This window comes from Chaetodon auriga, chromosome 1, assembly GCF_051107435.1.
Source record: "Chaetodon auriga isolate fChaAug3 chromosome 1, fChaAug3.hap1, whole genome shotgun sequence".
NCBI lineage: Eukaryota > Metazoa > Chordata > Actinopteri > Chaetodontiformes > Chaetodontidae > Chaetodon > Chaetodon auriga.
In genome coordinates this window covers 25,714,396-25,833,005 of record NC_135074.1, presented here as the reverse complement: position 1 = coordinate 25,833,005, position 118,610 = coordinate 25,714,396, and the positions used below count along the sequence as shown (strand labels likewise).

At 43.0% G+C, this 118,610-nt stretch overlaps 7 protein-coding genes across 9 annotated transcripts in view; 3 read left to right on the top strand and 4 right to left on the bottom strand.

Moving 5' to 3' along the window:
• The first annotated feature begins 11,507 nt into the window (after window positions 1-11,507).
• fbn1 (fibrillin 1) lies at window positions 11,508-69,726 on the top strand. The gene is made up of 66 exons (XM_076731934.1): window positions 11,508-11,825; window positions 12,035-12,322; window positions 14,115-14,197; window positions 15,791-15,889; window positions 16,801-16,896; window positions 17,682-17,777; window positions 24,224-24,421; window positions 25,381-25,506; window positions 26,838-26,963; window positions 28,101-28,253; window positions 28,366-28,623; window positions 29,404-29,556; window positions 29,638-29,757; window positions 29,843-29,968; window positions 30,859-30,981; window positions 31,994-32,116; window positions 32,856-33,008; window positions 33,549-33,602; window positions 33,734-33,859; window positions 33,971-34,096; window positions 34,197-34,316; window positions 34,826-34,963; window positions 35,065-35,115; window positions 35,203-35,328; window positions 35,459-35,686; window positions 35,777-35,902; window positions 37,105-37,233; window positions 38,377-38,502; window positions 39,987-40,112; window positions 40,201-40,323; window positions 40,988-41,113; window positions 41,707-41,832; window positions 45,791-45,913; window positions 46,632-46,754; window positions 46,850-46,975; window positions 48,633-48,755; window positions 49,025-49,147; window positions 49,264-49,431; window positions 50,928-50,996; window positions 51,089-51,214; window positions 52,252-52,374; window positions 52,466-52,624; window positions 52,709-52,780; window positions 52,871-52,996; window positions 53,139-53,261; window positions 54,350-54,475; window positions 54,581-54,697; window positions 54,792-54,917; window positions 55,012-55,131; window positions 55,876-56,001; window positions 58,991-59,143; window positions 59,262-59,321; window positions 59,410-59,529; window positions 59,640-59,759; window positions 59,837-59,959; window positions 60,504-60,635; window positions 61,229-61,354; window positions 62,279-62,485; window positions 63,525-63,650; window positions 63,885-64,007; window positions 64,607-64,723; window positions 66,074-66,202; window positions 66,301-66,420; window positions 67,092-67,323; window positions 67,401-67,584; window positions 68,082-69,726. The coding sequence occupies exons 2-66, from the start codon at window positions 12,120-12,122 to the stop codon at window positions 68,463-68,465; spliced, it is 8,742 nt and encodes a 2,913-aa protein (XP_076588049.1). The 5' UTR covers window positions 11,508-11,825; window positions 12,035-12,119; the 3' UTR covers window positions 68,466-69,726.
• A 222-nt stretch (window positions 69,727-69,948) lies between these two features.
• On the bottom strand, window positions 69,949-72,844 carry dut (deoxyuridine triphosphatase). 3 transcript variants are annotated; one of them, XM_076731965.1, is made up of 7 exons: window positions 72,192-72,844; window positions 71,503-71,659; window positions 71,145-71,236; window positions 70,964-71,008; window positions 70,772-70,846; window positions 70,362-70,432; window positions 69,949-70,103 (listed from the first exon to the last, which is right to left on the bottom strand). In XM_076731965.1, the coding sequence occupies exons 1-7, from the start codon at window positions 72,193-72,195 to the stop codon at window positions 70,047-70,049; spliced, it is 501 nt and encodes a 166-aa protein (XP_076588080.1). In that variant the 5' UTR covers window positions 72,196-72,844; the 3' UTR covers window positions 69,949-70,046. The 3 variants fall into 3 exon arrangements, with proteins under 3 accessions (XP_076588080.1, XP_076588061.1, XP_076588071.1); XM_076731946.1 differs by having other exon boundaries at window positions 72,384-72,578; XM_076731956.1 differs by lacking the exon at window positions 72,192-72,844 and having other exon boundaries at window positions 71,503-72,183.
• Window positions 72,845-73,660: 816 nt separating this feature from the next.
• Window positions 73,661-85,581, bottom strand: slc12a1 (solute carrier family 12 member 1). Its single transcript, XM_076731921.1, has 26 exons — window positions 85,237-85,581; window positions 83,830-83,979; window positions 83,377-83,452; window positions 82,490-82,585; window positions 82,012-82,151; window positions 81,801-81,911; window positions 81,587-81,698; window positions 81,357-81,481; window positions 80,967-81,051; window positions 80,678-80,835; window positions 80,485-80,592; window positions 80,256-80,379; window positions 79,984-80,085; window positions 79,508-79,663; window positions 79,324-79,423; window positions 79,102-79,213; window positions 78,614-78,754; window positions 77,862-77,968; window positions 77,656-77,738; window positions 77,058-77,183; window positions 76,233-76,361; window positions 75,764-75,875; window positions 75,480-75,566; window positions 75,197-75,329; window positions 74,991-75,058; window positions 73,661-74,895 (listed from the first exon to the last, which is right to left on the bottom strand). The coding sequence occupies exons 1-26, from the start codon at window positions 85,492-85,494 to the stop codon at window positions 74,760-74,762; spliced, it is 3,135 nt and encodes a 1,044-aa protein (XP_076588036.1). The 5' UTR covers window positions 85,495-85,581; the 3' UTR covers window positions 73,661-74,759.
• A 4,578-nt stretch (window positions 85,582-90,159) lies between these two features.
• ctxn2 (cortexin 2) lies at window positions 90,160-93,136 on the bottom strand. The gene is made up of 2 exons (XM_076738282.1): window positions 93,007-93,136; window positions 90,160-92,045 (listed from the first exon to the last, which is right to left on the bottom strand). Exon 2 carries the CDS (start codon window positions 91,974-91,976, stop codon window positions 91,731-91,733), a length of 246 nt encoding a protein of 81 aa, XP_076594397.1. The 5' UTR covers window positions 91,977-92,045; window positions 93,007-93,136; the 3' UTR covers window positions 90,160-91,730.
• Window positions 93,137-97,292: 4,156 nt separating this feature from the next.
• On the top strand, window positions 97,293-106,837 carry myef2 (myelin expression factor 2). Its single transcript, XM_076731908.1, has 17 exons — window positions 97,293-97,471; window positions 98,321-98,523; window positions 99,280-99,332; window positions 100,314-100,321; window positions 100,496-100,589; window positions 101,347-101,538; window positions 101,629-101,782; window positions 101,878-101,927; window positions 102,019-102,079; window positions 103,760-103,861; window positions 104,342-104,386; window positions 104,478-104,570; window positions 104,688-104,783; window positions 104,996-105,055; window positions 105,655-105,839; window positions 106,236-106,287; window positions 106,441-106,837. Exons 1-17 carry the CDS (start codon window positions 97,362-97,364, stop codon window positions 106,602-106,604), a joined length of 1,722 nt encoding a protein of 573 aa, XP_076588023.1. The 5' UTR covers window positions 97,293-97,361; the 3' UTR covers window positions 106,605-106,837.
• A 187-nt stretch (window positions 106,838-107,024) lies between these two features.
• slc24a5 (solute carrier family 24 member 5) lies at window positions 107,025-112,942 on the bottom strand. The gene is made up of 9 exons (XM_076731882.1): window positions 112,681-112,942; window positions 112,147-112,326; window positions 111,478-111,561; window positions 111,104-111,207; window positions 110,874-110,974; window positions 109,822-110,105; window positions 109,494-109,700; window positions 108,181-108,282; window positions 107,025-107,999 (listed from the first exon to the last, which is right to left on the bottom strand). The coding sequence occupies exons 1-9, from the start codon at window positions 112,835-112,837 to the stop codon at window positions 107,677-107,679; spliced, it is 1,542 nt and encodes a 513-aa protein (XP_076587997.1). The 5' UTR covers window positions 112,838-112,942; the 3' UTR covers window positions 107,025-107,676.
• A 4,219-nt stretch (window positions 112,943-117,161) lies between these two features.
• The window catches only part of rnf128a (ring finger protein 128a), a 2,851-nt gene continuing 1,402 nt past the window's right edge, over window positions 117,162-118,610 (top strand). Inside the window, exons 1-2 of the mRNA XM_076731895.1 lie at window positions 117,162-117,343; window positions 117,523-118,610. The exon at window positions 117,523-118,610 is cut by the window's right edge and continues 1,402 nt beyond it. Coding sequence (XP_076588010.1) covers window positions 117,535-118,610 — 1,076 coding nt within the window. The 5' untranslated portion in view covers window positions 117,162-117,343; window positions 117,523-117,534. The remainder of the gene's footprint in view (window positions 117,344-117,522) is intronic.

Sequence of the window (118,610 nt, the reverse complement as noted above, 5' to 3'; positions counted from 1 at the left end):
TTCAGCCGAGCGCACTTATTTCTCTGCTTTTATTGCGTCCCTCAGGATTTTCTCTGAGTCACACGGACCTCGCCCAAAACAACTCCCCAAGAACAGCGATGGCCTAGTTTGTGATGCCATTCTCTCAGACTTGTGAGGCCTGCTGACGGTCACATGTTGTCAAACCTGTGAGGTCACCGTTTGACCTCTGACCCCTCATTAACGTCAAGGCAGCAGCTGGCAGCCAGTGTGCTTTTACTGTATAAGCAGTTCTGGGAGGAACATGAGCCGAGTCAGGATTCCCCTTGAAAAGTAATCAAGTTGCTTGTTGCACGACTTTCACAAGGCAGTCGGTCAATGACAAAATGGGTTATTAACATGCTGCTTTAATCCTCAGTACACGGTGTGTTCAGTGCCGAAGGAACGTTTTATTTACTTGCATTGAAAAATACATATATATATTTATATGAATAACCATTTTTGTGCATAAGATATAGCAACTGCAGCAAGATAAAAGAATGTTTTTTGTGCTATTTGTTGATTTTCAAGTTGAAAATCAATAAATAGCACAAAAAACAAGTGAAAAGGGAGCAAAAAAAAATATAATGAAAAGAAAAATGCAGTAATTAAAATGAATAAATCATAAACACAGAATAGAGTCCAGCACTATTCCTCACAGCAGATTAGATATTCTCATTGGAGCTTCATATTTCCAATAACTCCCTTCAGCGTCGCCATTTTGAATGAATTCCAAAACAATGTCCTGGAAAAATGCTTAATGTACACAGTTTAGGATTTAGAGATGCTGGAGAAGAGGTAATCTGAGAGTGCTGAAGCATTCATTGCCCCAAATTGGTGATAAATAAGACAACGCTGATGAGCCAACCATATATTTATGTACTTCATGTTCGAAAACCATCTTTTTTTCTTAATTTCTTAAAGGGAGCAGAGTATAAAAGCAGCGCCAAACCCTCTGAGGACAATAATTCAATTTGTAAGCGTGGCAGAAGAGCCCCAAGACTGAATAATTGCTTGTGTTTTCTTGATCTTCTGTTATAGTAGATTGAATAACAAATCAAGCAATTTGAACAAGTGAACTTGAGCCTGGGGGAAATTGTGACACACATTTTTAAATTACAGACCAAAACATTCATTGATTTACTGAAAAAATAATTTATGGATAGTGAAAACAATCGATAGTTGCAGCCGCACTTAACCTTTGTAATCATATAAACCAAAGACTGAACTCACTGAATATTTTCCAGTGACTTCTTCTAAATGGCCACAGCTCATTTTATGATAATTTAATTAAAAATCATCGCTGATAAAGTCATCAGCTCCAGCGATAAATTCAGGACATTATTACTCATGAGTTCTTCCACTTTCACCATAAAACACTGAGAGCTTTTAAGCTTTCAGGGCAAGCATCCTTTGCTCAGCAGGTTGATTATTAGAGGCTCTGCAGTAGTATCTTCATCTCTGCAACCACATGCTGCGCGTGTGTGTGTGTGCATGTGTTCGTGCATGTGTGTCTTCCTTGAACCCAGCCAATGACATGACACGACTCTGACACAGGAAATGATAAACATTCAGTATAATCTTCAGGTTCTGTGGCTTTGGTGCAGATCCAGAACATTAAAAAGCCTGAACTCTTTGAATTCCTTTATAGAATAAACTTGAGTGCTCATGAGCCTGAGGGCATTAACATTAAACACACACACACACACACACACTTGTGCATATGACAAAGCATTCCCAGACCCCGAAGTGCCTTAATGGAACAATTAAAGTCATAAAAAGCGCCCAGAGTACGAGAGCATGAAATTGTTCCTCGTTTCAATGTTATCAGAGTCACACAGAGTTCAAATCTGGGAGGAAACAAAACAAGACTTGGCCACTGACTGGGCCGTATTGCAGCAGTTACAGGCATGCCAAAATCCACACGTATGTTCCTCCAGAGACAGCGCAGCAGAGGAGGAGACATGAGTCATGTGAGGTTCGCAAACAAATGCGCACAAACAGAGAGACGGCCTGCTTTGTGCGCCTGGTTCTGTTTCCTGTATCCGCAAGTCAGGGACCAGCGAGGGCATGCCGTGGAGCGGAGCGAGCCAGAAGTCTCTGTTAAATGAGTATACAGTAAGTTGCTGTTGGCCGGAGTCGGCGCAGAATAGATGAGTGTGTGTGCGTAACCCTCACAGTGATCGCCTCGCTCCTCAGCAGTGCTCTACTTGAGCTTTTACCTCCCTCCACTCTCAGGCCTCAGCCCTCTACCCCGGCTTAGCATGACGGCTTTCTGAAGCTCTGATGGGTGTGTGGACTGTTGGCTCCGTGAGCAGAAACACACACAATCACATGCGCAACACACTGCCCTGAAGCACAGCATGCCCTGGAGTTTCTTTACCTCGTCCAAATCTTCATCTTTCCACTCTCTCTTTATCATTGCCCCTTTGGAAACTAGGTCAGGTTCAGTTCATGCCATTAACTTCTGCTCCCAGTGTATGACTTTCTGTGTGTGTGTGCATGTTCACGTTCAGTTTGCAGCCATGCTTATCTGCCATTTGGCTTAAGAACTTCCTTGAAAATGTTTGTTTTCATGCCCCGTGCCGGTGGATTGGAATCGAGTCTGCATTTGTGTGTGTGTGTGTGTGTGAGAGACACTGTGATGATGAGGGGGTGGGGGATTCCAGGATTCTTGCACGAGGCAGCAGACAGATGTGGGAGACTTGAATCAAAACTTTTCTGTTGGCCAACTTCAAAACGCGACTTTTCCTCCAGTGTTGGTCTCTCTTCGCTCTCCATTCCTCTGCTGTTTCCTCATGCTTTGGCCAGCAGCTCACACTTCTCCCTTGGATTTCAAGCAGAGGCTGGGATCAAAACTTGGATTCTCGCAAACACCAGGAGGGATGATTCAGTGAATCTCTGTCATGCTGGACTTTCTGCTCGTGGCCTCGGAAAATTCATCACCTTTTAAGCATCTCGAAAAAAAAAAAAAAACCCTTAATATTGCTTTTTCCCCTTGATGCTTGGTGACTTTTCCTAATTTTATGAGAATTGCTTAGAAGCATGACTAAACTTTCAGAAGCTACAGACGCTGACACACGACTTCTCCAGCTGTGAAACATGCTTAAATGCGTTTCATTTTTATATCCTCATGGTCTGTGATAGCGATTGCGCAGCACAGCCTCTCCAAAATCCCAAAGAAGTGCGTTGGGATTTCTGTTATTGGAGTTTTATTGTTCATAAGAGGGAGTTTTGACCCCAAACATGACACTATGCAGGATAATATAATGTGTATTTCTTTGCCTGCGTATGACTTTTCGGCATATAAACCGGATATATTTGGTCATGCATAGCCCATATAACATTTTATATTTGATTTAATAGCATTACTTTATGATCATTTCCATATTTTGTCACTTTCATCGAACGTGTGAACTCAGTTTGCAGCAAAGGGAAAACTTAAAAACTTAAGTGCTCATTGGGTTTTAATTGGATCAGAAGAAAAAAAAGTATTTGAAGGAAAAATTGGTTGATTTTCAAACTATTATTGTTAATAGCCATGCAGCTGTTAAGACGATGTTGGTCATTTGCGTCTGATTGCTACTGATGCTTTGACCAAACACCTGCAAAAGTAATGACATTCCTATCAGCTGTGCTTTGTGTTTAGGGCTAATTAGCAAATGTTAGCATGATAACGTGCCAAACTATTGTGGTGAACATCAGCATGTTAGCATTGTCTTGTATGAGCCTTTAGCTCAAAGCAATGCTGTATCTAAGTGCAGCCTCGCAGAGCTGCTAGCATGGCTGTCGACTCTTAGCCTTGTTTTTACACATACAGTAGTGGGTTTACAGGACCCCAAACAATGAGCAAGCGAAGCCTGAGTCAACAAAACTCAAGGGTTAAGCTCTGTGCCCTCTTTTTTATCAACTCCATCTTTTCACCTACTGTATCTTTGCTGACAACCCCTCTCATTGTCCTCACCTCTTCCGTATGTATATCTCAACTGATACCCTAGCCTAAAAGAATCACATCAATACTGGAGTAGTGTGTGTATAAATGTATTTCTCTATGCGTCTAATCACGTGGAGTGTGTTTATGGCTCTCTACATCTGTGCTGAGTGTCTCTTACAGATGGTGGCAGTGAACCCCGGGTGGGAAAACTCAACAGGGAATGTTTTCCATCCCTAAGATGGTCAGATTTGTGTGGGGGGACACCGACTCTGAGTAAATCACATGTGGAGGGGAGATAAGTGGGCGGCTAGACCAGCCTGGATGGATGGCTTAAGACAGAAATACTGTCCACGGTGCCCCAGAGGGGACAAACCCTGAATTAATCTGTGTGTGCTCAGATGCAGAGTGTGGACAAAATAACATGAACACCTTACATTGTGTTACAATTCAATATCAGAAACTACAGTCCCGAAAATTAGGCTGCCATGAAGTTGAATCAGCGTCAGTGTGTGTGATAGATGAGAGGATTGATACCGCTCTCTGTCTGTCTGTCCATCGAATATGAAGTTAGCCAAGAGATGGTTAGCTTAGCTTAGTGTTAAGACTTGGGAACAGCTAGCCTGGTCATTTCAAAAGGCTCAAAACCTCCACAGTAATGTTTATACCTGTGCTGCATTGGTATCCGTGGCAGGATTTCCTGTGTGCCGACAAGCTAATTCTATCTTAAAGCTAACTAATTAGCATGTATAGCTAATAGCTAACTTGTTTAATTCATAGTGTCACTGTGTGGTTGCCTGGCAATCAGAGGCAACTCCAGGAAGTCACTGCTCCCGGTCTTGAAAAAGTCAAGCAAATAAGCTCAATAAAACACACAAATCTGCTAATTTTTGATGTTTAGAAGTGGTGGAAGATGGATTTTGTTAGCTTCAGACAGAGCCAGCTAGTTGTTTCCCCCTGTTCCCAGTCTTTAAACTAAGCTAGGCTAAAGTAAGAGAGGCTAAGCTAAGATAACCAGCTGTATCTTTTGATCTGTTCTCAGAAAGGACGTGAATTCCCAAATTGTCAACCTATTCCTCTGAAGTCCCTTCTGTTTGTGCATTGGGTGCATGTGTGTATGAAACTCTCCACACACCTAAACTCCATGTGCGTACACTCCTGGGTGTTTATGCCAGCAGATTCAAGAGTGTTTATTGCTCCCACTAATACAAGTTAATAGGAATGACATTGAGGATCTATGACGCTGAGGGCTCTCTCACTACTTTTCTCCATCCATGGGGGGTGTCCTGATGCAATGTCCTGTTTTCTCAATCAGCAGTGACGCCAGAGGCCGAGGGGTATAACCGAAAAACATCCAGGGTGAGTACACCAGCTATTAAACTCTGCTCCCAGGGCACTCAGAGATGACTCATGGTGTCAACCCTGCGTTCTTCCTCGTAGCTGTTGCTCAAAAGAGGCATCTTCGCCATGAAAGGGACCAATTACAACTTTTTATGACCCGAAAAATCCTCGTCTGTTCTTCTGGGGAAACAATTTTTTAAGGGAAATGAGTTCATGCAGCGCCTAGATACACACGAGGAAAATGATCCATTTGGAGGCGAAAAGGGATTCCTCCGAGTTATTTTGTGGTTATGTTTGATTTCGTGCTGCAGCGGTGCTCTGTATATATGCAGTGTGTGTCAGAGGAGGGGGCCATATGTGCTAATACACGGCCAAGCCCAAACAGTTGATAGAAATCTGTCATTACATTATCCTCATGACAAAAAAAGCAACCAAACCCCAGAATCACAAGTTAGAGAGAGTGTATGCGTGCGTGTGTGCATGAGTGTATGTGTGTGTGAGAGAGAGAGAGAGATGGGGAGACTCATTTCTGCTGCAGCTCATTTTCTTGAAATATTTCACATGAATATTGGCAGCAGTTGTGCTGCAGAAGACAAAAGGAAATGAACCGTGGCTGCCGGAGCCAAAGACAACACACAGTGTGAGAAAGTCTCGCTACAGTTACTGCTCGCAGCACAGTGAGAGACAATCTCAATCTAAGCTATTAAAAACTGCCTTGGGATATATGAAACACATAGGCAAGAGAGCGAGCTGGTGAAAGAACAGCCTATTTGTGATGGAGCTGGAGAAAAATGAGCTTCTGTCATGGTGAACATTAAAGCGAGAGAGAAGTAAATTATAGAACACGAGTTGTGTTATTACTAAATCACAATAACTTGGGCTATTTTGTTTGGTACTGAAATACTCCACAGAAACAATCAGACTACACTGTAAAAAATGTTTATCTATCCTCTGTTTCATGTCTTGCTATTTCAGGATTTTTAGTTCAGCCATTTCAGGCCAGAGGAGTAAACATTCCCTAAAATGAAACCCACGCTCAGTTACGAACAGTAAGGAGATTAACTGAGGAAAGGATGGGGTGAGACGCAGAGGTGGGTTGGAGGAAGGAGGAGGGTGGGGGTGGGGTAAATGTCTTACAGTAAATGACATCTCTCCTCTGTGTGGAGGAAGAGCAGAGGGTAACCCTGCACTGCTGGGCATCAGCGTCTCCCACACTACGTCCCGTTGATGAGAACCATGACTGGAAGCTTTTGCGAGAAACAGTCCTGCATCTGACATCACTGCTTTCACTGGAACAACGTGGTGTGTGCGTGTGTTTTGCGTTTGAGTGCACACGTATCCGTATGCTTGTCTTTAATGGCGGCATCTCTGCACCGTTATCCAAAATGTCTGTTGCATTGCTCATTATTACTAATGCATTAAAGACAGCTGCGCCAGTTTTAGCAATCTTCTGCAACTCTGTAGTCAAATGTGACAAAATCTCTCATGTGACCTAATCTCAGTTTTGGCAAAAAAATTTAAAGCACAAAGTTTTATAAAGTTTGACATTTTGGAATTTATGAGATTATCATGTTTGTGGGGTGGATGGGTTGTGCTGCAGCTGTCATATTAATGTAATAGAATAAAGAGAAGTATATTTCCCCTGTGAAATGTAATGTATAAGACTGGCCAAGGAATTTGACTCTGGTTTAAACATTGCACTCAGTGTACTTGCATAGGAAAAAAGACATGCGGAAGACTGAACAGTAAGTTAAATAGTGCAAAAATGTAAAATAATAAACTATATATACAATGAAATTTACAGTGTGTGTTGGCTGTGACAGTGACTGTTATGAGTAGAGCAGCATAAAGTATAAATGCCTCATAACTTCACACACTTATTTGTTTTCTTGCCAAGACTTTGATGTGAATATTGATCCCTTCTTCTGTCTCTTCTCTAGATATGAAGTTATAGCCGGCAGACGGTTAGCTTAGCTCAAAGACTTGAAACAGGGGAAAATAGCTAACCTGGATCAGTTCAAAGGTGAAATCCATCTCATCCTTATCTGATAACTTATAACTAACGTTCTCCTGCCTGTAGCTTCGTATTTATAATTATTGCTTTAATGAAATGCACTTATGAGGTAATGCTCTGTTGATACACCATGCAATAAAAACATCTTTTATACATTAAAATATTGCCATGGATTCAACTTTATTGCAATTTTCCTGACTGTATTTTGTCTTTGGCTGCTGGCTGTAGCTTCATATTTACTGTATCAGCATGAGAGTGGTATTTTTTCATCTAACTCACAGCAAGAAAGTGAATAAATACAGTATTTGGGTGAATGTATTCACTTAGTGGCTGAAAGTGGGAAAGGCTGCAATAGTTGATGCCCTGTGTCAAGAATTTCTTGGTGTCAAAGTCGGTGAGATGTCTCTGCCTCCCGCCAACACACCCCAAACCACTTTGCACTCAGCTATTCACCCTCATCTCACCTCCTCACACCCAGGTCACTTATGTTTCAGAGGCTGATCTCAGCTCAGCTCAGCTCAGCTCAGAGAGAGACAGAGTGGAGGATCCAGGGAGAGGCTGTCTTACTGTCAAAACAGTCCGCTCCAATCAGCAGTGGCCACTTCTGCCCTCTGCCTCTCCCCCAGACTCTCTCATTCCTCCACTAAAAACCTTTAATCCCTTCCTCTGGACCTTTGTCTCTTCCGCCAGCATCCCTCACTACTCGTACCCACCATTTACAGTAATTGATGTGCTTATCTTGCAACGAGCCCAATAGTAAGATAAGGTTCAGTTCTCATTTACTTTCTTGTATCACCAAACACACTTACCAGCACTGCCATTATTATATTACTTCCATTATTGTGGAGCCCAGAGATATGAGTCAAAGAGTCACAAATAATATGTCAGTGACAAGATAATGATAATGTAAGAGAGCAAAAAAAAGAGGGAATGGAGTCGCAGAGAGGAGAAATAATAAGTAAAGAAGGGAAGGTGATCTGAGGGTAGCTGTGATTATGAATTACTTCAAACCACGTTAATGTGAGTTAATAAAAAAGTGCTTGTCCAACAGCTCTGTGAATGAGCTCTGTTTTGCCTTGATAAGAGGTTCCAGAGGACATGATGGAAGACACTGTCGTAAAGCTGAAAGTAAATCCCGATGGCCAGCTGCTTTGTATAATAATGGAAGGTCAAGCCAATTGCCTGTGACAGAGCGATACATTAAATCCACAGCAGAGCTTTGACATGAATCTTGAATGAATCTTGTTTGACAGACTGTGGACATATGTATAGTTTCTGTTTGAGCTTCTTGGTAACATGAATTTATGAATAACTCAGACTTTCACCGTACTTGAGTATTTTACCTTTCTGTCACTTCTTCTCTGCTACAATTCAGAGGCAAATATTTTACTTTTTGCTTCACTACACTTAATTAATAACTCTAGATATTAGTTCTACATTAAAATAAAAAAGACTTCCCTACGAGAAAGTTCACAAGCTACCTAGCAGTACATAAAGTAATTCACATTAGCTCTTTAACCAGCCGCAACATTAAATGAAGTACACATTAGTGCATCAGTAACTATAATCCAATTGTATAATATTCATTATTCAGAAGTGGGCAATTCTGCACAATGAGCACTTTTAGTTTTGGTACTTTTAGTATATTTTGATGCTAATCATTTGTATTCTTACGGAAGTAAAAGATCTGAATACTTTCACTGCTAGATGATTGGTTATATCTGTATTTTGCTACATGGACCTTAATTAGTAAAGTAGTGTGTCATCAGCATAGAAAAATCCAGAGTATTTAGATTCAGAGAGGAAGTCATTAACATGCAAAAAGAAAGCACCAATTCAGATGAAAATGTACGTTGTTTGTTTCCTCCATCATGCAGCAACAGCAGAGAAATGAGTTTGGATATGATGGAGCGATGACAACCAGAGCTGCAGAGTAAGAGCCAGCAAAAAAAAAGTCTGGACCACGATGTGGAGGTATGAAAGCAATCCCTTCAAAGCCTAATACAGTATGAAAGCATCAGCATTTCAGATTACATAGAAAAGGTCACGGGCGGGCAAGAAAGGGAGTTTACAAAGGGAGTCAAATAGAGAAACTTATGAAACTGAAGATGGGGCGGCCTCCAATATTTTGGTGGAGTGGTTGGGGGCTTACAGGGTGTGTTTTGGGAGGCTGTCTAAGAGAGAAGTGCAGTAGCCAAAACAGGACATAACCATAGAAAAAATAAAGAAGCAAGGACACGGATTTGAACAAGTGGAATTGAACAGAGATAATTGAGAGCAAACCTGCAGGATTGCACGGTGATTGCACTCTGGGTGCTGCCTGACACTTGGTTGTCTTGAGGCAGACAAAGACTCTTGGCTGTTCAGGAGTAAACGTGGTCTTGTCAGCAGTGATGGAGAGGCCTTGCAGAGGGCAGGACTTTCCAGGGGGAAAAAAAAGCAGCGCAATATTGTTGAGACTAAGTTTGAGGCGGTGGGCAGACATCCAACTGGAGATGTCAGTAAGGCTAGTGGAGATGCGTGCCTCAACCTGAGTGTCAGGGGACGGAAAAGAGAAGTTGTGGAAGTTTGGTTAATGATATATATACACCATCCTGTACACCAGATGAAATACTACATAAGGCGAGACGCCTGTTGGAGCAGCTTAGGCAGGTCACCACTATTTGCTTTACAGAAGAGGTGAAATAATGGGCTGAGGGCTGCACGAGGCACAGAGGTGTGGGTCAGAAGAAACACAAAGTTTAGTCTTTTGTCTCAACTTTGCAAAATTCTGCGCTGAGGACGTTTCATGGCACCATTATCTTGATCAGCACATGATCTTATGAATAAGTGCAGGTTGAGGCCGTGTTCGGACACGTGGCTAATCACGAATAGGAAAAAAACTGATAGTGGAGCCCAGTGTAGTGGAATATACACAGTGTCTCCAGGTTGTAGAGTGATAGCATACTTGAGAGAGGAGCCAGGCTGACTCTTTATTTGCTGGGCGTGGCTGCAGGCATGAATCAGTGTGTGTGAAAACTATCACTGCACTGGACAAAATTCCCTAAAACATGCAGTATGCACAGTGTAAATATTTGTGGGGCTTAATTCAATTCTAAATGAGGAGGAATTAAACTGTTTTCATATTTCATTCGTTGGAGCAAAAGTGGGATTTTGTCATCCGAAATGTGTCTATTAGAGGTCACGAACGTCTGACAACTGGGACTCATAAAAAGCTTAATGAAAATCAGATATCATCACTCTCACTTTTTGATCAAGGTTCACTGCTTTAAACTGCATTTTGGTACCACTTTCAGCAGGAAGGCACCATTTTAAAAGCTGTACGGGCTGTAATGGTTTATAGATCGACACGTTTTTAATTCTCAGATTACAAATAATCCCTTTGGCAGTTGTTTATTTTCTTCTAGCAGGATGTGAGATGCTTGCTTTGTCTTTTTAGCTTTTTAGGCCATTAGGAAGAACTACCCTCTGGAAAAGGACACCAGGGAATCTGGATGTAAATCAATTTATTTAGAACTTGTTAATGTTTTGCAGCTGCAGATTTAATGGGTCACTTGGAAAAAAAAATACTTTATTAATGTCTTGTTAACATTTATCCCTGCAGGCTTGATGGGTTATTAGAAAATGAGAAACCCATGAGCATTTATTGACTGGCTACCAATATTTATACCAGAAGCAGAATCACTTTTATTGCCAAGTAGCTTTTCACATAAGAGGAAGTTGCCTTGGTGTTTTGGTGCATAACAATAAACATATTAGGAGAGAAATTAGGATGAAAAAGTAAGTACTGCATGTCTTGTTTTCATCCTTATGAAATGCAAAGAACCAGCCAGAGATCAGTTAATCTTATTAATGGCTTAAATTCGATAGAAAAAGAATTAGTTAGCTAATTAATAATAACATTAATGAAGTCATTAGCTACAATTTATTAAGCATTTTCTGTACAAAGGAAGTGATGCATACCACGTTTTACAGCAAAGATTGAGCAGGTTTATTATTATTATTATTATTATTATTATTATTATATTTCAGATTGTTTATGATCAAACTTTGACATAGATCTACATGCATGTAAGAAGCTCTGTATTTTGTAAAACCTCTCTGTGTTGGCTATAATATCGTCAGCTAAAAGTCCAGGCTGAAGGTCCAGAGCTTAACTTGTGCATTTTTGAACTCCAGCTTTTGTATCGCGAGAGCAGGGGAAGAAAGGAAAAAACAGTTTTGGGGAAAGTTGAGCAGAGCAGGGATGAGGAAAGAGCTGTGCAGTGAGGGAGAGTCACAGTGAGTTTTGCCATTCTCATCCTCTGGAATGCATCAGCTCCTCTAACTTATCTGTGCAAAGTCAACACGCGACTGGATGCGCACGAGCTGACTCCAAAAGTTACGATGCGCATCTATTTATAGCAGCTCAGCGAAAAGTTTGAGTGACTTTTCTGCGTCTCCGCAGTTTGCTTCTAAACGTTTATTCAGCAATACCTGCAAGGAAAAGTGAAGTGTAGTCCTCTGTCGGGTCTGAGGCGAATCTCCTGCTCGGGAGACAAGGTAAAGTAACGACTCACTCGTGCGCACTTTTGCACATTTTTACACTGCAAGCTTTTTTGCGACTCTGAGCTGAATGATTTTCTAACTTAAAAACAACAGAAGTCATATCACCAGCAACTTCCCAGAGCGCTGCAGAGTTGTTTTCCTTTTGCATCTCGTGCACTCTCCTCTGCGTCTTTTCCAAATGTTTTATTATTATTGTTTTGCAGCTTTGACTCCAGACTGCAGAGGCCGACGGGGGCTGGGAAATTAGTTCAGGAAACTTTTATTCTAGCGAGCACTGGACTTGTACACATGAGAGTGGATATGCCGGACAGTCAGTGTCGGGGACGGCTGCTGCAGTTGGCCGTGGCTCTGGTGGCCTTGCTGTCCCTCTGCGCCGAGCTTGGAGACGCTGCAGAGGTGGTGGAAGCCGGGGACAGCGAGCTGATGAGCAAGACGACCGACTCCAGAGCCAGCAGGGCCAAGAGGAGGGGAGGGACGGACGTCCTCAGAGGGTAATGTGACCATGATAATCCTCATTAGGCCACAATTTCTTGAAAGTTTTCCCCTTCCAGTTTATTGCAACTTTAAAGGAGCATCTTTCTGTGTATGTGTGTGTGTGTGTGTGTGTGTGTGTGTGTGTGTGTGTTTCATTTTTTGGCTCTTAGCAGGTGTCTGTTCCTCTCACGTGTGTGTGTGTTTTTTTTTCTTTTTTCATTTTTTAATAAGGCTGAATGAGACCCATGAGTGACATTGTCTGTGTTGGGAAGTTTGGAGCAAAGTTTAGTAATTAAATACTGGCAAGAATATCACATTCCTGCTGACTGCAATAATAAATTACATCCAAACAAAGGAGGCCATTGGTCGTGTGTGGCTGTGGCAGAGAGAGAGAGAGAGAGAGAGAGAGAGAGAGAGAGAGAGAGAGAGAGAGAGAGAGAGACTCTAACAGCCTAATCCTCTTTCTGGCCAAAAACACCACACCCCAGTTGTGGATAAATCACATCTGCAGCTGTACACAGTGGGTCACTGCTGGAGAGGTTGTGTGTGTGTGTGTGTGTGTGAATTAGAGAAAGAGAGGAGAGAGAGAGAGAAAAGCAAGACAGACATAGGGAAAGCAAGACAGACAAGAGAAGAAGGAGCGTCTGTGTCCAGTGATGACAGCAAACAGCTGATGAAGGTCACACAGTAGACAGCTCAATGAGCATTCTCCACAGGCATTTTTATTTGACATGCTTTAAGTTAATTTATCAGAACATCTGGGTTCAGAGGCAGGAAGTGCACACAGGCTGCACACTGTGTCACACTGACTTATATGAGAATGTTTCAGAGATCCGACAGGCTTCATTATGCACCTCGTGGATCAGTTTTAAGTTACGCTGTGCAGTGCCCACGCTGACCCTCGGGGTCAATGCATGCCCAGTTGGTGACTACAGATTCACATGCAGTATGTAGGCCTGCGTCAGACCTGCAGGTGGCAGGATGGCGCAGGCGTTCGCTTCCATGTGAGGTGGAATATTTTTTACAGGTGCATCAGATTTCTTAAAACACCTTGTGCAGCATAATATTTTCCTCACCAGCAGAATTTGGTGCTGGAAAGTGCCAAATGCTGCATGCCAGGCCGCACCCGACAGCAGCAAGATCACTACAAGCAGCGCAGGTCATAGCGTAGTCCAGTAGTCCGAGACCCCACAGTGGGTGACGAGATGACTTTAAGATAATTGAAGGGGTAACAAATGACAAACTGTAATTTGGCTTTAAATTTACCAAACAGTTTGACCCATTCAGGACTTAAAAAAGAAAGAAAAATCACTGTATGATTAATCTGCTCACTGCTCATTACACCCATGATGAGAGGCCATAAGGTGGCTTTGTTTCACAGAATGAGGGTCTAAAGCAAAAATCCTCTGGCATGACAAATGTGTATTGTACTTCTTGTTATATGATGGACATTTTATGCTTTCTGGGGACTGTAAAATAATATTTTTTGTGTTTGGGGAGAGTCAATGTCAGTGTCATGGAAAATGTCACTGGAGATGGAGGCAACATGTGTCCTTGAGTAGTGTGATGGAGGTGCTCTGCAGAGGAGGCCAAAAAACAGGAGATTTGTTCCTGCATTGTAAGAACACTGTGGATCAGTAAGCAATGAGCTTCCATCAGTAGAGAGCAATTGAGGCTCTAAGGACGGAAGATGTTGTATGTTGTCCAGACTGTGAAGCACAAAGATAAAGCTGTTAACACACTTGACTTAAGAGGCATCTGAACTGTGTGAAATGGATTAGTGACCTTCTATTGCTGCATCTTCCACAGACCAAATGTGTGTGGCTCAAGAAACAACGCCTACTGCTGCCCAGGCTGGAAGACTCTGACTGGAGGAAACCAGTGCATTGTTCGTGAGTATCACCTCCATTATTACACCACTGCTGTACGTTCAGGTCAGGCAGAACTTCGAGCTCCTCATGACCATCACCAGCAGTGCTTCGCACAGTCCAGCACCCTGCTGTTTTTATTGGAGCCTTGCAGCCACAGTGTATTTCACACCACATGGGATGCAAAGGGAGTGCATGTTACTATATGTTACGTGAAATTTTAGACTTTGTTGGAAAAAAATCCAACAGGAATGTTACTCCTGCAAACCAGACTTAAATATTCAGCACATAAGAAACTAATTCATTCTCTTTCATTTTAATTAATAGAATAAAATGCATGATTATTCTTAGTATGTGACTTTATTTATTGCACTTGTTGAGCGAGTCTGTTGTATAAAACCTGCAGGTCACACACCAGACAGGGACTGCAGTTTTCAGGTGGTGAATGAACGTTAATATCATTGACATCCAGCACTTTCAGAAGTTTTCTTGCATTCAGATGTTTTGGAGCTTGAACAGGTGAAAAATCAGGCAACAGTTACGGTCCACTTGCTCAAAGCTCCAATTTCAGTAACTAGAAGATTGCTGTAATATCAATAACTCAGTATATATGCAAGAAATTTCCTCATGCACCTGCCTTTTCTATACAGGTGTGCAAAAAATATATTGTTTCCTGATATTTGTCCTTTTTCCAAATAAATGCGATTCATTTATGAGACTTTACACAGGCACAAACCAAACTATTGCCATTTAATTGGCATAAAACTGTTTGATTGCCCAAGTAATTTTACATTAGCAGTGGTTTAGTGTGGCTAGTGGTGATGATGGGCTGGCAACATGACCCAAAACAGGTGGTCATTCATTTTGGTCAATTTACTTTGGTATTCTGGCAGTGGTTTCTTTTTCTGGTTTCTTTTTCTGGTTTCTTTTTCTGGTTTTCTTCTCTTTCTTTGCATTTCCTCCCCACCTCTCTCCCCTCTCACCCCCCCTCGGTAGACAGGAAGGTCTGAGAGGCTGCAGAGTTGTGTGATTGCAGTCTGGCTGGTCGGCTGGCCGGATGCCTGTCGCGGCTCTAATGACATTGTTTAGCAGTGGGGTTCAGAGAGTAGGGGTCAGTGGCTGGACTCTACCTGATGGGAGCAGGGGGCAGGGGACCATGCCAACAACAGTCTGTGGGAAAGAGAGCAACTGAGCGAAAACAGCCAGCACCAACTGGAAACACACACTGTTGCACATTTATGGCAACAAAATTCAAAGAAGAAAATAGCTCAAAGCCGTTGCCAAGTGGGCTTCTATAACTTAACCATGATGAAAGTTAAAAGGACAATTTGACCGTATTTGGACTGCGGTCTGTTTGAGTTTTGAAATATTATAGATGAGAGTTCAGTATGAGGTTTAGATCATGGCACAAGTTGCACCAAATGAAATTCTAACCTGAAATTCAAAACCTGGAGCGGACGGGCTGACAAGCAACAGATACATGACAGGAAATCTCTCTCACGCACTATCAGGACAAATCCCAGCGCCATAAAGTGAGCGCTGGACTGTTATTTTATCTTGCACCTGACGGAGGACGTTTTTATGTTGTTTGACCGAGTGTCATGTTCCTCTTTGCAGCGATCTGCCGGAGTTCATGTGGAGATGGTTTCTGCTCCAGGCCCAACATGTGCACCTGCCCCAACGGCCAGATCGCCCCATCCTGTGGATCCAAATCAGGTTGTTAAACGACACCTCTCCTGAACTCCTTTGAAGCTTGCTATCATCAGCTAGATGGGTTTTATTATGTAGCGTAGATAGATATAGATGGGAGAGGTTGGTAACTAATACTTGGCCAATATATAAATATATTCATATTATGATTTATGTAAATAGGAGTGTATGTCGAAACTAAGTGTTTTTGGGAAAGCATGGCCTGGACCACACCCCTGCCTTTGCATTTTTAATAAAGGAGCTGTAATCTTAAGAAAAACATTTCACCATGCCGTGACAACAACGACAAGCAGTGACAGATGACAGATGACAGAAAGTATGCAGTCTTGTAATATATTTTCCTTTGTAGGATACAAATTAAAGAGCTTGTAATTGGGTCAGATTTTTTGAGTGCAGACCACGCTGTGCAGTTTGCATCTTTTTTCCCAAGTTTTCTTCTCCTCATCATGAGTAATGAGCACTAACTAGCATGGTACAAAAATATGAGATACTGAGCCAAAGAACCTCCTGAAAACATCCATTGAAACTGCCCCAAGCAATTGATACAGTATATGTATGTTGCAATCACATTCTTGCAAATAGCGGTCAATCTCATGGGTTGTTGTTGTGTGTGTGTGTGTGTGTGTGTGTGTGTGTGTGTGTGTGTGTGTGTGTGTGTGTGAACTGGGTGTGTGTGTGTTTTGGAAGATGTCCACAATCAACATCTCTTCCATGTTGTTCTCTCGCAGCTCGCAGTGCTTCAACCCAATGCGCTCATCTGTTTGCGCACCATAAATTTCTAGAAAATTATATCTCAATATGACTTTTAAGAAACTTCACAGTGCAGAAATGTTGTAAATCTAATCTGCAGTGTATGTTTGTGTGCTCTGAGTTTAACCTCAACGTGTCTGTGTGTGTTTGCAATGTTCTGCCCACAGTCCAGAACTGTAATATCCGGTGTATGAACGGGGGATCGTGTGCTGAGGACCACTGCCTGTGTCAGAAAGGCTACGTGGGAAACCACTGTGGTCAACGTAATTATCGTCCTGAAAAACCACAGATTTCAACACATCAGCATATTTTAATGTCATTTTAGGTTTATTGAAGGCAAAGACATGTTATATAATGTCTGTTTCCAAACATTTTTCCTTTAAAGCTTGTGTAAGGGCCATATAGCAAATGTTAGCATACTGACATGTGAACCTAAGAGTTTGAGCATGGTAAACATTAGCGGTCAGCATGTTAACATTATCACTGAGTGCATATTGCCACACTAGCATTAGCAGTTAGCTTAAAACCCTTCTGTGCCCAAGTACAACCTCACAGAGCTGTAGATAGTAAGTCTTGCAGTTTTCATCATCCTTGCTGTTGGTAATAATAACTCTGTCCTCATCAAGTTACCTTCTGAGACGTGATCATGGCTAAAAGGAAGTGTGATAGAGCAAGAAATGTGAGCAGTCAGTTGGTCAAATGCCCAAAACTCCCATACTAGTCAAACTTACTTGCAAGAGTAAACAAAGGTGAACTGGAAATGTATCAATCAAACTCTTCAAACATCAATCACAGTAATAGACCAACTTCCTGGTTCGTTTCTTGTCCCATTGACTTCTTTTTAGCGATCCCATGATGTTCCCACATCTCTGCAATCGATTTAGTGACTGCAATGTTATCATAACCAATACAAACGATGGTTGAAGCTGCAAACACAAGACCCAGGTCGTGTAAACCAGAGATATCCTTTGAACTGTTTGTAACTCGCCGTCGTGTCCTCACATACATGTGGTGTCACTGTTTGTTTCTTCTCTCTTTTATATTCCAGCGGTTTGTGAAAACGGCTGTCTCAACGGAGGACGGTGTGTGGCTCCCAACAGATGTGTGTGCACCTACGGCTTCACCGGGGCTCAGTGTGAGAGAGGTAATGAGCGTCACACTGCGGTACTCTCACCCGTCTTACGCCACGCTGTCTCTGTCACTACTCACTACTGCTGAAGTAGTTCTCAAAGCCACATGTGCTGCTTTTGTGAAAACGTGACTCGGCGCTGAATGGCGGTTGTTTTCTGTGACTGAGGACGATTCCTGCTTCGTCATGCCAGCGGCTTCAGGAATGTGGTTTGTTGTGGAACATTTGCATGTCAAGCTGGAGCTCAGAAATGACCGTTATTTTCCACATCTGTTCTCAAACGATGCTCTGGGGAATGTAATGTCTCTCTAAATGTGCGCTGTTTGTTAACCGAAGACCTCCCAACCTCCTGTGGTTGCTCTCTGGCACATGTGGCTCCAAAATATACAAGCACATGCAAACCCGAGGGTGGCCTGTGCTGTGTTTGTGAGGGAAACATGCACATATACAGGCGTGTGTGTATGTTTTGGGTATGTGCTGTGGCAGGGATGACCTGTAGAGGTCAAAGTGGTGACCTTGTAAAGCTAATATTTGGATTGGCAGCAGAGCTTCTAATTAGTAATGTCCCTTTTTAACGAGGCCATGCTTCAGAGGCCTATCAGTCCAGTCTGGCTGTGGATTCATCCTTTGGTTTACTTGTTTTCTTCAACCCTGCAGCTAATAAGACCCTATCTGGTTGCCTGGTGGGCGAGTGCCAGGCCTTATCTGCTGAAGCACACTTCTACATGTTGTAACTTTGCTTTCCATCCTTTCCCGTGGAAGCTCGGCCAAAGTCGTTTGTGAGACTGTTGAGGAATTCAAATTAAGCCCACGGTATCTTCAAGATGTTCATACTTTTCTGAGAACAGAAAGGATCCCAGAAACTCTGCTGTTGTTTCTTGTGCAATGGACTCTGAAGAACAAATGATGTACGGGCAAAGGATTTCACCACATCTGGTTTTAAAACTTTGGTTTGCCATGTAAGGTGACAAGCATGCAAACTTACCACTCACTTTCAGTTGCATTTTGAATGTTTCTTGTCTGGTATAATGAAACAGACTTTTTGTTGTGTGTGTGTGTGTGTCTGTCCGGGAACAGCTGCTTGGAGACCAGCTTCCATCCTTAGTCATTCATCTTAACACACTATATTGTGCTGAATTTGTGTCATTATGAAGTCACCATTTTCTTGAATTCCAAGATTTAGATGAGCCCTTAACTGGTCTTATTATATTTTCATAGTGCTGATTATACAATGCATAGTATCATATATGTAGTGCTTAGTTGATTGACAGAGAATCAGTCAATAACAGCTCTGATGACTGACTAGTCATTTCTGTCATTTATAGAGCAAAAATGCCAAATATTCTCTGGTTCCAGCTTCTCCAAGATGAGGGTGTGCTGTTTCTTCTGTTTTCTATCATTGCTAATTGAATGTCTGTGTTTTGGACTGTTTGTTGAACAAAACAAGAACAAGTAACTTGTGATGGGCGTTATTCACAATTTTGTCACGTTTTATTGACTAAATATTACTTCAAGATCTTATTGACTTATTCACCAAAGAGTTATCAACAGATTGATCAATAAGGAAAATAATCAGTATTTGAAGCCCTGTAAATGTATCAGTTGTTTGGTCCTCCGTGTTGCATTTGCTTACACTAAGAGAGGTAGAGAAAGTAGGCCAATGGATACAGTGGCGTTTCGGGTTAAGTTACTTTCACTGGAATTTCCTTGGCTTGGATCCATCACCTCCCAAGGGAAAGCCATTGTGCTCTCGCGCAAACACAAGCACATGCAGAAAGTACATGTGTACTCACAAACATGCACACATGCACAACACCGCACTGTTTTTTAAAGCAATTTACAGAACCGTTCCCCATTACGGCTTGATCTTATCACATTAGCAAGAACACAGGATTTTCCACAAACACGTGATCTGACCAGAGGAGAAGTAGCTGCACTCAGGATGTGGAAAGAGTATGAACACATCACTACTACAGAGCTGTGTGACTTTGAGCTGTATGCTGCCAAAGTGACTGGTGATCTGCTGACCAGTGGTCCCACCACCAGGCACAGCTGACCGCAGGGAAAATGCAGCCTGGTACATCAACGTGCTCTTTGTTGGTTACAAATGTGATTTAGGTTGGAATGTGGGATTGGTGAGATCCAGCCGCTCTGCAGCTGATCGCTCGAAGGGCTCTGTGCTCCTGCTGTAGAGTCGTTTAGCTTCGGAGCAATAAAGTCGAGCTTTCGGTGTGACGCCATTGAGTTCACTTGGGATGGTGGTGAAAGACTGGCTTGAGACGTGGCAACACGTGAGTTACACAGTCAATAAGTCAGCAGCCAGAGCACAACAGGGAAGTCGGTCAGTCAGCTGAGGGGCTCACTTGTCTCTTCATGCCTCACTGACTTTCCCCTATCAGGCTCTGTTCTAGCCCAGTGCAAACCTCAGTAGATAGATAATCAACTGTGTGTGTGTGTGTGTGTGTGTGTGTGTGTGTGTGTGTGTCTGTGTGTCTGTGTGTCTGTGTGTGTGTTTGAGTGCGTGCTCAACTTGTTAGTCCTTGGAGGATGGAGAAATCTGCTGACGGGCCAATAGGGAAGGCCCCACCCAGATATAAGACCCCATAATACATGCATGGAAACACGCACAAACAGATGCATGTGCACAGCTTACACATATGTTAAGGCCTGTAAGGATGCTGTGAGCACCATCTGCAAGGGGCAGATTGAGGAAGGGTGGATGTGGAAAAGGTGGACAGATTTCTGTGTGTACAAACATTTTGGAGTTAATCCAGGAAACTCTTTTGACCCACTTCCTGGCGGGCTTCCCTCCTGTTCACACCGAGGCCGTTGTTGTGCATAAACTCACAGGTCATTGAGGAAGCTGACATTTCCATTGTGTTCCAAAAGTAACTGAACTTCTGCGCAGGCATGAAATCGCTGGCAAATGAGGGTCAAACCAAACTATCCGCTCCCATATTAAGATGCATATTTTCTGAAGCAGCTACAATAATATGCTAACGTGTTTCCAAAAGTAGAGCAGTAAGAGCGAAAACAAGAGCTAGATTTTTTTTTTGTAAGTTTTGGTCTGTTTTGAGATCATCTCTGGCTAGACTGCGGATGAGGGGTTGGGACCTTGGCCGAGATTCTGTGTGTGCGTTTGAGCGCGTTTGTGTGTGAACACGTGCGATTGCTCCCAGATGTACAGGACATGGGTGGATCCCCCAGCTGTATACAGTTCACAGAGAGACAGTAAGATGACAGATGAAATGACACCACTTTCACCCTACAGCTGTCTGCCTCTCCCTGTTTACCTCAGCTGACTGTTTAAGTGCTACACTTGTATTTGCTTTACTCCATGCGCAGATCTGTGTGTTTTAGTGCTTGCAGTCTTCCACTAACAGCTGTAATAAGCAGGTATTATGTCAGGTGGATTATGTGTAGCAGCCAACAGTAATAACACATAAACCTGAACCTGATGAAAGGAGTAACTTGAGTTCTGCTGTATTCAGCTTATATGGGCGCCATGTAAAAACTTCTCAAACCCCCTTCTTTTCCTCTATACAGGGTATTCCTTTGTTTGTATAGTTAAGGTACATACTGTATGCTTTAAGTAGATACAGAAGACACCTGGCAACTGGCTGGGATGTTGTCTCAAAGCTGAAGATTGCTGTGGTGGAAAAATTATTCAGATCCCTTACTTCAAAGTTCAAGTAAAACTATGTTAAAATCTTCTTTTACCAGTAGTCCTGCAATCAAAAAATGAAAGTAAAAGTACAGATGACAAAATGTTTTACTCAAGTATCATAAGGGAAGTTTTGATGAATTACATTTGGGGAAATGCAATCATTAGCTTTCTTGGAGTTAGATATGAAGAATGACAGAACTCTCTTATCTGTTAAATACGAAGCTGCAGCCAAAAGATGATTAACATTAACTTAGTTTAGCATATAGACTGGAAACAGCTTGTCTGCGCCATTAAAGTTCACTAAGTAGAATATTGCACAGGTTGTGGTTTTACCAGGTGCAGGACAATTTAGGGCAGATTGACCTTTAGACAGAGCTAGGCTAGCTGTTTCTAGTCTTTATGCTACTGTATGCTAACTTGACCAGCTCATGGAGGTAGCTTCATATAGCTACTGGACCAAGAAGATGTTAAACATTAGCTTAGTCTAGCATGCTTAGAAAAACTGAAGTGTACAAAATTTTGTGGTTTTACATGGTGCTATATGCAGGACTATTTAGGACAGACTGAACTTTAGGCAGAGCTAGGCTAACTTATCCAGTCATTATGCTACCGTATGCTAACTTGACCAGCTCCTGGTGGTAACTTATTACTGTACAGACACGAGTAAGAAGCCATATAAATGTATTTCCCAAACAATCCCTTAGTCTGCAGAGAGGGACAGATATTTTGTCTGATGGGATAAATTAGGGTTTTAGTAACAGAGAGAAGGTTGATCTTTGTGTGATGACCGTTCAGTCTATGCAAAGTGCAGTAAGATCAGACGGTGACAACTTTCAGCTGAAGAGCGAAAGTTACCCAGAAATGAGGATAATTCTGATTCCATAAATGTGTACTTCACACCAAAAGACCTTAGATATCCTATCCCTTCTGTCCCTGGTAGGAACAGCTTATGTTGATGGTTTATGAATCATTCTGACATTGAGTGATTGCATGATGGGAGAGATTGAAGATCTATTCGATATTGCATGCACTCTTCCAAATTAACCAAAAGCATTTACAGCTAAAATACAGTTATTAAATGCAGTAAAATATCTGATTTATCAGCCATATATGTCTGGTGTCAAAACTTACCAAGATAATTAAATCAGTAAATTAAGTCAGTTAATTTATTGATTCATTTTTTCTGATCATCATGGCTAATGTTTGTTTATGAACTTGTAGTGGATTAAGAAGTACAAGAGTTCCCTCTGAAATGTTATCTGTAGAAGTTGCTGAAATGCAAATACTCAAATACAAGTACGTGAAAACTGTACTTCAGTAAAAGTACTCAGTTACTTCGCCGCTCTGGGTGGAAGGAGGAGTAGACTGAGAATCAAAAGCATTCGGTCTCCAGTAGAGCCTGAGCAGGAGGGAGTGAGAAAGGGAGAGATGACCCAGTTCTGTTTCACACAGCGCTGGTGCCAGAGGCAGAGAGACCGTGGAGGCTGTGGTGCACGTGACGGGCCTGGGCTGGGCCCCGGTCCACACGGGAAACGCACAATGTCTCGTTTGTTTTAAACGACTGCGCTGTTGGAACCGGTCTCCCTCTTTCCTCTCGCTGTCTGTTGTCTGCCGTGAAATGTGGAAATGATTTTTGCCGTTGGATCTCGGCCAGATTCTTTTGGGAGGGATGAGTTTTCTCCTCTCCCTTTCTCTCTGTCCCTATCTCTGTTTCACCATCTTCTTCCAGGCCTTCACCTGATAAGATTTTGTGATTTTTGTTAATTCTGTGGGGAGTTTGCAGCTAAGGAGTGGCCTTTGGAGAGAGGATGAAGTGAGGGGATAGATGCATGCAAGCAGTGGGATCAAGGGAATAAGGTTTAAACCAGTTTGAAGGGGAGGAGAGATGAAGAATCTCGACAGAGGGACTTTCTTCACACTCTTGAGCTCAAATTTATCATAAGCTATTTAATTTTAATTCTAGGCTGCTGTAGTTAGTGGGGAAATCACCTACTGTGCTCCATAGACACGCCCTGTCAGTCAGCCTCTGCCGGCCTGAGGGATGATGACCTATTCCCCAGATTGTGTATCGCTAGAAAAATAATAAAAAGCAGCACACTACATGTTAAATGTGCCATTGTGCCTTATAAACACCGTATAGGTAGCGAGAGAACTGATAATCATCTAATATATGCACCAGACTGCTTTTTCATTGTCTGGGTGTCCTTGCTTATTCTAGCTTCCACAGCCGCCCACACAACTTTAAAAGGTTTTCCAGACCCCTTTTCTATCTCTGCTTTTCTCTAACACACACACAGTCACACACACACACACACACACACACACACACACACACACACACACACACCAATGCACCTGAGAGCCAGACCGATTAAAATGCCAGGAACAGACAATGCATTCTTTATGGAGTGTGTTACTGTCCGCTCCGCAGCACTTTCATCACATATATTGTGAGTGAGTTGTAGATGTCATGCAAAACTACGTTCAGTTTTAGTGTTTCTGTTTGTGTGTGCCAGACAGATATTCGCTCGCAGAATCAAGTCGGGTTCGAGGTTTTTCAGCGTTTAGCTTTAGCTTCCTTTGTCACCGTTTTGATTGAAATATCTCACAAATGAGCTGTTTTGCGTTTTTTAAATCTAACATGCGTCAGCCAATAGCAGTTTCTTCAAATTTCTCTTTCTGTTTACGTGTTTGACTGGCTACCAAACCGAGCTGTTTTGCATTGTGTTTGTACTGAGAATAAAGAGACAAAGTGAAGTTTCCACAGTGGTGAACTCTTGCTTTGCCTCTGCAGACTACCGCACTGGGCCGTGCTTTGCCTCGGTGAATAACCAGATGTGTCAAGGCCAGCTCACAGGCATTGTGTGCACAAAGACTTTGTGCTGCGCCACAGTGGGACGGGCGTGGGGTCACCCCTGTGAGATGTGCCCGGCCCAGCCTCACCCTTGCCGAAGAGGGTTCATACCAAACCATCGCACTGGGGCGTGCCAAGGTAAAGTCTGTTCCTCAGCGCCTCTGTCTCTTTTTCTGTTTTTGTCTCGGCTTTTTCTCTGTCACTCTCCATGTCCTTTCCTTCTTTGAGTAAAGTGCTGCTTCTGTCCTCTCTGCCCATTTTAACTCCTTCTCCCTCCTCGTGGGCCTTCACCCCTCTCCCTCTGTCATCCCCTCATCTCTACCCATCATCCCCTCTCCAGGGGATTAGTTCTAATTGGGTTAAATTGGGGTGGGTGGCAGTGCCTCCCACATGTGTATGGAATGCCCGCAGACACCCGCTGTGGCGGGACTGTCAGAGTCAGTAACACGGGTCAGTGGCGGTGCCACGTGGGAGAGCTCATTTCTGGTAAGACGGCCCTCTGCCTGCCTGCCCCAGACCCAACAACATCAGAACCTCTGCAGGGGAGGCGGACCTGAGCCAGGACCCAGAGGAACATGGAGTACTCTGGGACTGCATCAGGTCACAGCCTCCTGGAGGTTTTCAGCCGGAGACCTACATCTTAATCGTGTCAAATCCATGAAATAAATTAATATAATCACCGATGTACCTCACAAAGTCACAGTTTTTATGTATAACGTTCTTTTGAATGCAGACTTGTCCTCTCTGTGTTTCCCCTCCTCTGTCTATCTCTTCCTTGGTCGACTTGGCTTCGATTTCTGTTCCTCCTGCAGGAGACATTCCTCTCTCTCTTTCTCTTTTCCCTTGTCACTCTGTTGATCGCAGGAAAACTCGGAGCCAGACTGTAAAAACAGACCCAATTTCAATCCATGCAGATTCAGACATGGCCAGATTTGTGTGTAAATGTTTGTGTGTGTGTGTATATGTGTGTGTGCTGCCCTCTTGCCCCCATTTCTGTGTCATTTCTCTTGTTTTGCACATGAAGGGAGTTTGTGCTCGTGTGTGTATTCATATGTGTTTGTTAGGGTGTGTATTTATTGTATGCTGTGTATGTACAGATGTGGATGAGTGCCAGGCCATCCCTGGCATCTGTCAGGGAGGAAACTGCATCAACACAGTGGGATCCTTTGAATGTAAATGCCCCGCTGGGCACAAGTTCAACGAGGTCTCACAGAAATGTGAAGGTAAGAATCAAGCTAGCAGCCATCACATTAAAACAGTGAAATGTCTGACTTTTACCGTGAACGTGAATGACAGAGTAGGCTAAAAAGATTATTTCCAAAGTTCCTAATTAACAATGTGAAAGTAGAGCTAAAAGCCACATCCGTCGAGTTGTGGTTAGCTTCACCTCAGTCGCGGTATTCTGATTATTACTTTGTGGGGAAAGACCACACATAAGCCACTTCCCTTGAAATATGTTTAATTAAACCGAAGCAGCACTGCTTTTTCTCAGTAATCCTTTTTAACACTTAATTGTTGGCTTGACATAAATGCTGATTTCATTAGTTTTCAAGTTAAAGTGATACTATGTAAAGAGGAAATAACATTTTTCCTCTTCCAGATGAAAAGCTAATTTCATGAACAATAAATGCACCATAGCCTAATTCGGTACAGTCAGGGGCCTTTGCTGTTACAACCTTACTTGGTCTGGTATGACCATTAGCTAACATTAGCTAATGCTAGCTAACATTTGATGTAAATACTGCTGTATAATACACATGACTGAGTCACTTTGCTGACTTGCTTTATTTGTGATAATCAATTGATGATAATCAAGAGACAGACAGTGAAGTTTATGTCCCCATGTAGTATTGAAAGGACATTTTTCTCTCAGCTGGGGTTCCTAATTATCAACTTCTGACTGGCTTACAGAACTGTTAGATCACAGTCTTTTCTTACTTTATAATTGTGGCCTCTGAGACTCTTGCAATATTTTTTAATGTTTCTGGCTGACAAATCTTAAATAAAATCCTTCTCTCTGCATCACTTCTGCACAAATAAAGACCTACAGTTAGGCTGTGAAAAATATTGGCTCATTAAGACATGAATGTGACAATTTCCAGACCAAGTTTAACTCTGGTGAAACGGACTGAGCAGGGGTTTTTGTGGCACTCGTTTGCAGAGTAAAATATGTGCTATTTAATGCCCAGAAATAATTGCCGGAAAACTTCTGGACTGTGTAAAAGACGTTTCAAACGGGTGGCAGTTACAGTGTATTTCTTTGTGCATGATGATATGCACTCGGTGGTTAACGGTGCTAACAGAGGAGCAGCTACAGGCCCCTGGATTTAACATTGTGTGACAATGCCTTATTTCCATTGTCTCTGCCAACATGTGCTCGAGGCGCTCTTAAAGACGTTCATTTTTAGTTCGTTTTCAGTTTAATCATTTTCATCAGCAGTTATGATTACTATGCAGTTTTTAGGAACACAGAAACAGGAAGAAATCTAAGATGTTTTGAGAAGTACTGGATAGTTTTTTTTTCCTCCTCTCCTCTCCTCTCTCTCCTCTGTAGATCTGGACGAGTGTTCAAACATACCAGGTCTCTGTGGTGTAGGTGAATGCTCTAACACTGTTGGCAGCTACTTCTGCAAGTGTCCCCAGGGATATTACACCTCTGTGGATGGATCCAGGTGCATAGGTGAGTCCTCTGCCATTATGGCTGTCATACCTCTCCAAAAAGTCAATGGACTGCATTGTGTTTGCTCTGGTTCATTGTCACCAGGACAGATAGAATATGAGACAAAGCAGCTGAGCAGAAAAGGTGCTGCCTCATTCTCTTTTCCTTTTTCCACCCCATTTTGGTTCTTCTCCCTTTATGCCTGGCACTGACAGCAGAAAGAACTGAAATCTGTCCAATGTTCCAGCTGGTAGAATTTAGGTCAGTAGTCACTTGCTTGTTTCTAGTTCCACAACAATAAAACTGAGGAGGGGATGAGCGAAGTGAAGTGAACTCCTCTCGTGCTCAGGTGACTTGACATCATGGCTGGAAGAAGTGAAGGGCGTGTGCGTCTGTCTGTCAGTCTGCGTGTGCGTGTGTGGCATTGAACAGTCCACATCCTGGGAGGATGATAACAGTGTGTGTATGTAATATTTCTGTTGACCACACACACACACACACACAGAATCACCAGAAAAGCCAAAACAGGCCTGAATAGTCCATTACATGTACAAGCACATACTCACACGTGCATGCATGCGCACATGTATTCAAACACAAGCATATGCAATCGCACGCTCACATTACCCCCCCAGGAGAGGATGTTTGTGAGGAAAGAATGTCTGAGTCTTTTGCTCCAGAAAAGGATTGTGCCAAACGTTTTAGTCAGTTTCCCATGCAGCAACACTCAGTATTAACATGTACTCCAGCCCCTTAAGGACTCGATTGTTTTTTCTCCCACCAACTCTATGTCTGCCTGACATCTTGTTGAGTTTAACCAAGCAATCAATAGTGTAGCCTGTCAGTTTCTCCATGTGAATATGCTGGATGGACTGGGTGTGAAACAAGACATGATATATTTATGTTAATGGGGAACCTGAGAGTTAGTCATGCTGGTGCACAGTGCCAGAAACTGCAGGATGTAGGACTGGTTCAAATAAATAGGAAGTGATGACTATTGGAAGTGGCTTCCATCATCCAAATGATGGAAAATTTGAAGCAACGACGACTAGTTTTTGATTGTACTCCTGCCAATTTGCTCAACATGCAGACAGCACATGCCATATTCCATACAGTACGGCTAGTTTAACAGACGTCATGCTGTGTCGTTTCCCACAGATGCTCGTGGTGGGTACTGCTATGCTAGCCTGCTGAACGGGCGCTGTGCCAACCAAAACTCGCAGCTGTTGACCAAAATGCAGTGCTGCTGTGATAGTGGGCGCTGCTGGTCTGATGGGTCTACTCCTGAAATGTGCCCCATTCGTGGAACAGGTGGGGTCACTCACCATCACATGGCTTTAAACTTCTTGTCTTCATGTTCATGTGTCTCCTTGTCTCAGTGCAGAGTCAACCTCCTGTTGTTTTTCACATGTGCTCATTTTAGAAGAGTACCAGAAACTGTGCATCCAGATACCTGATGGGAACGGTGGAGGACTGGTACCTGGTCGTGTCCCAGGGAGCCCCGACCTACCTGGCATTTATCCAGCTTTTCCCGGTCAGACTCCGGGCCGTGGACCTGGAGTGATTCCTGGTCAAGTTCCCATTCACGTTCCTGTCCATATACCGGGTCAGGTTCCAGGTGGCCCTATTCCAGGCCCCGGAGTAATTCCAGGACAACCACCTATACAGCCTCCTCCACCAGGTATGCTCTTGCTTTCTGCTTGTGTTTGGTTCAAGTTCACACTCATAAAAGGACATGTCCTCAGTGTTGACGTGAGCCGTTATAGTTAATAACTCATAGTTTCTGCTCTGACTCAGTGGATGTGCAGTGCCCGACCTCCCACTTGGTCTTGTGTTGCTATGTTCAAAATCCTGGTTTTGAGCAATCACAATCCACACCCTCCAGCGACCGAACTACATGTTAATGATGGAAAACTTTGACTAAGACTTGAATTGTGCGCTGACGCAGGGCTGCTTGTTTAGATTGAGTTTTGCCGCAAAGATATCCAAAATATATGTGCAGAAAACATCCTATCTGAAAAAATAAAAACATTCTTGCATGTTTGCAGCCCAGACCATGTCAAGAGTTTAATTAGCCATGTGCAAAATCTTCCGCAATAACATTTCCTCCGGAACTATTTTTCAAGCGAACTTGGCAGAGTTTAGGCTCCTCTCAAGAAAATTCAAACAACTCAGAGCATTTTTTGCCTTAATGAATAATACTGCATCCTGCCAGACCTTATTACAGTGCAAATGTGGTGCGTACACTGTCTGGCAATTCAAGACGGCATGCTTATGAAATGCTTTTTTTTTAGGAGGCAGCTGAGATGTTACATTTCCTTTACTGCTTTGTTTGATCATACTGTATGTACATTTTCTGTTAACCAAATAGCTATGAATTAAGATGTCAAGAAACCCAAAAACAGCAGCAACAATTGGACCCATGGATGATGCAGAATATTTGTGCAAATGTTTCTGTCAGGTCCCTTTATTATCCAAACCCAGAATATCACCAACATGTGCCAGGCCTACCGCAACCTCTGCCTGAACGGCAGGTGTATCCCCATGCCGGGTATTGGGTATCGCTGTGAGTGCAACATGGGCTTCAAGTTGGATGGAAGAGGAGAGTGCATAGGTAAGCCTCTGGTTTCTTAAGCACTAAACTGGAGGTACATGAAGATGAAGAAAGTTTACGAGCTTTGTGTTTGTTCTTCAGATGATGATGAATGTGAGAGAAACCCGTGTGCGCATGGAGAATGTGTGAACACCCCTGGGTCGTACATCTGTCAGTGTCCTGCTGGATTCCAGACTACTGCAACCAGGACAGAGTGCCGAGGTGATGCACACACACGCACACATGTGTACATACGCACTTAAAGGGAATGTATGTGTTTACTGTGTAATGTGCTTGTCTCTGCCAGACCTGGATGAGTGTGTGGCCAACGGTCGCATCTGCAACAACGGCCGCTGTGTGAACACCGAGGGCAGCTTCCACTGTGTCTGCAACGCTGGATTTGAGATTTCAGCAGATGGCAAAAACTGTCAAGGTCTGTGAAGTTCTGACATCTGCATTAATGGAGTAGGGACATGTTTAAAGGGTACTTTTCTGTAACAACCTCAGTATGTGTAATGTTATTGTTTAATGGACCATGGATCTGTTGGAGGTGGTGATTTAATACCAAGCATGTGCCGTAATAGACGGAACTTTAAATGATCTTCCCGGTGGTTTTGTGTGTTTCAGCCCATTAACTACAAAATATGTTCATTTCATATTACTACCAACCTTTTCCAAAGACTCCATCATATTAATATGTACTTCATACCTTGCAGGCATCTATTTGTTTCCATTCGTTTTAGTCTGTAAAACTTGCAAACTTGCTTTAGATAGGTAGTCTATCTGTTGCTTTTAAGGGGGCAGTATATTCCATCAAACTGCTGTCAAGCAGTTGAATAGCTTTGGAAACCCCCCACCCATCATCAGTCCTTAGGACTGGGTGGGGTGTGGCCTTTCGGAGCAACTATAAATGCTAGTTCTGATGGAGCATAGCCTGGCCCTTATATTTTCTGTTGTCAAACTCAGTGACTGAAGTTTTAGGCATGGATTGTATTGAAATGTCTGCCTGTTGTTCTATTCAAGGATGCTCCAAGATCCAAAATGAAAGAGTTGGCTGCTCAAAAGCATAAGTTTTAGTCCAGAATTTCTTGATTCCTATGTTTGCTCAGTGTTTGTCTTGTGGACTTGGTTTTCTGACAGTGTGTGTAGCTCGCCAGTGTAATGAGCTGTCTGCAGACTATCAATTCTCCAATGTGTGAGTGTCCTTGAATGTACCAGGGAGGGTTTAGAAACTAGTTTTTGCTTGCTATTACACTAACCGCTGTATCTTTACTCCTAAATGCACTGCTGTCTGTCTATCAATTTATTTCTGTTCGCCCACAGACCAGGACGAGTGTCTGATCAGGAACATGTGCCTCAACGGACTGTGTATCAATGAAGATGGCAGCTTCAAATGCATCTGTAAACCCGGATTCCTGCTGGACACCAGTGGACGCATGTGTGTAGGTGTGTTTGTCAGAAAGCCCACAGATTACTAAGATCGCACCTTTTCATCACGACAGTTTTTGAGTCAATTGTTCTTTTGAACTGTATTTTCGGCAAGGTTGGAAGATGGCTACCTCTCTGTCATGTTAGTAGTTCTATTATGTGAGTCTTAGTGCGCAAGCCAAAAATCCCCCTAAAAGCCTTGGAAAAATCCCTCAGCATCCTGGCAGGCCAGCTGGACATGTGGATATTTGGGGCCCGCCTGTTTTGAGATTCTAGCAGACAGCCTTCCCCAAACTTGTTCAGTGCAAAGAGAAAAGAGATTTGGCCGTCTCCTGAAATTGGAAAAACATGCCACGATAGGCACCGGTTTGATTAGGAGACACAAACTTGAGTCACACCATTTTGCTGCATGTGACTCTATGAGACGCCGCATGAAACTTAGACACAACATCAAACAGGATTTAAATGAATGTAATGTTTCAAACATAAACCATCGAATAAAGAACAGTCTGTCCAGTGTTTAACCTGCAGCCATCTTGCTCCGCATGACTTCGGATACAGACATTTGATCTCAGAGACACTGACCTGGTTAAGTCATAGCAGAATAAATAAATAGGAGAGCAGGGCGTGGGTGAAGAGTGCTGATATATGCAGTCATTAATGGAATGTGTAGTCTAAAGGGGCCCCGGGGCCTCATCATCTCTCTGTCTGTCCCCCAACGCGCCCAGACAGAAAACACGCACACACATAAACACACGCTTAAGCCTGGATGCCATATCATTGTTTACGCTCATTATGATAATTATTGTAATACGCTGACGGGATCAAGTGGAAGGAAAAGAATGTTTTCTTAGTTGAGATCGTTAGACTGAAGAACAGCATAGGACAGCACTTCTGGAGTCATTGTTTTTTAATGAATCAAGCACCTGAGGACTTTAATAACCACGCTGGTTTATTTGAATGGATTCGAACCATTAACTGTGTGGAGCTGAAGTGCATGAAGAAATGATGTTGCTGTGTCTGCTTCTAGACATTGATGAGTGTGAGACTCCAGGCATGTGCATGAACGGCCACTGCGTCAACACGGAGGGATCCTTCCGCTGTGAGTGCATGGCTGGGATGGCCGTGGGCCTGGATGGACGGGTCTGCGTTGGTGAGTAAATGTCTCGTTTCCAGGAACGGTTCATGTGTTCATGTTGGATGACGGTCATCTGGTGCAGGTAGCTGGATAGCCGTGTGTTTTTTTAACCGGCGGTGACTGTACAAAACTTTTGTGGAAATGTTAGTCCCACTTTTCCAAGCAACTGAAAGCTCAGAGTGAGCATACTTTAAAGGATTAATCTCACAACTGTCTACACAGTTTAAGCAGAATAACCACAACGAAAATATTTTCCAGTTCAGTGATAGAATAAGCAAAACTGAATTTGACGAAGCGGAGAATAATCACATCGTAATAAACTTCACCACCGGCTTATCCTGTTAACCTGTTGCAACCACATGTTCAGTGCTATTAGTGAGCATGCATTGATCAGTGCTGATAAATGTTCTGCCTCCGTCCCCCTGGACTGACACTGGAGAGCAGATCTGTTTTTGCCTTTATTTTCTCCATTCCTGCGTTCCCCCAAATGACATTTCTTTGTGTATTGTGTGGGAAGTGTCGAAAGGCTGTTGTTCGTTTCTGGGTGAGTTTTTGTCAGGATGATATCAGCGCAGCAGACTGCCGCAAATCCCTGGATATTATGGAGAGAGAACGACCGTTTGTTTTGCTGGTGTTGTTGTTTATTGGAGCTGCGGACTCTCGCCTCCCTCTCCCTCTCTTTCGCTCAGTCTGTTTGCAGGTCTCTCATCTCTGTTTCTCACACACTCTGTCTGCCTTGTTTTGTCTGAGACAGACACACACATGCGCAGTTCGTGTTATGGTGGCTACAAGCGAGGGCAATGTGTTAGGCCTTTATTTGGAGCTGTGACCAAGTCGGAGTGCTGCTGTGCCAGCACAGAGTACGCCTATGGAGAGCCCTGCCAACCCTGCCCACCACAAAGCTCTGGTACGGATATTCAAATCACTCCACCCTTTACACATATGGAGCAACCTCCTGCTGCCTGACACACACACTCACACACACACACACACACACACACACACACAGACACACAGACACACAGCTCGTGTTTACGTCAAAACACACCTGTCAGGATGACCAGATCAAATGACATAACAGCTTGGATTTCATGACAGAATAACAGTGAATAAGTCACGGCTAAGTTGTTTGACAGAGATGCCAACAGTTAGACGCTGACAGCCTCCACGCACACACACGTGCACAAACACACACGCCCTAAAGTCACTTCTCATTAGTCCTGCCAATTAAAGTTTCTATATCAAAAGATGCCAGAGCTGCACCACATTAAGGACACAGTTTTATATACATCAGGGCTAAATGACAAAGCTGGGAAGTGGATAATGACATGGTTTTAAATGTTTTCCTTTGAGATATCTTGGATTTTGGCAAATGTGATATTTCCAAAACACTGTTATTTCTTCTTTTTTGTCAACCAAACGGTGCTGTTTGTGTGTTTTCCTGCAGCTGAGTTCCTGGCTCTGTGCCCCAATGGTGTTGGCATAACCGGCGATGGAAGAGGTAACGAACGCGAGCTCCTCGTGTGTTTCATTGATATTAAAACCAGTCACAGCCGTGTGAATTAAATTGGGTTATTACTCAGCGTTTTGTTCCTGCTGTGACGTTCAACAGGTTGTTCTTTGCCTTCTCAGATATTAACGAGTGTGCCCTGGACCCTGACATTTGCCAGAATGGGGTGTGTGAGAATATGTTGAGGACGTATAAATGCACCTGCAATGAAGGCTTTGAGGTCGACCTGACGGGCCAAAACTGTGTTGGTAGGTTAACGGCTCTGTAACGTCCTCTTAGAAAATGAAAGTGTTCAGCCTTCATATCAAAAGCCAGTGTGAGGAAAGCTGTCATATCTCTCTGTCTGTGTCCTTCTGCAGATATCGATGAGTGTCTGCTAAACCGGCAGCTGTGTGAAAACGGTCTGTGCAGGAACACACCAGGCAGTTTCACCTGTCAGTGCCCCAAAGGATACCTCTTTAATCCTGAGACAGACGTCTGCGAGGGTCAGAGTCTCTTTCATTCTGCCGCACAGTACAATGCCACGCCATTGCTCCATGTCTGCTAGATCAGATTGATAAGAGAAGTTGTTTTTCTCTCCCACAGATGTGGATGAGTGTAAGTCAAGCCCCTGTGTTAATGGAGATTGTAGGAACAGCCAAGGGTCCTTTGTGTGTTTGTGTTCAGTGGGCAGTTCGCTTGACAGTACTGGGCTGGAGTGCATAGGTAAGTGAACATGGTGTGATATGGTTACCGAAACAGTACTTTAACTGGCAAAAATGTTCATAATTCGATAAAAAAGACATCAACCTCAACCTCTTCAAATCTATCCGTATTTAATTGTATCAAGTATTAAAAGTAGGTAATATGGTTTAAAAATTAGAAGCACCTTTGTTCCACTCTTTATTAACACAAAAAAGCTGTCTGGCCTCAGGTTTAACATTGCAGCAGCTCGGTGATCAGCTACATTAAACAATGTTAGAAGAATTGGGTCAAACGCTGCACCAGCACTGCATCAAAAATTGGACCATTTAAATGAAATGAACGCTTGCTTTGAAATGAAGAATGATGTTTTCCTGTCTAGAGCAAGTTGACTGCTAGAAAGCCGATCGAAATCTTTCCTCTTTTATGGAGATTTGATGTGAGATTTACCAGGCTTACCAGCCCGTGTTTCCCTGCATGTTATTTGATTCCACGTAACTGAATATCTAGTAACTATAAGGTTCGTAAAACAGAGACTACTAAGAGCACCTGCTGGCTGAAGATAGTCAATAATCGCTGTGAAGTCAACATCAACGGGGCTACGCTGAAGTCCCACTGCTGCGCCACACTGGGAGAAGCCTGGAACAGCCCTTGTGCCAAATGTGAAAAAGGTGAGAGGGTCAATGTGCTCCATTTTGCACATTTTACTGAATTCTAATTTTACCATGTAACTGCATTGACTGACATCGCCTCGTGCGTCCTCCTTTTCCAGATCCAATCTGCAGTAAAGGCTTCGCTAGAGTCAGAGGAAATGTCTGTGAAGGTAAGGTCATGCCCAGAAATTCAGACCAGCATCTAATTTGATTAGTGTGAACCTGTTGTTGATGTTGTTTTCTCTGCCGACTGTCAGATGTGGATGAGTGTCAAGTGTTTCCCGGAGTGTGTATCAATGGCAAGTGCATCAACACCCCGGGCTCCTTTTTCTGCCAGTGCCCTCCAGGAATGACTGTTGATGTCAGTGGCAGGACATGCATTGGTGGGTCCCGTACATGTGTAGTGGTATTGATGTCATCTTCATGTCCAAATGTCATGTGTGCTGGTGTTTCTCTCTTCTTATACCACTTCACATTCGTGTATCTAATCCGTGTAAACTTTGTGACTTCCAGACCTGCGCACAGAGCAGTGTTACCTCACCCATGAGGACGAGCGCTGTGGGGCTCCTATCTCAGGGAAGCACCGCGTGGATGCCTGCTGCTGCTCAGTGGGTGTCGCCTGGGGACCTGAATGTGACGAATGTCCAGAGAAGGGCACTCCGGAGTATGCCCAGCTCTGTCCTCGTGGCCCAGGCTTCTCGCATAGGGGTGACTTCATCAACGGCAGACCCTTCCTCAAAGGTACCGAGCCATCCACAAACTGCATGCGCTGCCCGGGTTGTTCCATCAATGGACTCTCACCTGTCTTTATCCCTCTGCTCTGCACCGTAGATATAAATGAATGCAGGATGATAAACTCACTGTGCTCCAATGGAAGGTGTAGAAACACCATCGGCAGCTTCCGTTGTCGCTGTGATAACGGCTACGCTCTGGACTCTGATGAGAGGAACTGCACTGGTGAGTAGTGTTGAATACTACTATACTATATACTAAATTAAGCAACAATAATTGTATAATTACTTAATCTTTAAGTCATTTATCAATCAAAAATGTGAAGCGTCTGCTGGTTCCATCTTCTCAAATGTGCTTTTCGCCGGTTTATGTCATTATAAATTTCATATCTTTGGGTTTTGGGGTAGTTTCGTGGCATTAAATAATTGATTTACTGAAAAACAACTGACAGATTAACTGATAATGAAAAGAAAGATTCAACCTTAGTGGTGAGTACTGCACACAACAATTCATTAACTGTACAATGGTTACCTAAGACTGATGTTGAATTTGAGCTCTTCATGAATCAGCTGGTCGCATATTTGCAGTTCTGTGAGAGCTGACATGTACGTAGCTGCTATTTCAGGCTGGAATGTTTGCTCAACATCAGCTATGACAGTATCTCCATTTTATCTTTACAAGTCTCACCATTCTTCATCAGTCCCCCTCTCTGAGCCCCTCTGCCAACACTAATTACAGTAAAGTGGTGTAAAGCCACTGCCGACATTCAGCTCATTCAGTCTAATGGGAGCCTGGCTGCTTTGGACTTGTTGGAACTGGTCCCTGTAGTCTGGTTAGCTACATTACTGCTCCGCTGAAATGTGCACACATCATTTTAGGTTCAAATGCCAGTGCAATAGCTTTATTCTAAAATAATTTATAGGCTCTTAGTTAGTAAATGATATCTGGGACCTTTTAACCCCATATGAGTGAGATCCCAGAGTCTTTGCGTGAAGTGTTCCAAAATGGGGATTAAATTCAAAAGGGATCAGGCCTTTAGCTTTAGACTTTGGAAGAATCCACTTGAGGAGCTCAGGCTGCCTAAATTATCTCTGAATTCACCTCTTAATCTCGTTTTATAGTTCTCTTTCATGTAGTAACCTTTTCTTAGGCATTATGCTCTGTTTACTGTACATCTATAGTGCATACCTGAGCTTCACTGCTTTTGCTACTGATCTTATCCGTTTTTAACGTCTGTGTTAAATCACTTTGTTACTGAATTGAAAGTCTCTGCAAAAGCAAATGTTTTTATCACGTTCTTTAAAATATCTCTCTATGTTTATAGTAAACACAGAGAACTCTGTACATGGCTTCCTCTGCATGCATGAATGTTAATGCAGTTTTAAATGGAGGTTCTCGCTGAGTTTTCTTACTTTCCTTTCCTGTAGACATCGACGAGTGCCGCATCTCCCCCGACCTGTGTGGACAGGGCAGGTGTATCAACACAGCAGGAGATTTTGAATGCGAGTGCTTCGAAGGTTACGAGAGCGGCTTCATGATGATGAAAAACTGCATGGGTGAGTGACGAACCCTCACACACCAGCACTTGCTAATACGTAGCAGTGGCCTCTCCAGCTTGAGATGATTTGGCACAGTCACATGCAGAGACAGCACTCTTTCATATGAAATCATTCAGCCTCTGAGGACATGAGAAAGTTGATCTCCTCCACAACTCTCGCGCACAGAGAGCGGAGAGCTTTGCCAACCTGTAACGGTCTCCAAGTGAAAGGAAGGCCTGCCACACAACCCCAGTCCCAATCACAACCCAGCCATCTCCTCCAGGCTCCCTCTTGGGCCGTAAGCTCTGGATGAGGTGCTTCGCCTAACATGCCAGACCTGGAACTCACTGTTTAGACGGCTGATGTAATCTGAAATTTCCAGGCCGTGTGCATTTCCATATATGTGTGTATGTGCGTGTGAGAGAGAGGAGGAGAATTAAACCGACTTTATTTAAACCCCCGTGGGGTGTTGAAAAGGTCTAGTCTCTGCAGCCCAAGTGTCGTCACAGTCGCTTCGCAAAACTGCTCCATAAGGTCTTAAAGATAATTGTTCTTTATTACACACTTGACCTGCATGTGAGGGACACCCAATCAGCTGCCCAGCAAAATGATTTTTATATGCAGCTACAAGTCCCAGTGTTCTGCCGTCTGTGAAAATACTTAATGCTCTATTTCTGTTCTGGTCTGCCTTTTGACGCCGTTTGATTAAATTCTTGGAAGAAATCGTACACACAAAATGGAGAGTCTCAATACTTTCGTTGGCCGATAGCCAGCCGCCATTAGACCAAAATTGGCGAGACAAAATTTACTTGCACGCCGTGGCAAAAAATTCAGCTTGGACTGGAAGTAATGTGGGCAGAGTTGCAATCATAAGCTGATGGCACTGACTGGGCTAGCAGGCGAACGAAAACAAATAACAAGTAAAAACACTTTTTAAAAAAGTTTTTCATCATCAATCTTGGTTTTTAACATCACTATGAAGCTGCTGTTTGTGCTATTTCACCATGCAGCTATATATTATGAAAACATAAGCAACGAGCACTTCCTGAACGTCAGTCTCTCTTAAATTGGAGTCTCACTTTTTTGCTGAACCCTAATATTAAATATCACTACTTGTATCTGTGTGTGTGTTGTACATGTGTGTTTTTCTTCCCCTGTCAGACATCGATGAGTGTGAGAGGAACCCTCTGCTGTGCCGTGGAGGTGAGTGCGTGAACACGGAGGGCAGCTTCCAGTGCGTTTGCCCCGAAGGACACGAGATCGCACCGGATGGGTCGGCCTGTCTCGGTGAGTGATGAGTCGGGCAGAGTCCCTGAACTTTCTCCTCCTTCCTGCTTTTCTCCCATCTTTGAGAAATCTGTGTGGCAGAATGCAGTTTCCAGTAGGAAAAGAGATAAGTGAGCAGAGATGCAGTTTGAAGGACAAGGGAGATTTGGATCATCCGCCTGCATCTGCCTCTGTTTCTGCCTCTGTGTGTGGGTTCACTGGGGCTCTGTGGGAGAGTTTGAGTCCGGTCTGTGTGCAGTATGTGCAGGATATGTAGCATTCTTTAGGGGTCATGTGTTCATGTGTTTATTTCTCATTTATAAGTGACAAAGATTCAGCCATCTTGTTTTTCTACCCTCTCTGTAAAATGCCCTCCTGCAGGCTCTGTGCTGAAACATGTTGGCTGAATAACTGTCAGACTCTTCCAGAAAGTCACTTAGCGCTGTGTGTAATTATTTTTTCACATTTTGCTTACTTGAGCACGTAGTTGACTGGAGAAGTGGCAGAGTAGTAACTTTCCCTGTGCTTTCCATAGTTTCACAACTCATGTTTAGTTTATGGCAGTGAGCTGACCATGCATTATTCACTGGGTGTCATTCTGATGACCTAATGCAGCCTGTGAAGGTTTTAGTCCATGATCTAATGCTCAATCACTGCCCTTAAAGCTCATTTGTTTTCTTTTTTACCACCCAAAGTTATAAAAACAATTGAAACTGCCCACCTCGTCCCTTCTGAGACAATGGTCTTAATTATCTCGGGTGAAGCAACGGACTGAAGTGCTAAAATGATAATATACTTTATTTATATAGCTGATTTCATACAGATGGGTGTAATACAGTGTGTTTAGTGATATCAGATTCCTTGTTTGAAATGTCATATTTATCACCCTGAGGCCCTGAATCTATCATGATACTTCTCAGTTTTTAATCGAACACTGATTAGTGGTCTCTACTGTAATCCAGTGGTTTCGGGCAGTTGCTCTGTTAAAAAGTTTATGCACACATGTACACTTGAGAGCTCTGAGCTCTAATCATGTCATTTTTTAGCTAATTTTAAGACAAAATTGCCAAAAATGACTTTGTCAAATATGAATATTCGCTGTGTTTTTTTTGTCCTCCACAGTATTAAACTGCTGCTGCTGGTCAGAAAAAAGAAGGAATCTGAAAATGCCGCTTTGGCTTTTGCAACATTGTGATGGCCAATTTTTACATTTTGGTCATTTTATGGACCAAACAATTAATCACTTCATCAAGAAAATAACAAACAGATTAATCGATAATGAAAATAATTGTTGGTACCAGCCCATGGCACTTTGAAGGGTAGGTGATTGACCTTTAGAAGAAGGCGTCTTTACTCCATCCTGACTTGATTTCATGTCCCAGGATTTAAACTTACAACCGTCATGCAAACCTGCTGCCGGTGCCTTCAGCTTCAAACATCTGGGTTATTGTTGTTTTTTTTTTAGTTGTGTGTAAGAATTTGACGATTGCTCTGTCCTTTCCCAGATATCAATGAATGTGAACTGAGTGACAGGCTGTGCAGGAACGGCCAGTGTGTCAACATGATCGGCCGCTACCAGTGTTCCTGTGACACGGGGTACAAATCTACTGAGAACAGACTGGACTGTGTTGGTGCGTATTGAACATATTACCACTTCCTTTCAAAGATCTGAAGGTTGAACGCCAGCAGTATGTGACAGTGTGTTTTTCTGCCCGTCAGACATCGACGAGTGCACCATTGAGAATGGGGGCTGTGAGACTTTCTGCACCAATTCAGAGGGCAGCTATGAGTGCAGCTGCCACAGCGGATACGCCCTGATGCCTGATCTGAGAAGCTGCACCGGTAAGCAGCTTTGCATCTTGACTATCTGTCTCTCATTCTGCCGTAATTAATCTAGACAGTTCATCAATTAAGTAAAAGAAAAATTATAATCCTCAAATGTACCTCTGCTGCACCTTTCAATGATTTACCGATCAGAACAGGTTCTATAGATTGTAGAAATGGTACCACCGAAGCAATTCAAAGGTTGCATTTAGAGAGACCTCGTTTAAGGGCAGTGGAAAATCAACAAACCTGGTTTATATGTTCAAAGAAAGCATTTATCTGTAGAGAAGAGTGTTAAGACTGAATGTTATGACTGTTCCTCATTTATTAGCTTCAAAATGTGACAAATGTTTACTGGCATTTTATCCTTGGAGTATTATTTTTTATGTTCGTTTAATTGCTAGAAACAGATATGCAGGCAGGGATCAAAGTGATACAAGCATAACTTCAGTGTCCTTTGAGCCAAAGTAGAGCTGAAATTACCTTACCAGTGCTCATCATCTCTGCCCTGAATTGACCTTTGTGATTTATGAGCAAAGAAGTAAATGTAACACCAGAATCTTTTGTGTTATCTTGTGTTTGTTGTGTATTGGAAAAAGAAAGACGTCCCCGACAGCATTCCATAATCTAATCTTGATGTGTCTGGATTGTTTGATCTGCCTTTTCTGCCTTCAATCCTCAGACATTGATGAGTGTGAGGAGAGCCCAGACATCTGCGATGGCGGCCAATGCACCAACACCCCAGGGACATACCAGTGTCTCTGCTTTGACGGTTTCATGTCATCTGAAGATATGAAGACCTGCCTCGGTAATGGATGCACATTATATATGCCCAAAACACTGCAGCTACACCCTCTGCAGCTCTGTGCTTATTAGATCCAGTTCTCAGAGATTTACTGAAACAGGGTAATGATCAACATAAAGGTTATCCAAGATATGAGTCATGAGAATAAGACTTAATGACTCAGATCTATGATTCTGTGTGTGAGGGAACAGAGAGCAATGTTGTTGTTGTTCATATAAAAGACAGTGAATATTGTGTTAGTTGGGCTGAGCGAGGAGGAATGCGTGACATTTAGACGTCTGGTTCCACTGAGTGAGAAAACAAAAACCTGACATCGGTGATGTAAGGACTTCTAAATGGGTCTGCACAAACACATACTCCATTATTGCTCTATTTATTAAAAGTGAACACATTTTAAAGCCTTAATATAGTTCATGATGTAATTCCTCTGTGACTCACTTGCATATATCACAGCTTATCAAAACCTGTTTGGCAGGCCGAATCAACAGCAGCTAATTCAGTTTTATTCATTGTCATAAACTTTTCCTTTATGGTAGTGGTGTTTAGCAAATAAACATTCTTGCTCTCTCACTGTTTTTTCCCTCCACCCTGTCTAGATGTGGATGAGTGTGAGCTGAACCCAAACATCTGTCTGAGTGGGAACTGCGAGAACACAAAGGGATCTTTCATCTGTCACTGTGAACTGGGATACTCTGTACGCAAGGGAACCACAGGCTGCACAGGTGAGCGAAACAAACGCACACATGAGCAGTTCTGACCCACAACAAAATGTCCTGTCAGTGGAAGGACGTGGATGGGAGTGAAAGGATGGTGAGTCAGTAGAGGGCTGCTACTGATTAAGGGGTAGAGAGGTGTGTGTTTGTGTGTGTGTGTGTGTGTGTGTGTGTGTGTGTGTGTGTGTGTGTGAGAGAGAGTGTTTTTTGTTGAGCGAAAGGAGTGAAAGCAAGTCTAAGAGAGAGGTGAGAAATGAGAGGATGCAAGGAGAATGTCTGGCTAACCAGAAGCAGCTCTAACATTACTCACCCTCATTCAAGAGCTCCTGTCTGACTTGATGAGAAACACGCTTACAAACACACATAACACACGCTCACATGCACCAGCAAGCAACACCGGCAGGAGCAGTGAGATCACTATTTTCTGTCAGATATATGCATCACACTGCACCTTTGTTTATTCCTTTGTTGCTCTTTCATTAAGGCCAGTTAAACATTACGTGATGGTTGGAATAGTTCTGCCGCACGTAATCACCTGTACCGGCTCCAGAACACATAAATACAAAGTCCATCCGGCCGGTAGAGTCTTTTGCTAGGTTTGGACTCATTTCTCGTCTAGCCAGAGTTAAGTCTGATTTATACGGCCACTTAAAAGTTTGGGATTGAGAGTTTGGCCCGTGATCTTATCTTGACTTGTATTGATGATCAAAATGAGTCAGACACAGAGTCAGCAGCAGCACGTCTTCTTTCAGACGCAGGTCTGTCTGAAGTATGAGTCAAACTCACTAACTCACACAAACTGTTGCTCATTCTAATCCCATTAAAACGTCCATACAGTATTTTCCTTGTTTTGAGAAAGCTGGAGTTGCAGTAAAGCAGCCGGTTCTGATTCACAGGTTTGGAATTTCAGCCCCAGAATACCAAAGAATCAAGACACTAATTCCTCTCAGGCAAGCAGGATGTCTTGTTATAGACAAGTGAACAAAACCTGCTACTCTTTTTGGAACTGATCCCTTTCCAATACATTCAGATGAAAAATACGTGAGAAATTTGTTGTCGAAACGCCTTATGTGACCACATTGGTATGGGTGGACAAAATGGTCTCGCGTGTGTCAGTGTTAATAAGTGGTGTTCTTAAACCCAGATTCGATCCAGCTGTTGATGAAGCTCCCACAAGAATAATTTCCCTTTTTCTTCCACAACACTGAGAACTTAGGGGCAGGGTGTGAGTATTTGTCCACTTAAGCATTTTTGTGTCTTTGCATGTGTATTGGAAAGTTAGGACTGGGTGGAGAGGTACGGGTGGACTTTACGAGGCTGGGAATGTCAGCTTTAAAGAGAGGACCGGGGCGATGGGTTAAGTGTGCAGACTTTATCAACTTTTAGCTAAATGACAAAATACTAATTTCAGTTCTAGACTATGTAACTCTAAAAACAAGACATAACACAGTCTTCCTCTTTAAAATGAAAAGTTAAACTTAGAAGCAATAAAACACACCCTTGGTTAATTCAATAAACTCAGGAGTTTTGCTTCTACAGTCTCACTTGGTGTAGTATGACCAGTAGCTTATCTTGGCTAATGTTAGTTAATGTTAATAAACTTAATAAATATGTGTGTGTGTGTGTGTGTGTGTGTGTGTGTGTGTGTGTGTGTGTGTGTGTGTGTGTGTGTGTGTGTGCTGGTTCTGCTTATTCTGGCATGACCCGTAATGTTATCTTATGTCAGCTAATGGCTAATGTTAGCGAATGTTAGCAAACCAGATTGACATTGTTGTGTAACTGACATTCCTGAGTCAGTTTATGACTCTTCTTGTGCCCTTGTTACCCTACATTTTAATGTTCACCATTATCTTATTGACACCTGTGTCCACATAGTCTCAGTTTAACAGATTTAGCTTGGTCTAGTATGAAATGTCGCTATGGTGGCTAAAGATAAGGTTAGCTAATGTTAGCAAACATTACTCAGCCCCTTGGTAGGTTCATGACTCACTGTGCTTGTGCTACTGTTAACCAACATTTGAATATCTGGATTACTATCATTGACACGTGGCCACTTAATCCCACTTAAACCCGTTCTGCTGGATCTGGTAAGCCAGCAGCTATTGGTGGCTAATATTAGTTAATATTGGCAAACTTTAGATAGACATTGTTGCGTAACTGACATTACCGAGTCACTTCCTTCAAATGCAGAGAATTGAGAATATTTAATATGCTTACTATGTCTTGGATCGTCCAGGTTGTTAGCAAGGAAGCCACGCTGGCAGACATTTAGACATGTAGTGAGACGGGCAGGCAGACAGATAAGCAGACAGGCAATCAGGCAGACATTCAAAATGGGAGACAGCTACACTGCCAGGTAGGCAGATGTGTAATTCTCTGTTATCCTTTTTTATCCTTTTTTTGCCCTTCATCTGTCAAACATTAGCTATAGTTAAATCAAGCCTCTTCTTTGACACCAGCTGTGCCCGCTGACACGCTTCTCGCATGCAACACCCCCTGTTTGCATTTTACATTTCCACACGGGTGTGTTGATGAGTGTGTCTGCGTGTGTGTGTTTGTTGTGCTCACTCTGTCATCAAAGGCTTGGGGGAAATGATCTCTAATTTTGTATGTAATCCCGGGAGATTCGTTTGCTCCCAGCCCTCATATTAACCCCGTCATCAAATGTAGTGTAAATATACCGTACCCTCTCCTCAGGAAGACTGTAAACCAGCAGCACTAATCTCTAATTGACGTTGTTTTGAATTACTACCCTCACAAACAGACACACAAAGAGGAGTGTGTCTCATTGGCTGATAAGTCCTAACATCTTGATTGAGTTCATAGCATGGCTCCCCTTGATGTATAGGGACACACATGCGCACACACTTGCGCAATCCAGCTATCAAAGCTGAAACACTCAGTTCTCGGACTCGAGGCGAGCTATCGTGTCGGTTGGCGTATCACGGGGTTGCCTTGACTCAAATTAACAGTCATCATTGTTGTAGCCCCTTAAAGGCTTTTTCCATTGTACCATGTAGTTGATCATGTCAGAACTGCCGGAGGAACAAGAGCTGCAGAGCCACAGCCACATTCAAAGTATCTTATCACCACCAGCTGCTTCATGGAGATCCTCATTGGTTACACCCTACAGCATGTAAACAGCTTTATGGGCCGGGTAGATTTTAATAATAGCCAATTTAATTGTTCCCATTAATTGTTGTTCTTTGTTTATTAGAATCTAGGGCCACATACAATAGGTTAGCAAATATAGAGAGGTATTTTTATAACCACATTACTGTATCTTCTAAGTACTTCAATATTTCATCCACTGGCAGAGTTCAAATATAATTATAATGGTTTTGCTGTGAAGGAATGTTTATTTGTAGAGTTGGCACATTACCACATCACATTTTGATAGAAATTATATTTGGGAAAGATTAAATTTCCAAACCTGACATCTGGGGTGGCGAGAAAACCAAACATGAGCCTCAAAAGAGAGCTGTTACAAAAGCCTCATGTGAGAGGTGCAGCGTCTGTGGGTCTGTGGGTGAAGAGGGAAATCTTTGCCTAGAATAACCTCAGAAATACTAGTATAGACAGAGCAGACAGAACAAGGCCTTAGCTTTAGGATATCGTTCTGCCTCTTAGTCTTTTTTATAGCTCTCTGGGCAGACTAGCACAATGAAAATCCAGAGACTGGGTCTGCTCATTAAACCTCTGCAGGAAGGCTATTAGTATCAGAGATCATGAGAATGTCTCTGTGCCTTCTGCTCTGAAATACAGCTCTCCATGGATGAAGACAGTGACCCAGAAAGACTTAATTCTGTTGTCTCCTGCTGTCTTTATACAATTCAAACCAAGCATCAACTCACTCCACAATGCCAAGAACCCCACTGCAATGAGAATGCGGACCCAAATCATTAGACCATCAGAGCAGTGTCTATTCTTTACATGGCTTCTCATTTGTTTTCCCACTTTTTTTCAGATATCAATGAGTGCGAGATTGGAGCCCATAACTGTGACAGACATGCTACCTGCACCAACACAGCTGGCAGCTTCAAATGCAACTGTGCTCCAGGGTGGGTTGGCAACGGCCTCAAATGCACAGGTAAGGCTGATGACCTTAAATGATGCCGCTTAATGTGACCATTGAAATAGTATATATGTAACCTGCATATTATGATGCATCAGATGCACATTCTGTCTGTTGTTTTGTTTGTTTCTCAAGCATTGCAAAAAACTAACTTTTGTTTGGGCTGGACTGAAAATACCAAAACTAACAATGAGGTGATCCTATGAACAAGCAGCCACAGTCTCTTGTACAGCAGTGTACAGTATTCCTTTGTGTCATAGACCTCCATTTTTTGTCCACAAGCTACAAGTGATAAAAACACAAAAATGATCCACACTGTTGCACTGACTGACATGTTCCTAAATTACAATGTATGCAGGCACTGGAGTCCAACATCCAGCATCCTGGTGCCGAAAATAGCCCCCAGCAAATGCACTGTTCACCCCAGAGTCACATTTGTGACATAGTTTTTTTTTTTTTTTTTTTTTTTTTTTTTAATGTTTATGTAATTTGCAATGAGTGAGCTTGTGGTTGAGTGCCACAGACATGTGTTTTTAATGTTTATGTAATTTGCAATGAGTGAGCTTGTGGTTGAGTGCCACAGACATGGTAGAGAGGTCACAAAGAGAGAGCTGCACTAATGCATTGTGAGCAAAATAAGGAATATCACCAGGCTTGTCCTTTCTTCAACATTTGGATAAAAGAGGTTCCACCTGCATACCTGTAATTGCTTTTGGACCTTGTTGTGTTTCAGACCTGGATGAGTGCTCCAACGGGACACACATGTGCAGCAACAACGCCGACTGTCACAACACCATGGGCTCATACCGCTGCACGTGCAAGGATGGATTCTCAGGAGATGGGTTCTACTGCTCAGGTCTTATCCTATACCAGACCTTTGCTTTTTAAAAGATACTTGAATGCATTGTGTGTTTACAGACTGTGTGTGTGTGTGTGTGGTCACCACTACAGACAGCGATGAGTGTGCAGAGAACGGCAACCTGTGTGAGAGCGGCCACTGTCTGAACCTGCCGGGAGGCTTCCGCTGTGAATGTGACATGGGCTTCATCCCCACCCCTGACGGCAAGGCCTGCGAGGGTAAGGCAGTACAACACTGCTTTTACTGACTGTCCTGGTTCCAGACCTCTGAATTGGTGCCCACATCCTAAATTATGCTGAGTGATTCAAAAAGGTCTGATGTCACTCTGGTGAATGGTTTTTTGTTTTCCTGTTTGGAGAAACAACCGATCCAAACAGTTGCTGCCTTCAGATGGAACTCGTGAGATAGTATTTTGGTAATGGGAAGTATGTAATATGCTTAGCATCTAAGTGGTTTTAGTTGTGAGATCATTGCTAAGGGACTCACAGCAACAATGGGTCTTGTTCCTCCTTCAAATTTGGTTGATGATTTGGTGTTTTTGTGCATTTCAACATCACATTTTGTGGTGATGTAGCTGTCAGTTGGTCAGTCAAACATGTTTTCTTTTTATTTTTGTGAGAACATTAAATTAGAAGGCAAAGGCAGATAACAGCCCTGCTCTCTTAATTTGCTAGTTAGCTAAAATTATGTTAGCTGGTGTGTTAAATTGATGTCCACTTCTGCCTCAACCACAGACTGTATGTAAGTGTTTTTATTTAGCTTTGATTTAGATTTTTGATTTTAGCATGTGTTCGTTGGCCAGGAAAACAAAAGCAGGTTTCTGCTCCATGAAGTCCAGGTCTCGAGTCAATCAGCAGTACAGCTGTTTGTCTGTTTTTCCTGTTTTTACACCTATTTTCACTCATGCCACACAGTGTATAACTGAGAAAGTTACATGAGAAAATAGCCGACTTCAGGTGGGAGAAGCACTAGCATTAGATAACAAGTTAGCTCGTGTTAGCTTACACGTTAGCCAACTAACTAAACCACCGTGTGAATGTTGTCTTGAGTTGGTTAAACATAAAGTTCTTGCGTTGGTGTCAGAGTGATAAAAGTGTTTGACCTTTCCTGATGCAGAAAAACAATGGACTGGGTGGATGGAACTCTTTGTTTTGCGCCACAGAAATCCACACCCACAAATTATTGCTTGCTGAAAGTACAAATTGTCATTGCATAAACATTTATTGTCAATAAAACAAAAGCTTACAAAACTTATCGAGGTATCTCATAGACAGTAAATCTTTTTACATTTATTTTAAAAGAGAGGTAGAATTTCCACCAGTAGAGTGAAATATTAAGGTGATGTAAGACTGCATGTAGACTTGTAACTGAGGAGGGATCTTGTGTGAAATCCTGCGCTGAGCTACTGTAGAGTCGACACATGAACACATTTTGACTGGTAGCGGTGTGACTCATGCTTCCAGTGATAAGGCATTGCTGGATTCAACTGAATGAACAGACTGACCTCATTTTGCTGATGTGTCAAACATCCTGAAATAACCTGTCCAGTCCTCCTTGTCTCAACTCAGGCGGGACTGGACAGTAATGACTTGCGCAGAGTCTAATGATGTGGAAGAGCACAATTTCATAACCTTGGCTGCTGTTCTCATAGTGTATGTGTGTGTCTGTCTGGATATGTCTGGGCATTTTTTTGCCCCAGAACTGTCATTCTTTAGCAGAGGTGAGCGGCCTTCACTTCCTATTGCTGGCTGCCAATTTTCCACCATGATCCCATGATCCACTAATCCCTCACAGCTGGGCCTCTCTCTCTCTCTCTCTCTCTCTCTCTCTCTCTCTCTCTCTCTCTCTCTCTCTCTCTCTCTCTCTCTCTTACAGACATCGATGAGTGTACCTTTGCAGACATCTGTGTCAATGGACGCTGCCAGAATATTCCAGGACTCTTTAGATGTGAATGTAACATTGGTTATGAACTGGACAGGAGTGGAGGCAACTGCACAGGTAATACTAGTCAACACACCAGTCCAGCTGCCTGGCTCAGTGATGCTCTGTTTATGCCCCAGTGAGCTAAGGAAATGTGAAGGGGTGTAAAAAGAATGGGGCAGCAGCAGCGAAGAGATGAACAGCTCTCATCTCCTCTGAGATACAGATGAGAAGTCACTGTTTGTCTCCTAGCTGTTGTGGAAAATTGTGATTTATTGACAAAAAATACATGTTTTTGTGGAGATGAAGAGATTTTTGTCAACTGTTGCTTTGACTTTGTTTCTCAGATGTCAATGAATGTGCAGACCCGACCATCTGCATTAATGGGATGTGTGTCAACATCCCTGGAAGCTACCACTGTAACTGCCCAGCAGACTTTGAGCTCAACCCCACTCGGGTGGGCTGCGTAGGTGAGACTCGACAGGTTCTTATACACAGTGTTGGTGCTTGATCTTAGCGTATCATAGAACTAAAAGCAAGACACATCTGCCCACCTGAACACCTGCGTGCGTCTGTGTGCGTACAGACACTCGCTCTGGAAGCTGCTACCTGGACGTTCGCTCCCGAGGAGATGCATCAGAGAGCTTGGACTGCTCCAATGAGATCGGAGTTGGTGTTTCCAAGGCATCCTGCTGCTGCTCCCTGGGCCAGGGCTGGGGAAATCCATGCGAAGCATGCCCATCTGTCAACTCAAGTGAGTCAAGCCATTGCTATGTACACTCCGTGTCATTATGCATGTTTATTTTTATGTTTCAGGTCATTGGCTAGGTTTATGACCTCTAGCCAGAGATGCACAGCCAGATAGAGGGCTTGAGGTGACATGACACACCTCCTGACAGCCTCAGTGAAGTTCTGTAGCTGAAGGATATTCTAAATGTACGGCCCATCCAAGTCAACACACAGTAAATTTAGTGCTGTTTACTGGGTATTGCTATTTTAGTTAGTTTTGTTTATTATCCTTTTGGAAATTCCCTTTGTGCCTGTGGCAACTGACAGACAAATACAGCCACAACAAAAAGACACTAGAATTTAAAACAGACATTGAACAACAAAGTGCTCCACAACAACATCGTCAACCATCATGAATCAAATGCAACAAAGTGCAAGTGACACACACCTTAGAGTTGTTTATCCCGTCTATACCTTTCATCACTACACAGAATGTCATAATATATGTAGAGTTTGCTCGTCACCTTTATTTAGAAGCAAACCACCGTTTTCAAACCTTTCAGCTGTCACCCACAACATGACAAGAGATGCAGCAACATTTCTGAAATCACTTCAGCCAATCCAGCTCACCCGCAGAGCTCCTGATACATGAGCCTTTAACTGAAAGTTTGTTGGATTTTCACCGTAGAGTCAGTTGCAGATGATAGAACCGAAAGAACCAACATCTAATGATTTATACTTAATGAAATTGCTGCTACCTTGACTGTCTTAAAAGTTGAGTGCGCAGGAAACTTCAGTTCGAAAAGTGCCTGAAAAGGAAGTTTTGAGTGTCACTATCTGGGAAAGTAATAGAAGGGACACTGATTTTGATCAACAACCCTGTCAAGTCCTTCTGTTGGTTATTTTGTACCGTGGTGCAGAACAGATCAATTAATTAGCCAATTGGCTCCTGTTGCCCTTATGTCCCTTGAAGTTGTTTAAGGTTTTCCACACCATGAAATTCAGGTCGGATAAGGTGTGCGTTAGCTTGCTTCTCTGCAAACATTCAGGCTACATGCTGCCTGCTCTTGTCATGCAATGAGTGTGTGTTTGCTGTAATTGTTGTTGCTGGTAAAGATGAGACAGCTTTGTGCAACTTGCTTGAAATTGCCAACAGATGGTTCAAAACATTACAGGGAATGACTCACCCTTTTCAGCTCAAGGAAATGCTTGCTCCTATGACAAGAACAAAACCTTTTTCTTTTCGCTTTGTAATTCTGTGGAGCTGCTGTCATGTCCGGTCCACTGGGCTCTGTGGATAACTCTGAGATCTGAGATGGCTGATCAAAAAAAGCACAACAAAGAGTGAAAGGAAACATATTTTTCAGGCACTTGACCAGCTGAGCATGTGACTTAACTCAGCGTCTCACCATCAGCCAGCCATTACTGTCAAATCCTGCAATAAAACAACCTTGACTGTGGTTTATGTGTTGTGTTATTGGTACTGGTTCATGTGATTTGGTGCTGTGTTCTTTGTTATAGCTGAGTACAAGACACTGTGCCCTGGAGGAGAGGGCTTCAGACCGAACCCCATCACCGTCATCTTGGAAGGTCAGACAGCAACATGCTATCAGTCATGCGCACAGCTAGCACGCACCCACCCAACAGTGTCACTGAGTGTTTCCTGTCTCTCTCGCTGGCAGACATCAACGAGTGCCAGGAGCTGCCAGGCTTGTGCCAGGGAGGACAGTGCATCAACACCTTTGGCAGCTTCCAGTGTGAATGTCCACGAGGCTTCGCCCTCAACACAGAAACCAGAGTCTGTGAAGGTATCAGACACACACAGACACGTGAACACACAGGTGACCCTTTCCTCTCTACTGTAGCTTTTGCCCTGGGACGTTTCAGTGGGAAGGAAATTGAGTCCAGCCGCCGAGGCCTTCGTTCAGCGAGGACACATGGAGGAAGAGCGGAAAAAGCACCGAGTGCAAAAAGACAAAGATTATTGGACCTTTTTGTCCCATAGACAACACTGCAGCTCATTGTAGCTCAATATGTCTTTGCTCTAGTTCCCGTCTGTTGCTAACCCAGCAAAGCTCAGTCAGGATGATGAGACAGCTGAGCGCCTAACTGTGTCCAGAGGAGCGAGGCTCTGATGTGGTCAGCCCTCTCCTCGGGGAAGTACGCCGAGTCCCCTGTAGACAGGCCAGAGATGACGGAGGGAGGGAGAGACACAGGAATGAAAGATAGGGGGAAAAAAGGAGATACATGAGAAGGGTGTTTAGAAAAGAGAAACGGGAACAGAGCGGAGAGGAGAGAGCTCAGGGTTAGACAATGACATGTGGCTGGCGGCATTTTAATTAGCGTGTGTTTGTTGGCGAGGAGAACAAAAGCGGGTGTCTGTTCTATGAAGTCCGGGACTGCACATTCACTGTGTCTCTAGTTAATCAGCAGTTCAGCTGTTAGCTGGACCGGAAGGAACAAGCACTGTATTTGGCACTAATGTTGGTACAGCAGAGAAAGAGTTCTAGTATGGAAAGTATAGAAACAAGAAGAACAATTAATATAAGAGGCATTGAAAGCAAATTGGGTGAAAGCAGACTTGGGTGAAAGCAGCATGTTCCTATTGAATTTAATGGTTGAATCTGCGGGACAAAAGCAATAAAGATGAAGTGAAGGGCTGAAGAGTTTTTTCTTTCACATAGGAAATCTGTGTCATAATACATTCCTACTGCATTCATTCTGCTTTCATTTAGATCTCAGGTACTATTTTAAGATCTATATTTTAAATAATGAAAGGATGTAAATCAGACACTGCATTCATCAAAACAATGGGCTAATTTCTGTCTGTCCTCTCTGCCTGCAGATATCAATGAGTGTGAACGACCGGGCATCTGTGGCCCAGGGCAGTGCTACAACACCATTGGGAACTACACCTGTATCTGCCCTGTGGACTACATGCAGGTCAATGGAGGGAACAACTGCATGGGTAGGTGTGCATGCTGCACTCTTACGTCTGTATCAGTCAGCGAAATGGCAGTAACTGTCCTGCAGTGACATTTTTGTCTTTTTCTTGTAAGACATGAGGAAGAGCTACTGCTACAGGAACTTTTACTCAGACAACGGGACATGCGATGGAGAGCTGACCTTCAACATGACCAAGAAGATGTGCTGCTGCTCCTACAACATCGGCCGTGCATGGAATAAGCCCTGTGAACAGTGTCCTGTGCCCAGCACCGGTGAGGTCTCACCACACGCATATGTGTAGAGGGTATAAGGAATTGAAATGAGCTTTTATAAACTCGTGTTTTGCGTCCTCTCAGATGAGTTTGCGGTCCTGTGTGGCAGTGAGAGACCAGGATACTACATCGACATCACCACTGGACGGGTCATCGGTAGGATTTTCCCATTCAAAGGTCCATGTGGTGAAATGGAAAGTTTATTTAGCTCTTATCTTGTCCCCTCGTCTCTTCCTCATGTGCTAGATATTGATGAGTGCAGGGAAATCCCAGGAGTGTGTGAGAACGGAGTGTGCATCAACATGATTGGCAGCTTCAGGTGCGAGTGCCCCATCGGCTTCATCTACAACGACAAGCTGTTGATTTGCGAAGGTAAGGCCCGCACTCCACCGAAGTGCCACTGAAGGTGAAGCAGAAATGTGAAGCTGCTGTGAATTCTTAGGGTTTTAAATTCTCAGGGTTGTCACTTTTATTTATCCTGACTGTCTTTGAATGCCTCCTTTCCTCTTGTCAGATATTGACGAGTGTCAGAATGGACCGGTGTGCCAGCAGAATGCAGCCTGTCTGAACATGCCCGGAAGCTACCGCTGCGAGTGTAAACCTGGATATCGTTTCACCCCCACTGGACAGTGCCTGGGTAAGGCTGTGGTGGTGATCGGCCTTTAAAGAGTCACATTATACATGACATTATAAATGGCATGATTGTCACTGTTGGCTAAACTAACAGGGGTTGGAGCAGGATGAGAGAAATGATTAGAGGGAGCAGCCAAAAAACTGCTGCCTTTCTTGAGGTTGAGGCTGACTTCTCTTGTGGCCTGTTGCTGTTTTGCCTCTTCAAGCTGTTACATCAAACTACACAGTTATATGCCAAATATAAAGAGGTTTCTTGTTATTAAGGAAGAGCTTTTGCTTCCAGCTTTTCATGTGACTCTGAACAACACAACAACAGACGGCAGTGAGAGAAAACTGAAACTGTGGCTGGAGACGATGATGACTTTACATGTTAGAGTTAAACACTGTTTAGTAATGCATAATAACAATAATACAGTGATTTACAGTAATTGGAAAAAAATAAACATTGCTGCAAGGCACAATGTGCAATGCAGAAAAACATGTTATGACCTATTTTTGATTGTAATTAAACAACAATGATGTTATTGTGTCATCATCCAGCAGAGTTAATGGGCAGTGTCCTATGCTGTGAGGCAATAAATACACGCTCATGTCAGCGATTGTTTATGGCGAGCGACAAATAGCCTAATAGTCATTAAAGTCGTATTAAACTCAATGAAATTAAAATGTTTTGATTATGTGAGTTATTTATTATGGATAATAACATCAGTTACCATTAGATTCTAAATATGACTTTCAGATTTTGCGCAGCGTCATGTGAGGTGTTGTTTAGCTCTCCCCACAGCTTAATCTCACATAGGCAGATCATTGGTTGGTGTATATAAACTGGATATATACTGGTATATTCTTCGCGTCTTATGTCCACTGTATGTATCTATATATACCAGTGGAAGAAATAAAAAATGTGCTAAATTAAGCCATCACAGAACACCTCAGACCCTCTAATTACCACATCAGGTAAAAGTGCTGTCTTGTTCAGTTACAACTGTAATTTAGGCAGGAAGTCATTTGACTGAACTGCTGCTGAATCAGTGGGACTGTACATTTCACAGCTTTGCCTGACTTGACTCTGCTTTCTTGCCTTTTTTTTAGACCGTAATGAATGCATTGAGAGCCCTGGTGTATGCAGTCCTGGTCAGTGCATTGACATGGTGGGGAGCTACCGCTGCATCTGCCCCAATGGCTTCAAACCGACGCGGGATCAGACAATGTGTGTTGGTAAGCTGCTCTGGTGTCAGTTCTCACTTGTTTTTGACGTGCGGCCTCAGCAGAGTGACTCTGTACTGTCTGAGGTAAAACTCTGATGATCCTCTCTGGTTCCAGACGTGGACGAGTGTGAGAGACAACCCTGTGGCAACGGGACCTGTAAGAACACCGTGGGCTCCTACAACTGTCTGTGCTACCCCGGCTTTCAGAACTCACACAACAGCGACTGCATAGGTGCGTACGTCTGTGGATGTGAGTCAGTGCGAGAGGAAAAGCAGCAGAGCGATAGTGTTTATATGGCAGACTGTGCTGTTTGTGCGTTGATCAGATGTTGACGAGTGTTCGACGCAGAGGGGCCTGTGTCGAAACGGGCAGTGTGTGAACACCGTGGGCACCTTCCTCTGTGTGTGCCATGACGGCTATGAGCTCACTCTTGACGGCAGACTGTGTGCAGGTAAGGAGCTGCCATTTTTGATTTTTTACGATTACCTGAATGTAATACGTGTGTTTTACAGTGTATCCCTTGTGTTTTCCCTTTTCTTTCTCAGACATTAATGAATGTGCCGTCAGTCCAGGCACATGTGGAGCAGGAACTTGTCTGAATCTGGACGGCTCGTATAGGTGCATCTGCCCACCTGGCTACTATCTCCATGAGGAAACCTGTGAAGGTACAGCAGCCTAAAGCCAGTCCTTTCTGCGTCATGGTCAGTAAGCGCAAATGAAAAGAGGAATTTCTGAAGTAATGAAATATCTGCATGCAGGTATGAATCGCACCTCAGGCAGCGTGGAGAACACCTACGTACACGTTCACACATGGGCATATATATGCAGGCACAAGTCACAGCTTAGACCAGCTCTGCTGAGGTGTACAAGAAGAGAATAAACTATTTCTTGGCCTCCTCCTTCTCTTTAGTTGCCTTGCTGCTACAAACCGCCCCTCTTCTCCCTTTCACACGTGGGAGTGGGCCCTAGCCAGAACACTTGGATTGTTTATACAGTGGGGCTGATGAGGAGATATTCGGCAGACTTCAACACATTCCTGCTTTGTGCGCTGTTCCTGGAAGCAGGGAGGAATGGCGCTGAATTCTCAGCATCAGTAACAGCAGCAGCTGGTCATTATGATGAGCGAACACGTGACACCGAGGCTTTTCCAGATAATACGCCAGTATCCAACTATCCGTTAGTGGGATGACATTCTGTTTTATCACATTTGGATAGACCGTGACGTACGGGTGTGACTTCATCCCTGCAGATATGAGTTAGTGAGTTAGTTAGTAGATATAGTTCAAGGAAAAATTAGGTGCCAATGCAGAACTCCGGGATGGATTCTGGTACAAATTGGGAGTTAATTCTGATGGATTAGATTTGTGAATCTGATGCGATGGTTGATGCCGTTCCTCTGTGTGTGTCAGATATTGATGAGTGCTCCCAGTCGCCTGAGATCTGTACATTTGGAACCTGCTCTAACACTGAAGGAAGCTTCACCTGCCTGTGTCCCGAAGGCTTCCAGATCTCTGCCTCTGGACGCAGATGTTTAGGTAACTGTGTGTGTCTGTGTGTGTGTGTGTGTGTCTGCTGCTATGAAACTATCTTATGCATCACATGTTAAAGTGTAAAATGTAAATACCAGTGTATCTGTATAGTCTGTCTCTGAGTGCGAGTGGAGACTAAGCAGCAGTCAGTGGTGTCAGACTTTTCCTGCTCTTTCATGATAGCACACTGTGTTCCAGCTGGTTCTGCTGCTGCTGCCTCTACAAGGCCAAGGGTGGCTCTGAACAGATCACTTTTCCATTTCCTCACTTGTGTGTGTGTGTGTTTATGTACATATGTGTGTCTTTGGGTTGGGCGGGGGCGCGCTGAGTCCTCTGTTAGGGAGTTCCCCCTCCAAACACTGAAGTGATGACATCATCAGTTCAGTGAGTCAGTTTATAGTTTGTATTTCACTTTTCTCTCCAGTGTCAGACGTGAGGGTTGGGGGATAAACGGGAGGAGCCGGGTGGAGAGTGAGCAACATGGGCAGTAAAAGAGAGTTCTTGACAAACCCTGTCCCACTGAGAAAACCATTGTTTTTGTTTGAAATGAGGACAGATTTGAAGACAATGAAGAAAATCGTGATGACAGCATTGATGACAACCATTTCTGGGTCTTTGGATGCACTCATGTTATTAATATTCGAAATGGTTTTTTGATTTGATCTGTTTATATATCATCTCTGCCCCCCTAAAAGTTATAATATGTAAAAAGAAAGATGCCATTATGAAGTGCTATTTTAGGTGCTATGACAGAGAGCCATGAGCAGTGACTATAAATACAGTAAGATGAAACTGATAGGTCGTATTCTCCATAGTTCTGCACAGCATAATAGTTTTTTGACTCAATTAACACATTTTATTTTCCCAAAAAGCATAAAAAACCATTAGAAATGCTAACCACTCCTTGTCTCATATCCCAGATTGTCTGAATATCTTTTGTCCTTTTACATTAATGCTACCTTAAAGCAAGATGATGCAGTGTTTGTGAGCACTGTGGCAACAAGTGACAATTGCAGGGTAATGATAATGTTGAGGCTCTCTGACACGCCTGTGCTGCGCATCTTAGACACCTAGTATAGCTGTAGTTTGGCTGTAGTTTAGCTGTAGTTTAGCTGTAGTTTGCTGCTTTGACAGAGCAATCAGGTCCAGTTCAGCACTCAGCTGAGTATAAGCTACTGTACGTTCTGGTTTAGCTGGACCTGTTCTAAATTCCTAACTTAGTCAAATAATAAGTGACAGAAAAACTGGTCGAGAAATGCTGATTTTGTGCACATTTCCACAACCACGACCATTAAAAATGAACATCCTTACCACCAGCAGATTTGTGCCACTGCAGACAAATCAATCGACTTGTGTTGATTTATTTCAAAGCTTAATTTTCTTGTTAATTTTAAAATTCTTTTTACCTTTCATTAATTTCCTTAAGTATTGTGTTTTGTCCAATTTAAAAAAAAAATACAATGCATTGACATTTTAGGTGACTCAAACCTTTAGTGTCACAAACTACAAAATAAGAATGACGTGCACGTGCAGATGCACGTGTGCATGCGCTCACACACTTGCACAACAGCTGTGCGCAAAGCACCATAAATCTCTATTGCGGAAAGGCTGACAAATCAGTTTCATGGAGCAAAGTAATATGACACTCTTTGACATTCTCCTCAAAGCGCCAGGTGTTCATGTATGTGATCCTTGCCTCTGAGCCAGGTGTGTGTGCATGTGTGTGTGATCTATGGTGGTCAGAAAGCTTATTTGTGTTGAGTTCAGTGAAGGCCAATGCTAGCAGGAGAGCGCAACCATATGCTTCTCATTACAAGTAAGTGCCTGCCTCGTTGAGGAGGAACAAGAGCCCTCAGAATCAGGGTGAGGGAGAGAGACTGGCAAACACAGATCACCGACTAGACGTAATTAGCTGACCTCTGTCCTCATGACAGGAACTTCACCAAAAAAATGTAACATTTAATTTAAAGGTATAGGTAACATTGCATTAAAATGTCCTTTGTTTTATACTTTGTTGAGATGTTAACTTACATTATCCCAAATTTTTCCAATGTTCAAACCCAGAAGAATCAGTAATTTTATTCAAAGTAATGGTGCGCTTCATTTGGTCGCCTGTCAGTGGTTTCATGTCCCATTTACCCCCTGTAGTTACTACAATTTGAGGGGAAACACAGGCAGAGAGTGAGGAAGGAAATGGGTAAAGGTGACTAAACGCAACATGAGTAATGCTATAATAGATAAGCTCATCGTGAACACCTCAGATAATGGTGCTTGTAAACAATTAATGCAAAGACTCCCATGATCCCTGAGTAGATCACTGATCCGCTTCACGGTGTCATCAAACTACATCACTTGTTTTCAATGTTTTGATTGAGAAACCCAAGTGGCAGAAATGACATACCGTGTATGTAAACGAAAAATGCTTAAAATGTGTTGTAGCTTTGGTCAATTTACAGTACCTACAAGTAAATATAACACTCTAACTAAACTAAAACTCCAACCAAAACTAGTCTCAATCTCTATGATGGTGGTATTTATATATCACACTGACCTATGGAAACAATGGCCAAAAGTGCCAGATGTAGAGGTATCTGAATTTTTCCTCAATTAATCCGATATGGGTCATAATTTAATTTACATTCAGTATATTTTCACCTCTGTCAAAACTGAAATATTTGATTTAAGAAGGTTATGAAGACGCTTGACCTGAAAAATGATCGTGCCTGGGTTTTAAAGCAACGGTCAACTAGGCTAAGTTAACTGTTGGTTGTGGCTTAACTTTTAACAGACAGACATTAGAGAGTATAAATATGTTTATTTTCCAAAATTCTGACCTGTTCCTTTTAGACAAAATAAAAGGGGAGAATAGACAACAAAAAATGGACATACGCATGTTGTCCATCACTTACTCTCCCTCTGATTCGTCCTTTTTGTTTCTTTCAGTCTCGCTCTCATTCATTCACTGCTTTTGTCCCCTCTGTGTGTTAACCATCAGATATCCGTGTGAACTACTGCTACACCAAGTTTGAAAATGGGCGCTGCCTGGCTCCAAAGCCTCAGAACACCTCCAAGGAAGCGTGCTGCTGCACTGGAATGCCAGGTCAAGGCTGGGGAGACCCCTGTGAAATCTGCCCCAGAAAGGGAGAGGGTGCGTACTCTTCCTCTGCACAGAGGCAGTCATGTGCATGCAAGCTCATGCACCTAATTATGTGTATAATTCAGTGTATTTAATGGCATTAATGACTTTTCACATCTCATGGTTCCAGAGGCATATACTACTCTCTGTCCCAATGAGGGATATCAGCGAGGGCCAGAAGGGCCAAAAGGTATGTGTGTCATTCGCACTGAATCGTCACTGTCCTGCATCTCTGTTGGCATGTAGTTCTCCTAACGTGGATCATTTTTTAATTGCAGATATTGATGAGTGCCTCAATGACCCTTGCATTAATGGCCAGTGCATAAACACAGATGGCTCCTTCCGCTGTGAATGTCCCATGGGATACCGTCTGGACATTAGCGGAGTCAGATGTGAAGGCCAGTTCACCCACTATCTGTCTCTCATTTTTGCCATAACCTCGTCTTTCTCCTCTCTTTGTCCAATGCCAACATGCTTAATATGGTTTCTGTAACTTTCCTCAATATAGACACTAATGAGTGTGACGTCGGCAATCCATGCGGCAACGGCACATGCACGAATGTCATCGGTGGTTTCGAGTGTGCATGTGATGACGGCTTTGAGCCTGGGCCAATGATGACCTGTGAAGGTATGTGAAACGATGTCTGCACTCTCACGTCCGTCATGCAGCCTTCTGTAACTTGTTGCCTTCTGTCTCTTGTCCAGACATCAACGAGTGCGCCCAGAATCCTCTGCTGTGTGCCTTCCGCTGTGTTAACGTGGTGGGCTCGTACGAGTGTAAATGTCCGACAGGCTACGTGCTGCGCGAGGACAGGAGGATGTGTAAAGGTACTGTAAGCTCTATGATTCACTCACTCACTCAGCTTTCTCAGTCATGGTCCATTTTCTGGAAAGCGCTGGTTGAAAATAAACTAAGTACCTCATAGAGACATGCCGGCCCTCTCCATAAAGTTACATAACACACTATCTCTGTGAGATCCTCAAGGGTGCTCTGTCTCGGACGAACTTAAAACACTCTCTGGAAACTGTAACCGCCGGAGTCAGTGTTTACACCTCCGCTCTCGCAGATAGCTCGGGCACCATAGCAACGGTTGTATTTGGAGGGAAGCGCAGAGACAGGAGGAATCTCTCAGTGTCTATCGCGTCACCGTTTACATTACAGCTCCAAACAGACCACCAACCCTCCCACTACACTCCTGTGAGCACTACAGAGCTCAGTGTTTGACTGGGCAGTTACGTTAATCTCTGGAGTGCTGCAGAGTGTGTGAGTGTTTGTGTTACATCACCGGTGTAATCTGCACACGCATGCCTACACGTTGACTTCTTCTTACTTGTGCATCCTCTTATGCTTAGTGTACTGTTTGTGTTCCAGATCAGAATGAGTGTGAAGATGGTGTAGACGACTGTGCCAGCAGAGGCATGACCTGCAAGAACCTGATTGGTACATACATGTGCATCTGCTCGCCTGGATATACACGGCAGCCCAGCGGAGAGGGTTGTATGGGTAAGGCTGTCATATTGTCCCACTGTTGGAAATAATAAACCATCGTCCTCGTTCATGGCCTCCAGTTTTGGCTTTAGTTTGCACAAGATAAATGTATTTTGGTATTTATCCACCTTTTTGTGCTTGTTTTGTATTCTGGATGTTGAACCATCAGAGTTCGCAAATTCACCTGAACACAGGGCAGTCTAGAATAAACCCTGTCACAGGCTTAAAGATCGGCTGTGTCCCTGATGCAGAGCCGTTCCATGTCTTCGATGTAGGCGGTGGTGTAGTGAACGTGCAGGAGGAGCACTTGGATGCAATGAAAGACAATGACACCATGCTGAGGGAATGGGAAAATTTAAATAAATGTGCCTGCTTGACAGGAGTGATGTGATTGGTTTGGGTAGTGGACACAGGACATCGACATGTTTGCAAACGATTACCACAAGAACGCGTATTTTGATAAAGGGCGGTAAGAAGTGTGTGTGACGTGTGAGCATCATGGTTGAACTTCCACTTTGGCTTAATTTAACTGAGATTAACATATAAACAAAAGTCTTGTGTAAGAAATTCAGTTTTGTCTTTACCCTGTGCATGTGTGTCTCTGTTAGATCTGAACGAGTGTACAGCCAAACCAGGTATCTGTAAGAACGGCCGTTGTGAGAACACAGTCGGAAGCTACCGCTGCAGATGTGACCAAGGATTCATCGCTAACCCCACACAGACTGAGTGTATCGGTATGTGCGCTGTTATCAATTTATATATCTTACTGTTGTCTTGCTTCACTTATTTGAGTTCAGTCAGTTTTTTATCAGGATCTTTTGTGTCCTCACTGTTTCTTTTCATTTGTTTTACCGCAGTTTGTGCAGGAACATTGACTGTAACTTTTAATTAACAGGAAAACACATTTATTTAGTGGCATCTTATTTCTGTATTTCTGACATCTAACGTGACTAACATAGGATGCTGGAATGGGATATAATTCTGGGATGGACAGTTCAGAGTCCAAAAGTTCAATAAAAGTTGGAAATAATCTTAAAGTGTCACAAATTGTTGAAATTTGATGGCAACAACATTTTTCTTTAATGATCATCAAAAAAATACACAGCGTAGCACCTTTAGCTCTCACTCAATCACCTATATACTGAGCAATTTGAAAATCTTTGACTATATTAATAATTTAGAGTTTGATTTCCAAGTTTTTTTTTCCAGGAAGACAAACAATCGCAGTTTCTATGGTTGTTATATTAAAATATAAATGATTTATGCTGTTGAATCGTGGTTAACTAGGTGAGAAAGTCAATTTCAGTCTCCACTGTCTCTTTTAAAACCATGTGTCTGTTACTGTCAAGATAGGGGCAAGGAAATCCTTTCAAAGCCTTCCTCCCTAATCTAAATATACTGTACACTTCTGGATAGACGTGATGTGCTGAAGGCGGTGAGAAAAACTCCAGGGAGATTTTGTAAACTCAGTGGTTTTATGGCTATCTTACTCCTTACAGACAGTAGTGATAGAGAAGTGTGGGTTATCTATTTATGTCTGGTTCTCTGAGGCCCGGTCCTGTCTGGGTGGTTTGGTCTGCTTTCTTCAGGCCAACCTTTCTTTTTCTGTTGTCTGCTGTCCGTTTGTCTCACTCTCACGTTTCTGTCCCACCCTCCAGATAACCGCGAAGGCTTCTGCTTCACTGAAGTTCTGACCACTTTGTGTCAGATGACTTCTAGTAACAGGAACATGGTGACCAAGTCAGAGTGTTGCTGTGACGGAGGCAGAGGCTGGGGCACCAACTGTGAGCTCTGCCCCCTGCCTGGGACCACTCAGTACAAGAGGATGTGTCCTCTGGGGCCTGGGTACACCACTGATGGCAGAGGTATCTTACTGCTGAAGAGACTTGAGTTTAAACTAAATCACTGTGAAAGATTCACATCATTCAACAGCAAATGTTTCTTTCCCCAAAAAGTAATGTTTTTTCATGAATAGAGCTGAAATGAGGAGGGTTTTCAAAACTATATACACATCAAACCTTGCTAAAATGACCATACTAGTTTTGGTAGTTTTACTAATAGTTTTACATGATTTAGTCCAAAACCACAAGTTCTTTATATGTTTAGCTGTCAGACAGATTTCCTACCCCCTGCCATGCAACCACTGTTTTTTAATCATTCCAATAACTTGCAGTCAGAACCTAGATTCAATTCTAAAAACCTGTCCTGGGTTTAATGGAGGCTACATCATCCAAGATTTAAAACTCGTCCTCATAATATTGTATTTACCAGCTATGATATCAACAGATCAAACCCAGAGGACAACAAGCAAACTTCAATGTTTCAAATGCTTCTAAGTGTTGCATTCAAGTACCCCTGTTAGTGCCAGTCTGTGCCGGATGACTGTGTTTTATAAAGTACCTTGTCAAAAAGTAAAGCGGCAAATTGTTCGAGGTGACAGATTATATCAACAAGTTTCAGGCTTCTGCAAGTTAATATTGTGTGTCTGCTGGAACGATTGGGAAACACCCACATGAAAAGTAGGACAGACACATCAGTTGTTGTGCTTTGTAAAATTGTCAGCAGTTATTTGTACAGATGAAACCACTGATATGATTCTGAAGTGGTGGGTTTTAAATGAAGAGATGATTGTTGTTGGCTAATCACTTGCAAACCATTGATTTTTCTTTGCCAGTAAAAATCAATACTTTTATACTTGACACAACACTGATGTATAACAGAATGCTTTGAACAGTATTTCCCTGAGGTACTGCAGAACTGGGGCACACAGATGTTATTCGCTATTAAAATCCAGTTCATGGCAAATTATTCTCTGAAAGAAATCAAGACTCCCACTCAGGCGACTGCCTGGAAATTCGTTTGTGTTTCGTTTATCTGGAGCTCACTTTTCTTGTTTCTGTCCAGATATTGATGAGTGTCGTGTGATGGGGAACTTGTGCAAGAACGGTCAGTGCATCAACACCCTGGGCTCCTATAGCTGCACCTGCAAACCTGGCTACACTACTGACATCAGCGGCACACTGTGTGTGGGTAAGGCTTAATTTCACCTCCAGCGCTTACACTTTATGGACTCTTTCCTACCATGCCTACCCCCCGTTCTCATTCCTGCTGTCTAGTAAAGAGCTGAAACTACGTGGGTGGACTGCCCACACACTCCTCTGAAAAATGCAGCCTGAGTCTGTCTGTCTCATCATCTCCCCTTATGGAATTTCTGGCTACAGGATCAAACTCTCTCTCTGTCTCACCCTCTCCCTCTCCCTCTAGATGTGGATGAGTGCATACAGGCACCAAAGCCTTGTAACTTCATCTGTAAGAACACAGAAGGAGGCTACCTCTGTTCCTGCCCCCGTGGATACATCCTGCAGGAAGATGGAAAGAGCTGCAGAGGTGAGATGCACAGCAAAACAGAGCCTCTTAATATTCAAGAGTAGCCCACGTTAAGCCCTGTGCTACTCAGGTCAGTTGAGTTCGGTGGCATCATCTTGGTGGGTAGATTGCGATGGTCTTGTAGTGACCAGCAACAGGTATTTAGCTGTGGTGTTCTGCTCCCAAGACGCTTCCTTTGGTGTGTCCACGTTCACGTGTTTGTTTGTGAATGTGCACCCTACATTAAGGCTCTGCAACACGGTGCATCTGGCAGTCTCCGAGTGTTTATCAGGCTTGTTTGTGAGTCTAAACAAGTGTGCGCATGGTTGTCAGTTTTTCAGGGCCTTTTTTTATCTTTATTTACCATAGCTTTAGTTTCCCCCTCTGCAGTTCCCCTCTGTGTTTCCGGTGTCTGGTTCATTTGCAGTTCATTTGTAGGTCAGTGGCTGCAGAAGGACTGGAATTCGACTCACAGAGAAGAGCAGCCCCCCCATACAATAGTACAGGCAGTGATCTGACACAGCTCCAACCACGGCATCTTAGAGGCACTAACTGGACATCCAGGCACTTTTCTGTGACATTTATAACTGATTTTATGTTGCACAACTTCTCTTTTTCAGATCTGGATGAGTGCTCGACCAAACAGCATAACTGTCAGTTCTTGTGTGTTAACACCATCGGTGGGTTCACCTGCAAATGTCCTCCTGGCTTCACCCAGCATCATACTGCCTGCATTGGTAAATAAACACATGCACAGTAGAGAAATACTGCACATCCAAATATTTTCATATCAGACTACACTCCAATCGTCAAATATGGGGACACGATTTGGTCTTTCACAGTGTGATTTCTTCCAGTATCTTCCAGCCCAGCCCATAAAAGACCCCTGAAGCACCCTCTTGTTTAACCTTTCCTAACTCTTATTCAGAGTTAATGGACTCTGCCTGATATCACACTGATCTTATTAGGCTGGACTGGTTTTTGGAGTCATGGCAGCTTAACAATGCTTTGTTATGGAACTTTGCAGTGGATTGCCATGACTACCCCAAGCCTTTTTTTTCCAGACCATAAAGCAGCTCCCATGACCTCACATCAAGTCAGAGACAGGGAGCTCTCAGTTTTGACTATAGGAACAACCCCTGAGCAAATGACATGCAGCAGGTGGAGACGTGTTATTCATTTAGATGTAAGGAGGTCGGAGAAACATGGACGTGACATGAAACATTTGTTCAAGTCATACCTCACTAACTACTGCTGGTGTGCTCAGGTGGAGGGTGGAAGTCCTTCAGGGGAGGTGCTCATTGGCCACAAATATTAGCTCTGGGCTGAACACTTTTCCAGACATACTGTAAATGCTGTTTGTAAGACCTTGTCATTCCTTCCCATGTGTCTGCTCCTCCGAGCTGCTGCTGTAAAGACATACCTGTCTGCAGCCAGTATAATGATGACTGACTGACTGACAGTGAGCCTTCCTTTAAAGCAATTACCAGGTGGTGCATAGGGAAAGTAGGCCTTTCCTCTGTGCCATGGAGCACTGCATCCCACATGCTGACTGTCCAGCAAGGACGTAAAGCCGTGAACACATTGGAAGACTGTGTAAAGACTCAGAATCGAACATTAAACAACTGACATTTTAGAGATTATAGCATTTTTCCTCTTTAATCTTAGTTGCTGAATGGCTTAAAATACATGATTGTGTTCGGATTTGCATGCAGTCCAGTCACGTCAGTCAAACATGTTTGACTCAAGGCTCACTTTACCACTTTTTTGGGGGGGGAAAAGCTTCTAAATGGATGTTGATTTTAGATTATTTTGTTATGACTCAAATGACTGTTTGACACACTCAAATGTTTGTGATGAACTCCTCTGGTCTGAGATTAAATCAGTAGGTGAGAGGCTGTATTCCTAACCTCCTGCTGACTGTGAGATACTTCCTACCAACAGTCCATGGTGACCTGCTCTACTTTTCGAGAGCGATGTCCACAGACTTTGAAATGGCTCAGCACATCTAAATCGGGCTTATAATCAGCCTTTATATCATGTTTCCTGTTTTACCCTTGTCTGAACCTTCCCTCCTCTCCGTGTAGACAACAACGAATGTGCATCAGACCCCAATCTGTGCGGCTCCAATGGCGTCTGCCAGAACACTCCGGGGAGCTTCAATTGCGATTGCCAGCGTGGATTCTCATTAGATCCCAACGCACAAACCTGTGAAGGTCTGAGAACAATTGCTACCCACGTCAGTAACAGCTGATTCATCACAGAAAGCAGGCTGTTACAGTAGTTTTATTGCGTGTGTGTGTATCCCCGACAGATATGGATGAGTGTGACGGTAACCACAGGTGTCAGCACGGCTGTCAGAACTTAGTGGGTGGATACAGGTGCAGCTGTCCACAAGGCTACCTGCAGCACTACCAGTGGAACCAGTGTGTGGGTGAGGAATGCCAGCATTCTTTTATCAGCAAATATAAAAATTCTTTCCTTTTGGGATCCTGATGGCTCGGTTGCCAAAGTATGTACCATGCAGTCTTGATGTTCTGGGATGGAGTTTGCTCTGGAGCCTTTTTAAAAGAAGTTATCCATCCTTCACCTATTTCCTGCCACTCTGACAATATAAATATGTCAAAAATGTTTTTCCTTTCCTCTGGAAGTTCAGCCCTTCCTTTACTGTAGCAAGGTCATGAGAAAAGGAAACGTTAAAACAAAATGCCCAGCATCCGACGTCGAATGCTAAAAAAAGATCTGTTTATTATGTATGCATGCTCAATTAGTAAAGAGGCAAAACATAAAAACTATGAGAAGAGAGACACTAAAGTGACTTATTCAAGAAGGGCTAAAAACCAAATGAAAAGATGAGGATGGTGGTGCAACACCAAAATCTGTAGGTACAAGAAATAGCTCAGGCATAGACAAAGTAATTGTGTGGTACAGTGTGTATGAGCCTCTGTGTACACCCCAAAATAACAAGCTTTTGTTCGTTAAACCTTTATTTGAATCCCTCCATATATTTACAACATTCATGGCAGACTTTCCCAGTATTGTTTGTGCCCTTAAACTGGAATGACCTCTTGTTTGTTTACTTCCTGTCAACTTCCTGTAACCCAGATGAGAACGAATGCCTGAACAGCCAGATCTGCGGGGGCGCGTCGTGCCACAACACCCTGGGGAGCTTCCGCTGCCTCTGCCCCACCGGCTTCAACTACGAGCAGACGGGCGGAGGCTGCACAGACGTCAACGAGTGCTCCACCAGCCAGAACCCCTGCAAGTTTGGCTGCTCAAACACAGACGGGGGTTACCTCTGTGGATGCCCACCTGGATACTACCGCGCAGGACAAGGGTACGTGAGCGAATGACTGCGTGTGAAAGCTGTCAGCGGGTGTTTCGAGTTGACTGACGGCTTTGTCTTTGCCTCAGGCACTGTGTCACAGGTCTAGCCTTCACGAGTGGCGGCTCCAGTGCTGGACAGGGAGGTGAGGTGGATGATAATTCTCTGTCTCCTGAGGCCTGTTATGAATGTAAGATCAACGGCTATCCCAAGAAGGGACGCAAACGTCGCAGCACCAACTCAACACAAGAGGATCCTGTGGAGGACATGCAGGTAATCTGTCTGCCCGAGGACGCCGAGGTCACGTCCTCTGTCACATTAAGTCCTGAGGGGACTTAACATTCAACAATTTTCAGTAATGTTTGACTCAATATGTGTAATTTTATCACTTTTAGGCCAACACTAATGAGATAAAGGCTTCAGCAGTTACCCCCCAGAAAGTTTTTCCTGGCATTGCAGGGAAGGCCTTGTCACCATATTAGACTTTAGACTGAAGGCATAATTGAACAGTTTAGTCCTGGCAATTAAAAAATGTGAAAAACCTTCTCCGTACTTTCCAGTCAAAATTTTCTGAGGGCGGTAGGAGACACATTGACAAAAGGCAGGATCTCATTATTATTGCCCAACTTCTGGCAATAGCCCTGTTTGTATGCACTTTAATTACACCTTGTCCTTTTTCCTCTTGATTAATGACAGAAAGCAAACCGTGCTGTTGATCACATGCACTTAAAATCTTCTAAATTCAGTTGGACCACGTTTTCTTTCTGCAGCTTACTGAGGAGACGGTCAGCATGGCCAGCGTGGACATCGAGGACACCCTGCAGTTCCACATGAACATCAGCGACCTGAGCAACCGTGACCACATCCTTGAGTTCACCCCGGCCTTATCCACCCTCAGTGACCACGTGCGCTACAGCATCGACTACGGAAACGAAGACGGCTACTTCAAGATCAACCAGAGAGAGGGCGTCAGCTACCTGCATCTGACCAAGAAGAAGGCCCTCCCCCCAGGGGCATACGACCTTCAGATCAGCAGCATTCCCCTCTACAGGAAGAAGGAGCTGGCTGAGCTGGAGGACCGGCACGATAAAGACTACCTCACAGGACAGCTGGGAGAGATACTGAAGATGAGGGTGCAGATCATCCTCCATTAACCATCGCAAGACTGAGACAGGCAGACGTTGCCGGCAGCTGCTAATCCAGTGTCGGGCTCACTTCCCTAAAGGCCAAACATCTCTGACTCTGGATCAGCAGTTAGGGACAACTTCTACTTGCTCCAACAGGGAGAAGGGCTCGCCACCAAAGAGACAAGAAGGGGGTGTGGGGGGGTGGGGGGGGCTGCGTCATTTGATTGCCAAAGATGATTCTACATATCATAGATACAATTCTGTGGAAACTACCAGCTGAACGAGGCAGTATGACAGATTTCAGTCAAATGAAGACCATATTGCCCTGACACACTTCAGCTGTGTGTACAGCGCTATTGAGAGTGTGAATGGTTTTTAATTGTCGGGTTTAATGTTGTATGATGATATGTGGAATCAGGTGCCACTTTGAAGGGCATGTGGACTGCAGAGAGCTCTAAAGGCGGAGTTTTTTAGAACTCGGCTTAGGTGGAAGAAAAGGGTGAGTCCCAATAGTCTGCAATAAATTCATTTCCTCCCCTCAGGTACACGACTGAACAAACCTGGATACATGAAAGTAAACACATTTGTCCTTCCCCAGATATTAATTTAATGGAGTGAAGATGAAAAAAAAAAAAGATTAGGAGGTTAGGAGAGGAAAGGAACCCACTATGGACTATTGAGATGTAGCCATGTCTGAGCTTGAATGACTCCTACTGCATATTTAAACTATGCTTTTCCATCTTTCCTACTGACTAGAATAATTCATATTTACTGGTGCTAGCAACACAACCACATAGACTTCTGAATGCACTGTACTACTATTCAAAACTCTGTAGTCAACAAGATACAATCCCATCGGCCATTCTGAAGATTTCATGTCTTTGCAACAGTAACAGCTAGCTTCATAGCCTGTCTGCTCTCCTCTATACTACATGTAAATTGTGTTTATACTGTAATAATCGATGCCACTTTTAATCTATGAAGCATTTGTAAACTAGAGGAAGCCCCCTGGAATAGAGGGGTTTGTAATGGTGCTTATAATGACCAACTACTTCCTTTGTAAACTGTGTATACATACACACACCTGCACACACGACACACATTGATGATGCCAAACCTGGGCCTTCATGATTATGCACTGAGGTCTTCGTGGCCACACATTCTCTCACAAGTACAATCAGTGCTGCATTGCCACGGACCAGCCTGACACCAGTCTGTGTTCTCTGTTCACATCAGTGAGGGTTTAGATGTAAATTCACAATAAAAACATATTTTTGGTGTATATGTATTCACTGCTGTGCTTTCCCCTTCATCCAGATTGAATTAGAGAGCCTGTAGTTGTGTGCAACTCTCAAGCTCTGTTGAGGTTTATTTGCTCGGCTGTGATGCAATTCTTGGCCTGCACTGCCCCCATGTGGTGGTTTGGAAGACTAACCATGAGAGGGGTCATTTTAACAGACAGAACTCAGCTGCTACAAAGAACAAGCAAGTGACAGTGGACTCTCAAAAGTACTGTAACGACACCAAAAAAAAAGAACTTTATTAACACCTAGTCAATATATTTTCAACATATACACTCCACCACCGTCCCAGTCACATTAGCAGCTTTCAGTTGCGTCCAGTAGATCCGAAACCACCAGCACCACGCTCCGTTTCATCAAGTGTCTGAAAGAACACAACCAGGCATTTCAGTTTAATCATTAAAACTAATCTGATGACATAAACATGATATATAATGCAGTCAAGTCACACATCCAGTGGAAAATCTGACAATGTCTGCACGTGTATTTTAGGCAGGTAACATACACTCAGTTACTTCTTCATTGGGGACACCAAACCATTTAGCCTAGGGGTGCCTAATAAACTGGCAACTGAGTGCAGATGAGTGTATGCTGCCTTTGAGTTTCTCTGCTTGCAGTTTACCTTTTGCTCCTCCAGATCTGGGTAGCAGATCTTCTCACACACCAGCTGAGCAACTCTGTCGCCCTTTTTCACTGCGAAGAGGAACAGAAGGAGGTGAAACATTCGTTTTAAACTGCACATCTGTACCATAGACTGTTGATCTTTGCATATTTCTAATTATTTTAGTCTTTGTATACAGTGCACCGGATGCAATATGCAAATGTGAACAGTAAGATATTTGAACTATTTCCACCCCTTAACTTAGAAGTAAATAGAAACATTGCAGATTCAAACAAAGTTATTTTATTTTCAGATTACTTTTTGCCATTTTTGTGTTCTCCTAAATGGAGAGAATCACTTTCTCAGTAGGCAGTTTGAGTATATGTAGTTTTAGTGTCAGAGATGACCTCATTAATTCTGCCACGACTCACCTTCAAATGTTTCCTTGCCGAAGTTGAAGAGCACAACTCCCACATTTCCTCTATAGTCCTCATCCACAACTCCAGCTGAGGAGAACATACAGACCGATCAGAGAAATGAAAATGGCTGACATGACGAGGGTTAAAACGTTACCCGCGCGCATGGATTCACATCATCAGTAGGTCGAGTAGGTTAAGACTCACCACCGACATCAATGAAGTTTTTCGCTGCCAGTCCAGATCGTGGTGCTGTGAAGGAGAAAAAGACAGTTATGGCCTGCATAATCCACCAACAGGAAAGCCTGACTCCAATTCACATGCACTGAGCAAAACTCAAAACAGGCTCCTCTAGCTGCAGGGTTGCATCAGCATGTCAAACACTCACCCACTCTGCCATAGCAGCCATGTGGAACAGCGATCTGGATGTCTGTCTTCACAATGGCCTTGTCCAGAGGACCAATGGAGTAATCATATGCACTGTTTCAATTCAGAGAATCAAGGTTACACAGCACGATATTCATGACTGATGCTTCTATACAGGCGACGTTTAATAAGTAGATCCAACCTCTGTAGCAACACAAACTTAATGTCAAACATTTGAATTCAAAAGAATTAACTGTTTTTTACAAACACACTTATATCAGCCGTTACACTTTCAGTTATGATAGCACATGGTCACACGAGAAAAGGCTGATGTTCAGTCAGCAAACCCAAACATGATTTTAATGTGAAGTATAACCAACCTGTACAGGTCATATCCAGCTGCTTTAGCTGAGCCTCTGGTCGGTGTCATGGCATGCTCAGAAAGTTTAGCAAATCTGAGGACGGGTCTCTCCTCTGCAGGCTTTGTTTCTGTCCTTGGCCTCTTTGATGGAGAAATTGCTGAAGCATCTGTAACTTCTAGGACAGGCATGTTGGCAAAGTTTGCAGTTAAAAACCGGCTGTACACTAAGCAACTTATACGGACTAAAGTCTAAATATTCACCACGGAGAAAACAGAGTTACAGCCGACAAATGCGAGCTTAAACCCCCCAAACTTCTGCTGCAGTCTCTTGGCGATCCCTCCAGATTTATGAATCTCCCGCGTTGGAAGTTGCGCCCAATTAGCCCCTCCCCAAGCACACGTCATCTTAAACAAACAGCAGCAAAACAGCGCAAAACGTAGAGAAATAAGCTCCAATAGCTTACACCAGGTGCTATATAACTGCCACAACATGAACGCACAGGGAGAAAAACAGTTTAATGAGTGGATTTGCAAGAAAGCAAGTATGCTGTGTAACTATAGCAACCCTCTTGTCACCACGTTGTTTTGTGAAAGCAAATTCTCGCGAGAGTTAGTGATGTAAACATACGTAACTTCCGATAGAAAAATGTAGTAAAAGCACAAGAATATAAAAAGAGAAAGCAGGACATTAAGCCTCGTATTACTTACGCATTGCACCAAAATAAGGCAGGCGTAGTGTCGCTGTTGTTTATGCGGTCAGTAGACGACAGACAAGTTAAAATGCCACAAACTAAAGTCAAAGCGCTGTTACAGAATGCTAGGCATGCTAGCAAAGCTAACGTCAACAAACATTCGATCTGTGGCTAATGGCAACGTTATCCATCCCAATTTCTCGCTTGCCTTTGTTTTGAGTGAGCGTCTGAATGTGAAATTCCCTTCCTAAGAAACGTGGAGCAGCAGAAAAAACCGAGGAGATTTGCAGCCGAAGGTCCCGTGGCCTTAGCAACGTTCGTGTCATATTGTTTCCTAACGTCGTCTGCAAGCTAACGGCGCTAACGTCAGCTCAGCTGATCGCACTGCGCTTCCTCGTCACTCGCCGACAGATTAACTCCGTCTCGATAATTACTGGGCTAGAAATGCAGATAAAAATCACAGAAATGTAATGTCTTTGCTACGTCATTGACTTGCGACTCATTCTATTTCGTCAAGTCTGAGTTTTTTAGATTATTTTCAGGTCATTGAGTAATAATAAGACAGCATGCAGTTAAGCTTCTAACCAACAGTGCAGAACAAAGTGAAGTGCAGAGTAATGCTGCACATGTAAAGAGCTAACAAATGGAATAAACAGAAAGAGTAAGTATGAATATTAAAGGTATAAATACAAGTAATGTATGTAAAATAGTGGGACATTATATACAGAATAAACAGCTGGGGGTATGATGTGAATCTGGTTTATACACTATAGATCAGGTATATACAGCATGGACGGTAGTATTAATGTGGGTATATGAAAGCATATATAGTGCAGGTAAATGTATGTACAGTGGGGAACTTGTAATATTTATTTTCATAAGGCATACAAGGTACGATAAAGCTTTATTTTCATTGGGGGAAATGTGGTATGTGGATGTCAACAGTGAGTTTAATATTTCCCCATAAATTAAAGGTAAAGTACTTAATAGATCTGAAAGACCACAATCAATAACCAAAAGTCACTCAACAACAATTCACCTCACTCATTATGAAATTGTTTAATATTTATTATACACCCAGATCCCAAGTCTTAGATCTTGAGCTCATTACTGCCCTCCACTGGAAAAGCCAGGATTCACATTCAGTGCTCATATTCAGGACATGCATCTATGACCTCTAACTCTAAAAACCTTTCAGAAATTCCTTTGCAGTGTCCACATGACTCTATTTGGCCACGTTCCCCCAGACCTTGTGACTTTAGAACAGGAGAAAACCCGAAATATCTCATGTACCACTGTTTTAAACTTTATAATACATTTACACTACATAATACACTTTTTACTAGTGTGTTATTTTGGAACCACAACCATAATGTATATGTAAGTATAATTGAAAGAACAGTTTCACAAAACTGATTTCTGTGGACAAACAATCTGATGTTCCAGTATCTCATCACCTAATAAATGACAGAGACAAAAATAAGAACTGCTCAAATTTTTATTCTTTCCTTATTGCAGGTAATCACAATTAGACATTTAAATAGAAAGATAGACAATAGGCTAAAATATACAGAAGAATTGGCTTTACAATCTCTTTTACTTAACTTTCCTTAAACAAAGTGTACTGTGATAGTAACATTAACAATATTTAAACAGCATAGTGTTGAACAGGTAAACAGCTTTATAATAGCAGTGTATTTTACACTTAGTGAATATCAAAGAATGTTTAAAAAAGAATCAAACCATCCCTAACCTCGTTTTAAAAGAACGGATGCTGTTAATCATTTATGAAAAGGTTTGTCGCTCAGAAATATCCACTAGTGAGTTCAGACATCTACTATATACATTTATTTTACAGCAGCAGTGTAACCATGAAGGCAGCTTTGTTTCTCTGCCTGAGTTTCTGCCTTTGTTCGTTGGACTGATGTGACTGAGTGTGAGGAAGACGTATGATTTGACTTCGTTCTAACCCCAAATTATTTCCTTTTGTATACATCTGATATTATCCAAGAATACCATTTTTTCTGGACTTGCCCAGTGTTGCAAAGGGCTTTGACTTTACTTTGCTCCTAAATTCACATCCATTCACAGAGAGCTCTGAGTGCAGCGCACCAGTGACGTGTTTACACTGGTAGCCATGCGGTGTAGTACAGTATGAGACTCCCTTGCTGCCAAGCTGGCTGCAATTTCACACGGTACAAGTACTTGTTTGCCAGATCACAATGTGCCACCAGCTATCTTGAAACAGTGCATACCAAAGTTATAAAAACACATTAATGGTAAAATATTAACAAGATTTAGCTGTGACTGAAATTTAGTTTTTATTATGCCGTTGACAACTTTGCCAGCTGACCACTTCTCTTTCTAAAGGTATTTCTTACGCAGTATTTCTTGCACTCGGAGTATGAATGTCCTCGTCAGGACTTAGCTAAACATGCTTGTGTTATATTGTTGTGTTGGTCTGGACGACTAAATAACACCAACCAACGTTCTGGTATGCTTTATGAACACGGTCCGTCATTATGCTACTACCATTTCTTTCCCTTGTAGCTACCTGCACCCTAGTGTTTAGCGTGTAAGGTGCTCAGGAGTAGAAAGTAAGCACGCTCTTGTGGTTGCCTCTGATGAGCACAGTGGGTGGAAGGTCCTTTGTCAGAATGTCAAGCCAGGCCATGTAGAGGAAGTCAGAGATGGATTCCTTACGAGCAATGGGCATGCTCCTGCAGAGGTAAAGGGTCCACAGACTATGTTAGACACTGCTCTGGATTAAACTTTGCAACTCTGTGTTATTAAGGCAACTGTTAGTCGTACTTACACAATGATCAGATTGGCTGATTTGGAGTTTTCCTGGAGTAACTCATTCAGTCGCACCTGGAGGTTCGTCTGTAAAACAGCAGCAGTTTTTTTTTTTTTTAACAATGAATTTCAAGCTGATTTTGCTGTTTAATGCTCCACCCTCAAACCAAACTCATACACAGTTATGTCTGTGCTGTATATGAAGTCTTGACGTGGTGGTTTTACCTTCTCCTCGAAGGTGCTCAGCTCTTCGTCAGTGATTTTCCAGGGCTGCTCTTTCCGCATGGCTTCAGCCTGAGCCCTGTCTTTAGACTCGTGCAGACGGAAAGGCTCAATCATGTCCTCCAAATTCTTCAAGCTGGAGGAAAATAGATAAGAACATGAGCTGAATGTAGACAATATTTTTATCAAATAATGTGCAGATACTATGAGGTGATTAAAGGTTACTATAACTTTTGCACCATCTGGTCTGCTGTCACTGTTCGAACTGAAAATAAAAAGCAATTACGTGTCAGAGCCCGGCGGGACATAGATGTCATCAATGACATTGATGTCACTGCAGTTGATTCTGAATTTGCGCAACAGAGACTTCATCCTGCAAGACACATTATCACACACTGATTAACTTTCATGTAAATGTTGGTAATCATTTTCAGTTAATGCTAAATAACATCTCCTGTGAATTGATGTTGTTGCCTCATGAATTTTCATTAATTTGCCCAATCTAACTTCCACCCATTAAGCTATAATTGATATTGAAACTGTTTTTCTTTTCTTTTTTTTTTTACTCACTCCTCTTTATCCAGCTCACTGCGTCCAGGCTGCCCTGCGATGAAGATCCTTAGTTTACAGTCCTTCCACTTCTTCCTGGTGGTGAGGATGTAGGGGAGCAGCAGGGTAAGACCTGATTGAGGGGAGATGATGTTTTTATTGTAAATCTTCCATGAATTTGGTGGACAGATCAAGCTTTGGCACAGTTGATTATATTGTGGTTGTGTGCAACATCTAATTATATATTTAAAGTAATAATCATTAAGCAGTAATTCATAAGAATGCTATCTCTATCTCTGTGTTTGCATCGATGACTTCGTTTGCCGTCTTTTTCTCCGTTTATTTCTGCTGTTTACTTCATTGGTCGTGAGTCAGATTTCTTCAATCTGCATTTGTCTGCATTAGCATCAGGGAGAACGTGACGTGCCTCTGCGCACAGATCTGTTAAAATCTATAGGAGACGGCTGCCTGGGGGGAGCCAAACACCTACCTCCATCGTCAAACAGCCACCACACATCAATGGTGCCTTTAGGCTGTTTCTTCTTGAATTCAGCACTGGCCTCCCTCAGCCTCTCATTCATCTTGGCAACCTGCGGGGGCACAGGGCTGCTCACTGACACTGAGAAAGAGAGAAACAGATAGGAGAAATGAGAACTGGATGAGCGAGAGGAACAGTAGGAGGGAATGTAATTCATTGAGCGAGCGCGGAGACTTCAGTTGGATGAGAAAACTAGCACAAATCAACATTAAGAGCTGACTCTACATCGGCAGCAACAGCCATCTCTCAGGTTTAATGTTCCAATGAGTGGGATCCAGATTGCATACTAACAACCATCGTAGTCTTGCCAAGATACAGCTCGGTGGTTTGTGTGTATGTGTGTGTGTGTGTGTGTGTGTGTGTGTGTGTGAGATGTCGAGACAGAGACAGATCGAGAGAGAGGCTGCAAGCACCCTCTGCTGTCTGGGCTAAAGGGCTGCTCTTAAGCGATGCTCTTCAAACTGGAACGAAAGGGACCATATTATTGGATTACACCCTCAGAGACATCTTTAGTGGGAGTGCTTGATTCAATTATATCTCAGTGGGAGTGTGGAGAAGTTTCCAAAACTGATGTGTGTCATTGGCTTCATTTGTTAAATGTATGTTATCTCAGTGGAAATATGAGTGTATGGAGGAGAGTAAGACAGATACCTTTTTCCCCACATACTCAAAGATCATACTCGTCTTTTGATGCACCCTTTGCTTTAAATAGCTCAGATCGAAGCCTCTCTGAACTCTCAGGTAAGATCTTGACTGAGGAAACAATAATAATATTACCTCTGGTCGCGAGCACTTGCTGAGACGGCTTCCTGGACCTCCTGAACAGTCCTTTTGATTTCCCTCCACTCTGCATGAACTCATTGTCCAGCTCCTGTTGCTCCTTCACTGCCCTTAGCATCTCCTCTGAAAGAAGAAGCAGAATTCAGGCTTTTAACAAACATGTTGTCACTGTGAATCTGTGTGACATGAGTCAGGATTATCCTTGTTATTGTAAGGATTTCCACAGAGGCACAGCTGTAAACTGGTAGTTGTTTTAGTATCTTATCTGTTAACTGCCTGACCTTTATGAATACGTTGTAATCTACAGAACAAAGTGCCATGGCTTATCAGCGCCATTTATTATAGTCAGTTACAATGAGTTATTGTGAGAATACAGCTTAACACACTGCAGCAGCAGTGATAATTACTGCTGTTTTTCAGTTCAGGTCGACTTCTACCCTCTCTGTATTTTAATATCTTGGAAACACATTTACAAATGGCAGTTTGGCTTTTTATACACTGCTATTCTGTCTTGTTTAAAGAGAACTTCATAAATATAATTGTTATCGTACTGATGCAGGACTTCCTTTAAATTAAAGCTCATCGTCATGCTGACCTTCTGCCTCGACAATGTGCGACACGTCAAGTCCCTGGTCCATCCTCAGTATCACTGTCCCATACTCAAAGTCAAAGGCATCACTGTGAGAAAGGAAGAGAGAATGAGGACACCAGTTCAACACAAAGATCTCCTATCTATGTTTAATTTTTGGGTATATTATCATGTATGCTTACTATATGTGTGTTTGTTTGTTTGTGACTTACTGCAGCACTCCCACATAGCTCTGCACTGCCTCTGCGCCTGCAGTCCTCCAGTTTGTCTTGAAGCCCATCATTATTATGTTAGGCTTCATACGGCCCAGACCAGTGACCTGTAAAGAAAAGCACCACAGTCGTATAAAGATAAAACTCTAAATCAGTTAATTGAAGCAACACAGGCACCACATTGCCCTGTGGTTGTAAAGCCCAGAGTCATCGTTAACTGGAGGAGAAAAAGAAATCTCCAAAAAGTTTCAAAGTGTCCTCGACCAGAAGGCTGTGAAGCTGTTTTACTGCCAGAAATTATGACCAGATCACTCAGCAGATCTCACTTTGTCTGCAGGGACTCATCCAGTGCAGTGTTAATCAATTATAGCTTTTAATCTGCCGTGCTGTTTGAAGTAAGCAATCCTGACAATGAACCGGGGCCTTATCTCTGAAAGTGCGATAGCTAGAGCCATAAGACTGTTTTCCTGCTCCTCATTAACTCTCTCCTCTTCTTCCTCCTGCACTAATGTCCCAGCCAGATCCTTAAGACGGGCCCAGCCCAGAGTCATAACACTGCAATAGATACTTGTTGTGAGGAGGAAATGGGACAATAAAGCCAGTTTCTGCAGTGTTTAAATCTGCCATCTGCACCTGATCAAAACTCAAGTTACACATTAATCAGATGGATTTTTCTGGGTTAGTTGGTTTTAGTTTAGTGTTTTTTAACTATTCAGCTGAAGAAATGTTTTGTAAGTCATGACCGCGCTGACCTGCAGCAGGCTGTCAGCTCCTTCCCTGAAGCTCTCACTGGCCACAGGAGAGTAAAAGACCTTGCGCTTTGTCTTGTTGAGCCACAGCTGGTTCTTCTCCATGTTGGCCTTCATCTCCTCAATTGCCTCTGCTTTCGGGCCCTGAAAAGATCACAACATAGAGCTGTATCTGAGTGTTTGTTTGAGTGCGTTTGAGAGGGAAAGAGATCACACATACACCTTTTTCATATTCAGAGGACACAACTGAACCTAAACTTTAGTCTCGGCATCCAGACAGTTGGCATTTCCCTCATCCCTGCTTGATATTCGCTTGAATATCTGCTGCATGTGAAGTCTGCAGTCTCACACAATTTAAACTGTGATGTGCAAATCTTAATTTTGAATAGAAGTTTGATAGTTAAATAAAGATTTGGGAAAGATGCTATATGCTGCTTTGATTATATCCATTCGGTTGCATTTGCAATAATGAGATTCCAGTATAACCTTACCACAAAGACTTCACAGTTGATACAGAGCCCATAGTTCTTAGTGAAGGAGTGAGCGAGGTCTAGGAGAGCTGGTCTGGTCCGTGATGAACCTGTCATTACTAAGATCTGAGGCCTGAGAAAGAAACAAGAATGCATTACAATGGCACTCTGTGTTTCAGGATTCTGAAAACGATGTACTGTTTTGAACATCTGCACCCACAGCGACGCAATGCCGACTCTTACCTGAAGTTCTTGACGTGATCCTCGACACCAGTCAGAGACAGAGCGTTGCTGACCGCACTCACAAATGTCACTGCCTGCGTGGACGAACCCCAGTTCACATCTGGAGGGAGAAAAGAGTCCTAAGAGGTTAGTTCTGCCATCCAGGCAGCAGGAATGTACTTCCAAGCATTTACACACAGCTCACCTGGCTTCTTGACTTTGACGTATATGTAGAGGAGGATTTCAATGGCGTATGTGACTAGAGCAGCCCACCAGTTGATGACAAACATGACAGCACAGCAGAGCAATGCGCCCAACAGGGATAGCCACATGTTGTAGTATTTATATGCTGGTCTCCAACCTGGGAAAGCATGAAAGAAGAGAGACCGCTTTTAGAAACTGCAGACTGCTGGACAAGTGTTGGGAAACACAATGTACAGAAAGAAAGTCCATTAACAGTGATATATAGTGCTGAGTCTTGAAATCTTACTTTGAATTTAAAACACATCAAAATCTAATTATCTAATGCAACTCAGTTTGTCCGAGGAAATGTCTTAAATCAGGGCCTTTTTGTGATAGTGCCTCGTTCCAATATATTCACAGTCACTTATACATGTAGAATTACGTCAGCCAAGTGCCAAAACTTTTCATTTAGAAGCTATTTTGTCTGCAGAGACCCACCTGGAGACTTGGCATAGGAGGCATGGAAGCAGGAGAAATTGATGAGTGCGTAAGATGCCAGAAAGAAGTTTGAGATGACAGGAGCGATGGTGTTGAGATTACCTACAGAGACAAAAAAAAAAAAAACCCTCATCACCTCAGACTCAATACATAAAAACCATGACAGCAGTAAACAGACCATTAGCATATTTATTCAGTTGAAGCCGAAATGATTTTGTTTTAATTTGTTGTAAAGATGTTGGGACCACGCCATGATAAACAACTGAACTGACCAATGAGAATGAAGGCCACAGAAATTATAAATGTGAGGATGTAGCCACGGATTGGCTCGTTGTTCTTGCCATATCCTTTGGCAAAGAAGTGCAGGATCTTGTAGATGTTGTCTTGGCACAGTGCCTGAGGAGACGCAGAGCTGAAGTTAGAAAAGCTTTTTTTTTTTTTTTGCAGTAACTCAGAGCAATAATCTAGTTGTATCTCAGTGCACTGCAGTGAGCTGCTGACCTGGAAGACTTTGGGTGCACTGACGAGGGAAGCCAGGGCTGAAGAAAGCGTGGCTGAGAAGGTTCCAGCAATGATGAGGGGACCAAACCCAGATACCAAAGTCATGACCTGAGGAAGTGAGGAGAAGATAGCATTAGAGATGAAAAGAGCTCATCTACCTTCTCTGCAGGTTTGAGCTTGAAAGGCTGTGTACCTGATTGTCGTTCATCAAGCCAAATGCGCAGGGTTCTTCTGAGCAGGAAGAGAAATTGTAGCCGAGCTCACAAGCAGTTTGTGCTGGACCAGTGCACGCTACTCCAGGAGTAATGAGGTCAGTTAAGTTTCCGGTGGCGTCACGGACAACAGTAGCAGCTGATCAGTTAGAGAGAAGAACAGATGCATTGATTAGGATTTTTTAAGACTAACAGCCAGCCTCATTGAAACTAATGTAAAGTTAGTAAAGTTTCTCACTGGAGGTGCATTTCATGGATAACTGTACTTACAGACACAGATAGCCACAGCCAGGTAGGTGACACCAGTTATTAGGATGGCCAGCAAGGTACCTTTAGGTATGGCTGCCTGGGGATCCTGTAAAACAACATCTGTGTTTGAAAAAGTTGATGACTGTTGGCTGGTGACAGTGACTATGAAGAAACCTGTTTCTGTAGTTAAGATGTATTCAAACATGTAGATAATTAAATAAATTCAGGTACTGCTGCTGTTGATGCTATCTCATGATTCCCTCGATGTAAAAAGCACAAAAAATGCGGTGGTTTATTTACTTTTAATACTTTTAATCTCCTCCGGCCTTTTCTGTAGAAACCTGTGTACCATAGTAGCTCATGACTCGTATGCATGGCTCTTATGCAAAGACGTCTGAATAAGAAAATTACCCGTAAGTCGCCAGAGATGTTTGCTCCAGCCAGGATCCCGGTTGCAGCGGGAAAAAAGATGGAAAACAGTGAAAAGAACGATTCGTCTCGAAAATCTGGACCAAAATTGTCCAAGAAGATTTTCGCTGTGAAAAGGAGAGTGAGAAAGAAAATGAGGTGAACGAGTCAAGTCTTTTTGATTCTAGTGTTTTTGTAGTGAGGGTTTGCTTGGTTTGGAATAGGTGTCTTACAGTTATAATTGAAGACGCCTCTGGATTTCTTGGTAGGGGTTGCAGGAATGAATGTTCCTACAAACACGTTCACTATGGCCACCAGCAGGATAATGAGCAGGACTATCTGTGCCTGTGGGGACAGAATAATTCAATTGATGGAAGTTATGGCTGGACGTTTTATCACAACAAGCCCAGAGATTGGCGAACAACCAGCATGATGTTCATCTCTCACCTTGGCTTCCCATTCCATTCCAGCGACTGATATGGCCAACAGCAACACCACCGTAATGCATCCAACGATCCTGATGTCATTTAATTCATCCACCATGAGGGTAGCGTACTCCTGAGTGCGACAGAAGAAGCACGGGTGAGTGGACAGTCAAATATTTTATTATATTCTACATTTCCTCATAGGGTCACCTGATCATTAAAGCATCACACACCTTGAGCAAATCGACCACGGTCTCAGCAAATCCCACCACATACATGGCCACAGCTACTGCGTTGGCGAAGGCGAAAATGAGACCAATCGACCCGCCGAATTCTGGCCCCAAACTGCGAGATATCAAGTAGTATGCTCCTCCTGAAGTGACAAAAAGAGGCACACACATACATACAGTAGTGGATGATTAATCATCACATCACCGATTCATTGATTTAATGTCAGGACAAGTTAAGGTGGCTGTAAAACAGAGGAAAGGCTTCAAGAGATGACATTCAGGTGCAGTTTTGAGCCTTGTGTCTTTATCTACACAGAGTGTCCTCCTGGTCTTTTCATTCTCTCAATAAAGATTTTATGTCAGGAGGAGTGCGCGCTATCTCAGGATGTACGCATTCATAAATAATGTTTAAACAGTTGGTGCCGGCTGCAGTGTTATGAAAGGTTGAATTCACAGCGCTGCTGTTTGTGAGATGTCTTACCTCCTCTGACCACACCATTAGTACAGATGGCAGACATGGAAAGGCAAGTGATGGTGGTGACCACACAGCTGAGAAGAATAATCACACTTCCCAGACCTGCGATGCACACAGATGACAGTTCAGAATAATTGTTTTTCAACGACAGTTTACCCAGCCATTATATTTAAGTGGAAAGCTGTAAAGCATTCTTGTTGTGAAATGAAGCCCTCCTCCCCGCAGTCACCTTTCAACACAGAGAGAGTCAAAAGTCCCAGAAAGGCCTGGGGGCTCTACGTTCCTGCTGTACCTGCCCTCCCTACTGCCTGCAGCTTTTTTTCTGCTTCTCAAAACCATTTAGTTACGCCGCCTGAACAGAAGCTGCTGCCGATCGATAGGTTCTTAAGCAATGAACACACTCATGAAGCCATTCACACACTTTCCCCTTTTCTCTCTGCCTCTCTTTCTCTCTCTCACACACACATAGTTCATTGAGGTTTGGCTCTCAGAATAAACCCTCAGCAAGTTTAGATCATTATGGGACCTCAGGAAGGAATCTGCCCCAGTTCACTCACTCTCTGCTAATGAGCAGGGGACTACATAATCCTTTACTTGTCTCTATAGTTCCTAGAATCACTGGTAACAGCGCCCTCATTTCTAAAATCACACAGGGTGTAGGATGTGTCTGCTGGGGGAGTCATGTTTGCATTCGCTGATGGAGACAGGCTGGGCTGAAAGGTTGCCTCACTCAAGTCAAGTGTACTTATCACATGAAATCAAGAGGGCACCAGCCTATCCTGAGCTGTGCAAGACGGAAAGGACCCTACTACCCCCCAAAAACAATTCAGCAAATAAAGTTAGTATGTGTGCTTAGTCATTCTGCATGTCCCATCTGACCCACATGTACTCACCCCAGCCTGAGTGACCAAAAATCCAGGACAGACGGATGAACAACATGACACCCCAGATGTTGAGCATGCATCTCACCTGTTGAAGAGAAGATCAATTTAAGTTCAAACCATTCAGCGCGAGTCATGATTTCTTATTAAGTCGGGGAGAGAAATACGGTGATGTTAATGAGGTGCTTTATTTGAGCATATAGATTTATATAGAAATGACAAACTGCAACATTTGTAACTTGATTAAAAAAACCTTTTAAAAAAGCACTAAACATTTTTTTTTATCTTCGTGCCAGCAACACTGACGCGAACGTAAATCACTCCCAGGCTCGGGCCTTGAAAGCCCCACTTGGCCCCGCTGTGCTCTCGAGACACATGGAGTCTCCTCTTGCCAGGTCACAGTTATGCAGAGTGACCCTGCCTCTATAAAGCAGAGGGAGCCCGTCATTACCCAACATAACTCACCAGGACGCCTCTTATCCAGCCAAACTTTACTCCTCCTTTGGTGGTTTCAATGGGAACGGCAGACTCCAGATCGTCAGAGGGGGTCTCACTGCTCCCCTCGCTCCCCTCGTTATCGTCCTCCACGGTGTCTGGCACATCGATCGCTCCGTTCTGGTGGGAAAATGTACAGGCAAATATAAGGGAAAGGAAACATGAACAGGAACCTAAATATATTCACAATGCTTGTGCTTTTTGCATTTTTGATGCAAAGGGACGACATTGTGTATTTTCTGTCCTCTCATCTGCCTTCGTGTAACCGTGTGTGTTTGGATTTCTCCTGCATCAGGGAGAGGAGACCACGGTGGTTCGTCTTTGATGAAGATTGATAAAGCGTTTGCAGAGACATTACTCTGCTGTGAGTGTGTCCCTGTAAACTGACGAGAAAAATGGAGAGAACAAGACGAACCTAATCTTAACTTTCCATGAAGATGAATCCTGACTGTCCTGCCTGACACTGACTGCATGCCCTGATATCTGACTCAGAGAGACGACTCAGATGGGTTTAATTTCCATTCACTGAAGGAAAGTCTTTTTTTTTGATTGTAGCAAACTATCCTATTGAGTACAATTAGACCACTTAAAACTTTGTGTTTGGGTCATTCATTCAAAGTGTAGACAGCAGCAACGTTCAGTGCACCATAGACTCAAACTGTGAGTCAGCTGCATTCAGTCTTCTGTATTCTTAGATGCATTGCTGGTTTTAAGATCTGTCTGTCAAGGTGCTGGTGATTGGATGATAGATGGCCTCACACACTCACATTACGCCTTGCAATCTGTCCTAACCTGCAATGACACTTAATTTCCTTCATTTTCTGTCAGGGAACTCTTCCTGCTTTTGTCAGTTCAGAAGTGCTGATCTAGTTCAGCCTATAAAACTCCCATGACCTACAGCCTCATCTCCTTTGCAACACAGAGCAGTATAACTGCCTCGTAAAAAACACTAAAATCTCTTAAGTGTGTCAAGTTTGTCAATTGCTGTTGTGTCCCAGGAATAACTTTCGGTGTCTTTTTTAGGTTCACAATGACAAGTTTTTAATGACCCAACTGTGGACAGTGAAAGTGATGATGCTTGAATGATTAAACAACCGTAAAATATTTCATTTCCCTCGGTTTGGGGTCTTTGACCTGGGTGAATGGACTGTGTTGCAGAACAAAGACTGCAGTTACAGAGTCAGAGACTTGAATTTCAGACACAGGGAGGAAAACAGGCGCAAAATACTTTCTGCAGAAGGTGAGGTGAAGGACAAACATGAGGAATAGAAGAGGACAAGGTGTGCAGACTGTGTGTTACAGGGAAAGAGAAAAAACAGAAGCGAATAAGTTTGATATCGTCCACGCTTGCTCATTCACAGACATACATGCGCTCACCTTCTGAAACACGTCGTGGAGCTCCTGCAGGGACGGACGCACAGCCCGGTGACCACTCATGCTACCTGCATTGCGATAGAAGTCGATGTGGGGCAGTCGGTCCAGAGTGTCATGACCAAAGGCACTGATCACCGATGGCCGGACCATCCGGTGGTCCCCATTAGAGCGGTTGGCCTCCTCATAGACCGGAGGTTCATCCAGAGTGGAATCATAAGCGGCGTTAACATGCTCCCTTCCGTTAGACTTGAACCTCTCCATCAGGAATGCTGGAGGAGATTCTCAGATTATAAACAGTCGAGGATAAAACAGCGGTGTGCTACAGGTGTTAAGTCTTCAGTCATCCGGCAGTGTTAGAAAAGAGGAGAACACTGCATCAAGCAGTCGGGTTATCCTTGTTTGCTGATATGTAGACTCAACTAGGATTAGATTTATGGAGATCTCTTCTGCTCTGTGCTTCTTGTGTTTAAGCTCGGTTTGTCTCAGATGTCCTACCTTTATACTCTGCAACCCAGGGTCATATACTGCCTTCCAGCTATTGGCCAACTCTTTGGATCAACCCTCAGAAAACTGTCAGAGGGGTGTCAGATATGTCCTTGCTCCATCCTAGGGGACACAAAGGCATTGCTTAACGATTAACCAAGTCATAAACGCCAAACGAGAGATAAAGGCGCTCATTGCCTGAGTTATGGAGAATTGATTACTAATATTATTGTCTGAAGTGCAACACAACGGCACATGTTGTTCTGTTGCTGAAGTTTATGGGGCTATGGATAGTATTTCCTCAGACGTGTGAGCCCTTGAGATGAATCATCGGGAAACGTCCACATGAAAGTTCTTACAAGAAGAAGGCTAGTACAGCTATGCAGGAAAATTTTCAAGGTCGCAGATGCTTTATGGTGTCCATGACTGTGGCAGAAGAAAATAAAGTAGTAAGGGAAGATGGAAAATATTAGTTTCATAACATATAAAAGAAATAGGATATAATCAATAAAACTAGCGGGATGACTCAATGTAAGAGTGATACTGGTTGGGTCAACAAGAGTTATATAACTGATTGAATAAATATTATCTGTAATGATTCTCTTTGCCACAAAGTTAGTGGGAGCGCAGAAGACATGGCCGTATTTAAGAGTGAAATGAGAGTTAATGTGAGACCGCGAATTACGGGAACATGCCGGAGGCCCTTCTCTATAGCCACCTGACTTCCAAAGTACCTTTAAAAGACCTCTTAACAGGTAAACTTCCTTATTACTGATACACCACAGTGATTTATGCACACAGTGAAAGGCAGGCTAATGACTCTAAATCTGACCTTGACTGTACTGCAGGTGGAGAAAAAGAACTCCAGCACGTGTTTTTATGTGCAGATTGAAAGGAAGCGATCAATTGTGCAATATATATCAGGTTCAGGACACAGGGACTCAAAGCTGTTCGGATTTTCTACAAGAACCGTACTGACTGAGTCATGCTGAGGACAGAAAAATTTCCACCTGGAATGTAGTAACTGCAGCAATGAAAGCCTCCTTCCCTCTGCCTCTGCCTCACTGCTCTGTTTAAATAAGACGGCAACAGGTATTTTTAACTGGTCATGGTGATGTTAATCCTCAGCTCTGTGTTGCTGTTCGTTGTCAGACGTAGAGTTTATTGTGGACACAGCGTGGTCTTGTGTCATGCTACACTGCAGTTGTCTCAGTGCAGTTAGAGATCCTCGGGCCCTGCTGCCTCTCCCACCGTCTGGACTTGAGATTAAGGTGATTCCTTTTTATTATCAGGGCTGCAAGACTTTTGTCTGCCGTGCTTGAGTAAATTCAGAGTATGCAGTGCTCCTCGGAGAACTGTTGAGCCTATATGCCGAGTCCGTGGCAGCAGGTGCATGTGCTCCAATTTGTATAGAACAACAAAATCTGCACTTCTGTTAATGTCCAAAGGGCTCATAAGAGGCAGGAAAAAAATCCATGTGTAGCATTTATCAAACCTTGCCCCGCTCAGTGCAATGAGAAACAGGTGCAGATACCAGCAGACAGGATTCCTGATACGACACCTTAAAGGGCTGCAATAAATAAAGGAGTGGGTAAACCTTGTAGCTCATCCCAGCTATGTTTACTCCCGTCAGGCCTGCTAATTATAACTGCCAATCAAAAAAAAAAAGAAAAAAAAGAAAAGAACTATCTCCACTAAAACATGATCTACTATGTACTTTTTGTTATAAACGTATTGAACAATGTGGATGTTAAACTGAAATCATCATGGAATTATTCCTATCAGCTGATCTCATCCTGCAGAGACCAAATCAAATAATCCCAAAATAGAAAAAGAAGAGCACTAATCAGCTACCCCATTCAGTAAAACATGGGTGTATTAAACAGATTCCACTGGACTGTCCCACAGCCTGGACTCACGACTGTAACGATACGCCCTGACTGTCAGAGCTGCTGAACTGTGGCCTGCTGTCACAGGCACTTTTCTGAAAACCCAAATCCAGGATTTAAAACAGCTTTTAAAATGTTTGCTTGTTTTCAATAATCATGAATATTCAAATTTTAGAAAAATTAAATATTCCCCTGCATTAAATTCTCTTGTATACTTTCTAAATAAAAGTATTAGTCTAAGGTTATTTTGTGCTGAATTGGTCATTTTGAGTGTTAAGATCAATTGCTCATTGAAAAATTTTAGATTTGTTGTTTTTATTCAGAAGAAACTGAATTTGCAACTAACTTCCTAAAGCATATCAAAGAACAGAGTCGATCAAGTGCACTTTTGAATAAATAACTAGCACGGCGCTGTGTAAATGTACATAAAAACAGAATGTAATCATTAGCAAACGAACTGCGTTCACCTACAGCGGTTTTACAAAGTGCTCCTGAGCTCATGTAGTGATATCCTTCCTACAATCATGTGTTCACAAAGAGGTGAACCTTGCTCCACCCTCGCTTGTGAACATCTGAGCCTTTCCAGGATGCCCCTTTCATACCCAATCACGATACTATCACCTGTTACCACTGAACCTGTTTACCTGTGGAATGTTCCAAACAGGTGTTTTTGGAGAATTCCACATCTTTCTCAGTCTTTAGTTGCTCCTGTCTGAACTCGTTTGAAACGTGTTGCCGCATCAAATTCAGAATAAGCAGATATTTGCAAAAATCAATGAATTTGATGAGGTAAAAGATTAAATATATTGTCTTTGTACTGAAGATCAGCCAATCCTCACAATCTGTCTTAGTTATGTTTGACACGGGGTCAGAGTTTTGGAATCAGGCCTGTAAATTATTAAACATAATATCTTTATAATCATTAATAACTATTATAAAACATTAATATATGTCATGGAAGGTAATCATTGATCTTTTCATTCATACAGGCTTCTAGAGGTGTTTAAGTCTAAAATCCAACAGCTCAGGCTTCAGATCTGATTTCAGATGTCAGGCTGGCTCCAGCTAATGTCAGAACACCAGTCAACCCGTGAAGACATTTGAGGAGCAGAAATAAGTTCTTGTCACCCTGGTCAATATCTGCAGCAGCAGCAGCAGAGTTCTCCACAGCAGCTGGTGGATTTATATAGTGTGAATAATAAAAGTTAGATGAAGCATTTACAACCTCATACAGCCTTTTTTCATATTTCTAATTTTGGAAATCACTGCACTAATAAAATAACTGTTAATGTATTACTACAGCACTTTTGGAGCTGTGTGTGTTGGTTTGGTAACAGACAGGCGATTGTATCTCCAGGTCTTATCACAATAAATCAAGGACGTAGCTTTTGAGGTCCGAAGACCAATAGCAATAAAACAGATGATTGATAATCAGCAAAAGCTAAGGTTCACTATTCAGCTGACTCATAGGTCCCACATGTAATAAGGATTTTGTAAGCACTCAGATCCTATTTTCTCTGAATCCAGCTGCCAAAGTTACATTAATGTCCAAATTATTTCTGTATTCCTAACTGAAGGAAAGCAACAAAGGATTATATTCCAAATCATTTTGATTATTCCTGATATCCGTTTGCGGTTGCATGCTGGGGAAGGGGATGGCTTGAAATATGCACAGTGTTCCAGGAAATGTAGGCCTCGTGTGAAATGTTTCCTCATAATTCTTCACCTTGTATGCAAAGATGAGGTTAGCTGTCTCAGCCTTTGTTCCAATCAAAGAAGAGAAAGTGATTTATGGTATTTTACATAAACTTCAGACAACATACAACCTGACTGCAAACTGAGATATGAAAATACAATGGAAGGCAGGCACATTTGTTAAAATTTGATAGATTTTTAGTGCTTGTTACTAGGTGGGTTAGTTTTTCCTCTAAGGTTAGTGGGCTTGTAGGCTGAAGAGGAAAAGGGCAGTGTTTTTTTCCATAGATTTTAGATAAGGATGTCACATAGGTGACAGAGATAATGGTGCAATAATGATTGCATTCCTGACGGGTGATGTGGTGGACTGGCCCCTGACTGTGAACTGGCCACAGGAGGGAAGGCTGGAAAGGCTCTGCAGATCAAGACTTGCCTTATCACCACAAGTCTGTCAATGAATGCATGTGCGTATCGCTTCCTGCCGCTGCAGTAGCCCCAGTCTGTCTCTGGACCATGCATGTGCATAACCGCACATCATAAGGCCCTCTACGAGAAATCTCCTCCTACCTGGATTATTTTTAATACATTTATCAACTCTTTTTCTTCCAGTGTTGCTCTAATGCACCCTCTCTCTCCCCCTCTGTCTGTTTCTGCAGCAATATTGGACAACTACTGCCAGACATCAGAAGCAGAAAAGAAAAAAAGGCTAGAAATTTGAACCTCTGCTGTGTCCAATAAACACGACTGACAATGCCAGTTTGTAAAACTGGTATCACAAACATTAGCCTTTGCTCGACATGCTCCGCAGATTGCAATAAGAGACCCAAAAAGACTTGACAATGGACAATATTTTAAAGTGAAGAAATTCTATTTATTTCACATCATTGAATTTGAATCAAATCTATATCAATGAGAAATCTCTACCACCAGCTGAGCAAGCAACAGGTCAGGAGATGCACTATCTGTCATCATGATATGCCACACGCGCGCTCACACACGCACACATGCACACGCACAAACAGGTGCTTCAATGTTTCTAGATGAAGGCACATAAACCCATTGAAGGTCACAGTAAGGCAGATTCACAGCACTAAGGAGAAACCGTAGACCGTAAAAATTAGCAAAGGAACACTCAAGACTTTGACCAGTCTGCCGTATTATAGAATCTCTGTTTAGGACTGTCCTGTCTCCCTCTGTCTGGAAGGAAGAGAGCAGGTGAGAGAGGGTGAGGATGGCTGAGAACAGGAGGAAAAAGATGTTCAGGTGCAGTGCTGACAGACATCCCACCCCTGTTTTCCATGTGACCTTTTCCTCTGCAGGCAGGTAGTGAGAGTTTATCCTTGTCATTAGAAAACTAGCAGCGCAGAGAGAGAGAGAGTCCTTCCCAGTCTGTAATCCTCATTTCCCTTAAAAGTTCTTTGGCTTGATGGAATCAGCCAAACCTTTAGACGGAGCGCTTGACAGACGGAACAATTGGCAGTCCACGAATCAACATCATCATATGTCTTTGCAGACATACCATCAAAAGTAAACAGTTGTGTTTTTTTTTTCTTTCACTCAGACATGTAATTGTGGCAACAACAGTATACCATCACTCAGAGACAGCAGCAGTACAAACTCCGAGAGTTGTTTTTGCATCATTTAGAAACAGTAACACCATAATGTAAATCACAGTTTGTTCAGTTGCCTTTCACGCCACAGAAAGGACCAATCTGTACACACAGCAGCAGCAGCAGCAGCAGCAGCAGCAGCAGCAGCAGCAGCAGCAGCATTATTCCTTTGGATCACCAACAGACTGGATTTGATTAGTCCACAAAGCACTAGTTTGACATAATACCCTGTTTCCAACCATATACATTCTTGTGCAGAACAGCTCTGTCTGTGCAGAGGTGCAACCACTCTGTTTTCACCTAAGGAATCTGGTCCCTGAGTCTTCAGACCACATCTGAATAGTCCCACTGCGCCCTAATTCCCCACCCTGTCCCACGAGCATCCACCTCTTACCACCTCTCATCTACAGACATTCAGCTTGTAGGTGTGGGTTAAAGGGAGCTTCAGCCATTTCCGTGTAAATCGATGAGCTGAAATGCACACCCCCTGGCAGAAGGGCAAAGAATATGACACGGCATCTGCCTCACACTCGCTCGGACACACACAACAACGGACATGTAGTCACATACAGTAGAGGGACTCTACACTGGCTCTGAACTAACGGCACACGCACATTGAACAACATACACAGCTTCAGTCTCTTGGTTCAGTCCGTCACAGAGAGATGTCTTAATGGCGTGTCAGTGTCAGGTGCAATGGTTGTGCGGGGCTGTGGCTTGTGTGTGTCTGCGTGTGTGTGAGTGTATTTGTGTCTGCATGTATGTGCGTCTATAGGCAGTTCTATTTGCGAGGACATCTATGGATGTGTGTGTCCCTGTGTTAAGTGAGGGCGTACTCAAACGTCCCTTTCTCCAGCCCCTCGATGCCATCAGCCCAGTTGGAGGAAGGCATACTGCTGTAGGGGTCCAGCAGGATCCTGAAACATCTTACTATCAGCAGCCCCAGGAACACCAGTAGCATCCCCACAAAGGCAAATGCCGTCTTCTGCTCCAGAGTCAGAGAGTGCGCCATCATGTCGTTTCCGCTCATGGCAGCAAGGGAGTGGTTGTAGTGGACGCTACACATGGTAAACCAACATCTAGGTGCCTCATCTCTCCTCTGATAGGGTCAGGCGTTTAGAAGCCTGCATGTTACCTGGACAGAGATAACATGACGGCTTCAGGTTAGTGCTGCCTTGTCTCTCGTGCAGAGAAGATCCATTTAATCAACCTATTTAAACATTATCACACTTAATGCGTTCGCTGCGTAGGCTGTGAGACATAAGGGTGCAGATGTGGGAAAGAGACAACACAGAAACAAGTTAAATGTCTTTGAAATGAGCTGACCATGAAGCATGAGGGGTTACAGGTATCTATAAATAGCCTCTTTTGAATGTGGTATCAAACAGATGTCCGGAGACTTCGATCTCTCTCGCTCACTCTGCCCCTCTGGGAATTTTGCAGAAAATTACAAAAGGCAAACATGAACAGAAGAGTCAGGGAGACTGCAGGAAAACGGGTCCGGGGATGCGAGCCGGTGCCATGGCTACATTCCTTTAAGTCGGTTTAGAATTATAGTGTGTCGCAGTGCATAGCCAGCTGTTAAACACGGGCGAAGCGGTAAGGTGTCAATGAAAGCGTCACATCTCATGAAGATGCGACGTTACGTATGTTTGGTTTAGAAGAAAGGGCTCTCTACCTGTTGCGTGCGAGCAGATGCCTGCCAGACAGGGTAGACCACAAAGCGACGGTGACTGACCAAACATAATGACAAAACTGGTGTGGTCACTCAAGTGCAAGTCTGCTCCTGTCAATCTTGTCCTCCCAAATCTTTCATATGAACACAAGCAGCAGGTGGCTTGAGTGAGGGGTGGGGGGTGGGGGGTGGGGGTGGGGGTTAGATGAGAGAGGGAGGGTACATACAGACAGGGACAGGGGAAGGAACAGAGAGAATCGGGAAAGACAGAATGAATGGTGAGGAGGACACTGCACAACTATGCACGGTGTGAGAGACAGAGAGGCGAGAGGGAGGGAGCGAGGCAGGGTGAAAGAGAGAGACACTGCATTGACAGGTTCTCTAGTGAGGATGTCTGAGGAGGAAAAAGCAGGCGTCTCACCGTCATTATCGTGCCATCCTTACAGACCTGTTGCTGCTGTTTCTTGCCTGCAACTCCTCTTCCTTGGAGTCCTCGGACGCAAATCCATTAATCCATCCGCGGCCGGCATACTGGATGTGCTGCACTAGCCCCCCATCTAAACAAAAAGCGGGAGATGAAGAGAGAAACAGAGAAGCGAGGGAGAGGCTGGATCGAGCTATGATATGTGTCTCCTCTCAGAGATACAGCTCCTCTCCTCGTGCTCCCTTACTTGCTGCCTCCTACTCATTATCATTCTGTTTCTCTATCTCCCCCTCCAGAAGCACGCACGCTTGCTCCTGCTGCATGGCAACCACTTGTTAGTCTCACTCAGCTGCTCTGCTGCTTCAGTCATTCACAACATTGCCCCCCACCCACCCACCCACCCCGCCTCAGCAACACCAGGACGGATGCAGCAGCATAAACAAGCAATCCGCCTCTTCTTTTTCTTCTCTCTTCATTCTCTCCCCTCCCTGGCTTATTTGGCTTCTCTAAAAATGACTCCACCAAAATGTGACAGGAATACCACGGCTTAGCCAGGAGGAGAAATGCTGCCTCTCTCTGCTCCTGGCCAGTAAATGCTGCTGCAAAGGTATTTTTGGTACAGCACAGCATTATCCTCCAAGCCTGGTTTGAGGATGTGTTTTTAATTGGTGCAGTTTGCTGTGGTCAAATTGAGTTAGCCCCCCCCCCCCCCCCCTTTGCTTAAAGGCTTACTAACGCCAGCACCCTGGACACGGTGAAGGAGAAGAGCCCGGTATTTAAACACATTTTACTGTATGAAAAGCAGCAAACGGCAGGTCATCTGATTGCCCACTGTAACAGAATGCAGCAGAGAAGCGTCTGGCCATCTGTTTCGTTGTTATGCAGCGCAAATTCATATCAGCTATGTAGTTTCTGTCACAGTGGTGCAGTGACTCGCATCTGAGGATAAGGCACGCCACGAGGGAGATGGTCATCACTGGTGTGTTGTGTCCGATAATTCACGGCTTTAAAGTGGAAAAGGTAGCTTCATTTTCCTTTTTCGGTTGTAAGCGTCAGACAAATTCCCTGAGAGAATCTGGAGGCGAATTACCACCCTCACATTTACTTTTATTTCAGACTTTTACGCCTCTGCAGTGTCTTTTGAACTGTCCTTTTTCCTTAGGTCAGAAGCAATTTCTAGTCCTGCTGTTCTGTTAACACTAGGTTGTATTTGAGTGGAAATAGGCAGCGCGGCACTGCTGTGATTTAGCGAGAGACACTCGGCGACTCATAAGCACGTTTTTATTTCAAGGACAGTTCTCGCAAATTAGATGAGGAGGTGTCACACTGTACAGACAATGCAATCGTTAGACACTGCCTCACTGCCCTCACGTCAGTTTGAAAGACAAGGTCAAAATGGAAAACTATTTGGACACAGCACAATAGTGTGCGGTCATCAGTGACGAGGTCAAGTTACAGACAGTGTGAATTGTCATTATTATTAATCCATTATCGTGACTGTGCTGTGTGAGAGGATTTCATAAAACCATTCATGTGAAAATTAGCAGAAGCTCAATGCCTTACATCAGGACATTTGCTCTTAAATTCCCTTTTATCACATCTGCCAAGAGTCAGAACAAGCAAATGTGCTTTTACTTGTGTGCCAAGGTCTGCTGGTGCGCTTTGGACTCTTTTGGCTCCGGAGGAGGAATCACTGAGACAATATAAACCTGTTGCATAAAGTGTATTAGAATCGTGGGCCCATAAGACCAAAGGATAAAGACTGTTGGACTTTTGTCTCAGCCAGACATCAGGACAAAACTGAAAAACTGATATTGAGAACTATAAAACGATGATTGTATGAAGTGCTCTCACGGAATCCCCTTTAATGTTAATGAACCGCACCCTGGTGTGATAATACAGTCTCCGTAAAGATTTTAAATACTTTATTAGGCCTCCCCATTAGCCTGACTGCAGCAATTACTAATTCTCCTGGGGCCCACGATTTAATCACATTTACATGGTCCAATGTAATTAGACAAAATGACCTGTTTTATTAGAATAAATAGAATAATCTACAATATTACTATTAAAGACATATTGCCGTGTGATTGCACACATCATAGTATGCTAGAAATATGGCTGTAAATGCCAATGAAACAGTTCAGATATGACCACAAACATACGTTTTGCACCTCTTAATGTGGTCAGATGACAGAGGTCTTCAGTAAGCTATAGCAGTAGCCAATTTTGCTATATTGTTGTTGCTTGAGAAAGGATTAAGCCGCTTTTCTTACCAGAGGATACACTTGATCATCTGTCCATGGCTGATCTCACGTACTACTGGACTTCCCATCCTAATACTTTCTGTGCAGTTTTGCTGACTGTTCTGTTTTACACCACCATCAACTGCTGACCCCTCACGACTCCAAACCGGCCGGTTGGACCCGCAAGTGATCAACACCTGCTTCACCCACACGACCCCAGACACACCTGGTGGAGATCCGCACTCTGCTGAGTGCGCTCCTCTAGTTCTTTGTTCGATTTGTTATGAAGCTAACTTGACATTTCTTCATATTTTAGTCTGGGGTGTTTCCACTGAAATCACAACAAAGAGGTTTTTGGACTCATCAGTCACATCTGAAGTTCTAATCTGGTTTCTACACAAAAATAAAAACCTACAAATGTGGTGAGATACTTAAAACTTTTGTCACTGCTACTCAGGTCACGTTCCAGTTTTAATTCATAAAGGAGGCTTCAACATTAACAATATGATTCATACTGACTTAGGTTGACTGACCGCTCTTTGTTCGCTAATCCCAGTCATGAGGTTAAACTTCAGCCGTCTTTATATGAATCGTGCTGCGTTTATCTGTGGGATGTATTCGATGAAAACAACTAAGCCTCAAGGAAATGTATTATCAGTTTATTGACCTGATTTTTTTTATTGACAGAGTAATACGTGTACTGTACATCCAGTTAAAGGTTAACTTCCCTGCAATATTACAGGTCAACCTTATCCATGGTCATAATGGATTGTTGTTGCAATCTGTCTTTCATCACCCCTGACTTACCAGTGGTATCTGTTCCTGAATGAACTGGAGATTTAATTATTTTCAGGAGTGAGGTTGCACCAGCTGTTGAGTTTGTGTCTATGGCATGCAAATGTCTAAGCAGACTAATCAAAAAAATCAATCTGTATGGCAATCACACACTTTCACAGAACACAGCAAACATCTGGGTTGGAGAAGCTCAGCTGTAGATGTACGTAAAATTCTGACACATAAACTCACTATCTGGACTTCACAGGTGCAGTGTGACTTTAGAATGGCTTGTCTGTCAATGATTTAATCTGAAGAGATTAAATGATTCTAGAGAGGGGTGAGACATTTTTTGACCCCTATTATTATTATCAATGTACCCTTTAGACTGACTCTTAAACAACTGCTTTGAATTACTGGCATAAACGCAGAGGGATAATGATATTTCTTGTGCAACATGAAACTGGTTTGAATACCATTATTACTGTCAAAAAGTTGTTGTCCTCATATCTCAGAAAACTTTTAACAATAAGGAGCTGGCTACAAGTTTTTTTTCCATTGGAATACAATCAACTTTATGTGATATTGGAAAGTGTTTTTTTTTAGTTGTGGAATCTGCACAGAATTGCTGAGCAGATTCTCTACAAATATTAAAGCATATTGCATAAGGAAAATGAAATTATTCCTCTAGTAGAGTAAAAGTGCATCAATCAATAGTTTCAGGGATGATGAATTGCCTTGGCTCATTGTACACTGTATCATTAGCATAACAACATTTTGCAGAGTATTCAGGGGCTTACTGGTCCTTGTAAACGCTTCAAATGTTGAGCCTTTGTCTTGTGCATCGATCAAACTGCTTTAATGGGTTGCACAGGTCTTGATATGGGATTCTGGGGTCTGGATGCTGTTAGGATCCATTAGAGGTATTACTTTCAGCTCACACTAAATTCATTTTCTCTCTTTCTCTCTTTTATCACTTCCTGGCCCCTGTAAGTGACTGCTAACCTCAGAGCAATCATGTGGACAATCTTTTCAAATATTTCTATTTTATTTGTACTTATTCTCCAGCTCCCTCGAGTCCAATACTTACTCAATTATATTCTATTCTACTGCATTCACTCAGGCTGCCTAGCAACATCTCCCAAATCTCGCGTTGGAGGCACAAATCTCCACTGAATCTAGTCTCCGGTGTGGTAGGGGGCGGTATGCACTCAAAATTGTCATTTTAACTCCCCAAAAAACGGTAGAAGAAGAAGAAGTCTCTTCTTTGCATATTTTGAACTGCGTAGGTACAAGGGGTATCTTGCGTTGCGTGGGGCAAAAGACCTCAACATGGCAGATGTTGTAACTCTTGATGAAGAGCCAAAGCAAGAAGAATCTACTGCATCCGTCAAGTCCGATACCGAGAACGCATCCGAAGAAACACCCAATGGCGTGAAAACGTGAGTGAAAATTGTGTGTTGGTCTGTTCGTCCCGCCTGTGTAGCCGCTAGCTAGCTTAGCTAAAATGGAGTCCTGCGATGCTAGCTATTGTTAGCCATGAAGCCTGTAACCTCTGTTATCAAACGTGGTAACCGTCAAGTACTGGTACGATAGATGCTAGTTTTGCATGTTAACTAACATGACGCCAAAAGTATGTTATAGAATTTCTACCTGGATTCTCAAAATTGTGCGCTTTTGTCCTAACGTTAGCGATCTTTGTGTAATGGGTCAACCTGACCTGGATGCCAATCTCAGTTGTGTTTTGCTAATGCTATCAGAATACTGAAATTCAACTCGTGTTAAATCATTAAGCTAAACTAATCTTAACGTCAGCCATTTTAGCTGGTTGGATAAATCAAGTCCTTGTTCTCAAAATACACGATCAGCTAGCGTTAGCGTCCCTGTTATCTCCATTCAGTTGGATGTTTGATTGAATCGAGGCGCTTATGTGGTCAGCTGCAAATGGCTCCGTGATGCTGTACTGTAAGCAGGTGTTAATTATTAAACGACGCTATTTACCGCAGTGTTTTCTTTGCCCATCAGACCTCACCAGATGGTAATTTTTACAGCATAAAGTACATTTGATAAAATGTCCTGAAATCACACAGCATGAAACTGTAAGTCAAAGTAAAGTATGGACTATTAAAGCGTACTTTCATTATAAATAATTTGTTAAATTTCTTATGTTTAGTGTCAGATTGGAACTTGCTGTTACTCACAAATGTATTTTACAGGTCGTTTAACATGCTGACTAAACTGTAGTTTTGATATAGGACCTTCTCTGACTTGCAGCTTTGTGCATTTTGTAGGGATGCGGAGGAAACTAAGCCCCCCAAAGAAAAGCATGATGCTAAAGAGAAGTCCTCTGGGAGCCGAAGAGGAAACCGTTACCATCCCTACAAAGACAAACATGGTGGAGACAAGAAGGGTGCTCATAGGAACCGGGTGTTCATCAGCAATATCCCCTATGATATGAAGTGGCAGGCAATTAAAGATCTAATGCGTGAGAAAGGTAATGTCCCCAGTGATGGGGATGGTGTCTCCCCTTCTCTCCAGCTCTTCAGCTGATTAGAAATACTTGACCCTTTTTCCTTCGTTTCCAGATGGAGCATCCTGCTTCTAGCAGTAGTCAGTTAGCTTGTAGTTTTTTCTGGATGTATTTAGTGACAGTAGGGAACCAACATAGTGTGATATTAGGTTATTGGAGTTTTAATAAATTTTTTTTGGATGGACACCAATTTAGTTTGGGCTGATTATGTCTGTGAGAAAAGGAAGATGCACTTAGTTACATTGTCACTTGTTTTATGGCATTGTCAGCTCCAAAATGTAACCTCAAACCATGAGTAGAATTGATTGTTGAATGATTTTGTTGCATCTGTTGCAAGGTGAATCTTGATTATGTGAATGAAATATTGTAATGTTTTACTTCCTGAATTATGGGGGTCTTAAGAAGCCTTTTTGAACGGACGGCTTAAAACTTTCAACTGCTATGATGGGAATCTGTTGACAAACTGATCATGTTGAAGTCTTTTGAATTTCCCAGGTTTAATGTAGCTGTGTTTCTCTCTGGCCTTGGCCTTTGGGTGTCTCAGTCACTGCCCAGAAAGGCATGGTGTTGTCTGGTGGGATGTTGGTCTGGGCTGACTGTTGATCATTAATGGGACATTTCCATCTGTAGCGGCATTGCCAAGGCCAACGGCGATTTGAAGACTTGGTGACTTAAATTCCTTTGTTCTTTTGGTATTTTTCCTTTGTATGTCTCATGTAGTTGGTGAGGTTACATACGTGGAGCTCTTTAAGGATGCAGAAGGAAAGTCAAGGGTAAGTGTTGTGGCCAATTTGCTGCACGAGGTTTTAAATGCCCTCAGCAGGCTCTCATTAATCAAGTGCTCTTTTAGGTTCTGATCCTTTGGGTCTTACCAAGTTACTGAACTGGAGATACTGTAGGTTGTGTTTAGAGCCTGATAGATGGCTAATGATGATATTCATTTGAAAGGGAGATGTCCTGTTGATTTTGGAAAAGTAGTCTAATGAAATTATCTAAGAGAACACTTTTGCTTTTGTTGTTGTCATTTTAATTGGTGTAAAAGATTGTTTGTTTGGCCATTTTCCAAAGGGAAATGTGGGTTGTGTGATTTGTCTTATTGATTGACCCCCATGTCTCAAAATCTTTTTTTTTTCTTTTTTTTTTTTTACAATTCTGTTATGACACAGCTCTCTCTTCAAAGGAACAAAAGTCTTGAAAGATCCTGTAATGTTTTTTATGTTTTTATACTAAATGGCAATGATGAATATTATAGATGCAAAGGTGAACCTTGCGATTTTTCTTTATTGCAGTGGTAAAACTGTTTAATCCTAAGTAATGTGCTAAATACATTTTTTTCTGCGTTTTTTCTTATTTTCCACTTTGATATTTGTGTCCAGTTCAAAACAATACAGTGTTTCAGTAAAATTACAGTGCGTAGGTATTTGTAAGTGTTTTTACCAAAACTTTTATAAAATATACATTGTTATTGTTTTTTAAGTAATTTTTTGTCAACATTGCTTCAGATAATGATAAAGAATATGTTCTTATTAGCATTTTAGTCTTCTTTGCAGTAGACTTAAACACAGCCAAAAACTTTGTGGCTCAAGCCAGGGGCCAAAATATGGCCAACATACACTAAAGAAAATACCAGAGGCATGTTGATACTCTAGATTTATAATGTTCTCGTGCTTTGTCTTGATTCTAACTGCGTTTTGTTCACTCCCTCGACTTTGGATATGTGTGCTACCTGGACACCTGTGATGCCCCCTGGTTAGGGTTGTGGGTAAGAAACTGCCTTACTTTCTCAAACTTACCTTATTATTCTGTTTTTCAGATGAGTCCATGCAAGCACAACATAAACAAAGCACAACATAAAATAAATATATATATATATATATTTATTTTATGTTGTGCTTGCATGGACTCATCTGATGCCGCTGTTTCCCTGATTCAACAGTGTGGTGGAGTTCAAAGATGAAGAGTTTGTGAAGAAGGCGATAGAAACTATGAACAAACATGACCTGAGTGGAAGGCCACTCAACATCAAGGAGGTAAGAACAAGTTATGTTGAAATGATTGTGGGGGGGGGGGCTGCAACACATCCACACACTGACTGCCTGTACACGACACAAGAGGAGAGGGAGGGACGTTACATTACGTATTTCAGGTGTCCTTCTAGGCTTGCTGGAGGCTACTTGTTGCATTGCTCTCTGGGAGTTCTTGGTACTGCTCTGTGGATTGAGCGTATTAAGTGAAAGCGTGTTGTTGTAGAATAAGCACATGTACATACACATCCTAATTGAAACTGCTGCATCTCAAACTGTGGGGCTCTTCAGCTCCTCAGGGCAGTATTTCCCCCACACTGGGCCCTTCTCATGTAGAGGACCATGTCAAATTTTCACTCGCACACTTGGAGCCCTGCATTTTTTTCTTGGAAAGCAGCAGATATTAAGTGTTGTTTTTGTGTTACAGCCTTACTTTCATAGTGTCCAGATTTCAAAGAGTGACACATCCGAACGCAAACATTTGTCGTCACCCTCCTGTAAATCAAAATACTTTGCAGTGACAGATGATTGTACATTGAGGTCTCCTCTTTGATGTTGATCTGATGCTGCTTTTTCACATTGCTCGTGGCTTTTCCATAGATTTAACTCAGACAAGGTTTGAAAGATTTGTTGGCAGTTTTTTTGTGTGGGACTGAAAATATAATGGATGCTGAGATATCAGTGGAGTGTGGAATTGCGTTTACCTGACTGATCATCTTGTTTGTCTTCATTTGGTACTTTTGTAATGTGTTTCTCATTGAAGGACCCTGATGGGGAACATGCTCGGCGTGTGCTGCAGCGCATGGGAGGAGGTCAGCATGGAGGTCGTGGGCAGGACATGGGGCCTGGTGGGATGAACATCCCACCCTCTATTGCCAACAACCCCAACATCCCACCTGACGTCATCCACGCACTGCAGGCCGGACGACTGGGCAGCACGGTGTTTGTAGCCAATGTGAGGACATAGTGTTACATTTTCTTATCACTGCTACCGATGATTATTTGAGTTGAGTACGAATGGTTGTGTCTTTCTGTTGTTTTGAAGCTGGATTTCAAGGTGAGCTGGAAGAAGTTAAAGGAGGTGTTTGGCATGGCAGGTGTGGTCAAACGAGCAGACGTGAAGGAGGATAAAGATGGCAAGAGCCGTGGGATGGGAACAGTGACTTTTGAGCAGCCACTGGAGGCTGTGCAGGCCATATGTATCCTTCAGAACTGGACATTTAGATAGAAAGAAAACTGGAAAAAGAAATGCTTTACAATTCTACCGTGACCTTCTCCTTGACTCTGGACTCAGCCATGTTCAATGGGCAGATGCTCTTTGACAGACAGATGCATGTTAAAATGGTATGTTATTCTTAGTTATCATATAACTTACGTTGGACAGCTGATGTCAACTTGAATTTTTACATTTGTTTTGTGTGTGTGTTTTTTTTAGGATGAGAAGTCTCTTCCCCCTGATGATTTCCGTCAAGTAGAAAAAACACCTCAGTTACCACGTGAGTGCACTGCTAGCCCCTCCGTCAGTTGTTGATATCAAATCATATCCATAGTAATAAGCTTAGTGAATTGTGTACAGCACTAACCTTGTCACTGTCAGAATTATGATACCCTCTGGGAACAAATGACTCATCTTCATAAACTTGTAAAAATATTTCACGGCGACGTTAGACAGGCCCAGGTGTGTTCTGAAGCAGTATGCTAATCAAAGTTTCAGTGGCTTTTTTCCCTGTTGATGTTTTCTGTCATTTGCGCTCCGCTTCACCTGTAAAGACAAGTTAAAAGAAGTTGTGGTTGACGTTGCAGTTAAATATTCAGTATAACAGTTGCTGCTTGTTTTTTACTCACTGTGGGCTCATTTTTCACTGCAAGTCCTTCATCTCTGTGAAAACAGCACCATCATGGCTAGAAGTGAGGAGAACTCAAAACATGTATTTTGTGCAGTATAACATAAATGACATAAATCATACAAATAAAGAAAAACAAGTCGTGTTTATCGACTTAAAAAAAAACTGAACAAAGTGGAATCTAATCGTACAACACTGGAGGAAAATGAGGGGCTCCACATACTTTACATTTACATTTTTATAGCCTTTACAAACCATCATCTCTCTCGTCTCCTGTCTCGTCTCCTCCTCCTGGCTGCTGGCTGCTCATCCTGCAGTTCGGTCAACTGTTTTTGCTGAACTGTTGTCAGGCGCCTGTTGTTTTCAGCTTAGTCATTCAAGGCTTCCCAGTTGTGCTGAGTAGTGCAGATTGCTGTTGTTTTTACAGGATCTGGTTAGTGCAAACGGTTGATTTTTGCCAAAGTTTTAAATGAGACATGCAGAAAATGAAATATCACTATTTCAAGGTTAGATTTGGTTATTTTTCCTGATGGAAGCATTTGCAGGATGATTCATTGAAATTTGAAAATCTGACGATAATTTATATTTTTGCAGTTTCTGAATTTGATAAATGGTGTAATTTTTTTAAACCCACTGTGTTGTTGAGTTCAGAGAGCTAAACACTGATATGGAAAGGATTTCTCCAGCATTTGTTTAGCATTTGTCCAGGTTGTTAATTGTATTAAATGGTATTACACATGCAGTAATTGAACAGTTTTTCGAAATGGAAAAACTGCATTTTGTATTGTTTCTTTTGTTGGTCGAATTCCAAAGTGTGTGCTTGTTTTACTCTGGTTACAAACATTATTTTGCAACAACAAACCAAAAAGAAAGCTGGTGATAAATCGCATGATATGGGAAGACACTGATAACTTATAAGTAGCTGTTGTGTCGAGTGAAAGTCCTCATGTTAAAAGGCCCGTCAGTCAGATTGCATTGTGGCGGGTGCCCATGCTACGGTGTGCGTGTTTATTAAAGGAGCTGACAGAGGTCTGATGTAGGATGTCGAAATACGCCACCAATTGAACAATATGACACATGGGTGAATAAATAACATCTGTTCTACCCAACGGCAACGCCTGTGTGCCTTTGATTTAAAGTGCGCTCTGAGCAGTACATCTACCATTCTTCAAAGTTGGTGCATTGCAGATGCAGTAGAGGATCATGTAAAGATGGCACAGTTCTGTTTCACTAACATTGTATTAAGGTGCAAAAGTTCTGATGAATGTCATTATTGATTTAGCTTTGTATAAATTCTTGTGTATAATAAACAATGTTCCTTCACCTGTGTAGGAGGTCTAGGTGGTATAGGCATGGGACTGGGGCCAGGAGGGCAGCCTATAAATGCTAACCGTCTGAGCGGTGGAGGAGGCATGGGCTCCATGGGGCCTGGAGGTCAGTCACCTGTCAACTATTTTTATTTGTGTCCTTACAGGATCTCACATCCTGTGTTGCAACACAGCCTGTTTCTAGAGACAGATGCTTATCAGGGAAGGAGATGCAGCACCACAAGGCAGCATTAATCAACAACTTTGACCATCATTCCGTGATGATTCAGATGCCTGAACCTGACAGACAGTTAATATGTAAACCATTCAACCATCAGGTCTTGGCTGGCATTTTCAGTACTCATCTTTTGACCCTGCAGCAACCTCAATATGGGTCAAAGAGATAAGACAAACAGAGCTCCTTCCTGCTGAAAAACAAGACTTAGGCACAACTAGATGTTAGGATGTGACTTTAATTGTGCCTAAAAGCACCTTGTGTAGTGTTTTAAAATCGGGCTACACATAGTGCCTTTCCATAGTGCCATATACCCATTGGGTGTAAGCAGAGTGTGTGCTTTGGCCCATCTGACATCACCTTCTGCCACAGGTATGGATGTACCAGGATGTGGTGGAATGAACAGACTTGGAGGAGGTAAGGTTTTTGCTGCCTATGAGTTTTCAGCTTTTTGTGGGGGGGAGGAGAGAGAGAGAGCTTTGTTCAAAGTTGGTGCTGCTTTTGACAGGAATGAGCGGCGGGGGCTTCGGGGGAATGGATAGCATGGGCAACATGGGCAGCTTTGGAGGGAGAGACATGGCCCCAGTGGGCAGGATGGGAGGTAAGAGAGTGCATTCACTCCTCAGTTTGAGGATGTTTTACTGTGAACACTGAGGTGCACCTTTGTGCTTTTGGTAACTTGAATCTAAGGTTGTGTTTCTTTTTTTCTTCTGTTGAGATATGTACCGGTCAGGAATGGGTGGAATGGATCGGGACTTTGGCCACAGTGACATGCCAATGAATCGTGGATTTGGGGACTCTTTTGGAGGAATGGGTAAGTGATGCTCTGACCTCAGACAATCCTGAGTTCAGTCATACTTAAACATCAAACACAGTGGAGGTTACACACGTTCCCCTGTGGAGTTTGGTTTGGCGTTATGATGGGTCGTGTGCTGATCTGTTTGTGGCTGACTGACTGTGTTTACTGCTGTTAAATTGTTGTTATGGTCTAATCTAACATGCACCAATTTCATTCTCTCCTTTTAGGTGGAGGTTTTGGAGGAGGCATGGGCAGTGGTGGCATGGGCCACATGGGGACTGGATTAGGTACATGAAATACTCACAGTTAGCTCTGCAGCAGAGCCACTGGCCGCTGACATTCAAAAGTTACTAGCCCTTACCGGTTTACAGTCTGGTGACAGTTTATGTAGCCAATCGTGTAAACCGAGTGGGCGGCGGCTCCGCACAGTCTGTGCACCCAAGACCTACTGCTTTGCACTTGACATTGTGTGATTAAAATAGGCCCCTGGAGTTGTACGCAGAATACAAAATGGGAAAAGAGTGTTAGAGAAACTGATTCTGTTCCTTGTGAGGTTGCTGGTCATTAAGAATACGAACTGATCTGAAGTCTGCTTTTCCTGTGTAAGCAATGTCATGGTGACATTGGGCTCGCTGACAGCTACGGTTTTCAAGTGATGGAACACTAATATAATTTTACAGATTTACACAATTCAGTTTGATGCAGTGGGGCTAAATTATGAGAAGTTATGTGTAAGATTATAAAGTTTGGTGTATGCAGATATTGTGTCATTTATGTAAACGTGTGATCAGGCATTGCAGGGCTGGAACTGCTACATGCTGCCCAGTTACAGCACATTAGAGTTCCTCTCATTTTATCAATGTGTGTGTGTGTGTGTTTATTGCAGGAGGTGGTATGGGCAATATGTCGATGGACCGGATGGGCTCCGGCTTTGACCGTATGGGCATGTCAGGAATGGACATGAACCGTGGCTTTGGTGGCTATGGAGGTGGCGGAACGGGCCACATGGGTGCAGGCATGTCTGACAGAGGCTCTGGGTCCAAAGCAGGCTGTCAGATCTTTGTGCGAAATGTAAGTGTGGGATAAAAAAAAAATCTATTAGATAAGATAGGATTTATCTGTAAGACCTCCACACTGATTTAATGTCATTCATAAATTCATTTTTTAATGCGTTGATGCCCCAGTATTGATTGAAGTTTTAATGGGACGCAGCCCAGTCTTGTTGTGCATAATATAAATGGTAATGATGATGTAAATGAGTGATCCAGGGTTGATTTGTTTAGATTAATGAACTGGTGCTGTACTTCACAGTAGGGTTTTGATTGCTGGCGTACTTCCCTCTGAGTCTGACTCTTTCCGTGGTGTATTTGTACGATATGATTTATTGATGCACTCATCTTTCATCTAGCCTCAAATATGTTAATGTTGACAAACATACGGACTGAAGTGTACGTTTCTGTGTTGCAGCTATCTTATGATCTGACATGGCAAAAGTTGAAAGAGAAGTTCAGTCACTGCGGTAAGTCTTCAGATTAGTACGAATTCTATCTGAAAGCCACTTCTCACTGACGTTTAATCACGAACGCCAGCATGACGTGTTTAACATTCATCAACGCCCTGTGAAACGTGGTGGTTTCAGAATGCATTCATTTCTCTTTCTTGTCCACTTCAGGCCAGGTAATGTTTGCGGAGATCAAGATGGAGAACGGAAAGTCAAAGGGCTGTGGAACAGTGAGATTTGACTCTCCAGAGAGCGCCGAGAAGGCCTGCAGGATGATGAATGGAACCAAGATCAACGGCCGAGAGGTGGACGTCCGCATCGACCGCAACGCCTAGAGCTTTTGTAGAAGTCCTGCTAACACACTTCCACATTCAGCCCTCTTGCCAATGAGCTTTTGTTTTGTTTTAAAAACACAATTACTTCATATCTCCATGTGTCCACATTTCTTTTTTTTCTTTTTTTTTTTTTTTGTTTATATATATACTACATAGCTCTTATCTTTGTTTTGTAAACCCTTCTTAATTTGTCAGGCAGTTTATTTGAACAAATAAACTTTTTAATTTTTAAACCTGGTGGTTGTAAAATGTCCTGGGATCAAAGTCTGACGTTGTTCTTGGCGTCGAGTAAAGTGAACTGAAGGTGGTCTATTCAGTGTCATTGCTCAACACTGCCGTACAGTGGCCTCCTGAAAGGATCTCAGGAAGCGCTTTAAAGTCTCAGATTGGTGGTACTTTTTGTTCAGTAGGACAGGATGATCACTTTTATTGTTACAAAATCTAAATGTAGGTCAGTGTCTGAAGTCCACGTGAGATTCTCGTTAACTATAAGAACACGTGATGACCTGAAACAAGCAAGACGAGTGGAATATTTTTTTTTTTTTTTTTTTTACCATTTTACCTCCCCAACTTCCCCTTTGCAGACAATAAGGCCTCGCTCATAAAAGCTTATCAGAGTTGCATCTTTGTCTTAACTCACCCACTGACCTAACAAGAAGAACAAGGTCAAATGAGAATAGGTGACACCTTTATTACTTGAATCTGACTTGTCAGTTCTGGGTTTATTTGAACTCGGCAGTCAGTCCTGCGATGGCACATTTTCTGTTAATGGTTCTTGAGTAAGAAGACGTCTCAAACCGTGATAACAGATCATCATTGTAGGAGACTTCTTGTCTGACATGCACTTGAGAGATCTTTGGCACATTTACGCCTTCAGTGAAATATATTACTAGTAATGATCATCTATATGAGATGTGACCAGCACACGTCTTCATCTTACAGTATCTGTAACAGTATCGTGGGCCATGCTTCCTCAGCTTGACATTTGAAGATTTATAGGCTTAAAAATGTTTTTGGACTGTTGTTCCCGGAGTCTCAGACGATATGGCTTCAGTCCTGCAGAGGTCAGCTCTCAGTCACTGCACAGTCTCACAGGATTATTCCCAATAATCCCCAGCTCATACAGGATGGACAGAGTAGCAAAGAGGATGTAGCAGATGAGAGAAATGATTCCCAACTTCCAGTCCAGCTTCCATCCGTTAATGTGAACGGCTACAAAAAGGAAGACGATGGAAAGGAGGAGAGTGCAGGAAATGAAGACCAGTCCAGTGCTGTTGACCTCGACGGGGTTGCTGGTGTCCACGAAGGCGGTCTTGATGAACCAAGGCAGGCCCAGGCACAGCATGTCAAACACATTAGAGCCCACAATGTTGGACATGGCCATGTCAGCTTTCCCTGATTAACAGAACACATGTTTGCATGTTGGAGTTATGTCTATATTCACACACAATTTCAGTATCTAGGTTAGTTATTGTCAAGTCTAAGAAGGCTGGTGGGAAAATGTGTCAGCCAAGTGTTTTGTTCCAGCCTCAAACTACATCCGGTGGATTCTACCTGATAAAATGTGTGTTTTTACCTTCTCTGGCCACCATCACACTGGCCACGGTGTCAGGTATACTGGTTCCAGCAGCAAGCAGAGTGAGTCCCATAACCGTATCAGGGATGCCAAGAGTCTCGCCTGTGTCAACATAATACCAGAATCAGAGGGCGCCTCCACATCAAGATAGGAAGAGAACATCAGCTGATAGTGGTTATAGGCTTAATGTATTACACTGGAGGCAGAGTGTAGTCAGGTTTTCAGACACACTGAGGTCATAAGACCAGACTCCAGCAGAACTCCACCCACGTAAGAAAACTCTAATCATCCACAAACTTAAATCTGTAGATCTTTTTGAGAATTAAAAAAGTGCTTTATTCATTATTTAATTGTTCAATCATATGTACCTTATAAAACCCAGCAGGCGTAATATGTGTGTAATCCTTGAACTGCTCACTGAAAATAACTACTCAGATTTCCAGTAATATAAATACATGACCTTGTGTCCTGTGACTCTGATCGGAGGCCATAGTAAGAAAATTTTCAGTTGGTCTTAAGCCCTGACGGTACCCAAATATTAACCACGTAATGTATTTTGAACGCTTCCACTGAAGAATTTCAATGCAGCTGATGAGGTTTTCAGTTGAGTATATGTCAAAAAGGATTAGCTGTTTTATTTATGCTTAACACAGCCTCCAAACATTTTCAGAGCACTGCAGGCTTTCACGTCTCCTCTGCATCGCGTGCTATGACGTTGAGGAGTTGCTAACAGCAGCCATAAATTCTCAGTCACACTCAGTACAGTGCGTTTGTACCTGCTCGGTCCCGTGTCTGCCCTTTCATAAGACTAAACTTTGCTTCCGCGTGAACCTATCAGAGGACTATGGGATAATAATCTCATTATACTTCTGCAGACCTACTGCATCACATGATGAAGCTGCCCTTTTTAGTCTGATCCTAGGTCAGTTTCATAGTTTACATCTCTGTTGTAGATACATGTAAAGCTGTTCTTGGAGCCGGGCCTATGGCTCCACAGGGCTCACATGACTGCTTCCTTCAGGGTGAAGCAGGCTGTAATCCTGCTGCGGCTTGGTAGGCACATGGCCCACTGGAGCTACAATAACCCCCCTCTTAACTTTCCAGGACAATGGCATCTCAGGAATTAGCCAGCAGACCAACATGTGATTCTACTCTGCAAATGAGACATTTTTTCTCACAAGTTTCAAACACTTGTGATCCACAAAGCTCCATAACCCCCCTGGACTGATTCCCACCTGCGACTCAACTGAAAAGGCTTCAGAAAGACACAGATTTTACTCATCACAAGGTGCAAAGCTCCAAAAAGATCTTACCGACCACCGTCACCATCCACACCAGGATGTAAGTGAAGCCTGAGATCCAGACAGCCGACATGAGGAAGGTCACCATGAACCATTTCTTCCAGAACCTTCTCCTGCAGTCAGGGATGGTCAGGAAAAGCAGAGCGATGATGGGCAGAGACAGAACCCAGAGGATCCGTTTCAGGTCGCTGTCCGGCACGGCAAACACATTTTTGTGCTCTGCTGGGCAAAAACATGTATAAGCAAATGTGTATCCCATCAAGAGGCGTCATATAAATGAACACATCATGTTGAAAGTACTGGAAAACTGCTCTTATGGCCCTAAAATATGTGTTTTTACCATCAGGAATCTCATTGAGTCCATGCAGGCTGAGGGACAGGTGAGAGTACCCTGAGTCGTCCTGGAAGATCCCGCTGTCTGTCCTGGAGCGACTGTGGACTCGCAGACTGGTGTCTTCGCTCCAGCCCATCAGAGGCTGTGTCTCCGTCTTCTCGCTGGATCCTTTACCCAGACAGGTGCAGCAAGGGCTCACCTTCCTCAGGACGAACTCACTGATGCGAAGGTCGAAGCACAGAACCACAATGTAGACGCCGTAGACCAGCAGCAGACAGGCAGCGTCGTACCTGGACGCAAACAACACAGTCTGAGCATGAAGAAGCACTGCTGACCTCGGGGACAGACACACTGTGAGCGATGAACAGTTTCAATGCAAGTTCCACTTATTAAGTCATTCAGCCAAAAGTCCATGGCCTGCTTCAGTGAATGGAACTCGCTCAGGTGTCGTCACATGACCGAAATACAGGACATGTGACAACATGTGAAGAAGTTGCTGAAGAGGGTTGTGGAATACGGTTGAAAGCTCTGGTAATGTCAGGTTGCTGTTAGAAAATTTACCACAGAACACGTATGTGTATAAATGATCTCTAAACGTGTTCTGATTGGGCTTTAAAAAGCCTAAAACCTTTTCATCTTGACATCTTTATATTTGGGTTATTTCTTGATGACAGTCTGGTTTTGATCTCTCTTGTTATCTTGCAAGATATCTTAAGCACAATAAAGCTGTGCTCTTTGTCAACTATTGGTACATCTTCCTGTCAAACATAATTAATTCCACTGCACGTGACAATCTTCCATAAAAGCTGAAAGCTACTGCAATCGCTGTGTTTATCATGCGATACCGCAGGATTTAAGGGACATTTATAGCTCTTTACTGCCCGTGCGATAAACGTCAGTGAGTCATGGCGGTGTACGACGCTGTGATTTTGCGTTCTGTTTTCATTTGTTGTTCTCAGTGTCACAAGACGCAATAAACATCTTTTACAACCTCTTTGTACAATCTGACATGTACAGTCTGAAGATCAGGAAAACTTAATGCACACAAATGCACTCACCAGTAAACCTTGTTATCAGAAATGATGGCAATGACGGCAGAAACACTGATGCCATACGCCAGACAGTCCCTGAACAGTGGCCAACAGGTGAGTCTGCCTGCCTGATAAAGGAACAAAACATCTGCTTTACAGCTTGTACCATGAACAAATGATCCTCCTGCTTTGACCCAGTACAGATGCTGCTCTTGTGTACAGGTAGCAGTAGTTGGGTAATCTTTGTCTGAATGTACCATAGAGGCCAAGAGTCCACACGCAGCACAGATTCCAAGCAGGTTGTACACTGCCGATCCCACGATGGTGCTGACCCCGATGTCTCCTTTCGTGACAAACACACCTGACACACACACGAAGAGCACATGTCAGCTTTGAGGACAGCGACAGCGAGGAGGCACTGACAAACAAGTGGAGGAAATACAAGCAAAATAACAAAGTGCCGGGAGGAGAAATGTCCTAATCTAAGGCCACAGTCCCTTTCTGTTCCCATATGGCCGTGAAGTCACAGTTCATCAGGTTGGGAAGGGGCACAGAGGCAGTGATGATGATGCTGGTGTCATCATCGTCAACACTGCTGGTTGTAATTATTCTAATATTAATGCATGATTACCCAGAAAGGCTGTGACCAGCTCAGGTGCAGAACTCCCAGCTGCCATAAAGGTGGCTCCTGCTACATCCTGAGACAGCCCCAGACCTGAGAGAGAAACAAGAAACCGCTGTGTACAAAATAATAGAAACACATACGACATGCTGTCTAATTCAACAATAGCACAAACTACAACCTAAAAACTACCAATCAACAACAACTGAAGCTTCATAAGGGTCATATTAATTACAGGACTATGTCTAACAAATGGAAATGCCTTATCTTCTTAATCTTATTAACATCTTATTAATGATTATTCAATGAATTGATCGGTCGGGCGCCACTTCACTCAGTTACTGTTAATATAATTGTATAGTACACATGTACTAAAACACAGAGGGGAAACACCACAATCACACACCGGTAAAAGTTATTTCCCATTAAAATCAATCAGTTGTACATATTGCAGAACATGTTTTATAGATTTACACCATCTGTCTGCACATTCAGCAATCCTTAAAAGTCCTGTAAGGCGCAGTCTTGTGAGGTTTGTCCAACACTTTAATGTTTGTTGTGCAAAGCAACTTTCACTCCTGATTTAACATTCTTATTAAAATGTCTCCAGCCTACAGTATGACAGGTCATGTAATGATGCAGTGACCCCCCCCCCCCCCCCAGCTTCGTGTGACTTACGTTCACTGATGACTTCTAAGGATGGGAGGAAGTAATCGTCGCAGACTATCGAGACAGCCAGCAGCATGTAGAAAATAAGCATGAAATAAATGACGAGCCCTCCATCCTTCCTCTCCTGCACCGTGAAGAAGCCGTCAGGAAACTCAGAGGACTGTGGTGAGATGCACTCTGTCTCATTCTCTGCAACACACACACACACACACACACACACACACACACACACACACACACACACACACACACACACACACACACACAAACGAATATCACATCAAAATCCGTCAAACCCCAAACAACCAGCCTGACCTCTTCATGGCAGTTACACGCTTCTCATGCCAATAAGACATGAGGATTAGCAGAGCAAACAAGTCTGTCACAGCTGCTGGGCCACAATTGATCACTCACAGGAAAATGAGCCGTGACATTTATAATGACACGTTAAACAGATTAGGAAAATAAAACAAATCTATCAGGGAATGTTGCGGGAGATTTTAAAAACACAATCACACATTTGATTTGCACATGTTTTCTTACCCAGAGCGCGACGCAGCCTGGCAGGGTGGGCTTCCTCAGCGCTCCTTGCTGTAAATGACACGAGGTGAACCGTGCAATATAAAAATATAACAAATCCCAGAAAGTAAGGTATGAAATCTTTCCTCTTCTTTTTCTGCAGAGCTGCAACCTTAGTCATGATCCCTGGAGTCAGTAAAGAAGAATTCGCACTTATTTCAAGGAGTCATATGTCTTCAGCCTAACAAGCTTGCAAATATTCAATGCGGGCTGAAGCTGCGCGTGAGAGCGGCATCTAACACTACACTACGACTACAAGCTGAAAGAGAGAGAGATTATTGGGGGGAGAAAGCATCTTTTAAGGTCCGGCGCAATCAAGAATGGGGGATCACGAGTTGCGAGTCATTCCAGTCCACTTGAACAGACTCCAGCCGGAGGCGCATCAGGGGTGTAATCCAACGTAAAGCCACTTTAACACGCTCCTAACACATCTTTCAGTGTGCAAAATGTGTTATTTCTGTCCTGGAAACCGAAATAAAACGCAGATTTTCACGCCTGTAAATGTTTAGACTCTGTGTGAGGACTGAAGATCTGCAGGTGTGTTTAACTTTTACAGTAATGCTTTGTTAATTGACACTTATCACCAGCTGCAGACTCATACCTTCACGTGCATTAGTGGCTGCAGAGGAACAGTGAAATGTTTATGCAAAGGGTTAATTTTTTGGTCACAGGCCAATAAAATGAAGGAATTGCAATAGTATTTTTATGGCAACGGTATTCTTATACTCTTGTATCTAATGTACATATATATCCTTTATTTATATTTTTTATTCTTTATCCTTTTTTACTGTCTCTTGATCTTTTCTACATCTCTCTTTTATGCTTTGCTGTCTGTAACAATTTTAATTTCCCCATCGTGGGATTAATAAAGTTTACCTGATCTTATCTGATCTTATCTTAAATACAAGCCTATAGTCTACACGGGTTCATATGCCACAGAGTAATCTCAATTTAAAGCGCTATTTACTCGATTTTAAAGCGCTTTCCTTTCAAATCCATGTAAATATTGACTATATCTTGATTTATCTTTATTTATATTGATACATCACTCATAACAACATTAATGTGACTGTAACTTTAGTTGCAATGTGTGTGTATTCAAACTTCTATTACACTAGACACTCACTATTACAACTCTTTGGACTCCTATTAAATAGTAGTTGTAGTGTGTGTGTGTGCACGCGCACAATGGTGCCAGACTTGTTTGGACATGCCCCACTGCCAAACCAGGGAACACGTGCGCACTTCCAGACAGGTGCGCGCTCAGGAGACGTGAAAGTGATGGACAGCGCGTCCTCGCCGCAGAGACAGAGCTGAGGAACAAGCGGTAAGTTACTTTGTTTATTTTCCATTTTTTCAGCCGGGCTGCACTAAGCCGTGGAGTTTGCGGGCGGTGAACCGTGCAGGCCTGTCAGGTTGTGTGAATGCAAAAACACTGAGCTGGATTTCTCGAAGATTGCCGGTTAATTCCTGAAAAGACTTGTTGGCATTTTGGCGTCCGCCAAATTAGGCCGCGCAGGCTCGTGTTGTCGTGATGGATGACAGTGAGTCAAAGCAGTGTTTGTTATTGTGAAATTAGAGAGAAGAGTGAGTAAATGGCGCCCCTGTGTGGTATAATTAGATTGGTTTCGTGTTTCTGTTTAATCACTTTTGAGTCATCTTGGAGTTTTTTTTTTTTTTTTTCTTCACATCAGGGGCGCGTGTAGCTGTGTGGAGCATCACGGATTGTTAGATACTGAATAAACAAGACTGCATGAAATAAACATGAATTCAGACAGAAATACGTCATTTAACTATGATTTTTCTTTTTCTTTTTTTCAAAACTCAGCTCATATTCATGTAAATGTTATTTCATCCTGCTTCTCCTCGCAATAACAGAGTTTATTTCAGGTCATTTTTTAATTAATACCAATAGTTTTTATTCAAAATATCCTTTTTGTAAAGTCTGTTTTTATTCTACAACAGCCTTTCCCCCAGTGAACATCTTATTTCATACATTTTCATTACTGTGGAGGACACAACTTTTGAGCTCTGTTATAAAAACATATTGGATTATTTTACCATTTTGTGCCTATAATATAGACTTGTCTTAGTTATTCACAAGATTATTTAATAACAATTTATTTAAATTGTGATGCATAGGATGCAACTTCAGTTTCCTTTCATGGTAATTTTATACTGCACAAGGCATATTTTGGACACATATTCTCATTCAGTGTTTTTTTCCTTATTATTCTCAACATAGATTAATACTGAAGACATCAAAAGTGTGAAATAGTACAAGGAATTATGTAAACAATAGGTAAATATCATTAGTAAAGAATACAGTGTAAACGAAGCAAAAATATGTAGTAGTTACCTGGACTAGTTTTCAGGTATCAGGTGGACCCTGTCAAAAGTTAATTAAAGGAATTTCTTGCCCCCTTAATGCGTTTGAGACCATCAGTTTGTGTTGTGTTGTTGTTGTCCACAGTTAGTGTTGATATACAGTAAATAGCCCTATTTAACGACATTAGTAGTCCATATTATGGCAAGAACTGCTCAACCACGTGAAGAGAAACCACTGTCCATCATCACTTTAAGACATGAAGGGCAGTCAAATCGGAAAATGTATCTTAAAGTCCAGTTGAAAAAAAACAAAACATCAAATGCTCTGATGAAACTGGCTCTGATGTGGACCGCCACACGAAATGAAGACCAGGACTTCCCTCTGCCGCAGAGGATGGATTCATTAGAGTTACCAGCCTCAGAAATCACCAATGAAGGGCATCTCAGATTAGAGCCCACATCAATGCCTCATGGAGTTCAAGCAGCAGACGGATCTCAACATCAACTGTTAGGAGGGAACTGTGCGAATCAGGCCTTCATGGTGGAACTGCTGCACAGAAACCACTACTGAAGGAGAACAAGAGGAAGAGAATGGCTTTGGCCTCGAAACACAAGGACTGGACATTAGACCAGTGGAAATCTGAGTCCAAGTTTGAGACAAAGCAAAATGTCCATTTTATTATTGTTATTCATGTGTTTAATCCACAATGTAAAAATAACTAGAAACAAAGAAAAAGCATTGCATAAGCACTTATGTCCAATCTTGTGACCAGTATGTGGGTGTTACCTCATCACCAGACCGTATGGAATACTTCGGAAAACACAAAATATCTTGTGGATAAAGTCATCTGTAGTCATGTGACACAGTCATATCACATGTACCATTATTCACAGTGCTCAGGCCTGGATGTCTGAGTGACTCACTCAGTGCAGCAGCTTGTCATGGCCTCTGAGCAGACCCTTATCCAACCAGCAGATGCCAGTGTTGGAGCAGAAAGCCTCTGAGGACATCATGAAAATGCAATTCCTAAATTCACACCGATGTGGTAGAATGTTTTTATAGAGAAAAACAAAACATTTTTTCTTCGTAATTAATATGTAGATCATTTATATTAGGTGCACATATTCAGCATTAATTAGCTGCTTATGAGCATGCAGATTATTAGACATATTGGCTCTTTATTAGTCATTATGAAGCACTTATTAAAGCATTATTCTGCATGAACACATTCTACAACTGTTAGGTCAGTAAGTAAGAGTTTTTACTCAACAACCTAATTACTAATCTTAACTAATGATTAATAAGCAGACGATATGCTAATGATATGCATTCTAATAAGAAATTTAATGGAGAATTTGTGTGCCTTAATAAAGAAGTGTGACCCTTTGATGAGTTGCACATTGTGCTTTACTTTCTGCTGTGCAATTATTTGAGTTTCAGGAATTTAAGGGTCAGGGCAGCACCATTGTTCCTGTTATCAAGCACTGTGAGCTGCAGCCATATTAAGAATAAATACCAGGCTCTCTTTTATGTACGCATTTTTGTCCCTCTGAGATAAATGATCTAATAGCACGTTCTACAGAGGCCCGTGTACTGCAGTTTGTGTGTGTGTGTGTTGGAGAACTAAGGTAAAATGGTAGCTTGGCAAGAAAGCTCTCCATCTCATTTGTCACTGGAAGCCTCTCGGTCTCTCAGTGTGTGTGTGTGTGTGTGTGTGTGTGTGTGTGTGTGTGTGTGTGTGTGTGTGTGTACTTTCACTTGTGTGTAAGGAGATACAGTGGAAACTTGACAATGCCCTGTTCCATCTCAGTTATCACCGGTATGTGAGCGGATCCAAACACAGGGGAAGCCTTTATTATATGATGGTGCGCACATTCTGTGTAACTTAAAGGACACATTTATAATCAGTCTGTGTGAGTTTGTTCAAATGTGTGAGAGGAGCTGACGGTGTTTGTCTTCTAGAGTGAATATGCACAAGCCAGGGTTGTCAGTTTGCTTTTCACAACAGTGATGTCAGTCACAGAAATAAGGGAAGGAAGCCAGCCAAACCGGAAAAACTGGCCAAGCTGCTGTACTCATCATTACATAGGAAGGTCAGTTTCACAAGATCGCTCTGTGTTTCTGACCTCTGTCCTTGAAATCGTCCTTATCATTGCTTTATTGCGTCTTGCCTTCCCATACGCTGTTAGCTGGCTCCTAAAACAGCACAGGTCTGTGTGTTTGGTGTACTTCAACTTGTTGAATACCAGCACCCTGCCCTCTGCAAGGAGTGTTCAAGGTTCAGGAAGATAACGAGAGGTGAGTGGCTGACGCATAGCTCGTGTTATGTTACCAAAGGCTCATATCAGATTACGGTAGACAGCAGGTTGGGTGAAACTGCAGCTGTATTCAGATCACTGTGGCTCGAGCAAACCAGGAACTGGGACTAACAAAGGAGTTTTAGAGAAGCTAACAGAGGGCTTCCTGTTGTTTTTCAGAAGAGCGTTACCATGGGTAAGAAGACACAACACGGTCTGCTGCTTTTGCTGTGTTTTTCTGGACTTGTTCACTATTCAGCTGCCATGGTGTATTGGAGAGCCATCGTGGAAATAAGCTATGTTAACAACAGCAATAAGACTGTGGACAAATATTGTGAATGTGGGATATACGGTCGTAACTCTCTGCTGACGAAAGCCTCCGGCATTGTAATGCTTCCCAAGGGAGACCCCAGAGGCTGTGGCTTAGATTCTGTCTACAGCCGCAATTCCAGCTCGCCGCCTTGGATAGCCCTGGTTAAAAGGGGCAACTGTACCTTCAGCGAGAAGATCAACGCTGCCAAACGTCATGGGGCAGATGGTGTGGTGGTGTATAATGTGGATGGCAGTGGCAACAGCACCACTCACATGGCACACATGGAGGCATCTGATATCGTGGCTATCATGATTGGCAACTCTCAGGGCATGGAGGTTGTCAGGTTGGTGAAGAATGGGACTGATGTTCAGATGCTTATTGATGTCGGCAGCCCTCAGGGACCCTTGATGGACACCTACTGGCTTTACTTCCTGTCCATCGCCTTCTTCATTGTGACAGCAGCGTCGATCACCTATTTTGTGTTTGTCTCTGCAAATCGTCTCTACAACCTGAACATGCATAGGCGCAATGAGAGGAGGCTGAAATCGGAGGCTAAGAAGGCGATTGCGCGCCTACGAGTACGCACACTCAAGAGTGGTGATGAGGAAACAACCTCCGAGCACCATATGTGTGCTGTGTGTATTGAGTCCTACAGGGTAGGGGAAGTGGTGACAGTGCTGACATGTGACCACATCTTCCACAAATCCTGCATCGAGCCCTGGCTGCTGGAGAGGAGGACCTGCCCTATGTGTAAGTGCGACATCATGAAGGCCCTGGGGGTTGAGGAACAGACAAAAGACAGCATTTCCAGTGAATCGCCAGCAGATGCCACTGTGATCACAGTGACAGGAGGGGAAGCCATGTACGAAGTCCCCCTGACCGACCCAGCGAGCCCTGACCCAGAGAGACATCAGCATCGCTATGACAACAGGGCCTTCGAGGGAGACTCGGAGGC

Coding starts and splice junctions, on each gene's coding strand:
- myef2 (XM_076731908.1), top strand. CDS start 97,362: ATGGCAGATGTTGTAACTCTTGATGAAGAGCCAAAGCAAGAAGAATCT. Junction 97,472..98,320: donor ACACCCAATGGCGTGAAAAC/GTGAGTGAAAAT, acceptor TGCATTTTGTAG/GGATGCGGAGGAAACTAAGC. Junction 104,784..104,995: donor GGACTCTTTTGGAGGAATGG/GTAAGTGATGCT, acceptor CTCTCCTTTTAG/GTGGAGGTTTTGGAGGAGGC.
- dut (XM_076731946.1), bottom strand. CDS start 72,501: ATGACACGAACGTTGCTAAGGCCACGGGACCTTCGGCTGCAAATCTCC. Junction 71,660..72,383: donor GACGCTCACTCAAAACAAAG/GCAAGCGAGAAA, acceptor TGCCTGTCCTAG/AAGTTACAGATGCTTCAGCA. Junction 71,009..71,144: donor TGGCTGCTATGGCAGAGTGG/GTGAGTGTTTGA, acceptor TCTCCTTCACAG/CACCACGATCTGGACTGGCA.
- slc12a1 (XM_076731921.1), bottom strand. CDS start 85,494: ATGGAGAGGTTCAAGTCTAACGGAAGGGAGCATGTTAACGCCGCTTAT. Junction 81,912..82,011: donor CCGTGGTCGATTTGCTCAAG/GTGTGTGATGCT, acceptor TGTCGCACTCAG/GAGTACGCTACCCTCATGGT. Junction 79,424..79,507: donor CGTCAAAGTCAAGAAGCCAG/GTGAGCTGTGTG, acceptor TTCTCCCTCCAG/ATGTGAACTGGGGTTCGTCC.
- fbn1 (XM_076731934.1), top strand. CDS start 12,120: ATGAGAGTGGATATGCCGGACAGTCAGTGTCGGGGACGGCTGCTGCAG. Junction 28,254..28,365: donor GTGCCCCATTCGTGGAACAG/GTGGGGTCACTC, acceptor TGCTCATTTTAG/AAGAGTACCAGAAACTGTGC. Junction 34,097..34,196: donor TGAGACAGACGTCTGCGAGG/GTCAGAGTCTCT, acceptor TCTCTCCCACAG/ATGTGGATGAGTGTAAGTCA.
- ctxn2 (XM_076738282.1), bottom strand. CDS start 91,976: ATGTGTAGCGTCCACTACAACCACTCCCTTGCTGCCATGAGCGGAAAC.
- slc24a5 (XM_076731882.1), bottom strand. CDS start 112,837: ATGACTAAGGTTGCAGCTCTGCAGAAAAAGAAGAGGAAAGATTTCATA. Junction 111,562..112,146: donor CTTAGAAGTCATCAGTGAAC/GTAAGTCACACG, acceptor TTTCTCTCTCAG/GTCTGGGGCTGTCTCAGGAT. Junction 108,283..109,493: donor GTGGATGGTGACGGTGGTCG/GTAAGATCTTTT, acceptor ATGTTGACACAG/GCGAGACTCTTGGCATCCCT.